The 110,224-nt window shown below is 38.2% G+C and overlaps 1 protein-coding gene and 2 long non-coding RNA genes across 6 annotated transcripts; 2 read left to right on the top strand and 1 right to left on the bottom strand.

The window, feature by feature from the left end:
* Nucleotides 1–6,901: 6,901 nt before the first annotated feature.
* TEAD3 (TEA domain transcription factor 3) lies at nucleotides 6,902–101,743 on the bottom strand. Of its 4 annotated transcripts, none has more exons than XM_087959936.1 (14): nucleotides 101,414–101,670; nucleotides 48,019–48,273; nucleotides 27,266–27,330; nucleotides 24,562–24,624; nucleotides 24,371–24,433; nucleotides 19,806–19,817; nucleotides 19,189–19,326; nucleotides 18,095–18,138; nucleotides 17,283–17,344; nucleotides 14,182–14,315; nucleotides 13,461–13,634; nucleotides 12,859–12,999; nucleotides 12,590–12,742; nucleotides 6,902–11,144 (listed from the first exon to the last, which is right to left on the bottom strand). In XM_087959936.1, exons 2-14 carry the CDS (start codon nucleotides 48,152–48,154, stop codon nucleotides 11,031–11,033), a joined length of 1,299 nt encoding a protein of 432 aa, XP_087816062.1. In that variant the 5' UTR covers nucleotides 48,155–48,273; nucleotides 101,414–101,670; the 3' UTR covers nucleotides 6,902–11,030. The 4 variants fall into 4 exon arrangements, with proteins under 4 accessions (XP_087816062.1, XP_026533916.1, XP_087816063.1 ...); XM_026678131.2 differs by lacking the exon at nucleotides 27,266–27,330 and adding an exon at nucleotides 33,366–33,430 and having other exon boundaries at nucleotides 101,414–101,669; XM_087959937.1 differs by lacking the exon at nucleotides 24,562–24,624 and having other exon boundaries at nucleotides 101,414–101,743.
* LOC148131188 (uncharacterized) lies at nucleotides 40,807–48,009 on the top strand. Its single transcript, XR_015748542.1, has 3 exons — nucleotides 40,807–40,944; nucleotides 44,946–45,049; nucleotides 47,745–48,009. It is a non-coding gene; the product is annotated as an uncharacterized LOC148131188 (long non-coding RNA).
* A 4,178-nt stretch (nucleotides 101,744–105,921) lies between the features above and the next one.
* Nucleotides 105,922–109,594, top strand: LOC148131187 (uncharacterized). Its single transcript, XR_015748543.1, has 3 exons — nucleotides 105,922–106,055; nucleotides 108,588–108,728; nucleotides 108,829–109,594. It is a non-coding gene; the product is annotated as an uncharacterized LOC148131187 (long non-coding RNA).
* The last annotated feature ends 630 nt before the right edge of the window (nucleotides 109,595–110,224 follow it).

Here is a 110,224-nt window from a genome sequence, read left to right as displayed (position 1 = left end):
AAGCACACCTATTGCTGGGGCTCCCCAGGCGGCCGCGGGTGGCTGCGCCGGCGTAGGCTGGGCTAGGGGGGTGGGGGTAGCTCGACTTCCCCGGGCTGACTTCGCTCCCTCTTCCCCCTCATACCTTGGAGCCGTGCCGGGCTTTTCAGAAACATCCATAAGGAATCTGCCGCCTTGATCCAGCTTGCATTCCATTTCCTCCCCCTCCTGCCACAGCCGTTCCTTTGCACCCCTTCGTCTTACAGTGATTCTGGGAGGAGGGGGGTCGTCCCGATCTCTCCAACCAACCCCCAACGACCATCTGGGGTTTCTTCCAGAGTCAGGTCGGCCAGTAAGTCAGCAGCCGGCATCTCTGGTAGCAACAACGGCTGCCCCCCCACAGCTCCCTGGTCCTCTTCATCACTGGCTGGAGACGACATGAGATGAAACCCCCTCGGAAGAAAAGTTGCTGTTTTCTCCGGGTGGGTTGATGTCTGAGCTCCTTCTAAATCCCAAGAAAGAAATACTCAGACTCCATGGTGTAGAGCAGAATTATTCTTTTACTGGAAATTGAATGGTAGCAACAGAATCAATTCCGAAACTGAGATATTGGCGGGTAAAATGCATATACAAAGGGATAGAATTGCTCCCCCCCTCCAAAGATCAAATGATTCTTCCAATTAAAACTTCTGAATAGGATCATGTGGTCATCTCCAGGTGATGATGAGGCTACTGTCAGTGACCTTGACATATTTTGATAAAGTTCGCAGCTGCGCAGAAAAAAGGACAGAGGCTAGCGAAGAAATGGAAAGTTAAAACAAAGAATCCCCCCTCCCTTTCTTAACCCAGCAAAGGAATGCAAAACACCTCCTGCCTTCTTCCCCTCCAAGATTCCCCCCCTCCCACCGTTTCATGACAGCCGAAAGAGAGAAAAAGAGCATAGCAACAAATAAGCAATAGTTAGGGGTGAAGATATCTTGATAGTTAGGGGTGAAGATATCTTGAGGCTGACAACTTCTCTCAAATACGTCTCCCTGTATGCGCTCATTCTCCTAATGGGGAATTACCTCAACACTGATTATGGGCCCAGGCCATACCAGGCTCAGATAACTGAGAGTTGGTGTGAATACACAGTACTGTATACAGACAGCTGTTTACTGTTTAATTGTGGGTTGCTATCCTGGTAAAGATGGCACAAGTCACTTCAACAAGTCTATCACTGATAACCCGGTTGGATGGAACAAACTATGTTTCCTGGTCTATGAAGTGCAGTCTACTTCTGCGTAGAGAAGGTTTATGGAATGTAGTTCAAGACCCACCGGATGTAAATGCTTGTGATCCAGCTAATGAGGACGATGCTAAGAAGCTTGCTGACTTTAAACGGATCAACGAACGAGCTCTTTGTATAATTGGACTAACACTGAGTGACCAGCAGCTAGTCCATATTCGTGGAGAAGAGTCTGCTGCTAAGTGTTGGGAGAATTTGAATTTGGATTTATGTTCGTGACAGTGTAGGTGCACACATACATCTTACACGTAAACTGTTTACAGCATGTCTTCTGAAAGGTGGAGATATGTTAGCTCATTTAAACTTCATGAAAATAACTTTTCAAGAGCTACATGAAAAGGAACTGATATTTTCAGAGCTGCATCAAGTTTACATCATTCTTTCCTCATTGGATGAAAGTTATGATGACTATGTATCTTCACTGGAAGTCCTGACCAGAGATAAACTGACATTGACTGACATAACTGGAAGGTTGTTAGAAGAAGCAAGAAGATGGCTGGATAGAGATGAACTGAGGAAGGAACAACCACAAGAAGAGGATTTGTCTTCAACTGCCTATACTGTTAGGAAATGTTTTTCTTGTGGGGCTAGGGGACATATAACTAAATTCTGTAAAAAAGGAAAACAACAGAATACTGGTAATCACCAGAAGGCTAAGAAGAATGTTAGTTTAGCTATGTCTAGCAATTCAACTGTAAACCATGATTTGTGGGTTGTTGATAGTGGAGCATCGCAATGCATTACTAAAGATAGAAAAAGGTTTGTAATGATGTCCACAAGTAAACGACATGTATCATTGGCAAATGGATGAAAGATTAAAGCATCAGGTTAAGGTACTGCATATTGTTCTTGTATTATATGTACCTAAACTGAAATTTAATTTGCTATCAGTAAGGGCTTTAATTAATCTTGGTTATGTAGTAACCTTTAGGGGAGATAGCTGTATAATAGAGAAAGAGGGTAAAAGGGTTGCTGCTACATTAGAGAATGATTTATATGAAATACATGATGACCAGTTGAAGATGGCTAACTCAGTTTATAACAATGTTAAGCCACATGATGAATGTATACATTTACTGCATAGACGTCTAGGGCACATTAATTTCAAAATGCTCAGACAAACTGTTAAATTGTCAGAGGGAGTAAAATTGAAACCCTGTAGCAAGTATTTAAACTGTAATGCTTGTAGTCAAGAGAAAAGCAAGGTTACTCCAGAAAACAGACTTCATGGGTTTAAGACCAAAGAACCTTTAGAGGTTGTGTTTGCTGACATAATTGGTCCTAAGAAACCAAGTTTAGGAGGTGCCTGCTATATTTTGAGTATTATGGACCATTACTCACGATATGGTTCCTGCTATCTTATGAAAAACAAAACAGAAACATTCCAACATTTCTTTAACTGGCTAAGGTTTGCAGAGAGAAAAAGGAAAAGTAATTACTTTAGTTACTGATAATGGGACTGAGTTTGCACGCTCAAGAGCAGGCAAATCATTGTAGGGAATTACTTCAAAACCTGGCATAAATGGTCCAAACCCATCATAGCTTACCCATTGCTTAAATTTCTGTAGCATCTCTACTTTACTCTTCAGTAAATAGCAGAATCCAAACTTGCTATAGTCATCAACAATGACCAGTGCATACTTAGCTCCTTCTAAACTGGCTTGCATTGGCACAACCAAGTTTGCATGTACCAGCTCTCGAGCTCTTGTTGTCTGCCTTGTGCTACTTTTGCTTACTGGGAATGCTTTGGACTTTGATGATTGGCATACTGCACAGTCCAAATATGCCTTACATCCCTTTACACGCAATCCTTCTGCATATTGATCCATCTTTTGAACAACTTGGAAGCTGGCATGGGATTCAGGATCAAAAATAAATAACAACCATATTTAATGGATTTCTGGAGGAACATTCTTGTGAAAAATTGGCTTCCAAATTCTGTCATTTAGCTGTGGTATTTTTTGTTACATGAAGGAATGCTTTTCTGCAGAAACAATTCCTGAAGTTTTAGAAAAGAGTCAATCAAATAAAGAGTTTGCATATGTAGTTCAGATATGATAAAATAGGTGAAATATCTGTTTCATTGTTTTATCCTATCAGTTGCCTCTTACTTAACCTTGGAAAAGATGTCCTCATGATTAATAGAGGTTAGTACAACCTAGTGCAGATTATGTTTTCCCCTCAGGTGGTAAATATAGGGGATCCCTGAATGCTGCATAGCAGAAAAAATATGAAAAGAAGATCTCACCGAGCTTGTAGCCAACTACAATAAAGATTTATTTACCATAAAATGGAATACAAAGCATTTTGTACTGGCATAGTCTGGTATTCATTATATTATGACTGATTCTTTTAACTTACTCATTAGTTTATTTTACATTGCTACTTGTTACTTTTACTATGTTGAATGTCTAATATATACTTTCAAAAATAATACACATATACCAAGCAATGCATTCAACAACATAATTATTCTGGTTTCTGAGAACATGTCTTCTCTTCCATAAAGTATGCTGAGATTTTTGTATGGAAATCAATAGAATTGGTTTTTGAGCTTCACACATACATACCATTGGTGCTCTTTCCTTTCAGAATAAGTAACATTATGCAAAAGTGAAAAGTGATCAATTGTGAGCAAAAAAAAATAAATAGGAAAGTTTTTATTTAATTTCTATCAGTCTAAGAGAATGGGGAAGTTCACTCCATGTCTTCATTTCTTTCAACCTTGCAAAACATCTTTGCTTCCCTCTGCATACTTAACAGATCCACCTACCTTTTGCTTTTTGCTGCTTAAACATTTCTCCTTTGAGGACCTCACCAGTTCCATCCAACAACATCTTTCTCAGTTTCTTCTTCCTCTCAACATGTTCGCCCTTCCTTTATAGATTTGCTTGGCAATTCAAATACATTCCCTCTGTGTGACTAAGATACCTCAAAGCCTCACATTCTTGCTGATCAATCTCTTTGTATTCAATTCACACTCATTCAGTACCTATTTATTCCTGGTCCTGATTTTTATTCTTTTAACCACACATGTTTTTCAGGTGCTCTATTCCCATTCCACTCAACTTATATGGGTGGAGGGATCGCTTGTTCCTTTGAATCATCTTGACTACCACTCTGGACATATCAGTTCAGTTTTCTTGACAAAATATTGGAAATGGTTTGCCATTGTCTACTTCCTAGGGCTAAGTAAGAATGACTGGCCAGAGGTCATATAGCTAGTTTCATGCCTAAGGTGGGTTTAGAATACCAGTCTCCTGGTTTCTAACTTGATACTTTAACCTCTACACACCAAACTGGCTTAGTGTACCTTCAAGTACTTTTATGATTTTCCTAAATTATCCAAAATTTATTTCCATATAACATATTCTTATACACAGCCATTTTAGCTTCGTTTGATAAGCATTCATTTCTGACAACAAGCAGCCCACTACTTACACCTTTCTACTAGCCCAGCACATGCCTTAATAGCTCTCCAATCATTTCCCTATCTTCAGTAAATATTCCAGAAGGTACACAAATTCACCTGCTGCTTCCTCTTTAAAATTTATATGCTGCATTCATTCTCAGTGCCCTTCTGTCAAGCACAACTCCCTTGGTCTTGTTAGGTTAAATTTAAGATTCATCATACACATCATAGAATAGTTGGATTGATGTAGAGTTTAAACTGGGATGAGAGGGAAAGAGGAAGAGAGATGGAGATAGGATGGTAATGCAGATGCAGGCTATTTGTGAGATAGATTACAATTATGTTCCTATTTAATAATTGCAATAAGTGAAAAATCCTTGTCTGTTGAGACCTTTGAGATAGCATGAAAATCTTTTGATGTATTGCAGATGTGTCCAACTCTCATTCCCTGGCGCTGTTAAAAGTTTTGTTGTTCCATAACCATTTTATTTACAATAGATTGCCTCAGACAACTGAACAACTCTGATGTTATTTTGTCTTTGTTTCGAGTCCTTGACTTTTGTTGATTAATTCTTTTGGGTAAAGCTTGTCTCATTAGTCTTAGGTGGAATTCGGAGAGATATTGCTTGCAGAGGAGGACATATATCACAGTAAGAGAAGAACATGTGAAGGCACTTTAAATCTTGTGTGAATACTTGTTGGGGCCTGCAGTGAGAATGAACTGTGAAACAGCATTTGAATGCAGTCATTCTAATGTCTTTATCAACTTTGTCCGAATACATAGTGCAGAAATATATGCATTTATTTTACACCATAATTTACACAGTGGATGCCAGCATGCCTATATGCATTGCCCATTACCATATCAAACAAAAAAAAGTGTCATACAGAACTTGAATTATGGTGTACACTTTTATGGGCTGTCCCAAAAGTGCTTTTGCAAAAGATAACTGGACCAAAGAACTGAACTGAAGAAGCTTTTTGGATGAGAAGCAAAATGTTTTCAAGGAAAAAACCCAAGAAAGTCCAATTGCCTTTTAGAAAAGTACGTTTTGGACAACCATGACCTGGATGATTGAGAATCTCCATGGACTTTTACAGGCTCATTTATTAGTTTATCTTCTGCATGCCACATACAGTGCAGAAGGACAACAGGATGACAAAATCTGAGATCAGAAATGACTACACTAAAAAAGACAAGTATTCCCATATGTAATGGTGACTTTATGTGACTATTTTGATATAAATCTATTTGAGAGGGGATCTTCCATTTGTAATTATTGAAGTAGTTTATGAATTAGCACAATTTTATTTGGGCAAGAACCAGATTCACTTTGACTTTCATGCAATTACCATTGTATTCTTGCTTTAGCTGTTAATTCCGTCATATACAAGTGTGTGTGTGTGAAATTTCTTGCACTAATGAAGTGATGCCATAATTAACACATTTATTGTGAAATGTTAAAACATTCTTTGTTAGTTTTGCTGCAACAGATTAATGTAGCTACCCTTATGGAATTAAAGTCAAAAATTCACAAGAGATTCAGTATTGTACATGTTCTTCCATGCTCTGCTTCCTCTACTTGTCTGTTAATTTTTAAAATAAAGACCATTAGTAATTGCTATATTAATAAAACAAGATTCAGAAACTTTAATAATGTAAATTGCATTTGTTTTGAGAGTCTGGGGGTGGGAGGGACATGAAACAATTAGATGCTTGTCAGCCAGTATTTTACTTTTGCAGTAAACTTCACAGACAATTTTGGCACAGTCTGATACTAGAAAGGAAAGAATATTTGAGTTGTAAGGCTGCTTCCAGATGGAGTTAAACAACTCTATTCCCAGAAAATGAAAACTTTACTTGAATATTGTAGCGGTAATCTCTTCACGCAAGTTATCATATACATTTTTGTTACAAGTAAATATTTACAAGAACTGAATTCTGAATGCAGTGCATTTTCCCCCTTGTGCAGGAAATTGAAGCCTATATGGGATACACACAGAATTTTAAAGAATGTGCCTGATAGAACATTATGGATAAAATAGTAGCTTGAGTCTTACTTATATATAAAAGCAAACCCATTGAAATCAATGGAACATATAAAACACAAAGTTAAATTATGTTATGGCTAAATGTGGATCAAATCAAGTGTCAGACTAAAGCTGCCTCTTGAAAACATGCTGTGAACAAACAAGAAAGCAAAAATACACATGCAAAAAGGTTTTTGAGCCAACCCATGAACAATAAGTTTAATAGTTTTCAGCAGACCATAGCTTTCTAGAAGCTCCACTGTCTCATCTAGTTGAAGATGGACATACAGTAAACACAATAATATATGATACAACCCATCACAACTGGATTAAAAAAATACACAAAATATAATACATAAAAATGGTTTTACATTGTGGACTGACAGAGCTCTAAAAAATGGTGACCATAACCCTGGTAGGTTTTACAAAGTCTTTAAAAAAATAAAACAGTACTTCATGTGAAATTCATAAATACACAGGATGTGGGGGAGAGTTGGTTGTTGAGATTTGTGGTATATCCAACTAAGAAACATTCATGAAGCATTCCTAACATTCTTTCCTTAAGCTTGCTGTCACTATCTGTGGATACCAAATAGGCATTTATAAATCAACCTGAAAGGTGAGGCCAAGGGTGAAGGGGAATCTGGGGAGAGGAAAGCTGAGGATAGAAAATCTAATAATATGGCATGGGAGGACTAGAAAGGAAGAGAAATGTAACAGTCCGGTTTAAGAGGAGGCCTATCTGAAAGGCTTTAGCTGATGATTGTCAATGTAATACAAGAGCCTGCATTTACATAAAGGTCTTTGTTGTTCTCCCCACATCTTTTTCAACAGAAGATTATTTTATTATACATGAGCTAATGAGAATAGGGAAAGTTTAATCTTAATTCCTAGAATTTTTCATTTAGGAATGAAAAATGCTACATATAAACCAACCAGCACTCCTGTCCTTATAGATGCTGATGGCTGAAACAAAAAGGTTCAACATCCCAGGCTCTATTGATTTTACCTTCTCCCATATTAGCTGTAATAGCTATTATTTGATACCAAGGATGCTGTACCTCTCTCCCCAAATGCTTAAGGAATCTCAAAACGTACCTGAATGTTAAAGCTGGCATTTATTATCCAGTCAATTCTTCCTAAGGATAACATTTAGGACCAAAGGTTGTGGCATCACAGTGACCAGTTTGCCCAAACAACACATGAAGTTGTGCTTCGAACATTCCATTTACCAAGGACAGTAGAACAGAATTAACATGAGGTGAGGAGAAAAGGAGAAGCATGATTTTCCACTTGGCATTGCTTGATAGAATTTTCAGCACATGTTGCTCATCTCTTCAGTACACAACGCGTTGCAAAATAAGGCACAGTTCTGAGCAAATTGTGACTTGGTTCTCTACAAATTCCATTTCTGTGTACCATTCCATTTGGGTGACCACCTTGGGAACTCCTTAATACAGAAAGGAGTGTTTGTTCTAACATTGTAATGGAGTTATCCAGAAGTTCTTGGGTAGAATCAATTACAATCAATTCATAGGGGGGGGGGAACCCCACAATCTTACTTGAATTTAAAACATCCTTCAAAGGGTTGGGAAATGACTCTGTCAGTTTTTCTTATGTTGCCACCTTGGAGTTGCATGTGTCACTCAACGACAGTTCAAAGGTTCTTAGGAACGTTCTTATTCTGCTGATCAAACACTGAATTAGGCAGTGCCTTTGTATCTGGTCCTTCCAGCAAAAGCTGACCATTCAGGTAGTGAAAAGGGTACTAGGTCAGTAATGTAGTGGTCATACAGGCCAATAGTGAAAATGAGGCCCACGTCAGTTATGAAAAACAGATCACAATTTTATGAAAACAAATCTACTATCTACCCACTCAGACAGACAGACACACAGATAGACAGACAGACAGTGGCAAAAACGACACACACACCCCCAGCACAAAACCCCTTGAAAAAAGAAGGAATAACCAATGTTAAGGCAGAAGTTTAACCTGAATATTACGACCCAGTGCCATGAACTAAATTCACAACTCATCTGTTTTAACATTTTTTTATTCTGAAATTTCCCATCTACTTTTCACAGTCTCTTTGGGGGCTCCCTTCTGTACATGCTAATAATACTATGGGGAAAATAACATTTCATTGTGATGAAATGTCTCCTTGCAGCACCTTAAAAAAAACAACAACCCTCCATTTAAAGTGGGACAGATACCCAAGCATGAAAATAGTGGCAGGCTTTGACCTGTGCGTTCCAAATCGTTCTAGAAAGGAGTAATCTCCTGTAGTCCCTTTTCCAACAATCACATCTTGCCTTGTAGTGCGCCCCTTTCCCAAGTACCTGCTTGGGAGTTCCTCCATCAGAATTCTACTGTCAATGGTCTAGGGGTTAGTCTTGCTGGATTGATCAGAAGGAATTGGACAAGAAGAGGTGCTTCTTTGTTTAAGTAAAAAACCCGTAGGATAAGATAGCAAAAGCTCAGTGATAGAGACTCAATGGTAGGGACAGGCAAAAATCATACATTCTGTTAAACCCTCTACTACTCAAAACTACATGCTAATAATTAGACAGAGTATAGTTGAAAGTTATGGGCCTGGAGATGCCATGCATGATGATCTTGACGTTATTTCTGTAACATAATTCCTAAAAGCACCCATCTAAATTAGAAGGCAACTAGGTTAAACTCTACGTTTAAAATCAGAGGCCTGTGCTTAGACTTAAATGTCAGCATTTTCAGCAAGAAGCAATACCGCTTTCAAGTGACTTGGGACTGCATTTCGCCTTTCAGTATCTCCTTAATTATATTTGATACTAGCAAACCCTGCAAAGATTTGCTATGGAAAGTTATATAATACTGAGGGGGGGGGGGGGATGTACCTACATCATTAGATTCTGCCCTTTTTTCTGTGACTAGCACAGAAGCAGAAGAGAAATTAATACCTCACCAGAATAATGCTTAGGCAGCAAGAACTTTGGTCTGTGCTTTTCCCATAATGTTTTTTTGGCAAGGCAAATGTAAAAACAAAGAGAAATAGCTTCTTAGGTGAGTTGTTAAATTCCCACAGACATATGGAAATATGTCCAAATTACTCAGCCTTAGCCAGCCCAAATATTTCCCTAGACCATTATACTAATGTTTCTCAACCTTGGTAACTTTTAAGATGTGTGGACTTCAGCTCCCATAATTCCCCAGCCAGCTTCCCACAAAATCTGAAAAAGTTGTAAAGGTTGAAAGGCGCTGCCTTAAACAGCTATCTCACAATCTCCCTAGTCAGACTGTTAATTTCATGATTACCTGATCTGCTTTCCTCCCAGTGCCCTCCTTCTTCGAATACATACTCTAATTCATAATATCCCACAAATACTTTTAAGACCCTCTTTTGCTTGCTGGGGTTCTCGTTCTTTTTTTTCCAAATCAGCCAGTCAGTCAGTCAGTCAGTCAGTCAGTCGATCAGTCTCTCTCTCTCTCTCTTCCTTGCATATTCATGCCCTTGCCTTCTTCCCCTCCCCCAATCTCATACTATTATTATTCATTTCTTCTAGTCAAGCATCTGGGACAAAATTGCCACACTTTTTGTCATAATCATCAGCAGAAGCCTTCCACCAGCTTCTCAGCTTGGGTGGGGAGGTGGGACAATGCAGTAATCCTGCATTTAAAATGCCCAGGGTATTGAGGGAATAAAGTTATTTCCTTATAATTAACCAACAACTCCCCATGTTGTCCCAACTCCCTATGTTGGCACTACACACAGACTGAATCAAGAGATTTTTTTTTAAAAAAATCATCATCTTCCTTAGGGACTAGATCAATTCAAAGGCAGCATCAGCTTTCCCAACCTTTCTTAGAACAAGCATCTTCAGCCTGCCCATGTTAATTGTTCTCAGCAGATCAAAGCCACTAGGACAGAATCTGGAATTTGGCATGGAAAACATAGGCACATTTGGATATTAACAAGAGTCTTGTTTCACCAGATGCTGTTAGCATTCTGTTGCTGGAAAGGCATCAAGAGGTACCAGATTTTGGCACCAACATCTCCTGAAATATTGATGACCTAGCCCCCAAGATCAGTTCTTCCTGCTGCCTCCAGATACAATTCTCCTTTCACTTTATCCTTTCTTGTAATGCTTTTTTTCTGTTTGTTTAAAATGTTCCTAAGTAGAAAACATCTGTGATTGTGAAAGTCATTTTTTTTTTGGCATTTTTTTTCTTTGTTCATTTTCAAAGGATGTGTGTCAAGGCATCCTATAGAGGTGGCTTCTCTGACAAGACTTCTCTTTCCTCCCTCTTCTTTAAATTGTCCAGTCAACCCAGAGGGGCCTTTAGTCTTTGACCAACTTGTACACATGATGCTGAGCTCCATGCTCACTGGTTGATACCTCAAAAACAAACGCTATGCAAAGTAATGTTTCCTGGGTATCTCTGTTTGTAACAACCTAGTTAGAAAAGAAACACACACAGGGAGATCAGAGAAAGTCAAACCGAATGAAAAAGTCAAGTTACAGATGCAGAGAAAGGGCAACATATTTTGCATAAAAAACGACCACTGAAATTTATGCAGGAATTCCTCTATCCAACTCAATAAATTTAGATCAAGTTAGAGAACGCAATTTAAATGATGGCATTAGGATGATGTTTTCCACAATTTTACTAGACACTTATTTCTTATTTATGGGATCTCATGCCCTTACAGCGCCATTTTGGGTTGACAGGAACTTTTATTTGGGTTTCATGTTTTCTTATGAACTGCTTAAGGCTTAATGTATATGGAAAAGCAGTAAACAGATACTACAGTATAGCGGAACCATAATTATCCCTACTAACTAGTCAATTTCCTGAACTGTTATCCATTTGGGACTGTGTATGAGTAGCTGTTTTATTTTAGGAATTGTTGCCTGAGTTTACTTTTTTTTCCTTTTTCCTGCCTGTCTTTTTCTCTTTTGAATGAAATTTTTAGATTGTAAGCTCACAGGCAGAGGCTGTTTTTTTTTAAACTGATTTTGAAAATCAGTAAAAAAGAAAAAGGTATGGGTGGATGAGAAGTAATATAATTCACAGAACAATCATGAGTTGCAGAGCTAGTGACTTTCATCAGATTAGCTATCCTATAAACAGAGGCACACCTGCACTTTAAATGAGCAAAAATCCAGGAAAAAAACTAAAAGGATTTGTTACCAATAAATTCATAACATCCTGTTTCAAACAGAGAAAAGTGTTTCAGAACATATTAAGAGGTGCTATCAGAGGTCATGGGACTACTCCATCATGTTTTGAATCTCAACGGCTGCATAGTCCTAGGAAGTAATCATGTAACTTGCCAATCATTAAGCCATCCTTTTTTTAAAACAAAAAATAAATAATGAGCACTAAAAGAAGACAAATCTGAGAGGAAAGGAATGAAACTATTATACTGGTAGTCCTTGACTTATAACTGTAATGGAGCCTGCCTGTTACAGTCATAAGCTGTGACAGTCATAAAATGGGTCACCCACACGGCTGACCTAATTTTACAATCTTTTTGGTGGTGGCTATTAAGCAAACATGGTGGTTGTATAGTGAATGCCATGGCCATTAAACAACTCATTGCACACTGTATTTTTGCTGAAAAGTGGAAGTAAACACCAGTTTTCAACAAAAAACATAGTAAATTGGAGTCATGTAAAATATAGTCAAGGACTAGCTGTAAGCCAAGAACAAACCACTCTGATTCCCTAGAGAATTTAATTAATCTTGATGGGCTTCTTGTCCTTTTATAAAGATTAGTTTTAGTATCTGGGCAGCAATAATACTGAAATGATTAAGTAATTTACTGAGCATCTGTGAGAAATGAAGGGGCCAGCTAGAAATCAAAACAGAAGGAAAGAGGAAAGAGATTCTTTACCTGTAGGATGGTGAAATTCTCCAGGACACTATTCATCATGTATTTTTCTGGAAGATGTTTCAGTTTATGGATGAAGTTGATCATGTACTCGCACATAGGAGATCGATGGATCCGATACACACATCTTCCATTCTCCATCCGAGCAAATTCAGTCTGTAGAAAGACATGTAGAGATCGTGTAAAGCTATCAACGTTGAATCTGTTGAGTTTGGCAAAGATAATCAAATGGATTATTTGTTTGATCCCCATAGAGAAAGCATAGGACTCACCTCCACCTTTTCAACAACTTGTTTTCCAAAGGAGCACACCTTAGTGGAGACTGTGATGGTCATGTTTTCAGCACTGCTATATTGACTGCTTACGCCATAAAAAGCACCAGGACCATCCTGTATAGTGCTATTCAGATCCGCCTAGAATAGAGTAAGAGGTTCATGCAAATTAAACATGGATTAGAATGACTTACTGGCTCAGAATAGCGATCTAATTCATGCTAGTTAAAAGAGCATGTTGATCAGTTGGACAGTGGAAAAAGCAGCTGAGGTCCAAGCATCTTTCACCCAAATATAGATGTCATATCTACCTAGTCTATAAAAGGAATAAAACCATAGCCAAATTAAGATTATTTGATACTGCTTTGATAAGGTATCTTCTTCTATCTATCTGTACAACACCCCCCCAATTATATCAGCCTTCTTTAATGCTGGATGCTAGTTATGGAAATTGGTCCAACTTCCTGGAAGACTGAGACTGGAAAAAGCTTATTACCGGAAGAAGCTAAGAAGAATAGCAAGATTGTCTGCTATATTATCATGTAAAGAAATACTTAATAATCAGAGACCTTGCTTAACTTCAACCTGCATGAAGTTCTTACCCAAAACTTGACAAGGAAAAACGAGTTCTGGGGTCCTCTCTCATAGAGTTCTTTCAGGCCACCTTTTTTCTCAGGAAACTTGTCATAAATCTGGCGTATGTCCACGGCTTCCAGGAGTGGGTCGCTGTATGAGGGGTTCGTCTGTCCGATATGCACAAAAAGGTGTTTGCTATACTGTAATCGGAAAGAGAGCAGATGGTATCATTGTTCACTATTGAAACATTGCCCAAAAAAAAAAAAGAAAAAAGAGAGGATACCCTTGATAAATTTGCCCTGGATGACACAAGACTTTTTTTTGCCAATTGCTACCCTCTGAGCAAAAGCAGATGAAAAGTAGCCATAGTAACATTTATATTTCACAAACCAGTAAAGAGAATTCGGAACTCAACTTCTGGGCATCACTTTTTAAAAAGACCAGATAAATAAATGGAAGCTCAGATACTTTGTGAGCATAAAATTATGATACAAATCTCTCAGGATACCGCTAGAGCGAAAACTCAATACTCTGGATCTTGATGCAATCGACCAAATTAATGTGTGTGTTATGCCACTTGCATAATAAAGCCACCACAGAAATTGGGATGGGGTGGGAATAACAGGTGCCCCTCAGATAGTCTTAAAAATGGCACTTCGTTGCATTCTGTAGGATAAAGCAAGATCTATCATTCTCTCCTCCCTCCTGTATGAATGACAGTACCAAATTTCTTCTCTGAAGAGTTACCGTTTCAGGGTCACGCTGTACTTCCATGAATGCTGAATACTCAAGGAGCCGCAACTTGGCAGAGGCAATCGTTCGGTCCTGCCAGACTGGCACAGCTGAGGCAGAAGGTGGAAGAGGAGCCAAGGGCTCATAGCCTAGAAGAATGGGAAGGCAAAACATTCTTGAACATTTTAGAACTAAATTTTGGGTGCAGAAAAGTATGGACAAAATAATCTTTAAGCACTGAGAAGAACAAGGCCAGTTTAATTCAGTTGGGTTCATTTGTCAATCTTTCCAGGCAATTTGAGACTGTTCCCTTCATTGTTATTCTGATTACAATAATATTGCATTACATTATATTCCCTAAAATCAGATTTTTTTTTATTTCTGGGCTTTCTATGGACATAGGAGATAGCAATATGAAACACATTATCTCTTAAAAGATGAAGTGGCCATCATTGGACCTTTCTATTCTGGACAATTAGCATTCAGTTTGTTCGGGAAGGTAATAGAGAAGTTCTTTCTATTATATGCTGCCATCTTGTGGGATGGAGGAAGCATGTCTTCTCTTTGCTGCCCTTTCCCTCTAGACAAGCAGTCCCCAAAAGATATGAATGGCCTCCATGTTTTGGGGGTTCCAGAAAGTCTTTAAAATCTGCTGTTATCCCAAGCCTGGGGTAAATGGGTTTACTGATGTATTTGTGAGAGTTCTGTTGTATCTATACATTTTATCGTTTTGGTTGTTTTAGTTTAAGCTGCCTGTTTATGTGTCTGCAATTGTTAATTGTTTTTATTATTAATCAATTGTATAAGACACCAGAATCCAACAAGATGAGCAGCCATAACAAATCTAATAAATTAAATTAAGGGAAGGTTGTTCATGAACAAAGTAGAGGTATTGATTAGAAATCTCAGACTTAAGGAAAAACATGAAGAGCACTATGAATTAGATAACTTCCCTGTACAAAACAGAACTTGAATTCTCGCTTACTGCTATAATAATTCAAAAAGTCAGTGTTCTGCTTTTATTTAGTTCTTGGAGGAACACAGAACACAGCAGGGGTGGGATTCAACTGTTGTTACTGCTGGTTCGGTAATTACATTTTGCGTGCGCATGTAATACACGATATGCTGTGCCGCCCGGACAGCTGAAAAGTGCTGTGCGCGGGTGCGCAGCATTTGAAAAACTGCTTTTTTGCTGCTTTTTCAACCTCAGCTGTGCCGCACAAAGCAGCTGAGGTTGAAAAAGCAAGAAATAAAGGTCAGTTAACAGCCTGGGCAGGCGGGTGGGTCAAACAACAGCAGACACAGAACCAGTTTGGTGTCTGCTGCTCTTAAGAGCTACCGGTTCTATAGAACTGGGCAGAACCGGTAGCATCCCACCCTGCTGCAGAGCAAACCAGAAGAGTCTTTTCCGTGAATCCAAGAGCTTCTGGATCAGGGTCTCAACCTTAGCAACTTTAACACTCAGGACTTTAACTCCCAGAATTCCTCAGCAGGAAATAAAGGTCAGTTAACAGCCTGGGCATGCGGGTGAGTCAACAGCAGCAGACACAGAACCGGTTCTGTGTCTGCTGCTCTTCAGAGCTACCGGTTCTATAGAGCCGGGCAGAACTGGTAGCATCCCAGTTGCATATTCTATGGTCCACCCCTGGAACAAGGTTGGAAGGAAATTTGGAGGTCTTCTAGTTCCAACACTCTGCTTGAGCAAAAGACCTTATACCCTTCAGGACAAATCATGTCACCCCTAGTCCCTCTTCATTGGACTACAGATACCTAGTTCTCTCAACCATTCATTATATGGTATAGCCTCCAGACCTCTTATCTTTATTGCATCTTTGTACTCTTTTGAGGGTGTCAGCATCTTTTTTTTAAAATCAGAACCAGACTCAATATTCTAAGTGTGGTCTTACCAGTGCAGTATAAAGCAGCACCATCACGTTAAGTAATCTTCATACTATCCCTCTCTTGATGTAGCCTAGGACTACATTGATTTTTTTGGCCGCTGTAGTACATTGCTGGCTCATACTTAAGTTGTAGTCCATTAGGACACCAAATCCCTCTCAGGTACAACCTATTGAGCCAGGTATAACCTATTCTATACCTGTACATTTGGGTTTTCTCATCTAAGTGTAGGACCTACTGTTCTCACTACTGAAGTGCATTTTATTAGATAAGGCCCAGTGTTCAAGTCTGTCAAGATCCTCCTGAAATTTGAGTTTATCTTCCAAAGTGTTAGCTATTCCTCCTAGCTTTGTGTCATCTGAAAATTTAATGAGCTCCCCTTCTATCTCCACATATAGATCATTTATGAAAATGTTGAAGAGTCCTGAGTCTAAGACAGAACCCCAAGGTACTCCCTGTATGGAATGTTCTAAGAATCTTAACATCTTAATTAAGTATTAAATAAAATAAATTAACTTTTTTTGTTGAATTGCATTACTTCCTGCTCTCAACCAGTTCATATATCCCATTTCACAGAAGAGTATCTATAGAACAAAACCAAGACATCAAAGTGCAACCTAGAGAAGTAGTATTAAGACATACATAATAGGAAGCTTGTGTTCCAGCTGTCAGAACATAATTTTGGTCAAAGACTGAGAGTAATAGCCCTAAAGCAGTAATTCTGTAGTTTCTCTACTTACTAGCTCAGCATTCCTTCAACATCAATTTGATTTTAGTGCAAAAAGCCCTGTTTCCATATGTATAAGTATATTACAAATGTCACTGTGAACATATTGTCTTACATGCTGATTCTGCTTTTATTTTGCCTGCAGGTAAGCGAACTGAGGACAATCAAAAATTTATTTTAGAGAATATGTAAGTTAGATGAGCAGCCTGCATTCATAAGCTGTATATAAATTACAAAATACACAGGCTAGTGGCACTACCATTTTCATTAAGATGATAATTACTCCAATTAAATTCACTATTGCAGTTGGTTTAAAAAAAAAAGAGTTCTTGAGAGCAGCAATGGGAGAAGATAGCTATACCGTGTAAACAAATACTTGAACCACATGCAGATGGTGGCAAAGGAGACAGGGGACGAGAGAAAAAATAGTTTTGCATAGTTGAGCATCAAGAGGGTAAATTGGAGAAATCAAGTGAGACAAACCACTTACTGGCTAGTGATGGAGGCATAGGTGGCTGAATGGGGTAGGCTGGTTGTGCAAAAGGTTTAATGCTGAAAAACAAAATAACATCAAATTATTTGGACAAGCCTTCCTCTAACCTGCATATCTCAGGTACAAGCTTTATTCTGAATACCAAATGCTAGGCAAAACGAGCAATAGCAGAAGGGGCAAGGATGAGGCAAATGATGAAATGTGTGATGGTATCATAATATAAATATCATGGATTACATATTTACATCAGATATTGGGGTACGGGTGTAAAATTGCAGCATTTACGTGATGATGTCTTTGTCATCATTGGGATTTGCTGCCTATTGGACTGGGCAGAAAGATGCTAGCTCATTCATATAGTTGGGTTTCTTAAAGTCACTGGCCAGTCAATGTGGAAGCACAGTGCTGGACCTGATGGGTCTTTTTGATGTGATCCAGCATAATCCTGAATTTCTGGAATTATATGTCTAAATGCACTGACTTTCCAGTACTTTTATATCATATCATAAATAAATGTAATACAGTTGATAAGGAAATATCGGTGGACTTTGCTGGGGCAGGGTTTCTTAAGTGGAACATTATTTAAACAATGGAAGAGTTCACACAATGTCTTCCACATTTGAGTTGCAGCAATCTCTGTGTGCAACTGGAAACTAAAATTCAATTATTCCGGTTTAGAAAAATAGTAACAAATTTGTTTGAAAAACATAATCTTGCATCAGCATTAAAAAAATGTACCATTAGCATACAGTTCAAACACCTACTCTACGAAAGTCTTGTTCAAGACTATCTCATCCCACCCTACTTACTCCTGAGAAGATCCAGACTGTCCTGGGATAGGCCCACTCCAAAACTGAGAAAGCAAAAAGAACAGAAAACATGAAGTCAAAGATATTCTCAATAGCTGATGCCATCACTCAATGATGTTAACGTTTATAACCAAACCTTGGATAACAGCATGTTAAGGGGGAATATTTATACACTTTCTTTAAAATAGTTTGAAACTTCTGACACCAGCAGACAGATGAAAACTGGGGCTACATCAGTGGGGTGCTCTACACAAAGCCAGAGCATTTTCTTAATGTTAGTAAATAATAGTTAGATAGAGGTAGGCCAACTGTGAAAGAATTAGTGGCTGTAACTGAGCTTCTGGATCTTTGGAAGAATCTTAGGAGCCCATCTGTTGGTTTAGCACCATCACTGAAGAAAATGAGGCTGGAAACTTATATCCATTTTGAGGGGATGTTGGGAGAAGGGATGAGAATGGAGGGGAGGCTTTTGAGGGGCAAACCCGTAAAATTCCCAGTCTCAAAATTGCCATAGGTAGTCCTTGGGTAATGACCATTTATTCAGCAACTGTCAGAAGTTAGGATTCCCATAGTCACATGATCATGATCCTATGATGGTTGCAGTGTCCTGTGGTCACGTGATCAACATTTACAATCTTCCCTGCCAGCTTCCCACAAGCAAAATGAATGGGGAAGCCTGAAGGGAAAAATCACAAGTCATTCCAGTAAATAACTCCCACTCCTGCTGTTTTTTCTCCTGGGGAATCTGGCTATGGAGTATAAGATCCCAGGGATCCCGTACTACCCTATAGCATGTGCCCACCTGCAGTCTGTAGTGCATGCCCAATTACCCAGCTGTATTTGTGTGGTGATGCCTACCGACTAATGCTCCTGCACCGGCAGCAGCTATCCCCGGCCCACCATCATGCTTGCAAGCCACCCAGAACTTCCTTGCTTAGTGATTAAACATGGCACTTGAGTTTAAAAAAGCAGAGATGGATTAGTTAATGCAGGCTAGGATAAAATACCTAACATGTTTCCAATAAGCCAAGAGCATCTCTCCTGGGAATCCTTTCTGCTTATGTCACTACATCCCCATGTGGGACATTTCTTACCCTGGGAGCGGCAGAGAAGACAGCCTGAGGGAGTGGAGGAGGAGGACTCAGCTTGTTCTGCAGGACACTGGCAGATACAATCTGTGCTGAAGACATGGAAGCCATACTCTGCAAAGCCTTGTCCTTTGAGACTTGATCCTTCAAAATAGGATAAAAATGAAACAGAAGGAGGGCTTGCTAATCCATACATAGAGAGCGCGCTAAAATAAGAAACCACCTGAAATTAAGGGATAGCTTTTATAGTATATGTTAGTTTTCTCTCTGAGCTTCAACTACCGTACGCTAACTATAAACCATTCATCCAAGTTGCTTTTGAAAAGTAATAAGATAGTTGCCACTACTTTGAGAAAGCTGATTCTCAAGGAATCATGTTCATCGGAGCCAGTCAAACTCTTTGGTTCTGTACAACTTAAGCAGAGCCACAGAAGCAGGCCCACAGGGCACCTTCTTAACGTAATGTTAAAATCCTCCAAACAGCAGCTTCTAATTTTCTCTTTCTAGCAGTATCAGAAATCATTTCACATTTCACTGGGGTTAAGGACTTTTTGAAATCTTGTCGGGACCTATATACAATATCTAAAAGAAATAGAATAAAGAGAGGTCTGGATGCTACTTACCAGGTTCATAGCCTGCATGAAGGGAAAAAGAAAAAGAGAAATATGATTAGAACCTAGATATGGGTGAAGGCTGAGGAAAATCTGCATAATATCTATGATCATAATAGATTTCAAGGTATTGCGATAATCTAGCTTTATTTTGTCCCAAAGGTGCTTTTTAAAAAGGCACCTGGACTTTGGTTTTCCTCAGGTCTCAAAGTTCTTCAGTTTCTTGGGTGAGAAGCAAACCATCTTCAAGGAAAAACAAAATCCAGTTGCCTTTTGAAAAAGCACTTTTGGGATAACCGTGACCTGGATGACTGAGAATCTCCACAGACTTTTACTTTGTAAATAAATTAAACTTGAGAAAATGTAAATAAATTAAACTTGAGAAAGGCCAATTTCCAATGTATCCTACTTCACAGAATCCTGGGAACTCTGGCTAAAAGGGAATGGGTGAAAAATTCCACCTTGCGGGATGCTGATCTCAGTGGATGCGTTCTTCGTGTTCACAGGTGAAGTGAACAATAAGCAATTTTTTTAAGTCAAAAAATTGAGCAGGATTTCCAGTTTTGCTCTTCTGCAAATTAGTCTAGGTCTATGGATGGATAGTAATACTGTTTAGACAGATGCAAAAGAAAAACAATGCTCAAGATTCTCTTCTATCACGTCCTTGCACGATTATACAGAAAAGATAAATTAGGACTGCAATAGTCTGGATGACCACTAGATGGCAGCATAAACATATAGAAAACTTATCCAGGATTTTTACAGGCCATATATGCTTAAGTACTGCAGCACTGAACTATAGAAATAATCATAAATTTTATGCTATATATTAAAGAATAGCAATGTATTCTAACATTAATATTTAGTATTTTTAAGAATACACTGCTTGCATGCAGACAATTGTGGGAATCATTAGATCTTCTGCATTGTTTTTATATTTTCTTTGTCTCTATCCTTAAAGTTTAAAGACTAACTGACTGTGAAGCCATTTCTCCTTTCAGTCACATCTTTTAAAGATGCCATGGAACATCTTTAGAATCCAGAACTGAAGCTGAGAGAAGTTTATCAATACTGGACCACTCTCAAATTCTCAATTCTGAAATTGCAAGGACCAAATTAAAGATCACGTCAAGTAGATCCCAATGTCGTAAATTCAGCTACAAAAGGAGGGTTTATTTTCTGAGTATTCTCCCTCACCCCAAGGCACAAGTTGTTAGTAGTGGTACCTAATGAGTTGGCTAATTCCTGAAAAGGTCATTTTGTCATGAAGTAGAATATATACAGGGCTTCATTGTTAATTGCTTTGTAAATCCTGTTGCAAAATGAATATACTTTTTGTTCATCCTATAACGCTTCAAAACAAATCAGAAATGCAGTATTGTAGACAACTATCTATTAAAGCAGGCTACAAAAGCCCTGTTTTGGGCATAAGAACACACACACACAGCCCCAGTTACGGGCATACAGAGGCACATGCAGGAGCAACATGGCTTAGCAATGTGACTGCACTGCTGCACACGTAAGGTCCAGCATTTCCTTCCCAGTATCCTCCTTATATCAACATTAAAGTACCAGCAACAACAGGATTAATTTGGGCATGCATCCTGTAAAAAAGCTGTCAAGTATCCCTCAAACCTAAAGGTTACAACAGCAATTTTTAAAAACCAACGAAGATACCAAATCTATAGTTTGATATGTATCCAAAAGTTTAAATAATAACTTCAAAAGAGCGTTCATAGGTGATTTAATCACCAGTCTCTGTTCATTCTCACTTATCTTTTGTGCAAGGAGCTTCAATTGGGGTATGAATACTCTTCCCATTTATTCTTACAATAACCTTGGGAGGCAGGTCAGGTACACTGTGTACATACACAGCTTGTCTTCTAATGAACCACCCAGCATACCCACTCACAAGCCAATTGCAGCTGAGTTCAGTATAACTTACTGCCACAGATGCCAGTATAACATCAAATTTCAACTTGAGGAATAATTTGAAAATGGATCTTTCCTGGTTTTACTTGGACACATGACCCACCTGGGAAGAGGTTTTGCCACTGGCAACAACATTCACAGCAAGTATCATAGAATAAAAGAGTTGGAAGGGACTTTGACGGTCAATCTAGTCCAACCTACTGCTGAAGCAGGAGAGTCTATTCCAAATATTAGCCTCTACCTAGGATTGAACTCCCAGCCTCCTGATTGTGAGGCAACAAAGTGAGCTCTAGGCCACCAGAGCGGGCATCAGCTAAGGCTTACTCTGAATACAGAGCTGAAAAGGGAAATTTGCCCCTTTCTTGCTTACAAATAAGAAAAAAGATGTGCTGTACACAGTGGCTTTTCTAGAGTATTTGACAAAAATATTTGTTGACATCAGTTGACTAGCCTGTCAAACTCATTTCTGGGGTAATGTATTTTCTAACTTTTGTGGAAGATTTCCTACAGGGTCAGAATGACGATAAACATGCTCTAGAATTATATTGAATTACTGCATACAAGTCATTTGTACATCTTTGTTATTCTTCTGTGCCAGTCTTCAACTGGAAGTATTTACTGAATTCTATGAAAACCTGGGCTTTGACAATAAATATAGGCAATGTAGTCTGTTTGTAAATAGTGAAGCTTTTCTTTCTTTTTGAGTCAAAAGATGAGGAGACAACCATTGACAACTTTCCCAATCCTATTAAAATATATTTATTCTACCTTGGGGAATCTAGAAAGGGAGAGAGAGGCAATTTTGTAATTTTTCATTTCTTTCCAAGGCATACATTCACCAGCAAAAATGAAAAGATAATCCAGATCACTTTAGAATATTCTCTGGCTTCCTTTAGAGCCACCCCACTCTCCGTGCTCCATCTTCAGACATTTTATTCAGCAAATCACAATACACAGAACACACAGAGGGAAAGGGATCAAGTTAGTCAATCTCCAGTTCCAGAATAAGGAGAAAAAAGCCAACCACAGAAGAAAAGGAAAGCAATCACAGGATAAAGCTCTCCAGTTGCATCCTTGCCCAGTTTCCTTAGTTCCTGGTTTCGTGAACTTGTTCTACATATCCTGATTCACCCACAGCTGTCTTATGTTCCTTTCTGGTTCTGTGTGCCTCAGTTGCAACCACTGCATAGGTCTCCTTGCCAAATAACTTATTAGATTCTTAAACGCATCACACAATAGTTTTCAAAAGAGAGCTAGAATAATGACTGTTTCATTTGTTTCTGTACCTATGGTAAAAAGGAAATTAACTTAAGCCTAACCCACTCACAGTAATAACTTAATAATTAAATTCAAACTAATAACTTAACAACCACATATTGTCATTATAGATAATTGTTATATAATTAATAATAATAGTATGGCTCAACGCTCCCTCCAATTTAACATTAACATGCAATTGCTGCTTAAGATCATCTACTTTTTGGAGTTAGGCATCATCAGTATGCAGATATGCTTAACAGAGTGAAGAGAGTGGCTTATGCTCTTTGTCATTTCATGACTGGATCACTGCAGTGTATTTTCTACTTGGAGATGTCCACCTAGAAGCAACAGTTGGTCCAGAATAGAGATAGCCCTCAACGTACAACCACAATTGAGCCGCAAATTTCGATGTTAAGTGACACATTCATTAAGTGAGTTTTGCCCCATTTTATGACCTCTCTTGCTCTGGTTGTTAAGTGAATCACTGCAGTTGTTACGTTAGTGACAGGGTTGTTAACGAAATCTGGCTTCCCCAATTGACTTTGTCGGTCAAAAGGACACAAAAGGGGAATCACATGACCCAGGGACTGTTTTTCACACTTAATCACCTTTGCAGCATCCCCATGGGTCACATGATCAAAATCCAGGCACTTGGCAACTGGCATGTATTTATGACAGTTGAAGTGTCCTGGGGTCTTGGGATCCGCTTTCGCAACCTTCGGATGAGCGAAGACAACGGGGAAGCCAGATTCACGTAACAACTCAACAATTGCAGTTATCCAGTTAACAATATGGGAAGAAATGTTATAAAATGGGGCAACACTCACTAAACAACTATCTCGCCTAGCAACAGAAATTTTGGGCTCAGTGGTGGTTGAAAGTTGAGGATTACCTATGTGCGATTGTCACATCACTTCATAGGCCATTATTTATTCTATATAGGTAGCTTTGTTAAAACTTTTAGGGTTATATAATTAAGAGATCAGATGAAGGCATATTAACAAATGTCACCTGATATGATTAAGTAGCAACACTAGGGGTTTATGGAAAAACAACAGCCAGCGGTTGAAGGTCCAATCTGGAAAGTTCTTACTGGAAGTTTACTCTCCTGTTTTTTCCACTGACCTGACACAAAATGAATTGTTTTATATCACAGCCCTATTCAAATCCTGCCACATAAAGATATTCCATGTCATTTACCAAGCATCTCTCTCTCTCTCTCTCTCTCTCTCTCTCTTTTCCAAATTTTCTAGCTTTGATCTGATCCCAGGATCAAAGGGAAAGGGGCAAGGACATAAAAGGAACAGAGTGGCAATAACAGAATGCAGTATGTTAGCTGCAGCATGGCCATGGCTTAAAGGTGAGAAAGCTGGGGAAGCGCGTACCTTCAGCTTGGACTGAATCTCACGAGATTTCCGTCTGGCTAGAACCTGCAAGTGGCTAGAGACCTGCAGAGAGAAAAGCAGAAGGAGAGGGGGAAAAACAGCAGAGCCGTCAACCAGAGAAAAGGAGAGGAAGGCGAGGGGGCTGCCCATGCTCACATACCATGGATGCATGGGCAGGGTCTCCAACGTACCTTTATGCCAACCTGGTACTCTCGCACCTTCTTCCGAGCTAGAACCTGTATATGGCTGGACACCTAGGCCCCGCCAAGTCATTCAAAAGGGAAAACACAAAAAGAATGAAGGTATGACCCCATATCGACAACAGTGCTTCAAGCACCCATGTGAAACACACTGGCCTCCTAAGCCAGTTGAAGTTCTGATGGAATAATATCAGCTTGCAGGGTAAACCGCAGTTCATGCTTACTGAAGGAATCAGTTGAAGAAAGTTGCTGTAATCTTGCTGAATGAAACATTTGGAAATACCATTTTTAGGTTTCTTGGCAGCAACAAGTACTCTCAATTTCAAATTTATTATTTCTCATGGCCTTCTACACATTATTAATCATACTGGCTTCAGAAACTACTCAAATTCTGATTTACAGGTATTTTGCTGCTTTGGACCCATCCATTCTCCTCAACTATGCAATCCCCTGCTTACTTATTTGATTTTTCTGAATCAGGTAACTGAACTGCCTTTCACACAATCAAAACTGTTTATGGGACTGTTCTTCAAAATATTAGTTCTTGATACTATAAATATTGATGCCTAGAAAATATGAAACATTTCTCAGATGTTTGCAAAACTGCTTTTAGGGAGCAAAACGGTAGACATGAGGTACTTCTTCTGAATAGAAATTAAATATGAGTTCATGGCTTTGAGAACTGATTTAATATTTTGGATAAAAATTCAATTTATGATTGATTATAACTGAGTAATGAAATAATCTTTTCAGGAAGTCATAACACATAGTTTTCCATTAACAAAATATTGAATATTATAGACAAAGACAGGTGAAGGAATTCATCGCCTAAAAGCTACATTAACTTTAATCTCTGTTAAAAACAATGAAAATGGCTTTTTTCTCACTCTATATATATATATTACTTTTATTTTAAACTTTACACTTCTGTAAAGACACAGCTCTGTACAGAGCACATCTCCAATGATTGAGAGAGCTGATGAAATGCAATAAGCCAGGCAATAGGGGGGGAAAAACTCCAAAATAAATCTGTTCTGTTTTACAGTGACATACTTTGCAATCCACTCCAATCTCTTGGGACTGTTTGTAGTCCCATTAAATATGCTTAGAATTGTCTTATAAACCATTTCCTGGATATATATGATTTCAGTTTCAGCAGAAAGTCATAGACTGTTAGCTTTGGAGCTGAGAATCATATCTGTAAAGATAAACAGCTCAACATGAAAATGTGCTTTCAGACAGTGCAATAAAGATGCCTAGAGAAATCAGCACAGATGTGAGACTGGCATTTCCAATTTCAGTGTGCTGTGGAAGGACATAAACCACAGTTAAAATAGGAGGAATTGATTGGAACTCTATAAACAATCATTTTCCTAATCCAAATTAATATGTCACACACTGCAATCTAGCATAGCTAACAAGGAGTTGCATAAAGAATTCTGCTGCCCTCCACTAATTATTCTAAACCCTATTCTGAACCCTAATTATTCTAAAAGTTACTCCTATAGGTTTGAAGAGGAAGAAAGTGGAAACGAAAGTTAAACTGAAGTTTCATTCATGATATCTTTTACAACACACATGGCATGTCTGCTCTTTCTCTATTAATTTAAAAAATCAGCTAGAAGACCTTTGGATAGCTGTACACATGGTACATTCCCCACCCCAATTCTGTTTTTTTATACTGTATTTCAATTTTATTGAGATTGACCAGAATAATGGAAGTTTCTGATTCAATTAGGCAGACTTAGCAAGTAATAACAGTCAAGATCCAGTAGTCATTTTGAGATTGTCCACAATCTCTGTATGCAATCTCTGTATGCAATCTCATGTACAAGGAAGACCTACAGTCCAAGATTTGTTACTGTTTGTTCAAAATTTCTTACTGACATAAACACTCTTGGTATGCTAAACAGGTCTACTTCCCAGTTTTGTTATAGGATCAAATGATCCTTAAGTGTTCCCCAAATCTGTCACATTTAAAAGGAAGGTTCGCTAAAAGGCAGCGTCAATTTTTATTCTAAGAAACAGAATTTCCAAAGTTCAGCAGCTTCCAAATGTGTAGACTTCATCTCGAGAATATTCAGCAATAGCTGGCTGCAGAATTTGGAAAGTTGAAGGCCACACATCAGGATATCACCCATATTGGGAAAACTCTGACAAGCTATTTAGTAGCTAGAGCTGCCATTCTTAATTCCTAAACCTTAAATTATACAGTAAACCAAGTGTTTCTCAAACATAAATCCAGCTGTATGAAATCAAATGATTGAAGATGTTCTGCTTTTGTGTGTGTGTGAGATAAATAGTCGTCATCCATAGGAAACTTATGTTAAGAAAGATGAAACAGAAATCTCACAGCAGACCAGTAGCTGAGTCAAAATGAGAACTTAAAGACCACATATCTCCTTAGCATGACTTTTGTCAGTTAAGATATCCACCATGTAAGTTAACAGTACACCAGATCACAGCACTGAGCATGACAGATATAAAAAAACATGCATATATATATATATATATATATATATATATATATATATATATATATATATATATATATATTGTGTGTGTGTGTGTGTGTGTGTGTGTGTGTGTGTGTGTGTGTGTGTTTTCATAGATTATATATATGTATGTATACAGATTAGTATTTTTTTTCATTCTTCACACTTTTTAAAGGGAGAAGCACAAAATGCATTTTTACCTGTTTTCTAGTCCTTGTCTTCCCTGTCCGTAGCTTGATGTATCTTGCTATCAGTTCATTGCGTCCTAAAGCAGAAAAGGCAAATATGTAATGTGATGAATGCAGACCTTCTCTTGTCCCACTTCTTCTTAGAAATAAAAGGCTGCCCCTCTGAAAAATCTGGTCTACCTTCCTTACATCCTTCAAACTGACAAACAGCTGAACTCCTGCTCCTAACTCAGTGGTGACATTTTACCAGAAGATGGCACTAACGCAACTGTTCTCTTTTTGAACAAGATGGCCTGAAAAAAGCTCTGCTTGAAGCCCTGGTTGTTTATGCATTGAACCAGATGCATTGAACCAGATATCCACAGCAGTCCATAGTGTTGTGAAAAAAAGTTGGACACTCAGAAAACAATGCAAACACGGGACACACAGAGATGTAGCTAGGAAGTCATTGTTCCCTTTAAATAAATTATGGGATTTCCAAGGACCAGGATTTGTAGCCTAATCTGGGAACCCAGAATATTTCTTGCCCTATTCTGCCATGTTTAATTCAGCTCTCACAGGAAGATATGTGCATGCTTGGACCACCCCTCTCTCCTTCCTAGCTTCCGTGCATGACTCCAAAGAACTTTCATAATACAGAAGGAAAGAGGAGATTTAAAAAAAAGCTGTAAAATACAAAGGTATGGATGCTCAGAGCTTGAGATCTGATATACGACAGTCAACAGGATGTGCAACCTACTGGGATGTTTTAAGTGGCACTGGCTTCTGAAAAGAGCCCTTCCCAACCTCCTCTTTGTCCTAATTTGAAGCAGAAGAGCTTTTGCTCCACATTTTACAGTCCAGCTGTGGCCAATCTAAATTCAAACGTCAGAGCAGCTGGGAGCTTTCTTTTCCCTCATCTCCCTCCACTCCCCCCCCCCAACATGGAAGAAGAATAGTTTGGGGAAGCATGCCAGATTTATTTTGATGGACCAGATGGTATTGGCTAAAGCTGGCTGAAATGCCCTTGCAGCTAACTTAGAACAGAGAGAGACGGAGAAGTTCGAAGGCTGAAGCAAGTGTGGTTTTTCTGGCAAAGCCAGAGTCCTGTTTTCTTTTCAAGGGAAGCATTGATTTTCAGCCTTGGGGACAGAAGTCTCACATGAGGTCACATCGCAGTCCCTCAACCATGCCTCTTCTCTCCCCTCCCCTATCACCATAGTTTTTTTACAGACAAGACCAGGTGCTGCTCCCAGTCAAACTGTACCATGTGAGAGGGAAAGGGAAGGATGATACAGAATACTAGAGTAACAATACCATCATAAAAGCCATCTGGCTCAGTGCATATCCCTTGACATATGCAGTTCCTGACATTGATAAAAAAAAAATAACAGAAGACTAGCTCTATTTTATTTGGTGGTTGAGAAAGAAAGACAAAGTGGGACTACATGTAACTTAAGAATTAGTTCCCCCTTAGGAGTTGTGTGCATGCATACACATTTCTGTTGGGACCTATTCTACTCTTGTCATGTACAGTTCTGTGAAAAAGTATTTGCCCCTTTTACATTTTCTGATTCTTTTGCCACTGAATATTAGCATAGCTTAATGTTGGTTCTCTTAATATATGAAGGAAACCTAAATGAACAAATTGTTGGTGATATAAATGAAATTAAGCACTAAAGCCATCTAACGTGCAAAATGACAGTGTGGAAAAGAAAAGAATTGCCTTCTTGGATTTAATGACTGGTTGTACCATTTTAGCTGCAATAACTGCAATCAAATGCTTCCTGTAATTATCAGTCCCTCACATTGTTGTGTAGGAATTTGGAGCCATCCATCCATGGTTACTTGTATCAATTCAATAATATTTGGATGTTTTCTAGGTTAACTGTTTATTTCAGGCCCTGACATTATACTTCCATGGGGTTTTAAACCTGGCCATTCCAAAACTACATTTTTTCCCTACACAATGTTGTTTGTAAATCTGGGATCTCTCTTTCTTGCTGCATGTCCCACTTAAGAGGAGAAAGGGTTTAATTCTCTCCTGAAAAAAATGCTTTATCTAACATAATTCATGCTTCCTTCAACTATGACTAGTCATCAGGGTCTTAACAAGCAAAGTTATGCTCCTATCCACAAAATTGCTGTGTTTGGTATATAGCTTCTAACAATAAATCTCAGTGTTTTGTTTTTGCTAGATACAGTGTCATCCACAGAGCCACCAAACTCCACTTTTGAGTCATCTTTCCAAAGGTCCACTGGAACATCCACATACTTTTGGCAAGCCTAAGATCAACTTCACTGTTCTTCCTGGTCAGCCATGATTTCCACATTGCTTCTTTCCCATTTCTACCTAGTGCTTTTCTGGCTGTGAGATCATGAATGCTTACTTTTAGACAATACACGAAATGATTGCAGAACTCTGGATTATTTTATGTTGAACTTTTAAAGTGATTTTGACAGGACAGCTACTATGGGGAACATTCACTATTATCCCAACGTATTTTCCATTTCAACATTGCACCTTACTGTTATTGGAATCCCAAGGCTTAAGAAATGACTTTGAAACAGTTTCCAGATTGATAGGCATTAATAACTTAGCATAAACTGCCTCAGAATCTGTGCAATGAAAACTTCACAATGATAAGGAGAACCACAGCTTGTGAGGTTTATTTGGGCAGGGCTAACCCTGTTTTTTTTTTTCAATTATGTACTCTTACTACTAACCAGCAGAGCAATTACTTTTTCACACCCTGTTAGATTACTTTGTTCATGAAATAAATAATGAAACAAATGCCTAATTTTAATATTATTTGTTCTCTCAGAAGTCCTTGATATTTTACTAGGTACATTAAAAAAATCTACTAATATTCAGCAATAAAATCTGAAACACAGCTATAGTATGAAATAAGCACAGCAATTGTGTACCGTTTCAGCAATTCTGTAGCAATTTTTACAAACCAAAGTTGTTATCTGAAAACTGCACTGATTCAAAAGGTTATGATTTTTAAATGCATGTGTGATCTATTTAAAAATAGCCGTTTATCATGAGCCATCAATTTCAGAAAACACAACTGTATTGCTTCTGCCCTTGGGCCTACCTGCAACTGGGCATCTTGTCTCGTGAAACAATAGAGGCAACAGAACTGGGTAAGGCTGAATAGTTTGGGCCATATTTCCAAACCCCTCCTGCTCTTTTGCAGTTGCGCTACAATTGTGCCTTGCTGCTGAGGCCTTCCTAACAAACAGCTTTGTAAAATAATCTCAAGTTGCAACTTCTTTGTCTGAGTAACATTCAACTGGCCTTCTCCCCCCGCCCGCCTCCCCGCCCTGCTTATTTCTCTACACTACATACGCATGTTCACTAGCTGATCTTTAACCAGACATTTTCAAACAATTGCTTTCAACTGGCTGTCACCCACGTGGGATCTGACATCACAGTACATCAAATAAATGTTTCTTTTTATGGGGAGGGGAGGAGTGCTTTAATTAACTCAGGATGTCCAGTTCCTGTACTGACTGAATCATTGTTTCCATGAATGTGAGCCGCATGCCCACCACCTGGGATAAAGAACTTAGGACTTTCTAATGTTTTAACTTCTTTGACTCAGGCAACTTAATACTTTGTTTATGGAAAATTTGCCTCCTGGTTTATAATATTCACATGAAAAATGTGCCAAGTCAGTATATTAGATAAAATCCCATGTCTGTCTATTTTGGTATCTTTTAAATATTCTTTTAAAAGATGCCTCCATTCTTTCTATTATTCTACAAAAGTCTTACATTTCATATAACGTCGTTTTGCCAAAATCTGAGTTTGCGTTGACTTTTTGGTGAGAAGAGAGTTTCCTTCCTTTCTCAGCAGACCATACTTGCTGAGATTATTCATTCACATTTCTACTTTCAGAAGATAAGAAACAGGCATTTTTCCTTTCTGCAGAATTCATCCAGGACAGTTGTGGGATGAATTTCCTGGCTCAGAATTTATTTTTGATATTGTCTATAGGACTGCTGCCAGCACATACTGCCTTTCCATTCTCCTCAACTATGCAATCCCCTGCTTATCCTTTGAAGCCTTTCTCAATGTGGAGCCTTCTAAACATTCCATTATCCTCAACCTTTGAGAACTGATTTAATATTTTGATAAAAATTCAATTTATGATTGATTATAACTGAGTAATGAAATAATCTTTTCAGGAAGTCATAACACATAGTTTTCCATTAACAAAATATTGAATATTATAGACAAAGACAGGTGAAGGAATTCATCGCCTAAAAGCTACATTAACTTTAATCTCTGTTAAAAACAATGAAAATGGCTTTTTCTCACTCTATATATATATATTACTTTTATTTTAAACTTTACACTTCTGTAAAGACACAGCTCTGTACAGAGCACATCTCCAATGATTGAGAGAGCTGATGAAATGCAATAAGCCAGGCAATAGGGGGAAAAACTCCAAAATAAATCTGTTCTGTTTTACAGTGACATACTTTGCAATCCACTCCAATCTCTTGGGACTGTTTGTAGTCCCATTAAATATGCTTAGAATTGTCTTATAAACCATTTCCTGGATATATATGATTTCAGTTTCAGCAGAAAGTCATAGACTGTTAGCTTTGGAGCTGAGAATCATATCTGTAAAGATAAACAGCTCAACATGAAAATGTGCTTTCAGACAGTGCAATAAAGATGCCTAGAGAAATCAGCACAGATGTGAGACTGGCATTTCCAATTTCAGTGTGCTGTGGAAGGACATAAACCACAGTTAAAATAGGAGGAATTGATTGGAACTCTATAAACAATCATTTTCCTAATCCAAATTAATATGTCACACACTGCAATCTAGCATAGCTAACAAGGAGTTCCATAAAGAATTCTGCTGCCCTCCACTAATTATTCTAAACCCTATTCTGAACCCTAATTATTCTAAAAGTTACTCCTATAGGTTTGAAGAGGAAGAAAGTGGAAACGAAGGTTAAACTGAAGTTTCATTCATGATATCTTTTACAACACACATGGCATGTCTGCTCTTTCTCTATTAATTTAAAAATCAGCTAGAAGACCTTTGGATAGCTGTACACATGGTACATTCCCCACCCCAATTCTGTTTTTTTATACTATATTTCAATTTTATTGAGATTGACCAGAATAATGGAAGTTTCTGATTCAATTAGGCAGACTTAGCAAGTAATAACAGTCAAGATCCAGTAGTCATTTTGAGATTGTCCACAATCTCTGTATGCAATCTCTGTATGCAATCTCATGTACAAGGAAGACCTACAGTCCAAGATTTGTTACTGTTTGTTCAAAATTTCTTACTGACATAAACACTCTTGGTATGCTAAACAGGTCTACTTCCCAGTTTTGTTATAGGATCAAATGATCCTTAAGTGTTCCCAAATCTGTCACATTTAAAAGGAAGGTTCGCTAAAAGGCAGCGTCAATTTTTATTCTAAGAAACAGAATTTCCAAAGTTCAGCAGCTTCCAAATGTGTAGACTTCATCTCGAGAATATTCAGCAATAGCTGGCTGCAGAATTTGGAAAGTTGAAGGCCACACATCAGGATATCACCCATATTGGGAAAACTCTGACAAGCTATTTAGTAGCTAGAGCTGCCATTCTTAATTCCTAAACCTTAAATTATACAGTAAACCAAGTGTTTCTCAAACATAAATCCAGCTGTATGAAATCAAATGATTGAAGATGTTCTGCTTTTTTGTGTGTGAGAGATAAATAGTCGTCATCCATAGGAAACTTATGTTAAGAAAGATGAAACAGAAATCTCACAGCAGACCAGTAGCTGAGTCAAATGAGAACTTAAAGACCACATATCTCCTTAGCATGACTTTTGTCAGTTAAGATATCCACCATGTAAGTTAACAGTACACCAGATCACAGCACTGAGCATGACAGATATAAAAACATGCATATATATATATATATATATATATATATATATATATATATATATATATATATATATATATATATGTGTGTGTGTGTGTGTGTGTGTGTGTGTGTGTGTGTGTGTGTGTTTTTTCATAGATTATATATATGTATGTATACAGATTAGTATTTTTTTCATTCTTCACACTTTTTAAAGGGAGAAGCACAAAATGCATTTTTACCTGTTTTCTAGTCCTTGTCTTCCCTGTCCGTAGCTTGATGTATCTTGCTATCAGTTCATTGCGTCCTAAAGCAGAAAAGGCAAATATGTAATGTGATGAATGCAGACCTTCTCTTGTCCCACTTCTTCTTAGAAATAAAAGGCTGCCCCTCTGAAAAATCTGGTCTACCTTCATTACATCCTTCAAGCTGACAAAGAGCTGAACTCCTTCTCCCAACTCAGTGGTGACATTTTACCAGAAGATGGCACTAACGCAACTGTTCTCTTTTTGAACAAGATGGCCTGAAAAAAGCTCTGCTTGAAGCCCTGGTTGTTTATGCATTGAACCAGATGCATTGAACCAGATATCCACAGCAGTCCATAGTGTTGTGAAAAAAAGTTGGACACTCAGAAAACAATGCAAACATGGGACACACAGAGATGTAGCTAGGAAGTCATTGTTCCCTTTAAATAAATTATGGGATTTCCAAGGACCAGGATTTGTAGCCTAATCTGGGAACCCAGAATATTTCTTGCCCTATTCTGCCATGTTTAATTCAGCTCTCACAGGAAGATATGCGCATGCTTGGACCACCCCTCCCTCCTTCCTAGCTTCCGTGCATGACTCCAAAGAACTTTCATAATACAGAAGGAAAGAGGAGATTAAAAAAAAGCTGTAAAATACAAAGGTATGGATGCTCAGAGCTTGAGATCTGATATACGACAGTCAACAGGATGTGCAACCTACTGGGATGTTTTAAGTGGCACTGGCTTCTGAAAAGAGCCCTTCCCAACCTCCTCTTTGTCCTAATTTGAAGCAGAAAAGCTTTTGCTCCACATTTTACAGTCCAGCTGTGGCCAATCTAAATTCAAACGTCAGAGCAGCTGGGAGCTTTCTTTTCCCTCATCTCCCTCCACTCCCACCCCCCAACATGGAAGAAGAATAGTTTGGGGAAGCATGCCAGATTTATTTTGATGGACCAGATGGTATTGGCTAAAGCTGGCTGAAATGCCCTTGCAGCTAACTTAGAACAGAGAGAGACGGAGAAGTTCGAAGGCTGAAGCAAGTGTGGTTTTTCTGGCAAAGCCAGAGTCCTGTTTTCTTTTCAAGGGAAGCATTGATTTTCAGCCTTGGGGACAGAAGTCTCACATGAGGTCCCATCGCAGTCCCTCAACCATGCCTCTTCTCTCCCCTCCCCTATCACCAGAGTTTTTTTACAGACAAGACCAGGTGCTGCTCCCAGTCAAACTGTACCATGTGAGAGGGAAAGGGAAGGATGATACAGAATACTAGAGTAACAATACCATCATAAAAGCCATCTGGCTCAGTGCATATCCCTTGACATATGCAGTTCCTGACATTGATAAAAAAAAATAACAGAAGACTAGCTCTATTTTATTTGGTGGTTGAGAAAGAAAGACAAAGTGGGACTACATGTAACTTAAGAATTAGTTCCCCCTTAGGAGTTGTGTGCATGCATACACATTTCTGTTGGGACCTATTCTACTCTTGTCATGTACAGTTCTGTGAAAAAGTATTTGCCCCTTTTACATTTTCTGATTCTTTTGCCACTGAATATTAGCATAGCTTAATGTTGGTTCTCTTAATATATGAAGGAAACCTAAATGAACAAATTGTTGGTGATATAAATGAAATTAAGCACTAAAGCCATCTAACGTGCAAAATGACAGTGTGGAAAAGAAAAGAATTGCCTTCTTGGATTTAATGACTGGTTGTACCATTTTAGCTGCAATAACTGCAATCAAATGCTTCCTGTAATTATCAGTCCCTCACATTGTTGTGTAGGAATTTGGAGCCATCCATCCATGGTTACTTGTATCAATTCAATAATATTTGGATGTTTTCTAGGTTAACTGTTTATTTCAGGCCCTGACATTATACTTCCATGGGGTTTTAAACCTGGCCATTCCAAAACTACATTTTTTCCCTACACAATGTTGTTTGTAAATCTGGGATCTCTCTTTCTTGCTGCATGTCCCACTTAAGAGGAGAAAGGGTTTAATTCTCTCCTGAAAAAAATGCTTTATCTAACATAATTCATGCTTCCTTCAACTATGACTAGTCATCAGGGTCTTAACAAGCAAAGTTATGCTCCTATCCACAAAATTGCTGTGTTTGGTATATAGCTTCTAACAATAAATCTCAGTGTTTTGTTTTTGCTAGATACAGTGTCATCCACAGAGCCACCAAACTCCACTTTTGAGTCATCTTTCCAAAGGTCCACTGGAACATCCACATACTTTTTGGCAAGCCTAAGATCAACTTCACTGTTCTTCCTGGTCAGCCATGATTTCCACATTGCTTCTTTCCCATTTCTACCTAGTGCTTTTCTGGCTGTGAGATCATGAATGCTTACTTTTAGACAATACACGAAATGATTGCAGAACTCTGGATTATTTTATGTTGAACTTTTAAAGTGATTTTGACAGGACAGCTACTATGGGGAACATTCACTATTATCCCAACGTATTTTCCATTTCAACATTGCACCTTACTGTTATTGGAATCCCAAGGCTTAAGAAATGACTTTGAAACAGTTTCCAGATTGATAGGCATTAATAACTTAGCATAAACTGCCTCAGAATCTGTGCAATGAAAACTTCACAATGATAAGGAGAACCACAGCTTGTGAGGTTTATTTGGGCAGGGCTAACCCTGTTTTTTTTTTTCAATTATGTACTCTTACTACTAACCAGCAGAGCAATTACTTTTTCACACCCTGTTAGATTACTTTGTTCATGAAATAAATAATGAAACAAATGCCTAATTTTAATATTATTTGTTCTCTCAGAAGTCCTTGATATTTTACTAGGTACATTAAAAAAATCTACTAATATTCAGCAATAAAATCTGAAACACAGCTATGTTATGAAATAAGCACAGCAATTGTGTACCGTTTCAGCAATTCTGTAGCAATTTTTACAAACCAAAGTTGTTATCTGAAAACTGCACTGATTCAAAAGGTTATGATTTTTAAATGCATGTGTGATCTATTTAAAAATAGCCGTTTATCATGAGCCATCAATTTCAGAAAACACAACTGTATTGCTTCTGCCCTTGGGCCTACCTGCAACTGGGCATCTTGTCTCGTGAAACAATAGAGGCAACAGAACTGGGTAAGGCTGAATAGTTTGGGCCATATTTCCAAACCCCTCCTGCTCTTTTGCAGTTGCGCTACAATTGTGCCTTGCTGCTGAGGCCTTCCTAACAAACAGCTTTGTAAAATAATCTCAAGTTGCAACTTCTTTGTCTGAGTAACATTCAACTGGCCTTCCCCCACCCCCCGCCCTGCTTATTTCTCTACACTACATACGCATGTTCACTAGCTGATCTTTAACCAGACATTTTCAAACAATTGCTTTCAACTGGCTGTCACCCACGTGGGATCTGACATCACAGTACATCAAATAAATGTTTCTTTTTATGGGGAGGGGAGGAGTGCTTTAATTAACTCAGGATGTCCAGTTCCTGTACTGACTGAATCATTGTTTCCATGAATGTGAGCCGCATGCCCACCACCTGGGATAAAGAACTTACGACTTTCTAATGTTCTAACTTCTTTGACTCAGGCAACTTAATACTTCGTTTATGGAAAATTTGCCTCCTGGTTTATAATATTCACATGAAAAATGTGCCAAGTCAGTATATTAGATAAAATCCCATGTCTGTCTATTTTGGTATCTTTTAAATATTCTTTTAAAAGATGCCTCCATTCCTTCTATTATTCTACAAAAGTCTTACATTTCATATAACGTCGTTTTGCCAAAATCTGAGTTTGCGTTGACTTTTTGGTGAGAAGACAGTTTCCTTCCTTTCTCAGCAGACCATACTTGCTGAGATTATTCATTCACATTTCTACTTTCAGAAGATAAGAAACAGGCATTTTTCCTTTCTGCAGAATTCATCCAGGACAGTTGTGGGATGAATTTCCTGGCTCAGAATTTATTTTTGATATTGTCTATAGGACTGCTGCCAGCACATACTGCCTTGTTCATCCTTTGAAGCCTTTCTCAATGTGGAGCCTTCTAAACATTCCATTATCCTCAACCAACACGACTATGTTGGCTGAACATCATAGACATTTTAATCTAACACATCCAAAAGGTGTTGGGTTAAAGAAGACTCTTATACGTTATGGTCAAGATGTAACTCCTGAGTTAAAGATCGAAAGGAAGGAAATGAAGCTGTCATTAACAGTAAGACCCAGAACTGAACTCATGTTTAAATAGAAGGCTGTACTTCTCTGCTGCTGTGATTGATTTCCTAGTTTACTGTTGCTTCATTTCCTATTTCGTAGCTTCCTGACTTGCCAGAACAGCAACAAAAGTAAACTGAGATTTGCACTTGTACTTCTTGAAAAATAAGAAATCTTAAGTGTTCCCAGTACATAGCCAAATACACACAGACACAATAACATGCACACTTTCAATCTTAATAAAGACCAAGACATACACAATGATTGACCATTTCGCTAGATATGAAGGTAGCGAGGGGCAAACAGATCTGATTATTATGAGACTTCTAGCTTCAATTGTAGCATTATTCATATACTGGAAAACAATCAGCAAAAGATAATAAAATGCCTCAGTAGCTGTAATAAGATATACTCTAATACAAATGATGTTTCACTCGCATCCAATTACTGATTAAATTCAGCACATAGATAAGCTTCAGAATTACAAGAGCAGTGACCCTTGGAATGCAGGAGCCAGCTCACCAAAAAGAGACTAACAGTGTCAAATCTCTTCTTAAAAACCATCAGTTTTGGAGCGTCCACAACTTCTGGAGGAAAGTTGTTCCACTGATTTAATTGTTCTAATTGTCAGGAAATTTGTTCTCTCCTTGATCCATCCATTGCTTCTTATCTTGCCTTCGGGTGTTTTGGAGAATAGATTAACTCCCTGTACTTTATGGCAATCCCTTAGATATTGGAACACTGCTATCATGTCACTCACCCCTAGTCCGTCTTTTCATTAAACTAGACATACTCAATTCCAGCAACCATTCTTTAGCCTCCAGTCCCCTAATCATTTTTTGTTGCTGATCATCTACTACTGATCGTATACACAGAAGTGGTCCTTCTGTAGCAATAACAATAGCATTAGACTTATATACCACTTTACAGCCCTATCTAAGCGGTTTTACCACCAACAATCTGGTTTCCTCATTTTACCGACCTTGGAAAGATAGAATGCTGAGTCGGCCTTGAGCCTGTGAGAATCAAACTGGCGAACTGCTGGCAGTTGGCAGTCAGCCTCCAATACTGTATTCTAACCACTGTGCCACAATGGTTATAGGTATCATACTTTGCTTGCCTCTAATGATAGATGCTGGAATATAGAATGAAAGAAGCACCAGCATCTCCCAATTATTCCTTCAGAACTCCCATGTTATTCACCTTCTGTTAAAGGGCTGAACTACACACTCTGTGCTGTAATTGGAATACGCAGGACGACTGGCATAGAAGAGAACAATTCAAATGTGGAAGCAAACAGCCATTTGAAAGGAAGAATAGATGTGATATTTATTACTTTCTGTACTTTTTAAAGGATTCATTGGGTTTTTAGAACAGGAAAAACACTACAAAAATTATTCTGTTGCAAGATGAGATCTACAGTGTAGGAAATGTTAATCAACAGGTAATAAAGAAAAACCCTAAAATCCTGGATAAAGGTAACAAAGTATTTTAAAGCAGAATGTCTCCTATCTCCATTAGTTGAAGGGAATATGTGCTCCAAAATATGTAGTTTAAGAATACTAAAAAGATTCTGCTGCATAAGAAGTATGATACCCTAATCTCCCAGTCTCTCTTCTTGTCTGTTCTTTCACAACCGTTAACATCTTAGTACCAGAACAGCCATTTCTTTAGAACTCTTAATAATCCAAACCATGATATTGCTTGATAAACCTTGTCCCTGATCAAAGTTAACATGTTTGAATTAAAACTATATTCCATATTGCAAATCATCTGCTATGCATTGAATCCTAATTTCCATAAATATGTGAGACTTAAGAAAGATTCAACCCATTTACTTCATGGTTCTATCTTTTCACATTTGATTCCCTCTTCTGAACTTCTTCAGAAGAGACCACTAAGGGCCCATTGGAAATAGGTTAGTTTAAGTTGCTATAGGATATCAGAAAGGATGGAATGTAAGTTACTGATTTCCGGCCTTTGTTGTTTTTACAAATAACTAAAGGTGCTAAACATATCCAACACGCTTTTCTCCTCCTATTTTTCCCCACAACAACCACATTGAGTTGGGCTGAGTGTGTGTGACTGGCCCAAGGTCACCCAACCCAGGTGGCTTTCATGGCTATATTAGGAAAGTTTGAAAATGATAGTTTTGTTCAGTGAAAAAAAAGTTACATATTTTGTTACATATTTAACAAATAAAAACAATGAACATTTACCGAAGAGTTCATGCCTCCAACCCACAAGTAACTTTCTTACAAATCAAATCTGACCAGTTTTATTGAGAAAAGCTGCTCATGATTACATGAGTTGATACAGGAAGTCATGCAAAGAAAAGTTAACTCATCGTTCCTGAGCCTTAGGGATTCGTGAATATGAGCCACGATGGTTGTCACCTGGGAAACATTTGCAGCCACCCGTTTAAAAAATGAAATATAGCCATAACAGTCGGTAACTGAGAGAATAGAAACAGTTAAGAGCAAGGAAAGGGGTGGCTTAAAAATCCAAGGAATAGGATTCCCCCTCCAGTTGAGAGAAAAAGAGAATAACTTGCTGGCCAGATTTGGATTGAAACTAAACATTTGGAGGGGTTATTTTCCCTTTTCCTGCTTTTTTGATTAACTACCAGCCTTCACTGACTGTTTTTCGTTAATACAATCAAGTACTGTGATCCTCAGACAACTTTTATGTTTTTGGGAATTGTTGCTGACCTACAAGCACACCTCACAGGAATTGTTGCAAAGTAAACAATCAAAAAATGTTCAGCGTTCTGCAACTCCAAAGTAAGATCTCAAGAGGATTTTTCAAAAGGAAGAGTATTAAGATAGGACTGCCAGCACAGAAATACACCCTTGTGGAAATCCTCCCCCTCTCTAGGCTATCCGATATCCATTGTGCTGATGATAGTCAAAAGTGTCGGAGCAGCTCTTCCCTTTCCTGGGCACCTGCCATGGCTAACTGTCTCTTCCAGTTACCGGCAGGCAGGCACTGCAGGCCTGCCTCTGCTCAGCTGTCCCAGTCCCGTGATTCACCAGAGGCTGTGCCATTCCCTCTCGGAGGGCACGTCCTCCTCCAAATTACTACATTCCGCAAATTCCTCTTCCCTGACACCACCACGTGAACCAGTTGGACAGCTCTGTTAAAAATAACCTAGTGGGGCAGCCTTCCAGCCAATCGGCTTTTCGTAGCATACCAACCTTGGTGGTGCACAACTCAAGTTACACCTGCTGTCTGGGGCAAGTCAAGTGCAGAGCCAGTCTCCTGTGAGCTGCCTAAGTTCTCTGCCCCACCAGAGGAGAAAGAAATGCCCCTTTGCCATACACGGCCCAGACTCTCTCCCCACACTTGCACTGGCCAACGTTCAAGGGCTCCAGGTTACCACAGGTCAGCGGCTCCCCCTTCTTCTCCTCCTTCACAGCAGCTGGGAGATCAGTTCCTGTGTCAATAGCTGGCCCACCCTTTAGCCAAGTAGGAGCCGTTTATCGTAGGCGTTTAGATAGTGGTCTGGGATTCCTGAGGCATCCTACTTCTAGCATCTGCCCTGAATAAAGCCATGATTCCGCAGAAGCCCGCTCTCCCCCACTTGCCTTGGGACCCACCCATGGATAGAAAGTTATGGAAGGAAAGATCTCACCAAAAGGTCAATCTCTTTACAGCCGAGCGTGCTTTTCCAAGAACAGCCTCATATAAGGTTTTACCAGCCAATTGTTAGGTGTTTGGTGCAGGCTGGCTTTGCTGGGAACGTCCAGGTACGAATTTTTTTTGTGTGTGTGTACACAAACACACACACACAAATACTTTTATGGGGGGGAGTAATGGACAAAACACTCAAGCTTGGCATGCTGATATGCAAGGTTAGATATTATATTTACAATCATTATAGAAGTACACCCAGAAAGGAATTCACGTTGCAGCATCACTAGAGGATATTCCAGAACAATCTACAGTTATTTAGGCAGAGATCACAGGCCTATGATGCATTGGCACACACTCTAAAAAATGATCACCTGCCCTACATGTGTCTTCATATGAAAAAACATTTCTAGAATGCACTAAATCATCTCTTGAAAGATTAAATATTATTTCTAGTTTCACAGAACTTCTTTTCTTCACCTGATCAGTTACAATATTCCTTGCTACATGACATGTAGAAATATAACATGTGAAGGAAGGCTCAACAACAATTTATGTGACTTAGGTCAGAGTCCACCAACCTTTCTGGATTGGCGGCCCAGAAGTGGGGGAGGGGCTGGTTTTGTGGGAGGGGTGGCCACGTATGTGCATATGTGCACACAAGCACCCATTGCTCACGTAAGTGGGGCCGAGAAAGCCTGCGACGCTTGCACAACTGAGGACCACAGTGCCTCCAATGTTCACACAAGTGGGTCAAGAGTGCCTGCAATTCTCGTGTGAATGAGGCCCCAAGCACCTGCGACACTCACGCAAATGGGGCTGTGCATGTGCATGCATGCGCGCACACCAACCAGCTCCTCACACGATCCACTGGCAAATAGGCCACAGCCTGGTTGGGGGCCACAGCAAACAGATTGGGGAACCCTGACTTAGGTGACATTTCTGCTATGCACCTATTTTATTCCAAGAAAGACTGCAATTGATTACTGGGCCACAGGAATTATATGAAATATCTTCATTTATTCTCATGCTCAAAAATTAAAATATATTACGGGTCTGTGAAATGAACTGTTCCTTGTGAAAGCAGGTGAAATTGTGCATTGATTGTTGTTTCATATTTATTATTACTTGCATGTGAATAAGCAGCACACGAAACATAGATAATTGAAGACAGTTAATTATCTTCATAGCATAATGCCCAATAAGCCTCTTTTTATACACCTGATAAACTGACGCTAAACTGCATAGTTTCTTTATCCTGAGGAAATTTTATCTCCATCTATAAAAGAAAGAAAGAACTTCTGATTTTTAAAATCCAAGAATTAATAAACTAGCATGTGAAGGAAGTGTAGTTAGTTCAGAGATGTGTCACACGCAGGCCACGCCCACCCCAGCTCCACGAAGGGCAAAAAATGTCACGAAACGACCTTTGATGGCAACATAATGCCATGAGTTTGACATCCAAGCTCTACACAAAAGTAGAGAAGTAGCTGCAGCCTCTTTGCTTTGTGGGGCTACTTCAAGGCATTCCAAAATCTACTTCCTATGCATATGTGTGTTACTTTTGCAGTGTGTTACTACAGATTAGGGGTGGGATTTAACTGGTGTTACTACCGTTTTGGTGACTGTCTGCGCGTGTAAAAAAAACATAAGCTGTGCCGCCCGAACAGCTGAAAAGTGCTGCGCGCAGGTGTGCAGCGTTTGAAAAGCATCTTTTTTCCTACTTTTTCAACCTCAGTTGTGCCACGCAAAGCAGCTGAGATTGAAAAAGCAGGAAATAAAGGACAGGTAAGAGCGCGGTTGGGTGGGCCAAACAGTAGCAAACACAGAACCGTTTTGGTGTCTGCTGCTCTTCAGAGCTACCGGTCTATAGAACTGGACAGAACTGGTAGCATCCCATCCCTGCTACAGAGCAAACCAGAAGAGTCTTTTCTGGTGAATCCAAGATCTTCTAGATCCATCCTTAGCAACTTTAAGACTTCAACTCCCAGAATTCCTCAGCCAGCTTTGACTTCTGGGCACGCATGCACATGCACACACCTAGATGATCTTGGATTGCCTCAAAGTAAGCATTCTTTGCGTGGATCTGTTTCAAGGAATAGATCCAGAGAGGAGATCTCCTCATGGATGCCTACCGTGCCAAAACTTTCTCTCACAACAGTGGTAAAAACAAAAATATAAGGCTTTTTTTTTTAAAAAAAACAGCACTTTTAATCCATTATCCAATCTATCATTAAGCTGAAAGGGTGCAAGAGATTCTTATGACTAATATGCAACTTTATTATTCAAAAACATTTGCAGAGTGAGCTATCAGCTTCTGACTTGTTTAGTCTTCCTCAAACGGTCAGCCTTGAATCAGTGGTCATTATGGACAACCATGGCTGCCATATAAACCAAAGCTAAGCACAAAAGCTTATGGACAGAAATAGTCAAACCCATTTCAGTCAGTACCTCAGCAATTGGTGCTGCCACTGTTGTTATTACAACCCACGCTGTTGCAAACAGGACTACAGTCTACTTGCTACAAGGGAGCAGTGCAGTACCCAAGGCCGTATCTGGGGGCCTTAACAGAATACTTAACAGAGTATCTAGTGCTCCCAAGCTTCCTTCTAATCAAAAAGATTAGGGACCCTCTTCCAAGGCAGCCTCTTGCAAACAGAACACGGTTTAAAGAAACAGGATGCCTACATTGGAGGCCATTAATCAAGCATTCTTGGAGGGTAGCCAACAAGAAAGCATGACTCCATTCGACTTATTGCAGGTACAGGAAAGTATGGAACAAAGTGCTACCGAATAAAAAAAAAATGGAGTCAGTATGCAGCAAAATCTAAAATAGCAGTTCTTAAGTTGTCAGGTTAGAAAAGCAAAGGCAGAGCAGGGTTGCTGTTTCTTTAAGTGATTGCCAGATGCCTCCAAGTGGCTGGAAAAACCAGTTTGTATGCTTAGGTTTGAAGAACAAAGGGCAAACTTCCCAGCAGTACTCCAGATATTTCTGTAGAAATCTTTTTTTAAAATGTCTGTTCAGAAATCTTCCATTCCTTTCAAGAGCTCTCAGGTTGTATACAGAGGAGTTGGCTAAAGGAAGCTAAGGTACAATCTGGCAGCTTCTTAAGTTTATCTTAGTATGATATATTTGATATCAGCATTCCAAACAATTAGTTAATTGAAGAGCACCCTGGGATACCAATCCCATCTGGGTGATCCCATTAAATGATCCCATCAGGGTGAGTCCTTACCAAGAAATTGGCAATTGCCGTTCCCATCATAAAGGAAAGATTAATATAACATGGCCTCATCTACTGCAGTAAAGGTAAAGCAAAAAAGATATTTTAGATTCTGGAAGCACCATAAAAATAGGGAAATGTATGTAACTATTTTCATAGGGTCTTTGAACTGATAGCTGCTTCTTATCTCCTATCCCCAAATTAAGGAGAAAATAAACTTCCATTATCAGAGAGAGAGAGAGAGAAACATTGTTATGCTTAAGGAAGCTCAGACCTTGACTTAAACAAGCTCAATTAAGCAGGCTTTGACAAAAACAATGTTGTGCTTAAAGCAACAGGCAGTTACCTCCCTATCCCTGATTCATTTGGCAAGATTATTAACTTGGTGTTTGCTAACAGAACAATCATTCCCATGGAAATGTTTCTTTGAGGTCACAAACATAGGATTATGACATCACAAAAGGAACACTGGTAGAACAGATAAGTGGGAAGGAGCAATGCAATGATCGTTTGTACTTTATTTTATAGGATGCAGTTCAGAGGTAGCCAGAATTAAAGCCTTCCAGAGGAAGAAGAATCAGATACTACTAGTACAAAGGGAAATTAACTTCATTCAAAAACTGTTCCAATAAGTACGTTAAATTTAAAATATGGAAGTATATCATTTTTTCACATTCAAACCAAATCAAAATGGGGGAGCTTCATTTTCCCCTTCCCCTTTTCTTAAAGTTTTTAAAATGTTATGGATTACATATGAAGAACTAACTCAATGACAATAAAAGATCTAAGCAAAATACTGTATTTTTACAATACCAGCTATTAAAAAAAAACAAATGTAAGTTTTTTCAGAGCCTGAGCTTTCTATTTGATAGTATAAAGATATGTTTGGCTGTCTTTCATGTTACAAATCTCTCCTGTTAATGTCTTATGTGTTATGTCTTATACTATCATGTTACAAGAGTAATTGATAAAATATTATCATTCCCCTACTGCCAAAGCCGAACCACTTTAAAGTTAGTGTTGGTTCTAATGAAGTGTAAGGCCCAACATGAATGAAGTCCTATCTTTATGAGGCATACTATTTTGAGACGTGGGAGTTTTGATTTCCCAAGTAATATGTATAGCATTTTGAATAGGTTTAAGATTTGCAAGTTATTGGAGCAAACAAACACAGCCTTCTTATCTCACAGCCTGGCCACAATCAATGAGTTAGCCTTTAAAGCGGCCTTTCTAAATAGACTGGATGCCCTACTGAACTACAGATTTCTCCTGCCAGTTTTCTTTTCGTTAGCCTGTAGAACTCTGCTTTAAGATTTTAGAAAACACTTGGTTGTTTTAACTTAAGACACGTTTAATAGATCAATAAAAAAAAAATTCAAGACGGAAGAGGCTATCCTCCTTGTAAAAAAATTGCAGTCCACCCCAATTTAAAATGGTAATTCAAATCAGAGCTCCCTAGTCAGAAGCAAGAAAAACACAGATGTGGCAACAAAGATAATTCAAATATAGGTACTGTAAAATGGGTAGCGAGCAGACCTTGAAAAGAATGTGGTGTTTTGTTTGTGACCTGCATTAGAGGCCAGATATGCCACCTTTCACACCCAAAGGCAGGTATGTGGGATCCTCAAGCAGACAAAAATCAATCTTCCTTTGACAGGAGTGAACTTCCCAAACCAGTTCATCAAGTCAGGCAGAAAGAAGAGTGGGAGGGAGAAAAGAGGTGAGGCATAAGGGAGTGGGAGGGATATATGGTTTTAGGGAACTACAAAGGAAATATGAGTCACGGATCCAGGGAAGAAGAGTTCAGCGCTCTGTTTATTCACTTCAATATGACTTCCCCCACAAGCGCTTCACAGTATATGGCTTCTGGAAGTCCATTGTCCTCACTACCACCCCCACTGACCAGGGAGATAAAATATATCAAGGGCCCAGTAATCCAGAAAGCAGACAATTAAAGGGCCTGGAGCAAAATCCATTTTTTAGTGTTTGAGGTCTGCACATTAGAAGTACACGCTTTAAAACTTCAGAATGTTTATAAAAGGCAAATTCTTACTATCTCCTTACCCAATGGTGGACTTTTATGAAGTTCTAAAACAGACTCATGGTAAAAGGATGGTTATTGTGCAGATTAAGGTGGCAATGAAACTAATACCACAGATAAAACTATCAAATTCAAGGAGAATTCTACAGTATCTGACGAATAGATTTAATGCAGAAATTATCCTTCTGCAGCCTGCAAGTTTCATTACATGACAAAGGTAGTCCTTGGTTTATGACTCTTCATTTAACGACAGTCTTGGAATTACAACAGCCACGGAATGTATGCCTTAAAGGCCGTAAAGCATTTCTGACCATTGCAAAATTCTATTCACACAATTGCAATCTAGGTGCTTGGCAACCTGTTTATATTGACGATTGACCGGTAGCCAAGCACCTTGTGATCATGTGATTGCCATTGGCAATTTTCTCGGTTGGCTTCCCTAGAAACTCAGTGCCATAGAGCTATGATATCCCCCCATCTCAGACAGGTCTTTGAGAGCAAAAGGGCTGCCTGCTGAGTGGAGGGGGAACTCCTTTGACAGGCTGCAGACATGGAGTTCAGATCCCCAAAATCAGGGGTTTTGTTTACCCACATGGCAGTATCATTCAATGACCACATTCCCAGCACTCCCAATCATTCAATGACCACATTCCAGCATCCCAATCTCAGACACTTCCCAGCACTCATTAATAGCAGTCTTTTAAGTTGTTACACCAATGGAGCGAAAGAGCTACCTGCACAGTTCAGCTCCCTTCTGTGTGTGTGTGGAGGGGAACTCCTCTGAAGATCTGTTTGCTCCATCTGCTTAACAACCTAAAAGACTGCTTAACTACTGATATGGGGAGTGCTGGGATTGTGGTCATTGAATGATACTATCATGTGGGCCTCTTATTTAATGACTACCTCACTCAGTGACTGAGATTCTGTTCCCAATTTGTAAGTCGAGAACTATCTACACCTAATTTTCATTTTTTCAGTTTAATATCCGATTCACCATACTATGTACTGGATTGTTCGACTACAATGGTTGGCTGTCCTATTTAATTAAATCAGTGTACTTCCTGGATATATATAGTCCTTTCTTTCTTTTCTTTCTAAACTTTAACCACTGTGTACTTGTTTCAAATTAGAAAAATGCAAATGCTTGTTCAGCCATCAAGCTCCTCAAAAGATAGTTTCTCTTGAGGATAAGGGGCTAAGGTAGCTATCTGTGCTACATTTTTAACCTGTTGAATATAATTTATTACTTATCACTATATTTTGCCACTGTACTTTTTAATCTACAGGTTAGCCTTTGGAATTGCAGTCCGCAAAGAAGCATTTTGGAGCAACATGCAAGCTTCTGAACATAAATACAAGAAACCACTACTTAACTATGATGGTCATGAGTGGAGGGTGGAGGGGGTACAGGGGGTGGAGAAGGTATACCTCCTTGAATGTTTTGAAGGAAGGTGGGAGATAAGTATGCTTAAGTGAATAACAAATAAAATCCATCAAGCTATTGTTCTTGTCTGAAATTCATCTTAAACCACTTAAGTAATAAAACCAAATCTCACTCACCATACATTTTGCCTTCATCTGAGAGGATAATCTTCCGCCGACCACAGGGCGGATATATTGCCAGTGCCTCCTGGAAGCTTTGTTCAATGTCTGGACTCCACACTCCTTCGGCATCATTGTCCAGACTTTTGTCCATTCCCTCTTGTCCATCTTCTCGCCCCTCCCCAGGGCTGCCGCTGGTGTTCCAGCTGTTGGACGCTATTGTGATGGCTGCTCTGGGCTCTGACCCTGAGCCCCAAAAGGCAATTCGTCAGCCTAAAACAAGCAAAGAGGATTGATTAATGAACTGCCATTAGACATAGATAGAATCCTAAACCTCCAGATTGAAGCTAAAAACAAATTTTGAATCACATAAACATCAATATGAGTGAAGACCGAAATGTAAACATTTGTTTCATAGTAGTTTTTACTATATATACGTATTAAACTCTTTCGCAGCTGATGTCCTAACTATTATAAATTTGTTGGACATAATTGTAGCAATGTTTCAATGCTTTTACATACCCCTGGCCCTCTTTAACACTTATCCAAGGAAACCAAAAGGTATTTTCTCATATATATTGAATACTTAAATAGCTCTGGCTGAAAAAGTTATTTAAGCAATAGAACTTCAAACAACATTGTATCAGAAATTTAATCCTTCCCATACATACCATTGTCCCACTTCCACATAACATGTAACAAACACAGGGAATAAGTTCTTTAAGAAATGATTATTTAAATTATTTTCTAATTACCTTGGTTTTATTTTAGTTTACATTAAGAAACAAATATTCAAATGCTGATTTCAATAACCAGAGTTTGTCTCAATCCATTCTATCATGAAAAACTATACTGTGACTACTGGAGAAACCCATTAAACATTTTTTAACAGTGATGTAGCTTGGAAAGATTTTCATCAAGAGAATATACTTTTGTTTAAGAAAAGCACTGTTATAAACTTAACTGATGACATAATGAATTAAGATAAATCAGTCTAATCAAGGATCTAATTTGTCAAGCTGAACATCAAAACTACCATTTTTATATGTGTTGTAATAATCTGTAATGCACAGATTGTAATAAAAATAATACTGTATTAACAGTTTTTAGTGCCTTCATTTTATTTTGATTTTTAATCTGTGTAATTTTAATTAAGCAGTGAAAGTATTTGCTCTTGAACTATATTACTTAAAACATGTAAAATATTTAAAAATCATGTAAGTAAAACTTTCAGTTTGAACATTACATTACAAAAGATAAAATTAATACAGTATATTAAAGAATACACCCTTCTTGGAACTGAATCAGAAGCATCTATTAAATATTAACAATGTGAAACACTAATACTATGTGATTGGGAAGATATTTTCTTATACTTCCTTTAATGTAATCCTCTCAACCCCAAAACATCTCTTTAAATTTATGAAGCCTTCTTGAATGTGATTGAGTTGGGAAGAGGGAATTGGTCAAAAATACACACAGCTTTATTCATGGAAGTATCTAAGTTTAATTTTAGGCAATTTCCTCCTTTCAGACTATTTGGATGAGTCCCAGACAAATGTTTTTCAGAAGATGCAGAAAGGAATGAAGAGATCAAAAGCGATTCTTGAAGTGAACAGCTCCTGTGAACCTTTTATATGTTACACAAAAGAAAGAAGAAAATATTGAAGAAAGAAAAAAAAGACTTCTGAATTTAAAAATTATAAACAGCAATATCACCTACTGCAGACTTCCTAACAGAAAAAGATTAGAGCAAAGGGATTTTGTATCTTTACAGTTCTATACAGGGGTGGGCTGCTGGGGGTTCGCAGGGGTTCGGGAGAGCCCCTAGCTAAGATTCTGTGCAATTTGGAGAACCCCCAAACCCCCACCCAACCTACCCCGCCACTCCCAGGAGTCCCCGTTTTGCATGCAGGTAAGTGCAGGGCATGCACAGAGGCTCAGGGAGGATGGAAAACGGGACTCCCGGAAGTTCGGGAAGACCAGAAAGGGGCCCGTTTCAGGCTTCCAGAGAGCCTCCGGAGCCCGGGGAGGCTGTTTTTGCCCTCCTGGAAGCTCGAGGAAAGCCTCTGGAGCTTGGGGAGAGCAAAAATGCTCCCCCCTGCACCATGGTGCGAGGCCGATTACGCCCACCCAGCAACCGGCCAGAGAACCCTTTGCTAAAAAATTTGAAGTCCACCCCTAGTTCTATATTTATTCCATGTCTATTATTCGATGCACTTTTTAAAAAAATATTCAGCCCTAGTAATGAGTAGTTAAACCCAAACGTTTACTTTCATGTTTCCTTTTTCAGAGAAACACTATTTTGCTCAATAGCAGGATGATAGTTTTACTTACAGTCTGGTGTAATGCATGTTTTATTTAGAAGCAAATCCTACTTTGTCCAATTGATAAATTCTTTGTGTGCCACTAAAGATGTTGATGTGCTTTTGAAAAACTGAAATTTCCGGTGAGGAAAGCAGAGACCCACCTTGTTTTTATGCTGATAAAAATTACCCAAAAGTACATGATTAAAAAGATTGAAGTCCACTCCTAAATTATTTAAATTAGTTGTTGTGGCCAACCAGACTGTCTCATTATAGTTTTAACATTTAGAAGGAATACACAAGTTTCTCAGTGATTTGAGGTAATCTATTGAGACAATGGCTGGACATGATTCAGAGAGAAAACTGGGTATACATTGGCCCTTATGATGAGAGAGTCCTGAGAAATAACAGGATTTTTTCCTAGTTTTTAAAAATATTTTTTAGAAAGATTCTGCAAAGATCCAGGCTTCTGTTTGCAATTCAGTGTTATCTGTGAGCCAGTTTCTTCCTACACGCTACTCCAAAGCAGCTGGGTGTTTTGCAATACCCAGGGGGCTGCAGCAGCACCACCAGCTGCTCATGGGGTGATGAGTGCAGAGAGGTGTCTTCCCTGGCTGGGAGAGAACGCAACTAAGGTGTCCAATGCAGATATCTCCTTTTAAAGAAACTGTAGAGACAACGGGCTGGCTTAATGTTTCATGCTTTTTTTTTTTTTTAAAGGAACTTCTTCTCTGCTGCTCTATGATGTCACCCAATCTCCCTCTTGCTTCCCCCTCCCCTTTCACCCACCCCACCCCACCCCTTCTTTGGAAACAGCCTAGCCAAATAAGGAGATCAGAACTAGCCAAAGAGAAGGGGAGGGATGAAGAGGAGACTGCAGTCCACACCAGGCTCCTATTCACTCTCAGTCTCTTTCCTACGCTTGTTCCCTCTCTCAGACACATGCACACCATGCAACGTGCACACAACTGTGCAAAACGATCAGGGAAGCACAGACTCTCAGAGAACATTCTGACAGCATAGGGCGCAACAAGAGTTTCAAGAGGCGGATGTAAAAGTATGCTCACAAAACAACTTTCGAAGAGCCTACAAAGGCATTGAGGAAGGGTGGGTCTGACTCTAATAATCTTGGATAAAAGCTATAGTAGCAAAGTTGTTTTTTTTCTGAACATCAGCCTCTGTGTCTCTTTTGCCCCCCCCCCCCAAATATACAAAAGGTATTGATACGATTGAACAACGCCAGAGACGGGCAACAAAAATGGTGCAAGATCTGAGGGACAAAACGTATCTGAAGAGGTTGTTTGAACTGAATATTTACAGCCTGGTGAAGGGAAGGAATGACATGATTGAAACCTTTAAATATATGAAACGTGAATAAAGTTCTAGAAGGCAATATTTTCAACAGTAAGCAAAGATTAAGAACACAGGAGCATAACCTTAAACTGTTAAGAGGGAAATTTAAAAGTAATGTTAGAAAGTGGAAAGAAATTTAAAAGTAATGTTAGAAAGTATTATTTCACAGAAAGAGTAGTGGAAGCTTGGAGGTAGTGGGTCAATCATCAGTAACCGAGTTTCAGCATGCTTGGGATAAACATGTATTTATCATCTAACAAAAATTTTAAAAATTCCAATAGAAATAAATAAATTAAAATAATAAATTAAAAAGAAAAAAAACCTAAAGGATAGACTCAATGGACCTTTTCTAGGTCACTAGAACTTCAGTTTTCTTTCTAGATAGTCCCCACCTTATTTCTACAATTCTTTTTCTCATACAGATCTTAGGTAAGAAGCACAACAAGAAACTTCTATTGCTATTCAGGGGAGAAACCAGCCCAAAGGCTGGGCTCCATGTTTGGATCCTTTCAAAGGAAGACATTCTTCTCTGTCTCTGTTGCCCACTTACTTGCTGTCTCTGAGCTCGATTTTACTATTGCCCAGAGGAAGAAGACAAGTTAGGGAAGGGCATTGGTAGCAACAGCTGCTCTCCTGCCAGGCTCTTACAACTGCCAGTTTACTCAGCTGTTCAGAAAAGGGAGAGAGACCAAGTGGATAAGCAATGGATGAAGCAGCAGCAGCAGCATCAGGGAATTTCAGTAAAGGATCTTGAGCAGATGCACAACTCCAGCTGGCAGTATTGACTCTGCTGAGGAACCCAACAGGGGCATTAAAATAGTAAGGAATTTTCCTCAAGCTGTGATCTCTTCATGCAGTTCCCCACCTGAGATTCATCCTTCATTGAGGGAGAACACTGAAACATCTTGATCCAGGCTCTTTCCCCCGAATCAAGACTGTACCATGAAGAAAAATTATGTTGCTTATTTTTTTTTTTTACAAAAGACCATCTTTCCTGCCTTGCTCCAGTTTTCCAGAAATTCAGGAACGCCAATGGCAGTCAGGAAAATCATCAATAATGAAGAGCTATGGAAGCAGTGTGAAAAGATGTGCTGCAAATTTTAGAACGTCTTTTCACATTTTAGCAACTTTCACTCAGCCTGGATTTCTGTGACTCTCAGAATTCTCAATCAACAAGGCCATAGCCCTGGGAAAACAAACTTCTGAGAGTTCTGGTCCAATATATCCAGTGCCACTAATGCTGGAGAAGACTGATGAAAGCTCAGTGAAACCTATGACCCACGTGATACATGGAATTTGAAAACAATTCTATAAGAACAGCACAACTATTTATTTCCCATTAAAAAATGATCCTCGGGTTGAATTTAGTCCTATTTAAGGGTGCTTTTTCAAAACCCAGTTGCCTTTTGAAAAAGCACCTTTGGAACAACCATGATCCGGATGAGTGAGAATCTCCATATATGTTTATTCAAGGGGACATTGACTTTATGGATATTGTGGAAATGAAGAGAAATTGAGAGGGGAGAGACATTGAATCTTTACTTGCATGCTTAGATTATTTTTTTTAATGATAATGGAAGAAGAACCTTTCTTTGTAAACTTCAAGAATTGGAGCAGGTAGAAACTGGACTCAGAAAATCTACCTTCTCAGAATTTAACTTCTTCCAACAATTCATGTAAGAGAGCCCTTCCTTGGAATATTTAGTGTTGCCCTGTTGAGAACAGAGATAATAGAGAAATATTTCTAAGCACTATTGCTGATAATTAGCAGGATAAAATGTTAACCCAGAATTCTATATCCAATTGCTAGGAAATAACTCCTAAGAATCAGTCAGTCAGGTGAGAGCAAAACCTGGCCTTAGTATGGAGATTATGAGTGCTGAGGAAGGATTTTTAATTTGCAATTCTCAACCCAGAACAAGGCATAGCTACACAAATTAATGCTAAAATAAAGAATAATACAAATCATATTACTAAATATTTTGATGCTTTGCTAAATCAAACTACAATTCAGCTTTACAATTTCATTTTAATGTGTGTTGATTAGTGTACATTCAAAGAGACAATAAAGTTATTCTATTCTATTCTATTCTATTCTGTGTATCTTACAAACACACTATTTATATTCAGTTATGCAACATACATTGTCACTAAGCTTAGTCCTAACTGCCAACTCAAATCCCATGACATTATTTTAATTTTATTTTGGAATATGTATATTAAATATATATTCATGTTCTCCTATTTCACAACAGTTACCCAAATGATAAACACTGAAACACAAAAGTAGTAGCAAAACAAAGCCCAGTTTCTCATTTTTTTAAAACCAATGCTGAACTGAAATGCTCTCTGCCCATCCAGATCTAGGCAGAAAACTGTATTTGAAATGTGCTGTCCCCTTACTGATCCCTATCCTCTATTGCAGTGTTTTTCAAATACTGGCTGAGGAATTCTTGGAGCTGAAGTCCACATGTTTTGAAATTGTCAAGTTTGAAAAACACTGCTCAACTGCATATGCAACCAATCATTGTAATAGATTGGCTTCTCTCCAACATAATACCGTGTTTCTCATATAATAAGACCGGGTCTTATTCTTTTTTGAGCACCGAAAAAATGGCTAGGCTGTCTTTTTGGGGGTGACTTAATTCCCCCCCCTTTGCATCTTTGGGCGGGCGGGTGACGACGGCTTGGATGTTGACCTCGGCGTTGGTGGGGCACTTCGTATTGGGGTCAACGCAGGCAGCACCATATCCGGGTGTGCAACAAAAGTACTTCCTAACGGCAAGCCCCCCCCCCACCATTCCCCCCCATTTCGCATGTTTTAATATAGGCCTTAATTTGGGGGGGAGGGGCTTAATTTCATTTCATGCCTATAAAACATGCTGGGACTTCCTATTGGGGGAGGCCGTATTGTTGGAGAAACAGGGTAGGTAACAAGGCCTAACAAACTTGAGGCTGCCCTTGGAGAGTGTCGGAATTAAGGGGGGAAATACTACTTTAATGCCAGTATAGCCAAAGACGGTTTAAGCCTTTCTCATTCACGGGTTAGGAAAACAATACCAGGGAATATTGTAGAGCAGGGGTGTCAAATTTTCATCGTCACGTCATCACGTGACGTATCGTGACTTTTCCCTCCTTCACTAAACTGGGGTGGGTGTGGCCAGCACATGACACATCAGGCCTACAGGCCACGAGTTTGAAACCCCTGTTGTAGAGCTAAAACAAAAAAGGGACAATTATGCCATGTCCATATATATGGGTCACTTTCTATAAGTTATTAATGGAATCAAAGCAACCAAATAAGCTACAGTCAGCTAACTCTGAGCAATACAATGAGATGAGGCGAACTATGTCTGTGGAATGAGTTCTAAATAAATGTTATTAATATAAAACAGTCTTGTTGCCCTTGAATTGTTCGTACTTTACAAAACTATATATCCTACTGCAATGACACCTATTAGGAAAAGACTTCAAATGCTAAACACTTAATAAATAGACAGGTTAACTAAACCTTCAAAGCAATTCCAATTAGAGTCCTAATAGCTTTCCAACAGTCCCTAGCACAAAAGATTACTGTCTAATTAGCATCATATTATTATTATTATGCTAGATACATATACTACATATCCTCTATCTTTCCCCGAGTTTAAAAAAATCAAATTCAACCCTCCCCCCCCCCCCAATCTTCAAACTTCCACAGAAGGGAAGATCTTAATGCTAAACCAAAAGTGCAAGCTTCCTTTTAATGAGAGATGCCACCAAGTCATTCTTGCAAAGCATGTGCTCTAAATACTGAGCAATGGCTGATCTTCTATAATTAAGGAATACATGTAGAAAAATCACAGAGCAGCTTGGAACCTGTTGCAATTTCTGTACAATAGTCTTTCCCAATGTTAGAACCATCCAGGTGTTCAGGATTCTAATTCCCCTTAATTATGCTAGCTATGGATGATTGGATTTGTAGCACAACATACAGTATCTGTCAGGCAATAACGTTGGTCCAAAATTTCTGGTTCTTGCAGGGAGAGTGCTAGCAAGCAGGCAAATCAGGAATTTGACTAAAAGTCTAATAGAGCTACTCCAGCTACTCCACCCAACTTTTACAAAGCAACAACTGAAACCAAGATGGAAGCTAATAATGCTGGGCGGGTTTTGTTTCAACAGTAGAATGCTGTCTATTTTTAAATCAATACAGAGCAAAACTACAGCCGCCCCTGAGGAATTTTTCAGCATTTCATTTAGCTTCAATATTCTGACATGCTAGACTTAATTCCACTGCGAATTGCAGGCCAGGGCATCTGACCACTTAATACAATATTCACATTCCATTATCTTATGTATATCTATTTAATTTGTATGTGCAGTGAAATGTACATTTCATACATTTCAGAGATTTCCAAACTATAAAGAAAAAGTATAACACACAACAAGACATCAGGTTAAGAATGCAGCAATTTAAGGACGATCCAACCTATTGCAGCAAAATTTGAGTTAAATACATAATGGTTCAAATACACAATGGTGATTGTTCATTATACAATGCTAGTTATACAATAATACTGTTCTAATTTACTTACAAATTCAATTTAAGGACAGATCCTGGGTTCAGAACTTGTTATTAAACAGCAGAGTAAGTGTAGCTTGCGTTGGGGAAAAGGTAGATAAGAAGATGCAACTGTGAACTGATTAGGGTGAGTTTTTGTTATATGAAGCAAACCACTGTTTCTCAAACTTGTCAACTTTTAAGATGTGTGAATTTAAACTCCCATAATGCTGCTGGGGAATTCTGGGAGATGAAGTCCACACATCTTAGAGTTTCAGGTTTGAAAAAACACTGTAGTAAACAAATAAAAATTACATAAATGGAGATTATAGTCCTAAATTCCTCTTAATGAAGGTCTCTCTCTGAATTGAATGTTCATTTGGTTTGAATCTCTTAATTCAATTAAATACAACCCTCCTTCATAACCAAACCCTTGCAACAGGGTCCTGTACACAGTTGTCTCTTCCAAGTTTCACAAGACTTCACAGGTTTTCTGTTCGTTCTCCTTCTGCCCTTCCTTCTTGTTCCACTTTCATCATTGTTACAACACACAGCATGTTACTATGCCATCCTTTAGACCTTAATAGAGAGATCAGTTAATAGGATGAACTTTGCCTGCTCTATTTCAGTGAGCTAACTATGTAGGAAGCTGGAGGAATGTTCCTCCCCACCCAACAAACTCTTTTCATTTAAGTTAAGGCATCATGAAATTCTATCCGCCAGTCTGTCCACTTTCCAAAACAAACCATTTCCAAGGATAAAAGCCCCAAATATACAAAGCAGTGCCATTATCAGCACAGATTTACATCCAGACAAAAAATAAATTTAAGATATTTTTTTTCTCATATCTTCCAAATTATGTTATTATATTCCTGCAGTGCATAAACCAGTTAATAACAGCTATCAACTGTTCAGACTTGAAAGCATACCAACCACTAAGAATTGTTCTAAATACCTTAAAACACGAATGCCAATGACAGCCATTTCAATGAAAGTTTTTTCATGATGTTGATCATGACTGGTCTTTGAGAGGCATACTAAAATGTTCCAAAAACTAATGAAGACTAGGAAGACAAGAAAATGTGACTTAAACTTTAGATAATACCCATGTATTTAAAAATATTATTATTTTGTCATTTAAAAGGTTACAGACCAGAGGCATATTTTGTTATGTCTATGTGACCAACTACCCATAGGACTCTGGGAAGTGCAAGTTGTCCTCATGCTATGCACTATTGGCATAGACAGAAAAACTAATATAAAGGGAATATTCCCTTACTCTTTCGTATTGTGTTAGATTTTTCTTTGGAGTTTCTCATTTGGCACCTGGAATAGCAAAAAGTTGTAATTTTTGGAAATTTAAGTAATACACTCATCAGATAGCCTCAAGAAAACTTTTTTCACTTTTTAGTTCACTTGAACTATGTTCATATGTGTGAAGACATGATGCAGAACAAAAAGTCAAGGAAATGCTACATCATCTGACATCAACACCCAATGTTGCATCACTGACTGCATCACTTCTGCATACCAGAAAGGTTTATTTATGGTTTGTTTTAAGACAGGGTCCCCAACCACCGGTCCGGGACCGGTACCGTCCGTGGATCACTTTGCACCGGGCCGCAAAGAAAATAAAAATAAAAAATAAAATAAAAATGGCGGCTTTCTTCGCCTTCGGTGAATGCTGCTGGGATCAGGGATCAAGGACACAAATGAAAGAAGGGGAGGGAGGAAGCAACCAAAGCCTGTCCTGCTCTCTGGCTCAGTGGCTTCGGTTTCCTCCCGCCTCGTTCCTCTCTCAGTCGCTCTCTCGCTCCTCCACCAGCCCAGGAAGAAACTGCTTCAAAGAAGCCGGCAGGAGTGGCTTTCCTGTCAGCGCAGCTCCCGAGCGCCGTTCACCCCCCATCCCACCGCCAATCAATCCAGGTTCAATCCAGTGCTCCGTTCTGCCTGCCTGCCTGCCTTCGTTTCTGGTTGTTTTGGAGCAGCTTCGGCTGAGAATAATAACTATTCGCCTCTTTTCTCAGCTGAAGCTGCTCCAAAACAACCAGAAACGAAGGCAGGCAGGCAGGCAGGCAGGCAGGCAGAACAGAGCACTGGATTGAACCGTGGGCGGTGGGGTGGGGGTGAACGGGCGCTTCGGAGGAGCTGCGCTGACAGGAAAAGCCACCCTGCCGGCTTCTTTGAAGCAGTTTCTTCCTGGGCTAGTGAAGGAGCGAGAGAGCGACTGAGAGAGGAACGAGACAGACACCTGAGGGATGAGGCTGAGGGAGGCAGGGCTGAGAGGCGGGGCTTCTCAGCCGTCCTGCAGGGACTTGTCCTGAGCCGCAGAGACAGCCGTGGGCCGCCACTGCCCAGCGCTCAGTTTTGAAGGCGCTCCTCAGCCCGGCGCAGTTCCTGAATCTGCAGCTGAAACCCTCCATTTTAAATGTCCCAATAGAAGAGAATATCTGTCGCTCAGGGTTGCAATGAGGAGGCATTGGCACTCCCTGAACTTGGTGGTTTGCTGGCAGGCGTTTTATTACCCGACTAGGTAACAACATCAGATGTTACCTAGTCAGGTAATGAAACGTCTGCAAGCAAACTCCTGGCTCGAGACTCCACCCCACACACACACCCCGGTCCTTGAAAAAGTGTTTCTGCGTGAAACTGGTCCCTGGTACAAAAAGGTTGGGGACCACTGTTTTAAGAGAAATATCTTCTTGTGGTTATTCTTTCTGACCATGTTCTGGAGTATTTTCCATATACACAAAAAGATGTATCTTCTCATTTTGCACACCCCATGGATTGCATGTGTTACATGATCTGATTAATTAGTTGACCAGAAAGGGCTGCTTGATTTCATATTCCACAATGTTCTACATCAGTGTTGAAAAATGGCGCCCACTATGTGTTCAAAGACATTTCTTAATTATGTTTCAATATTGAACCCCAACTTTCATTAAAATTATACAGACACCCCAGATTTGTACCTGAGTGGACACTTTTCTTATTAGACAAAAAAAAAAAAAAAACCAATTCTGTGGAATAAAGTCAGTGTTTTGCAAAATGCCACGGAGCAGAATTAGTTGAGAAAGGAAGGAAGTCGCTTTTTAAATGTCCATTTACTTATCTTCCAGTTTAGTACTGTCTGCATTAGAATACTACACCCATTTTGGCCTAAGCAATGAACTCCTGATTACAGGATAAAAAAGGAGACGTGGAAATTCATGCAGAACATTTGAAGAAGTATCAGCAGCAGATTCTCTATATCTGGTCTGAATTGATTTGCATTCCAGGACTATAAAAAGAAATCTTTTCTATTCCTATCTGGAACTTCCAAGGACGGAACCTGGGAATGTGTTGAATGGAAAGTATGTATGTGATCATGTACATGTATGTGTTATGTATGGTTTTCATTTGCCTGAGAGACTTATATATGAACCGTGAGTTATCAATCAAGTTAGTTCATGGTTCAGTAAACCTACTGACAGCTTTATTCAGGTTCAATTACTCAGGAGGTAAAAATCATTGAACTTTCAACTTGCAGCCTATATCAGTAAATGCTTAGGACTACACAAGATGGAATCTAAATCACTAAAATGTGAATAGAAAGTCATATATTCAGAGTGAATAAAATTACCATTAAGTCTACAATTATTTCTGAAGAAATCATTTAATACCAGGTGTGTCAAACTCATGTTGTCACAGCAGCATCACATGATGTATTGGGATTCGCCGCCCCCCCCTTTGCTAAACCGGGTGTGGTCATGGCCAGCACGTGACACATCCGGCCATGGGCCGGAAGTTTGACAGCCCTGCCTTAGATCATTCCAAAATAATAATAATAATAATAATAATAATAATAATAATAATAATAATAATAATAATAATAATAATATCAAAAGGCCTTATATCCTTTCATAGGTTACAATAAGGAAAAGCTATAAGACTAAAAGCATCTGAATCACCAGCTAGATTTGACATATAAAGCAGCTTTCTTCAAAAAACTATCCTCCAGACATGAGTTATTACAACAATTCCTAAAATTGCAGCTTTTTTTGTAGATTCAAGCTGCAAACAATAGGATATCCAGCAGGTATCAGCAAGGGCTTGACATTTTCTTTCAGTACTCTTTGGCAGTTGTCCAGACTTTTACAGTTTAGATCTGTTAAGCCTGTTCTTCTTAGCATAGTAATCATGAGCCTCTGCCCATTGTTTAAGAAATATCTTTATTCTTATACTGCCTGGTAATTTTCAAATGCTCCACCCACAAATATGCATACACAAACAGCGGGAAAACATTTCTAGAGACACATTCTTGTGATTTTACTCATCCCAGTTTTACAAAGTCTTGGTTTTGCAGCATCTAACCAATCACTATTCTGAGATTTTCCCCCCCCCCCCTTCTGTTAGATTGCATCCGATTCTCAGTGTTTTCCTGGACGAGTCCTCACCCTTTTCTTGGCAAGGTTTTTCAGAAGTAGTTTGCCACTGCCTCCTTCCTAGGGCTGAAAAAAAATGACTAGGCCAAAGCCACCCAGCTGGCTTTGTGCCCAAAGCAGAAGTAGAATTCATGGTTTCGTGACTTCTAGATTGGTACCTTAACCACTACAAACTGCCTCTCATCCTGAAAATAAAAGAAACAAATAATTCTTGCCAAGACTTTAAAAGAGGATGCAATCACTTATTAGTGGACTTCTTTTTAAAATCTTCAGCATAAAGAAAAAGGAATATCAACTAACAGGATGAAGACCATCAAGAATGAAAAACTAGCAACATTTTTCAATATGGCTTCAATAATGTAGCAGATGGTAGAGATTTATAATAAGCTTCAGGAAAGCAACAGGGGAAAGTAGTAGAAGATTGGTCAATGACTTAAGGGGTAAACTAAAAAGAATGTATCAAAGGCATCGTTTTTTCTATACATGTGAAAAATCAGTTTTACTTCTAATGCCCTAAAACTCTCAAGAGAAACTTGATTCTTGACTTGGCTCAAACTTGATTACTGTATTATTGAAAGGAGACAGCTTATTTGGGGATGTTACCCACAGATTATTTGGTAGTGAAAGGGAGTACTTCAAACCAGAGTTAAAGTAGCATGACAAACATTCCTTTTAACAAGCCATCCAACATTCATTCTGAAATATTTCTCTTATTCAAAAATTGTATACAATTTTGCATGGCAAGACTGAAGTAAAAGGAGGAGAGTGAAACATTCTGTGTTTTATTACCACATAAGACATTTGTCCAGAAGTCTCTTAAAAACACATACACATGTTGAGCTAGCCTGTTTTCTACTTTTGAATCCAATTTTGAAATGAAAAGGTAATTTGAAGATGTATCTCAAAACAGTACTCTTATGTTACCTGTGATATAGAATTTGCTCATTTCAGTCTAAAATATGTTTTATTACTTCTTGTGAAGATGCCCATTATGATTTCATCAGGATTTTAAAGCTTATTAGTACAACCATATTCTCTGTAAATTTCTTATTGTGTGCATACTGACTGACTGATAATTTGGTTGAACACTATGGGAGAGTTAGGGAATATTATCTACCCATTCAAATATTGAATCCCCAAATGGCTCGATTTAATTAAACCAATATACACAGTACTGCTATCTAGCACAGAAACCATCTGACAAAAAGACAATATATATTTGAGGAGAGGAGAAAGATGGAAACATCAGTTCTTCAAAGACATATTAATGATTGAGCTATAAGCAGATTTTCTACCTAATTATGGCCAGGATTATTTTTCCATTATGATTTTATTGGTTGAATATCTGTTCCTTTTGTAGATGGGTGGAGCCAAAGTCATATTTCTTTCTCCTTTAAGAGTCTTAGAGCAAATGATCAGTTTAAGCCAACTGTTAGCTGTGGCTTAAAGGAAAAAATGCTTTCCAGCTAATGGGTAGGATCCTAGTGGTCTTTCGTTCTAGACCTTCAGCTCGACTACTCCAGGGAAGAGATTCAAAAGAATAGGGAAATGGCTCTTTTTTAGCTTTAAAGTTTAAGAACTACCGCACTTGAAAAAATATTTGGTTAAAATGTAATTATAAAAATCGAGTCTTCCGTTTCTTCCTTTCTTACTTAATGGTTTAGAAAAATCTGTGGAATTATGGCTAAGGTACTGTACTAAACAGATTACTGTAAGAATCAGCTATTCTAACCCCAAGAAAAAGACAATAGTAATCAGATTGGCCATTTTTATTCATAGAAATTTGGAATAACTGCTACTTTATAAAAGAATTACAATTTAATACATTTTGATTTTTTAAAAAATTAAGATTTGTTATGGCTATTGTTTTTGTCTATAATGTACTGCATCTGTTCATACAAAATGGATCAATTCACATACATATTATCATATTATGACTTAGTTTTAATAAGAGAATTAAATTAATATAAGTGCCACGCAAGACATTTTTCCTTGGGCTGAGAAAAATGAATGGTACTTGTATTGCCACAGAGAAATAGCTACAGGTCAAGTATCATTTACAATTTTAAAAGAAAAAAATAAACCAATTAATGTATTACCCACACGCAGCTTCAGTATGGTATTTTATAACTTGACTATTTCCGCAGATAGTGGTGGGACATATTCTTCAAAATAATACAATGATCATTTCTAGTATTCAATTTAAGAAATTGCTTTTCAAAGCCAATCATTTACTTTTTAAAATGTAGTCATTATTGAGTATCTTGTAAACTGTATATTAAATTGTTTAACTAGTACAATTTGACAAAGATCAATGCGCAGAATAGATATGATGTTTGCAAAATAACTACTGAAAGACATTTTTTAATCTGAATTCAGATGACTTTAAGGGATACTCTGTTGTTTGCTGTTTAATACTGGAAGTAAATTAGTAACAGGTGCTACCTTATCACCCTTCACAAGAAGACAGATCAGAGTATAGGCCAGTGATGGCTTACCTTTTCCACGTCGCGTGCCGAAAGTGCGTGCACATGTGCGCACTTGTTTGCCCGTACTCATGATGCAATGTGCACGTGACCCCTCTGTGCCCCTGTGCATGTGTGCATGACCCCCCTGCACTGCACACCTCTGCGCATGCACAAGTGACCCCCTGTGCATGTGTGCGCATCTCCCCCGTGCATGTCTCCCCCCACGCATGCGCGGCAGATACCTGACAATCAGCTGGCTGGTGGGGGCGCACGCGCATGCACAGTGGGGCTGTTCCAGGCGACCTCTTGCGTGCCGGCAGAAATGGCTTTGCGTGCCACTTCCGGTATGTGTGCCATAGGTTCACCACCATGGGTATAGGCAATATAGGATTACTGAAACTCTACTGTTGTAATAACAACAGAATCTGAAAAGCCTGCCAGAGTTTCCTTCTGTCATTTCTTAAAACAAACAGAAATAAGCCAGAGTTATCCTGAGTTTTTTTCTCATTCCCTCTTCCTTCTGAGAACTAAATTAATATTTGCTTAATGATTCTTGCAATCCTTCTTCAAAGCTTTCTCTGCACTCCTCTATATTCCTCTCTGACAACCACCCCTTAAATCAAGAATCTTCAAACTTGGCAAGTTTAAGACTTGTGGACTTTAACTCCCAGAGCTACCATGACTGGAGGAGGAATTCTGGGAGTTGAAGTCCACAAGTCTTAAATGAAGTTTGAAGAGCCCTGCCTTAAATCTTCGTCAATTGATAATGCAAACGGTTTAATCTGAATCTTCTTCCAACTCAAATTTTCTCTACAAGATTTATATTTGTTAGAGAAAAGTGACAAAGAAAAAAATGCAAAGAGAGGACAGAAATAGTCAGCAGTCATCCAACAGATAGTTATCTTAAAGGTAATGAGTAAAGGTTAAAAAATACAAGTATTTTGTGCTCCATGAGACACTCCGGAACATAAGATGCACCTAGCTTTTGGGGAGGAAAATAAGAAAACAAAATATCTGCCTCTGTCTTCCAGCCCCAGCATACGGCTCGTCAGGGCTCTGCTCCATTGTGCCCACCACCTGTCAGCTGAGCGACAGTTGGATCCTGGCCTCCCATAGCCCCGCCAATCAGCAGGCTGGCTGACCAGAAACAGCGCTATTGCTGCCTCCTCTGTGTCTGCTGCCTCTGCTAGGAAACACTGGAGCCTTCTCTAGCATTCCCAACTTTTGCTGCTGCCTGCCACCACTGCCGCCATTTGCCACCTATTAGCAGTTGGATTGGCCTCCTGAAATACTGCCAATCAGCCGTTCTGTCATGCCCCTGATGGAGACTGACTCTGAAGAAGAGGAGGAACAGACAACAGGGAAGTGGTGGAGGAGGCTGGAGAAGGGCAGAGGCTGGCTGAGCAGTCAGAGGAGGACCCAGGCCCATCCCCTATCCATCCTAGGGCATGCAGGGAGGAGAGGATCAGGGTAAAACATGGTCTACTCGGGAGGAGAGGGCCATGATCCTCTTCATGGGTTGCAGGTGTGAGATCTGCATAAAAGGTTGGACCTACGTGTTAACAGACGCTGGAGACAAATTAGTGTTTTGTTCCTAAAGAAGGTTTATCTTGGTTGGCATTCTTCCAACGGACTGTACCTAGTTATCTTCCTGAAGTTGGCAATTATCTATCCTGGTCTGTTGTGGAATTTTATTCAGTGCAGTTTGTTTTTGGTTTTTGCTTCGTTATCGGCTCTTTGAATTTGAACTTTCTTTTGAAATGTTTCTTTCTTTTGAAATGTAATTTTGAAAATAGTTTATTCCTCCACTGTGAACAATTAAACAGCGAAGCCAACTTGAAGGCATTAAAGGACTTTTATTTACGTTTTGGTTTTTGTTATATTTCTGAGATACTCTGGGTCATCACACGTTCCAGACGGCGGGAATCACCACCACCTGTTGCCACCAGAGCCTACTGCCACCATGGCAGTGGCAACAGGCAGTGGCGGTGATAGGCGGCGGCAATCCCCGCCACCTGGAACAGCTAATTGGCAGTATTCCAGGAGGCCGCTAGGTGGTGGTGGTGAACAGCAATGCGTGTCGGCAATAGCTGGGGAATAGCTCTGGCGAAGGTTCCAGCATTCCCCAGTGGAGGCAGCAGACAGGCATCCCACATGGATGAAACGGGGCACATGGAGGCTGAAAATGGCTGAAGGGTGGGGGCCGCCATGTGGGCGGGATTTCAGCAATATTTACTCCATAAGACGCACAGACATTTCCTTCCGCTTTTGGGAAACAAAAAAGTGCACCATATGGAGCAAAAACTACGGTAGTTAATGGTTGTCTTAAAGGATTCTTTGAGAGTGGAATTTGAGTCAATGAATGGCAGTGGTAGTTCTTTCTTCGGTGCCTCAGTGGCAGATCTACCAGACTGGATCAATTATTGCGAGCCCTACAGAGGCACTGGTCTTTCTCTTCCATCTTTTATCCCTGAAGCCTTTATCTGTAAAAGGATAAAGGTTCACCAACAAGCCTGAACAAGAGGTTGCTGCTCGGAGCTAAAGTAGCAAACTAAGCCTCTCACCTGCAAAGTTGAAAAGTTTCAGTTTACAGATGGGTGTGATCTCCCCCAGCACAGAATTTTCTTCTCCAGACATCACCCACTGAGTGGGAGGAAGGAACAAAAGGAAAACCAAGGCGTAAATCCATGTTTACAGAAGTGTTTTAGTTCAGGGATTCTTGATATTTCCTGAGCATTATCCTAAAACTCAATTGTCCCACGGGAGAAAATTCTAGACCAAATCAGAGTTTTAGCTGTAGGATACAACCTTCAAAACTGCATTCAAGTCTTATCAAGCTAATTTATAGTTATCCTTCCTAATTTATGTGGAGACAAATGATACTGCCAAAAACAGCTTGGAACCATATCATATATGAAGACTGGATGTTTCTTCTATTCTTATGACTTTTGCAAAGGACAGATAACAAAGAAAAACAAATATTGCAGATAACAGATAATCAGAGTTGGAAGGGACCTTGTAGGTCATCTAGTCCAACCCCCTGCCCAAGCAGGAGACCCTACACCATTTCTAACAGATGGCAGTCCAATCTCTTCTTGAAAGTCTCAAGTGATGGCACACCCACAACTTCCGAGGGCAAGCTGTTCCATTGGTTGATTGTTCTCACCGTCAGAAAGTTTCTCCTTATTTCCAGGTTAAAGCTCTCCTTGTTCAGTTTCCATCCATTATTCCTTGTCTGGCCTACAGGTGCTTTAGAAAATAGCTTGACCCCTTCCTCTATGTGGCAGCCCCTCAAATATTGGAACACTGCTATCATGTCTCCCCTGGTCCTTCTCTTTACTAGACTAGCCATGCTCAGTTTCTGTAACTGTTCTTCATTATGTTTTAGTCCCTAGTCCCCAAATCATCCTGATTGCTCTTCTCTGTACTTCTCTGTACTCTGTACAAGCTCTGAAAATAATGTGTACGGGAGAAAATTTGGATTCTGTGATCCTCATCTGAATAGGAAAAATCAGAAGGAACATTGGCTTATAAATATAATGGCCTCTGGGTTTTATTTATTTAGTAGTAAATAGAACCAGTAATCAGCAAGTAGAAAAAAAAACAATTACGAAGAAATAAAAAGTTAATACAATTAAAGAAAAAATAAAAGTCTTTAAAAAAACCAAAAAGGATAAAACTAGAGAATAAAATAGAACTGTTAACAAAATATCAACAGCATCAGAATTTCTGATTGAGATAGCCGGTTGTAAAACTTTAGCTGCTCTATTTGCATCAACTAAATTTTGATTCTGCAAAGCATGTGGCATCGATCTCATTGATCAACAAAGGGACAGTGGAAGAAAATATAGGCAAGGCCTTCAGGTTTACTTGAACCACAAAGACAAACTGTACAAAAGGGATTTTTACCAATCAGGATGAAGAAAAAACCATTCTGGCACAGCAATAGGCTGCCCCAAATTTAAATCTGAAACCACTGTAAAAGTCTGACCCACAGACGGACACAATACAGAAGCCTGATGATGGCAGATGAGATTCTGCTGAAACGTTGCTACAACTTTAAAAGAACTACAATTACGTGGGAGAATACCCGAACCAAGCCGAACACCATACATATACATATACATATACATATACATATACATATATATATATATATATATGTCTGGTGGCGATGGCAGTGGTGGGTGGGAAGGGCATGGCTTTGCACATGTGCATGCCACTTGCACAAATGCAGCTTCTCACGCATGCATGCTCGCCCGCTGTTTGCACAGCCTGGCTCCCAGTGGATTGCAGCCCAGCATCAGGCCACGGCTCTGGGGTCGAGAACCCCTGGTATAAGGCACAGTGAAATGACTCTTGTGATCAGAATATTCAAAGGCTGCACTATGTTCAAAAGAAACATAAGCAATACGAAAAGGGGAAGAAGCTGCATAAAACATTGAAGCATCCACACCTTCTCAGAAATCCAAGCAAATGAACTTGGTGAAATAATACTGTACAGTAGAGAGCTTCTGGGTTAAAATACAGTAACCGTTTAATTCTTTAGTTAATTGCACTGAATTGGGGGGGGGGGGGGGGGGGGGGGGGGGGGGGGGGGGGGGGGGGGGGGGGGGGGGGGGGGGGGGGGGGGGGGGGGGGGGGGGGGGGGGGGGGGGGGGGGGGGGGGGGGGGGGGGGGGGGGGGGGGGGGGGGGGGGGGGGGGGGGGGGGGGGGGGGGGGGGGGGGGGGGGGGGGGGGGGGGGGGGGGGGGGGGGGGGGGGGGGGGGGGGGGGGGGGGGGGGGGGGGGGGGGGGGGGGGGGGGGGGGGGGGGGGGGGGGGGGGGGGGGGGGGGGGGGGGGGGGGGGGGGGGGGGGGGGGGGGGGGGGGGGGGGGGGGGGGGGGGGGGGGGGGGGGGGGGGGGGGGGGGGGGGGGGGGGGGGGGGGGGGGGGGGGGGGGGGGGGGGGGGGGGGGGGGGGGGGGGGCGTCTTTCGGGGGGGGCTTTTTTTTTTTTTTTTTTTGGTGTTCTGACCTCAGATGACAAAGGCCTATTGAGCAAAAATTTAATCACTTTCAGGTTAGACATCCACGTATGTAGATACCCCAATGTAGATACCTCTTGCTTCTCAAAGACCTGAACACTAAACATGGCCTCTATGCTGATCTATGGCTCTGGCGTGAAAGAAATTTATTCCCTGCTATTGTGACAGAAGATCTCCTGTACAGACATTTTAGGGCGTGTACAGGAGGATCCTTTGGAGGTGAGTGATCTGCTGAGCTCCAACTAGCCAGAAAGGGCTTCTGTGAGACTGCTTGTTTATTTTTCCATTTCCATTTTAGCTCTTGTTGCAAGAGAGATGGATGCTTCTCTTGTGCAGTGGGGGGAAAGGTTGTTGAGAGAGGGAGTATCAATCTCAGAGAAGAACAAAAGCAGATCTACTAAAATGTCGACATTCCTACCAGCAACAACAAAAATAATGTTTCACAGAAAAAGTTTGCTTTCTTCTGAATACAAGGTACAAATTGCAGTTGCCATTTGAAGACGAACTTCCCTTATGAACTTCATAAGTATGCTAATTGTATTCATGAAATATGAAATGAGTACATATTAACATAATGTGACATCATTCAAAACAGGAGGCAATCAGCACTCCACAAAATATCTGCTTAGAAAATGTCACCAGCTCAAAATTTTGGAGCAAAAAAAAATTTTTTTGGACCTTATTTCTCCGGATATTTTATTTCTCTTTTTTTCCTCTTTGAACTAGAGGGACTGTTGTCAGTGATATGGCCCAGCAAATCCATTTGACAATTGGTGTATTTTTTTTCACTTGCTAAATAGATAATAATATTCAACTAAGAAAAACTGCAGGAAGTTGTTGATCTTAGAAAGCAGAGTAGAGTTGTGTTGTACTTAGGGATGAGGCTAATGGTGATGCAGAGTGAATAGAGAACGAACGACAGAGAATCTATCGATTATTGCCCTGAAAATAACATATATTATATTCTCCTAGGGCAGCAACCGGCATAATAAATGTAGGCAGAGGATAGAGCTTTTTATACCAAAAACTTTCCTCCCATCTCAAGGACAGGAGAAAGGCACATTACCATTCCTACATGGATGTGCCCAAGTGATGTTCTCTATATCTCTTTCCAATTTAGAATCTTGTTCTCATTTATTTTCATCTAGCTACTTACAGCATACAGGTGTACCTTGTTTTACTGCACTTCACTTTATTGTTTTGCAGATACTGTATTCTTTTTTTTTTTTAATGAAAGTTTGTGGCAACTTGCATCCATCAAGTTTATCAGTAACCATTTTTCCAACATATCAGCATTTTTGGTAATAAAGTATTTTTAAAATTAAGACATGTTCATTGTTTTTCTCAGTCATAATGCTATTACACACTTAATAGACCACAGTATAGTGTAAATATTACTTTTATATGCACCAGGAAACTAAAAAAATGTGTGTGACTCTTGTGATCTTTGCTTTATTGCAAGAGTCTAGAAGAGAACTTGCAATACCCTGTTTCTCCAACAATATGGCCTCCCCCAATAGGAAGTCCCAGCATGCTTTATAGGCATGAAATGAAATTAAGCCCCTCCCCCCAAATTAAGGCCTATATTAAAACATGCGAAATGGGGGGGAATGGTGGGGGAGCTTGCCGTTAGGAAGTACTTTTGTTGCACACCCGGATATGGTGCTGCCTGCGTTGACCCCGATACGAAGTGCCCCACCAACGCTGAGGTCAACATCCAAGCCGTCGCCGCCTGGCCGAAGATGCAAGGGGGGGGAATTAAGTCACCCCCGAAAAGACGCCCTAGCCATTTTTTCGGGGCTCAAAAAAAAATAAGACCCAGCCTTATTATATGAGAAACACGGTATCTCCGAGGTATGCCTGTATTTGCAATATATGTTCAAACACTCTGCCTTCCCTATTCAGAACCATTCTGTTTCTCCAAACTAAGATCTTTTCTGCCACAAAGACTCCTCAGAAGATTAGGTGTTTTGGCATTCCCGTGATCCAAGTTCTAGCATTATGCACAATCAGAAATTTACTCTCCTTCTTGAATTCTCTTGATCATTGCCCTATCTGCATTGCCTATCAGATCTCATGTAATTAATCTTGCTTGTATATTTGGCATTTCTCTCAACATGCATGATGAAGAGGTATATAACTCTAAGTGCTATTGTTATCATTCCATTCTTCTGGTAAAGTTTTAAGCATTTTTTTTGCATGAGAAATTAACACAATGGTTCAATAATCTACATATTGTCTTATACTTCCTTTTATATACATATATACATACACACACACACACACACACACTGATCTTTTTCAATATCTACCTGACACACTAACTTATTTCATATTTTCTGACACAGAGTTGTTACTGTTTAACTGCCTCTTCTCCTTCAAAGTAGAGGTACAAATAAAACTGTTCACCAAAAAGAAGATAGGTTTTCTTTTCAAAAGCAAATTGCATATCATTTGAAGTAGCAATGATGGTGGTTTTCATTATCTTGAGGAACTCAGAGGCCTTTTCCAAGGAGGATAAATTTGGCATCCTTTTGAAGAATCTAAAGAGATACTACGTGAAATTGGAAATTAAAACTCAGCAAGAGGTAGGTAGCAACAAAGAGATGAATTTGAAATTCATCTCCTTGTGCTTCTTGATTAACGTTTTCCAAAAGCCAAAGAAACAGCCCTGACTGACTGTAAAATGGGAAAAAAAATATTCCTCTCTCAGTTTGATTCAATCTTTTTTCTCTGAATTCTGGGCACAAAGAAATATGACAAAAAAGAATGTCAAGAGGACCCATTCTAGAAGATGCAATTAGACCCTAAAATGATTCCAGCAACCCTCTTCTCAGGGATCCTGTATTGCAGATATTTATAGCACAAGGGGACACAGTATGTGAAGATAAACTGCCAACTCCAGTTCTCTAATATAACTGCAATGGCCAGCATGCCTGGCTGCACTCATAATCACCCTGAGAAGATAGTGAATGTTGTCTACATCATGGACATAGTCCATATTGGAAGACACTCCAAGAAGCCTAGAATAAAACTTCATCTGTAGTGCTTCTTTCACCAAAAGGCCTACTAATTACTGGGTCACAGAGCAACCAAACTCAAATTAAGTTGGAGTTATTCATTGCCGAGAAGGTAGAAGCAGAGATTTAACAAGTAACTACTTCTATTATTTTTCAAAGACAGTTAAGACAGTAAGGTTTCAATTCCCTTGTTGCACAAAAGTTTAGAAAGATTTCAAGTGTGGAATAGCCAGCTGTACATTAAAGTCAGATATTTCATATTGTTGAAAATGTTTTATTTTCAGAGCCACCTCCATTCCATCTGTGCAGCAGGCAATGTAACAGACTGCTGGACACTAATGTTCTTTTACAAGTGAAGCCCACCAATGAGAGAGGTTCAAAAATAGCATATGGAAAGATGAGCTGGGTAAGTAAGCCAGCCAGCCCATTTGTCAAACTTGTATTGAAATAAAGAGATACTTCTACCAGAGCTTTTGAAAATGCTACTGAAAATTGCTGTGAAAAGAAAACGTAGATGTGGAACCAGCAACTAAGGAGCACCCTGCAGTCAGTGCAAAAGGTTATTTATCTTGTGATTTTTCTCATAAAGCTGCTGAAAATGTAGTTCCTTTATTGTAGTTTTATCTGAACGTTTTTTTAAAATTATATCTGCATTTATACAAAATCTGTGAGACATTTCCCAGTATTGTCATTCACTTCAACAGTAATCAGTTGAAGTGAATGACAATATGATCAAGGCCACTTAAAGGGTATAATTTAAAATATATCAAGACAAATTCCCAATCCAGTGATTTAGTGTTTCTTAAAGTGTGGTACAAAGATCCCTGGAGTTCTTTCTTAGGGTCTGCAAAATTATTTGCCAGATATTGAAAAAAAAATTAAAAAAATTAAAACAATATCATCTCTTTTCATACTTATTTTTAAATATATATATAGGCTTTTGTCATGAAAACTATTTTATTTATGTTAATATTTAATGAATTTCATAGTTATTTTTACATGATTCAACAAATATTCTACGAATACATCAATTTGAATTTTTAAATATGGTAAATATCAATAAATATAAACCAAACAAAAACTTTTTTTGGATTCTCCATAAGTTTTAAAAGTGGGAAGGGGTCATGAGAGCAAAAAAATAAAAATAAAAATCTTATGTTTTGCCCAGGGTTTCTCAACCTCAACAACTTTAAGATATGTGGACCTTCAACTCCTAGAATTCCCAGCTTAAAGTCGATGAAGTTGAAAGGCTAAACTAACCAATGTATGATAACCAGATTCCAGTTTTGCATCCATCATACAGTTATAATATAAAGCAGTTCAGCAGTGGGTCCATTTTAAAGACATGCAGTTCTTCTATCTGTTTCTCTCTATACCAGGAGTGTTAAACATGACTTCATTAAGGGCCGCATCACGGTTGTGTTTGACCTTGGAGGGCCAGGGTGGGCGTGGTCAGCTCGACATCACTTGTGTCGGGGGCACCCGAGCTCTCTGCCAGTGAAAACAGGCTCCCAAGCTCCGTTTTTGGCTGCAACGGCCTCCTGAAACCCTCTGCCAGCAAAAACGGAGGTCTCGAACTCCGTTTTCACTGGCAGAGGCACTGTGGGCCTGTTCTTTGCTGTTTCTAGGGCAGCCCTGAGGTTTGACACCCCTGCGGGCCTTGAGTTTGACACCCCTGCTCTATACAAAGTTCTGCACTGCCAGTTGAAAACCATATTTCTCATGCAGACAAACTACTATTCAGCAACCATTCTCAAAGATGTTTACAGATTTAACAGTTCTGAATTGCATATATTGCAAAGAGAAGAATGCATACATTTGTGTGAAAAACATACTCTTCTTCTCCAAAAGAATCTACGGCATAATGGCTACAAGGATTTTTAAAATGAGCTCTTTTCTCCTCTCAGCACTGACTTAGGCAAGAAAAATACTGTCTTGGAAGTAGGTTATAGACTTTAACACAAGGAATCAATTTGCAGGCATGCAAAGACCTTCAACAAAATGTGCTTCTAATTTTGGGAAGGAGTGTGTTTGCCCAGGGCATTCTCCATGATGCTACATCCAACAGAGCATGACTTCTTTCTGCTTACCCGTTCTTACTCCTAGCTCATGCATGCTTGTTTTGTCTGCGTGCTAATATGTTTTCCATCTATGTTCATGGAAGCACTGTAGCATTAGTAAGGGAGCTCAGGAGGTCAAAAAGAAATGGCTGGGAAAGCACCTGTAAAAAGTAGCACATTTTCTGGGCACAGAATCAAGCACAGCTAGTCCAGCACACCAATTTCAGGGCAAACTGATGTTAAGGTTTCATATAACGTGTGAATGGGATCAATGATTAAGTTATGATTTGCTTTAAGGCAATAAAACAGTTTGAAATTATGGTTTGTTCATAAGAGATTGCAGATTTGGGTGGGAAGGGGAAGCACATGGCTTGTTTGTAATTTTATAGTCTGTTTTTGTGTTCTGCCAAAAATGTTAACTAATCCAGATAAATGTAAAGCAAGAGTTGTTAAAATGTAAGAAAAACAAACCAAGATTTACAAAACAAACCATAATTAATGTGTCTATGAAGCCAAGTTTGCTTATAAGCCATCATTAAAATAAACCATAACTTGGACTCCTTTCCCTACAAAGCAGACAGACTGTTTGATTTATTTCCACTCTGAAATTCATGGACTGTTTAATATTTCCGCAATGACATATAGTTAAAACAGAAAATGTAAAGAACATCCCAGTTTGAGAAGTTGTCAGCAGCATGATCTTATAGATGGAACAGCTGCCCTAGGAAGTGAGCTGATCATTTCAAGCAAAATACAGCCTGGGAAAGCTCCTTATAATGACTCTCTTTAGCCATATAAAGTTGAATTCCAGCACTGGTGAAAAGTGTACCTCCAAAAGGACATTCCTTGGATATCGAAAGGTGCTGATCTTTGCATTATTTTGATTGCTAACTTCTCAAATATTAAAATATTACCTAGTATCCTTCAGTTAGAAATACAAACTAATGAGAAACAATGAAAATTACTGTACATTTAAAAATTCACTTTTAAGCTATTTGAATTGAAAACAAGACAGGTTCAGAATGTCTTATATAACCAGTTCTGTTTTGAACTTGTGTCTACTTACAAATTCCAGATGTGAGAAACAGTGATTAGGAGTAATGACGAAGTCTGCAATCAGACTCAGCATTAAGGGGAAAATTCTCTATCCTAACAACATCTTGATTAATAAAATCTTACTGGATGTAACTTATTCCTACTAGTGAAAAAAAAAAGATATTTAATGTTTAGAATTAACACCAAGCCTATCAATGGTCTCTGTAGTCCAAAGGTCCCCAAACTTGGCAACTTTAAGACTGGTGGACTTCACCTCTCAGAATTTTGACCACAAGTCTTAAAGTTGCCAAGTTTGGGGACCCCTGCTGTAGTCCATTGCTCTCTGCTGTATTTTGCAATTAAGTGACAAGGAAAGTGCACCCGATTTATGACAATATGAACAACTTCATTTCCCTTAAGAGCTTGTTCCCCTGTTAGGTATGCATACTGTCAATAGGCAAAATTCAAGCTACTCCATAATCATTGTTGCTTAAGTCATCATTTATTCAGGATGAAACTACAGTAACCTCTGAGAAATGGCTGCCTGGCCTCTCCTTACAGCACCTCCCAGTGCCAAACAGGTCTTTCTGGCCATTTCCACTCATTGGCCTTAAACATGTTCTTTGAAATAATAAGAAAACAAGAATGCTCAATTTCTGAGTGATAGTTCCCCCCCCCCCCATACAGGTACTTAAAAATTGTCATATCATTCTGTCATTTTTAGGTTAAACATGCAGAGCTATAATTGGTCTTGACATGATTTCTTTTCCAAATACCTCAATCATCCTGGCTGATTTCTTTCGGACATGTCTCAGATTGTCAACATCTTTCTTAAAACGAGACGCTCAGAAACAACGACACAGTACTCCAAAAATATGTGACCCTACATTAAAAAACAAGGACTCAACTCCAGATATAGATAGAATGTTTAAAAGTTCTGTCACTGACACTAATGAAGAATAATCAGGGATGAAATCTTATATTTTTATTGATTGCCTATATTATTTTCCACCCACATCCTTCACTTATTAAAGCTAATGAACTGTCAATTTCACCTTTAAATTTGTCTCATCACGCAAAACTGATTTTAAAATATATTTATCGTAATAATGAATATCAAGTGAACGAAGAGCATTCAGATATTTATAGAGCATTCAATGAAGTCTCGTTTCTGACACAGAAAACATCAAATATAGAATGACCCCAGGGACCTCTCGCCCCAACATCCCTGTCCTCCCCCCAGCTGTTGAAAGCACCCAACAACCTGGCAATTAGATTTTATAACCTCTTGTGCAAGAAACCAGAAAGCATACCATCTCAGCTGAGCAAGCATGCAATTTCACACTTATTTCAGGGAGAGAGATATGGAGTATTGCATGAGATTTCCTGCAAAGCAGCTGGGGCTGGAAATGATGGCCAATTCCAAACTTTTTGCTCTGTATGACTGTTATAATATTCACATAGTTCTTTAAAAATTAGAAAGCAGATAAGTAACTGCAGCTTCAAATAAGGGAGGGAAGGCTGAGCTTCCATGTCTAACTTACAACTGAGAAGCAGAGGCTTTCTTGAGTGTTGGCTAAATTGGAACCACATTTCCAATATATAAAATATATTACTTATTGTATATGTATGAACAATTTATCTTAAGTATTTCATTTTGGGCTTAGCTTTTCAGTTCTTTATCTGTTCAGAATGACGAATTTCAACCTTTTTTAACTGACTTATTGGCAAGTGATTTGGGAGCCCATTTATAATATACCCAAAATAGTTAAAGACATTTTGCTCCCTTGGGTAGATTCCAGAGGATTAGCTTTTGTCAGCTTCTTTTCAGCCAGCTATTATTTGATTGCACAGTTGAAAGTGTCAACATTTACGACTATTCTAAAACTTTTAATTTTGAGAGGTAATTAATAAAGTGAGCACTGAACCTTAAAGCGAATGGAGATAACGGAAGTCAACAGAAAATCAGAAAAAAAAAATCACTAAAGAATATTTCTGTTCCCCAAATTCAATTACTGTTGTACTTGGCAGAGGAAGAAATATATAGCCTTTTAGAATTTTCAGGTGCATCCAGATAATTAGGCAATTCCAAAATCACAAGCGCTAATGAACACCTTGTTTACTACAGAAATGAAATATCTCAGAAGAAGAAACGCAGTCCATTTATCAAGCATTACTTGCAACTCGCTGAGTCCAGAATGCATGTTGTCTCCTCATTATTCTAGTCCAAGTGTAGATGGAAGAAATCCTGTTCTGAAGGAATGATGGAATCTGTAGTATCCTTCAGTTTGCCCAACCCTATACTCCCCTGTGTGTATTCCTCTTTTAATTTCTCTTTCCTTTATCACTTCCTGTTGTTTCCGGCCTGGCGCAAAGCTCAGGAAGCAATCCAAATAAGAAAACCGCAAGAGGCCATGTGGCAGGAAAGCCACAAAGACACTATAATACCAGATGATAGTCTTACAAGAATTGTTAACCAACATCCACCTAGAGAAAAGAGACCTAGCCTGAAAAAAAACTTTCTAACACAAGGCAAACCAAATAATTCCTACCTATATTAGCTGTAGACAAGCTTTTAAAATGGCAATGGCTGTCTTCGAGTGTCAGCCCTTTGAGGTAGGCCAGATCAGGAAACTGGCTTTAGAAGTCAGGTTGGAATGATACTTTATTAACAACAGCACCTTGAGAGCATGACTGTTTTCCTTATTCATTAGTGAATTAGGAAGGAGCCAGTCTTAGTTTCCTGGGCTTAAAACATGTTTTTTGTTATTGTCATCCTTGTCTTGTTTCTTCGAGGTTATGTCCTTGGATCTCTATATAATTCAACTGCTTTATTGGGTAAAGAATTACAATTAAGTTTAGGTATCCTCCTCCAAATTGAAATCAAGAGTGAATTTGAAGTAAGGACAAAGGGAATGCTGTCCTTTAGTTATCCTACCCTTTAAACAACGTAGTGTCTTCAAATGTACACTATAAGAGATGGTAGATAACTTCTATAGGACACAGCCATAATGGATGGAATTATGGAAACTCTAATTGCAAACATTCAGCAGGTATCAGGTTACATATCTCTGTTTTACCCAAAACTTAAAGGCCAATTCTATTTGCCATCAGTAAACAGAATAATAATTTATCTCTCTTAGTTACTTTAGCAATTGTAACTTCTGCTTCTTTTTACAGGGTATTTCTTTTCTGAGCAGCTGACTAGGTAATGGCCAGTGGTGGGTGGAAATTTGAACTTACTGAAATGTTTGGCATCTAACCAAGTGTTTCCCCCAAGTTGTTAGGACATTTTTTCTCACTTTACCCATTCAAAAGGGAAGGGCACATTCTTTCTGCTGAAGTGTGATCTGTAAAGGGCTTGTCGTCTCTTCCTCCTACCTCTCTTTACAAGTTATTTGGGGAAATAAAATTGCTTGATGTATAAAACACATACTCCTGTAAAGCATATCCGTTCCCTGAATTAGGAGGGGGAAACATACTGCTCCACTCCAATATGGTTTCAAAAAGTGATTTTTAATTTTTTTTTTAAAAGAATGGCTAAAATCATAATATTCTCATCTATGTGTTGCATTTTAATATTTAACAAGCATTCTTATTTTTCTGCAAGATGGTATTAATGTCTATATATTATAGCTATGGCCAAGTATAATTTTCTTTTTTTTACTTACCACAAATAATGATTTAAAAAAGTATTTTGTCATGGGCTAAGAAGTTGTATATAACCACTAAGGTCAGCATAATACACTTCATATTCTTAATGAAATTAGTTTTGTCTTGTCAGTACACTATAAACAACTGAATTATAATCTATCACTTCTAGTGACTAAATTTATTATTATAACTTAAACAAGGTTAAATATCAAAACATGATCAACAAAATATAAATCACCACATAAAATTGTAAGCCACAATAACTGATAATCTTATTATTATTTAAATATATCATCAAATTGAAGAATGAACTCTATACATTTTTAAAAAGATCCTTATTAGCAATTGTTTTTAAGCTTCCAGTTATTTTAACATTCAATGCTACCTCACCAAGTATGAGTTGAAAGAATAGTATAGGGTCTCCTGCTTGGGCAGAGTCCTCTCCAACTCTGTTATACTATCACTGTTACTGGAAACAGTAAAGTTCTTAGTTTGTCCTCCACCAAAATCATAAAAGGCTAATAAAAGAAGCTTTCTACCCAAACACAGTAGGACACTAAAGAAGGGAAGGGAATAAGGTTCAATTTCTCCCATATTTCTATAGGTTTAAATTTATTGTTAATTCAGCAAAAATTATTGTATACTGAATGTCTACATATCTTTTCATGAAGAAACTGACACTTTCATCTGAATTTTGGAGATGTGAAAAACATACCAGTGATCTAGAAGATCTTGGCTGCCTTCCGAATCCTAACTAGAGTGAAACCAGGGGAATACTTCTACAGATCATCTGGGAATATTCAAGCTATAGTTAGATACAGAAACTGAATAAACTATGCTGGAAGAAGGCAATGACAAGCCACTTCTGTACTGTTTCCAAGAAAATATTTGGATGTAATTATGAAGTCACAAGGAACAGAAGTTGACTCAAGAAGCTTTATTTTTATTTCATGCCACAAGGGCTCCCTTTGCCTAGAAATTATCACACAAATTAACTTTGTTTTGGAAAGATTCATTGGCTTTTTGTAGATGCTTGTATTGTTTTGAATTAAATACTAATGCTGTGGAAACTAACGAGTTCAAAGGAAATGGAGACTACTATACATTAATGACTTCAAAAAAATAGAACTATAAAAGGTGGAAAGATAGCCACTGTTCATCATTTATACAATGGTCTGAACAACTTTTCTTCTTTTCTATATTTAAATGATTGTTTTATTGCAGAGGTGTTTCACCTGGAGAGCTTACATTTCTTTTTTCAGCTTTTAAAGTTATATGAATTGACATCATATATATACATACACACAGGAACTAATATTTAAATTAGAGACTGGGATGAACATGGTTTCCAATTATTGGAAGTGGAATTTAGGTTTATGCCACTCTCCATTTAAGTAGTGATTATGAATAGATGTTGATCTGTTCGTGTCCTGTTTATGGACATGAGCATATCAGAACAGAACAATGTACTATATTTGACTTTGGTTTGAGCCAGTATGGCTATTTCTGTTTTTATGTGCAAATTCTCATTTACCATCCTTCCTTCACAACCTAGCAGGCTAAACGGATGCTAAAAAAGACAGGTCACTTATACAGTGGTACCTCGGTACTCATCGTTAGTTGGTTCCAGAAGGTGCGATAAGTACCAAAAAAGATGAATACCAAACAATTTTTCCCCATAAGGTCCACAAGGCAGCTTACATCAAGAAGTTCTAGCTTGTGCATTGAGTACCAAATAAAGAAGTTCTGGAACAAAAATTTTGTGTCAAAATGCATTGAGTACAAAATTCAATGAGTTTCAAAGCAATGGAGTAGCAAGGTACCACCAAATATCTGAACTGATCATTTGCAGAGTACTTTTGAAGGTAGGCCAAAGCTTGCATGAAATTAGTCCAAAGGATTCTTAGTAATAATATCCCAATATCTTAATAATAATAGGATATCTTAGTATCTCCTTCCCCACAATCCTGCTCACTCAGTGGACTGCCTAGAGAAGCAGTCTTGTTTTCAATTATGTATCAAGGTGAGCAGGAACACTAGACCGGGGTATCTCAGGTACAGTCCCAACCTTTGGACTTCCTGTTTTTCTTGGCAGATAATGAGGGGAAGGTAACAATTAAGCAGAACTCTGTCCTATCCATATTTAAAAGCTGTCCCACTAAAGCCAATGGTAAGAACCCATGCTCAGTTTCTTAAAAGTTATCTATTAATAATAATGCATAGGATGATACTATACGGCAGTGCCTTTATCTACAAAGCAAAGTGAAATATTAGTCATTGTCCAGCCTCTTTTTGGTAGCCTTCTTGAACATTTCCTGGTTTAAGCTAATTTCTAAGCAGTGTAACCACAAAGGTGGCTATATTATATATATATTTCCAGTCTGAGACAAGTTTCTTCAATCATATGTCCTCCAGATGTATTGGACTTCAATCTCATAATTTTCCAACCAACATAGCCTTCAGTTCATGCTGGCTGGAATTAAGTCCAACATATCTGGAAGGTGGCTGTTTGGGGAACACTAATTTAAGTAAATCTCTCATAAGCAAAGTTACAGTAATTAATATAACACGTCAAACAGTAAAGCAATTAAAACAAACTTTGTAAGCCCAAAATGTTGGAAATGTCAACAAAAAGACGGTATCTTCTATCATACATGGTGGTCATGTCCTGAGACCAGGAACTATTGGATTAAAATTAAAAATTGGATGTAGGAAATTACTGGATATCAAATTGAACCTAAACTGGAACTCTTCCTATTAGGAATAATTAAGGATCAATATCCAAAAGAGATAACATATATTATTTTACACATTCTAACGGTAACCAGTATAGCTTTCGCATAAATGTGGAAAGGACCTAACACCCCTCCAGAAGACTTAGTTTTACATAAAATATTGGAATTTGCGGAAATGTATATGCTTACGCTAGAAATGAAAGACAAGGAAAACTCTGAATATTACTCAATTTGGCATAAATGGTACAAATAGCTAAAAAGTAGATATTAGAAATAAGAAGAATGGATTAGTGTAATTAAGAGACCTTAAGAGAGTGATACAATAGATATATAAAATATATAAATATATAAGATAAAGATAATAGTTATTGGTTGATAATGTATAAAATGATTTATAAGATGATTATATGTGTCGATGTCAAAACGCTGTCACAGATATGAATGTGACTTGTATTGGTGGAAAATATAATAAAAATCTATTTAAAAACAAACTAACTAACCCTGCAAACTAACAATTAAAATGGCACCAAGAAATCAAACTGACATCAATACAGGTAAAAAGTAGGATTAAAACTATAACGTTACCTGTGAAGGTATTGACTTTCCTAATTTATTTTTAAAATATATAGTGCACCCACAATCCAGAGAGTATCACACCTTCATTCTATACTAGCTATAATTTCCAAATCATCTTAGGGTAGATACCAACAGAACACATTGTACTAATCAATTTGGGAAGAATCAGAGGACAGAATACAATGGCAGGCTGTTATTGTTCAGGTACAGCTACTACAAGATTATACGCAGCTGGCTAAATGCATGTCATGCTGTGGATGTTCCCCTGCTCTTTGAATAACAGAGATGAGTTGAACAGTACATCAAGGCTTCATTACTGGATATCAGCAGAAGTGCAATTCCTTCCACACTCTGAAACCTGTACAATTCATAATGTCTCTGTCCTGTCAGGATTCAGTTCAGTTTATTGGCTCTCAGCCAGCCTACTTCAAAATCCAGGCATAGATCCAGTAATTCAAAAAGTCACTGAGCTCTGGGAGATCAATATGGCTGTACTTCCACATTTTTGCTTGGAACAAGTCATTAGTCAGGTGATCAAAGCAATGCTGGTACCAAAACAATTCTTGACTGCGATGGTTCTCCATATCCTTCCGAAAGGTATGAAGCTGGATGTCTGCCATTCTCTCAAACCTCTTGCCTAAGAATGGGATATCTGCAATTGAGCAACAGTTCTCAAGTGCCTTCAGATACAAGGATGCTCTCTTTAGAAGCAGCCAACAATGCTGCCTCTTTTAAATAGGGGGAAAGTCCTCCTGATGACATAAGAGATTTACCACACCCTGGATATAAGCCTATCATTGGTGCGATCTTAATAGCCGATACAGGCAAGGATTGTGACTACATATGATGGCAGGGGTGGGATTCTACCGGTTCTGTCCACCTCTGTAGAAACGGTTGCTCCAAAGAGCAGCAGACATAGAACCGGTTCTGTGTCTGCTGCTGTTTTCGCCCAGCCACCCACCCGGGCTCTTACCTGTCCTTTATTTCCTGCTTTTTCAACCTCAGCTGCTTTGTGCGGCACAGCTGCGGTTGAAAAAGCAGGAAAAAAGGGCTTTTCCAGCCGCTGCGCACCTGCACGTAGCGCTGCTCAGCTGTCCGGGCAGCTCAGCAGGTCGTAAATTGCACTTGCACGATGCAGAGCAACAGAACTAGCAGTTATACCGGTTGGATACCATCCCTGTATGATGGGACAAACAGATACAAGTATTTCACCCACATTTTCAGGCTCTAGAAACTGAAATTATTCCTAAAACAAAGCATGACCAGTATGGACATTTTCTCAGATTCCCACAGCATACCATCCTACAGACAGATGCAAGCAATGTTTTCCTCAAAGCACTTAGCAGAGAACCAAAGATTCAAGAGTTACTCTCCAGAAACTGCACCTGAAATAGTTCTGCTGGACTACATGCTGGGGGTGCAGGGCAGAAAAACGAATAAGAGTGTTGTACATTTCTCACTGCCATACTGCAAGCTCACTGTAAACATTTTGCATTGTACTCTCTGCTGCATTCATTTTTAGAATTCTACTGCTGCACACTCTTGCTGTTTTACACCCTGTTCAGCACCCAAAGATGCTCCAATAAGCAAGGTTCATTACACGTTCTACAATACCAAAAAGTGCATTTAAGGCAATCATGTCAGTATCCGGTTTCATCTCATTAATTTCAAAAAAAATGAAACAATTTCATACTGCAACAAAACAGGCCCTGCACTCATGGGAAATACTAGGATGAAGAACAAAGAAAATCCTCTTCCAGACCAGCCAAGAAACCTCATAAGTATCGGAGGCAAACTATTTGAAGAAATCCCTTTCTGCATAGCAGTACCAATAGCACTTAGACTTATATACCACTTTACAGTGCTTTACAGCCCTCTCTAAGCAGTTTACAGAGTCAGCATATTGCCCCCAACAATTTGGGTTCTCATTTTACCCCCCTCGGAAGGATGGAAGGCTGAGTCAACCTTGAGCCTGCTGAGATTTGAACTGCCAAATTGCAGGCAACCTGCAGTCAGCAGAAGTAGCCTGTAGTACTTCACTTTAATCACTGCGCCACTATGGCTCATAGGAATGGTTAGATGCTATCAAATCTTATCTACAATTTTATTCTTATGAAGAAATGGTCTGTCCATAAACAAACATATCTTGGAACATGTGCACCGCGATACATTATCTTATCAGTATGTGTCTTCCTCTTAATTTAGTATATTAAAATTTATTTTAATCTCCCTAAAAAGATATATCAACAATGAAATCACATTTCCAAAGTAAAGATACTTGGGATTATTAGGAGAGACTTTATGTACATTGGGACTGCAAATTCCCTTTCATTCTGGGACTCAGAAATAAAATCCAGGTTTCAAGAGTTCTGTAAATCAACACCTATGTAGGATGTTCCTTTTAAATAGTGGATCTTTGAATTAGAGAAGAAAACTAAAGAGAACTTGAAATGCCTTAGCTATAGCACCTGTCAGAACAAAGTTACCCATTCAGGAAGAAAAAGAAACATGACTCTTAAACATTAACCCTGAGAAATACCTATAGATCATTCATATTACCTGTCTTAATATTGGGATCACTGGTTTCCAGGAAATTAATTCAAAATAAATTCCAGGCCTCTGATTTTGATTTAGCCTGGATTAAAACTCATATCCCATCTTTTAAAAGCTTTTATTCCACACCTTATTCTGTGCACAATTGCAGCCACTTGCTCAAAACCACAGCATACCATTGTTCATTCTGAATAAATTCACTTGAACTGGATTCAAAATCCCCAACACAGATTACACCATCCTTTCCAAAAAGGGAAAAGTCCAGTTTTTAACTATTCGTTAACCAACTTATGAAAGAGGGGCTAAAATGTGTAAAAAAACCCAACCCTTTATACAGTTGTCCTTCAACTGCTTCCCCATAATGCTTTACCCCAATGCCTTAGGAAGCTGGAAATAATTTCTGAGTAAAAGTGGAAAACCTGAAAACATTAACTCCTGATTATGTGCAATGTTAGTGTTTTGCAGTCAGTTTAAAAAGCAACTATCCAAATATATTCCCCTTGCACACTCCCCTATGAGGTTTTGGGCTCTGTGGTTTCTTCCTCCTTTTAACACAAAACGACTGAATAATATGTAACTCGGGAACTAGAACTGGGTTTTTTTTTTGTTTTTTTGCAAATCCTATCAAGGCTTCACAAGTAGGGCTGGTGAAAATCTAAAACTAACCAGGATACTTAGTACTAGAATCTATAAAAACCTATCTTAGATGAAGCATAAACAAACAAGACACACGCTAGCAAAACACTATTGGAAGACTAACTGCAGCTACTGTTCTCCAGACAAACTTTCTCGATCACAAAGCCTCAGTAACATTAGGACAGATTATATGGCATTTCCACCTCATTTTGCAACACCAGGACTCATCTTCATGTAGCTCAGATATATGAATGCAAGCCCAAACCCAAATTCCAAAATTCCTTACTACAAGTAGAGAAATAACTCCTGTTTTAATTGGTATACTAAGTAATAGCATATATGATAACCTTTCACGTACAATTCATACAAAACATTTTGCAGACTTAAATGTATATAAAGTTTGATGTATCCATGTAAAGAACACTGTTGTGATATGGAAATCCCCAAAAGGGCACATATTTTTTTCACATCTGAACTGAGTTCCAACTCTAAATAGAGCGACTAATGTGAATATGTATTTCCATAAGACATAATTACATAATACATAATTTAGATTCCAGCTTCCTAAAGGGAATATTTTAAACAACATCCTTCATAACAAAAGGTTCTAAAACAAGAAAGACAAGCGTAGCCTTGTTCAATGGTCTACACTTTACCAACTGTGTATTGTGTCTGATATGCTTAAAGAGTCTTGGTGAGACTGGCATTTGTACTCCCATACATTCTAAAATATGCCTTCCAAATCATTTTCAAAGCATGCACAGTCCTAATGTACAAGCCAATTTAATACATTCCGAATAGACTAAATGATAAGTGAGAGGACTAGTGGTCTAAAGTGGCAGTATGTATTACCTACCCACATTGAGTCTCTCACTCACAAAGTATTACAAATCTGGCACAGTAGAGTAAAGTGATGATCAGAACAGCTTTTTGTTATTTTTACCTTATGCAAACAGATTCCATCTAATGAAAGTTGGGGGCAAATTATTATGCAATGTGCACACTACTGGACTGACCGATGATTTTTCAGCAATTTCAGAATAGAACAATTTCCAAGATGGTAGAAGAATAGTGTGCCACTATTCCAAAATCTTGCTGAGTCCCTATTGTCCTTAAGTGCTGGATTTAATTAGCTCCAGGAGTAATTATTCGAAAAATGCTCAGTCTGCTCCTGCTGCTGATTCCATATTCAATCTATTATGATTCAGAGCAAGGGCATTCTTCCTTATAGCTGGGATGTGCCAAATTCTGCAGTTCTATATTGCCATGACGGAAAACTAGCACAATGGCAGTTCTTATCTGATCAAGAGCTGAGCAAGGCTGATTTCCCTACCACCAATTTTCATTTACATTATTATGCTGTGTGAATTCATTTTCTTTCTTTAGCTTCCCAGCATTCAACTTTACTGAGTTGCAGTAATAGATCAGAAGAAGAAAACATTCTTGGTATATGCTTTTGCTACATCATTCATATGCTATATTCTCTTTCAGGCTCATTCTAACTTGTTTTTCAAAATAACAAATGTATTTCAGTCATTTCAAAATGCCTACAACTGGACATTTTTTTAATTAGGAGTAACCCAATGAGACAAAATAGTTATTTCTCAGAGTTTCTTTGTCCAGCAAGCTAATGAAACAAAAATCAAATCAATAAAACAATTACAGTAGCAGCAGCAAACATCTCAATTTTAAATTTTAATATGGTAAATATAAATAAATATGAACCATATAACCAAAAGCTATTTTGAGATCCTCCATAATTTTTAAAATTAGATAAAGGGTCCCGAGAGTAAAGAGTTTGAGAAACACTACTCTAAGTTATTTAAAGGAAAACATAGAGACACAAGACCCTCAGCAATCTTATTGCTTACAACCCTCCTTTTAAAAACTGCTTCCTTCCCAGTCTTCCATTTCTGTTCTTTAATCAGTGACTGATTCATAGGAAGACATGTTATCTTGCGATTAAGTCAACTTGCAGTTTTTGTATTAGGGTTAAGTTTGCGTTTCTCTTTGTCCTTATCACTGAAGCAATTTTCTGAAGGCAATTTCTTTGACTTCCAAGGACCCTTTCTTGACTCTCCTCAGTAACCACGATCTCATCTCTAGGGTTTGTGGTGCATTGCTGTAGACATTCTAATGAATGTTGTAATGGCCATTTAGAATAACCTCAAAGCCTCATGACTTCCCTTTTCTGTTTTCTTTTTATTTATTCCCTGTTTTTGGGGTTAAATTTGTGATATTATCTTGGTCTTCTTTTGGCAATTGTATAGCAGTGTCGCATCCACAGGCCTCATCCCTCTGGTCAGTTCTATGACTATTTCATCGTTTACAGCAATCCGCTTGCAGGCAGATCCCAAGTGTTTCTTTTGCAGGACATGCACAGTATGGGCAAAACAGCATTTTCAGAAAGTCTTTCAAGGAAGTTGTGCATTGGTTGCGATGGATAAAATGGGTGCCTTATAGAAGCTTTAAACCATTCATTTCATCTCGTAAAACCTACCCAATCAGATACCCCCTCCCTTCTGTAAAAAGCCTATTATTTTACTTTGCATGGCTTTAAGGGAAAAATTCCAGACAGCGTTTTTTAAAAAATGAAACGTAACCCTCTCCTCCAAAAAGCCCTTTTCTGATGTAAGATGTCTACAAATTTTTACTTCTTTGACATAAGTACAACACATTTAGCCTGCTTTGTATGAGAGCAGATGAAAATCTCCCTCATCTGATTTCTCGAGGTGCCCTGGTAGGAGGATGGTCTGTACTGTGTTTTCATAACTCAGTTGTTTCAGAGCCTGGAACTGCTACCCAGATGCAGGAAAAGAGTCCGCCTTGTCTGAGATTTCTAGTTTATTCAGCTCTATGCTTTTCCTGCTTCTGGGAGGGTGGGGGGGGGAAAGTGGTTAGATGAGCTGGCACGCAAGTACGAGCCCATCCTCCACTAACTGGAAGTCGTTCTAAGCCTGTGAACTTGGAGCATCTTTTCTGGAAATTAGTAACTATTGTGAACAGCTGGAACTAATTTGGAAAGAGGGGGGAGGAGACAGTCATCAAGAAACAATAATATATCTCTTTGTAAACTTTTAGAATTTGCAACGCTCCCCCGAAAGACTGACATTGGCACTGTTGCCTTCAAAAGGAAACTGAACCAGAGAAAGTTGATTGTCTCAACTCAGATTATATAAGCACGATTGGAGACATTTTTGTTCCTTGAAAAATAAAATAATTTTACGTTATCTCACCTACCTATTCTATCACACACTTGGTCACAGACTTATAACAAATAACAATGTCCAGGTAAAACTTACACATCATGAAAATACGGACTGAAAATATTATGTTCTCGGTATATTTTGGCTAAAAATCCCAAAAGAGAAAGAGATATTAACTCCCCGTCCCTCCACACAGACCAATAATGCTGTTAAGTCAATTTTACTACAATGAAGTAAAACAGGCCAAGATTAAAGCACCTCTGTCTAAGCAATGCATATGGAGAACGATTAATTGATCAAAAAGTAATTTACAAAAGCAAATCAATCACAGAATTTACTGTTTGTTTAGCTTTCCAAACAAGACTATCAATGTGGCTCAAAAATATTATGAAAGACTACGTGTAAATAGTTAATAATATATGAAATGTAACTGAAACATTTTATTCACATTATTATTATTATTATTATTATTATTATTATTATTATTATTATTATTATTATTATTATTATTATTATTATTATTTTACTTTTAGGTATTATTGTTAAAACCCTGATGACTTGAAATCCTAAATAAATTTTATAATACAGTACAAATAAACCAGGACTTACCAAAAAAATTAAGCGCAATTGTTAATGGCACAATAACCCATAATTTGACTTCTGGCTTGTTATTAATACATAAGGATATTTACATTTTGCAAGGTGACTTCTTTCACTCACCTACAAACTGTTTGGCCAGGAAGAAATTTGTGAATGGCCAAGGAAAATGTAGAATGTTGTTACATGTGCTAATTTGTTTCATTCTATCAAAAGTAAATATAATCTATACTGATAATATGGATATTATCAGTAATAATAGGGATATGCTATATTAAATAAATCATTCATCTTGAGAGAAATTTGCCCTTCAACACAGTTTGCGAAAGACTGATTAACAGGGCAATGCATAATAAGCTATCCTTTGGCGGGGGAAATTTCCTTGCAGTTTCTTCAGTGTAAGTTTAAGCCTCAATAGTTGATCAAGCAAAACATGCTGGAAATGTTTAGGTGTTTTTTTTTAACTGTATAAACCTAAGAAGATATCACAGAGTTTTTCCCTTGTAGCTAATCTTCCTAGTACTTGACACAATAGTAATATCCCACTGTTAGTATCCATGAATGCTATCTGAACAGGGAATATAGTAGGGGGGGAAATAGGGTAAGATTTGCCTCTGGAACTGTTACTCCAATTCATGGGAATGGAGTAATACTATAATACTGAAGAACATGTTACATAGTCCCACTTTAGTCATAAAAGCTGTCTGGGTAACTTTGGGCCAATCACTCATTCTCAGCCCAATTCACCTCACAGTATTGTTATGGGGGGAAAGAGGAGGAGAAAGGAGTACTATGAATGTTTGGTGCCCTAAGTTACTTAAAAAGTAATAAGAGGGGGTATAAAAATAAACATAGATACATAGCTACATAGGACATTTTAGCATCTAATGAGGTTCATGACTTTACCAAAATCAGATACGAGGAGAACCATATTGCAGAGAAGGGCTGATATGTTAATATCCTGAGGGTTTTATCTACATAAAACAGGCTAGAATTGAGAGATAGTGATTCACAGCAACTCTTATAAAGACTTTGAGAATTGTCATCTGCTTTATGTGACAAGGCTTTGCAAATAATTTTCACTGTATGTCAAAATGCGTTAGCATATGTTAATTAACAAGATAAGGGTCAGCCTTTCTAAAGGTTCTGATCTCAAGATTTATTGAATGTAGTTTTTCTTATCCTAAATGCCCAGGATGACTAGGGATTTCAACACTCCTAGAAAACACTGGGTTTGAGAGGGCTGATATAAACAGACAACAGAACAATTTTATTATTTACATAGCAGGCAAGTTTTTAAAAAAATGATTATCTAATTGTTCAGTTCAATATAAATGCTTGTGATTGTGTATCTAACTCACCTGAAATCCGTGCATGTGCTACAACACTAACAAAACATTCTAAAACTTGCCCTGATGCAAAAGAAATCTAATCAAATACTGTAATTAGTTTTAAAATTATCCAAGTAATCCCCGACTTTCTGGATAAATTTTCCTCTAAGAAAGAAAAGGGAACCCAAGAGCTCAAACATAACAAGGTGCTGCTGCCTTCACGAGAACCTGGAGGAGGATACCTGACTGCAACATTATCTAACCTCTGAAGCCTAGATCTCTGGAGTGCAAAATCAAAGAATGGGCATATGAGGAAGTGCTTAGTATGTCTCAAAAGGAATACCTCAAAAGTCTGCAGTCTGGGTGGAATTCTGCTGGTTAATGTTAACTGGTCTGGGGGTGCATCATTCTGGAGGTAGTTAACAGACTAGATAAAAAATCCCTCCCCCCTCATGTGCATTTCGTTCCTTTCTCTTCCTATCTTGTTAATTTTAAACTAATTTCATATTATTTATTGTTTTAATGCTTTTATTGGTTTTAGTGTTTGTAAGCTACTTAGAGTTGCCTCTAGGCAGGATGTGCGGTGTATAAGTTGAATAATAAACAAAATAAAAAATAAATAACATCTGGTTTGTTCAAACTAGACAATGTTGTAGTGAGTCAATTGTTCTAACCATTTTATCCTGATCATGGATTTCAGGTGACTGAACCTTGGACTTTGATTTCCTGTTGCTTGGACTCCTTTAGTCTATTAGCGTGGATCTTGACCAGCTGTTTTATAAGTCACCTTGCTACGGTATCTCTCAAGATTTGTTATAAATATATATTGTAAATATTCCTTTCAACATATATTATAAACAGAGACATAAACAAAGGCTGTAATTAAAACAAAGCAATGAAACCTTAATACTCTAATTGCTAACTATGGTTAGGGGGATTATAAGAATTGGAATCCATTTATAAGCACTTGGAAAAGAATGATTTGTAGGCTGGTCATTTAGAGTTGCACCTCAATTAGAACAGGCACACAAATGCATTTTTAATTTATGGTAACTGGATGTTTAAAATCATAGGTTTATTAACTCTCTCTGGGACAGAAGAAGTCATACATTGACATTAATTTCAATGCAACCCATCAAATCTTTGGTGTCAGAATTATAAGGAAAGAGCCAAGCCAATTTCACACCTTGGACTGCTTCTTTTAGAAATAAGGCATGAATGTCCTTTACAACCAGAAAGCGAAGGCTAAAAGTCATCTGTGATCTCACCATGATTGATACACACTAGTTTAAGTTTCATTTTCAAAAGAACAGGCACACTTCTAAAAAAATACATGCCGGATTCCAAGAAATCAAACCTTTCAAAACGAAAGAGACTAATCTCTGTTTCTAGCTCTGGCATATCTGCACTTTGCTAATAACTTGTCCTCATATGATGGTGTATGCAAAATCTTCTCTTAAATTTGGTTCTCTGTGGGAAAATCTTTTGGGGAAGCCCTGTCGAAGATGGGCCTGCCACTATCTGTTGGTAAGACCAGACCCAAAAAGTGAGTAATGACTAGCTCTTTGACATCTCTTTTTGTGTTTCTGACAGCTCTCTTTCTTTTCTTTTCTTTTTCTTTCACTTTTCTGGCATCTTCTAACTTTCCCAAGCAGAGACTCAGAAAAGAAATAGATAACTCTTACTGGAGGTCTGATCTGATCAGTTGCAGACAGCATCTGAGATTAAGCTAAGACTAGTTAAATATTATAGATGTCAGGCTTCATTTTTGATTAAGAGTTATCCAAGTACTCTTGCCCACGTGTACCAAGAGAAGCATTTGAAACGTGACGACTAATGTGTAACATTACAAAAATAATAGAAACTATGGATTCTTTTCTTTTCAGTTAGTCATAAATGAATGCAAAAAGAAGTTACATTACAAAGTTATGGTTTACCAAATGTATAGAAATTTGTTGAAAAAATGTGATTAAATTCTTAAGTGCATTCTGAAAAAATAGTAACTTGAGAAAAGGAAATGTTTTCCTGTAATTTTTGAGAGAGAAAAAACGATAGTAAAATTCACAACATAGAGGGAAATTAAATGCTCGCTCTCTATTGGAATCACATTACTTTCATATTCTATCCTTCAATAAATGGTTTGGGGAGAAAAAAAGAGTAAAAATAAAGTGATGACATATTCTGACAGTAACTATTTTAAGGATGCATTAAAGGTTTGTAGATGCCTTTGGAACTTTACTGAAAAACCTATCAACACTAGCTCTGCACAGGAAACATACAGGTAACAGTCAGAAAAGTGTATGTCAGAGCACCACTTGGAGATACCCAAAACTAAAGGAGATGGTCTGAATACAAAACATGAACTCTTGAATATTTTGTCTTCCCTTGAATTTTCTGTAATTAAGTAACACAGAAACTGCAATGCTGAGAAAGGCAAAATAACACTTTGGAAATAACAGCACCAAACAATCAACATGCTATGAGAAGATATACTATAAAAGGGTAACACGCTAAAGTTACTATGCTAAAAGAAAGGAAGGGATATTTTTATACAAACTACTCATTCTCCAACTGGCATCCTTCCCTATCAAAACTCTGGGAGCAAATTTAAATAATAGAGTTTATCCTTCTAATTTGAGTATGACATTTTACCTTCAACTGTAATAAAGGTTCCAATATTTGCCTCTCCCCCAAATGGCAGAGATCTATCAAATAAATTGCAGAGATCTATTTTTAAAATCCCTAAAATGTTATATCCGGATATTCTCTAATATTATATTACCACTTTCAGTCAGCACACAATCTTCTTTTTAAAGATATATGACAAATTCTTCACAGTACTAGATGGGGGAAACAAAATAGTTGCATTATGAGATGCATATAATATAAATCAAGCTTATATATATATATATTTAAAGCATGACATTCCATCACTAGTATTGGCCAAATGCTTAATATCACATACTGACTGTTAGATGCAGAGATCTACACCTTGCCTTATAATAATTCTCCTCTACAGATGGTCCTTATTTAGTGACCACCTCATTTAGAGACTATTTGCAGTTAGGATGGTGATGAAAATGTACCTCTGCAACTACTTGTTGCATTATGACTTTCACTGCAAAGCAAAGGAAAGCTGAAGTAAGATCATAAAATAATGAAGTTCCACTTAGTAGCTACTTCACTTACCAGCCAAGCTACCAGTCCCAAATGGGGACACTAAATGAAGACTACTAATTACATATCAGATTTCTTATCCAACAAAAGGCATAATTACTGATGAATTGATAAAACTTACATAAATTTACATGCAAACTAAACAGCATAGTTAAAAAAATATTTTTAATTACCTTATGTACATATGTATTTCTACAGAATCATTCTCTCTTTTGTAAGATATGAGCAGTGTTCCTCCTAAAATTGATATGTGCAATTATCTGAATTACCGGTATGCATAATTATACAAATATTATAGGTGGAAGCTTGGTTAAAACAATCCACTGCAATTGTTTGATGGATTCAAATACAGTTGGGGATTTTCCAGTTTCCTTGTTAGTAATGCTGAAACCTGGCCAATTTCTAGGATTAAACAATTGTCTGGACAGTAGATACCATCATTCTTCAACCCTATTCTGTTCATTGCAGAATAAAACCAGTCATCTGGTTAAATAGGGAAATGAAGGACTAAAGCAAATTGAGCAGTATCTTAGGGCTAAATGGAGAAAATCTCAGGGCAAATGACATTTAAAGGCTACCTGGACTACTTTTCTATGAGTGGAGCCATAATCTCTCTGTTTCCCTAGGGCTCTTTCAGAATTGGGTGGCACTTTTTCCTGCACTATATGACACTAGGATCCTGGATTGGTAGAACTAGAGCAACTGACAATTTGCTTTAAGCATCTGCATAATTCATTGCAGATAAAAAATAATCGGATTTAGCCTTCAAGGTTGGGATAAGGGAATGATGATGAAACACTCATCCAATTTAGATTCTTTGTAACTTGTAAATATTGGGGATATGGATAGGATATTTAAAGAAGCAAAAGCTTCTCTCTCTTGTTTGTTTAGATTGGACACAGCAAGACTGGCCCGATCAAAGGAGATCATCCTTGCTGTGTGTTGCACAAGCTGCTTAATTCTACAGGACCATATCTGTAAATGTCCAATGACTTTGCTGGGCTACTAAATCTGGTATCATAACGTGAACATATTATGCTTAGTGAATGATTTGCATAAGTCTCCAATTATTGTTTTGGTATAATTAAAGGTATTGGTTATACCTTTAAAGCTTTAACACCCTGTAGCTTGAATAATTTTATTCTATTCTTCAATGATTTTACTGTTTTATTTCTGAAGTTATCTATCCTGAAAAATTGAATTTTAGGATAAACAATTACAAATCACAGATGACTAAGTTGAATGTTAAGTCTGATTTTTTTTTCTTGACTGTATGTAAGGCCCATATATAGACATTAACAAAAGTTGTCCCACATTTAAAAATCCAAAACAAAAAATATTTTCCATAAAATAGTCAGCCCAGTTGCCTGGAAATTCAGGGAATTATAATCCAGAATAATCCATATTCCACTATTGTATATACTTGCAGCATTTCTTTACATGATATAGTATCTTTGTCCCTCCCTCCCATTGTGGACATTATGGCTATAGTCCTTTCCAAAAGATTCTTCTCTTTTAACCAAGCTTGGATAATGCCTGCATCTCAAAAAACAGCAGTTTTCAAATACATAGCTGTGCTGGGTCTTTTGTGCCAAAACTAATAGTCTTGGAGCACCTTGAATACTAATTTGTTACAAGAAATAAACAGAAATCAGTCTTACATAGCTTGAATGTCATAAGTATATAGTTGCTGATATTTGAAAAAAATCGTTAGCTATTTTAATGGTCCTAGTATGTAGACAAAGTGATAAGTCAGTAACGTCCATCTCCATGACATGAAAGGTTTTACCCGGTACTCCTACAGAACAAGCTGATCTTACAGGTTCAGGTTAGCTTAGGCCAGTTTGTTCCTGTTTCCAATCTCTTCCTTTATGTGGAAACTACACCGTAATTGAAGGATTTTGCAGACTGCTGCATAAGTCAGCCAGCTAGCATAAGCCAGCAGTTTTAAATATTTTTAACATAACATGAGGCTGATAAGTGTCAAGCTTATACATCGAGTATATTAAAAGGGCTGCTAATACTTATGTTCTCAAAAAACAATTACTTGCAGTAAACTAACAATAGGAAAAACATAATTTCTAATAAGGCCAATAAATAATATTAAATACAACCTATAAATAGTAACTATATACCATCAAGTTGGTATTGACTCTTACAACCATCTATTTTCTCTATACAAAAATTATAGACTATATTATGATAATATTTTCTCTCATTCTCCCTCTTCAACAATTTGTGATACCTTTGTATATCACAGGCTTGAACAGCAGTTTCTAGCCCTTTGTCAATAATACTCTTTTGTCCAATAGGTATACCTGTCATTGCTCAGCAATCCTTTGACACAAGGTAAGAGGCCAAAATGTTGTAAAGCATATATCACAATCCGAGAAGCCACATTTGATAAATCTGGGTTAAGCTTTTGAAGAGGATGAATGAATTGAAGAGCAGGTGGCAGCTGCAGCTTTTGCACACCTTCAGGTAGTTCTCCAGTTATGCCTATTCCTGGAATGGGAGGCTTTGTTCACTGTCATCCATGCCCTTGTAACCCCCCCACTTAGATTACTGAAATATTCTTTACATGGAGCTGCCCTTGAAGAGCACTTGGAAACTCCAGTTAATGCAAAGTACAACTGAATAAATGGTGCCAACTACAGTTCATTTAACACCACTACCCTGGGAGCTGCACTGGGTGCCAGCATGTTTCTAGGTGCAATTCAAGGTGCTGCTTGCCACCTTTAAAGCCCTACATGGCTTGGGATTGGGTTATCGGAGAGACTATAGTTTTCCAAGAGTTTCTTCCAATCCAATCTAATCCAAGAGACTGGGTATGATGCAGATCCCATCAACCAAGGAATGTTGACTGGCTGGAACTGGAAGAGAAGCTTTTTCTGTTGTAGCCCCTGCCTTGTGGAATATTCTTCCCTCAGAGATTAAAATGGTTCCAATCCTACTGGCTTTTTGCAAAGCTCTAAAACTTGGCTATATAACTGGGCCTGGGGTTTGAAATGTATTAAAGATTCTGTTACTTGGCTTTACTATTGGTTATTAATCATCATGGCTTCTGTTTACTTATTTTGTGCATGTTTTTATTGTTTTGATGTTTTTAAATTGTTTTAATTATTTTAGAATTTTAGGATTGTAAGCCGTCCTAAGTTACTTGGTTGAGTCGCACAGCTATAGAAAATGAATGAATGAATGAAATTAATGTTTATATTACTTCAGCCATCCACACCTAACTCCACAGAACAATAATTACAATGAAATGAATTGCATTATTCAGTTAAATCAGGAACATTTGTTTTGCCAATATGTAACAGAATCTGAACAACAACTCTGAATGCATTCTATATAACTACAGCTCATATACACTCCAACAACCCAATGGAATGCATTCTTTACCAATTCAATAATTAATGGATTTCTCTCACACAGAAATATGTATACACACATATATCCCAGAACAAATAAATTAGCAAATCATCCACCATATTACATTGATATGTAACTAGACCACTTAACTAGACCATCAAATGCATTTTCTATGGTAGATTTCAGCATACTACAACAAAGAAAATGACAAATTTCCGTATTATCCATATACTGTAAAATCAGTATATAGTGTGAACATCAAGCACACAATATAGTGTGAACATCAAGCACACTTTTCCACATATCTTTTTAAAGTATTTCATTTAAGATATAATGCACAAATTTACAAGCATATTTCATAACTATTTTAAGACAACAATGATATAACAGTTCTATATACATTTAAATTACTCATATCCAGATTTTAGTAGACTTGTCCCAAGACTTGTCCCAAGACAGATAATTCTTCTAGCCAGAAAATAATAAATCTATATTAAAAAATGTAGAGAAACTAGAAATTTCTGCATGTTTGAACATGGACATTTAAACTGTGGACATTTAAATTGTGGGCATTTATATTGTACCACACACACATATACAGAGGGCACATTTTTTATGTTTGCTGTGGGGGGAAAACACTAAACAAAATTCTATCCTGAGTTTAGCAGCCACCCTCTGCATAGCCTCACTAAGTAAAGAAGTTAATAATGCTAATTTGTAAATCCCTGCTTTCTGTCATCTTAATATAGCTTGTAGTGGTTACCAATATTCACGATCAAAGAAACACCTGGCAGCTTATATGAAGAAAGCAGCAACTAATCTTTTAGCAACAGTACTACAACAGTGACAATATTTCTCATATCAAACTAGACTGCAGATTTATCAATAGCAGTAATACCAAGGAGGAGCAAATTATAATACATTTTGGTCTTATATGCATCCTTCAAAATTTGTATTTAACCATTGTATTTGCTATCTCATTAGATACTAGAATTCTTGCTAAATCTGCTGATGTATTTAAACATGAAAAACTATGGTATGAAGTTAGTGTATTTCAAATCAGCCATAGATAATATTAATCAATTGATCAGTTGATCAGTTAGAGTAGACCAAAAATAACACATAATCAGAAGTATGTGAAAATTTGCAACCATAGTCTTCAAATACAGCAGGAGGAAGATACAAGTTTGTGACTCACTTCAGCTCATTTACATGCCACGGCAGCAGAATATTCTGATATTTGTAATCCCAACAGATCTGTTGCACCAAACTATGAGTTAGTGCATAGGTGCAAACCCTGACTGTAGGCCAAAGCTTTCCAAATATTCCCACTAAAACAGAGTCAATTCAATTTTTGTCTAGCCCTTTCTAGTATTATATCACTAATATGGCCCATGGCACAGAAATGGCTGCATAGTTTAGCATACTTGTGCAAATTGTTTTTAGCAATTGCAACTCAAAAGTACTAATGCTGGTGACCATACTCAAAGTACAGAAATGGTGAGACTGCTGATTCCTTCTAAAAGCATCTGCAACTAATAACCACAGATATTACAGAGCATGTTATTTTGTTTTGTTTTGTTTTAAACATGGGCAAAGCAAACATTCTGGCTTTCTCCTTCTAGAAAGAAGCCATGGATTCATTAGGAAGCAGCAATCTTTGGAGAAAATGTTTCCACTTGATATTTCTGAATATGCAAACCTAACAAAATGGTACATCTGAATCACTATTCTGTACTGAAACTGCAAATAAGAAACTACTGTTACCGTCAGTAGAACTGACGATTTCTGCAAGACAAGCATAAGTTCCATAAAGAAAGTGAACCAAGAACTGTCAAACTTGTTTCATAAAAGCTATCTAATTGTAACAACTGCCATTATGTTTACCTCAGCTTGAAGTCAGTTCAGACTATTAAAGAAGTACACAGAACTTGAAATCAAGGTATCTTAATATGGTCACTTCACATTTAAAATGTTTGCATATAGATTAGGAGTTTAAATTTGAAAAAGTTAAGACTAAATCCTTTGCAAAGTTTCCTGAAAATTATCCTTGCTGAATATAATTATTTTCAATAAAATGGTATTGTATTCCACATAGCTAAATGGAGATTTGAAACTCAAATTCTAATTCATGTAACATACTAGGAAAAAAAAGAAGAAAATATGTTTTTCTTTTGAAAACATAAAAACTACTGGTATTTGATATTATTTCTGTAGCTCTAATTGGAAATGAAGATCAATTTTAGTCAGGATGCTACATTGTATTACAATTATCATCTAGCAAAACGTAAGCCTTTTGATCCAAGTCTATGTGTTAAATACAAAGTGAAAGCATTCTAACAGAAAATATATTTTATTTCAACTATGTAACATTTTGGATTTGAAGCTAAAAAACACTTCAGAGCCCATGAGGGCATGAATGTAGAACCCATCTACAACTTTAAACCAAATATGTCATTTCTAGGATGATATATTTAATTTAAAGTGTCAAAGTCTGTTGCTATGTGAGAGGGCTATCATGTACTCTGAAGTACCTTTTTGCTTCTGACTCCAAAGTCTTGCAAATCATATGTGAAAAACCATATGCATATTTCATGCCTGCAGATTTAATAATTACACCAAAATCATTTTTACAATATTAAACACTTTTATTCACTGAATTTAAAAGTGGTTCTGCATCTCAGAAAATCTGCAATCATCTGCTCGAAAATTGGACTTCAATGGAAATCAGACAGATTTTGAATCCATGCAACAGGTATTAACCTCCCATTTAGATAAATGCACATGCATGTGTATCCTTATGAAGACCAGACCTAACTAGATATTCAAGCATATAAAAATAGGACTGGTAAATGATCCAATAATAACTATTTATACTTACATATTCACATATAGATATCATTAAGCTGAAGACAAAGCTACAGACATAGTAGCATACCAGAATGGGTTGGCATCATTTAAATTATTAAACAGAAACAATAAGAAATGGATTACAAACTTATTCTTCTCAAATTAAGTTTGGCTTAGATGGTATCTAAGGAACACTTTCTTCCACAATGCAGTTCTTTTCTATAATAACAGGCAAGCTTAATTGCTCTTTAGAGCAGTCTCATGAGAATTGGTAAGCAATATGTGTGTATCATTGAAATGTTTAATACTGGCCCACTTCAGTGCAATCTTAAATACTGTATGTTTATATAATTTCCCATTGTGCACAATATGATTTACTCCCAAATGAATATGTAAATTCATTCTCAGAATTACAATCTGAGAATTTCTGGATTGAGTTTGAAGAAAGTTAAAATCTATAGAATAATACTTAATTTCTTGTTTCTAATTTTTCAGTATGCTCTACTGGATTATTGTTAATACGTTGAAACAATGTCCACCAATTGCACCCTAAGCAATTAGCAAAATGTAAACCTGCGCTATTTTTACATTTGGCTGTGATTCAAATCTAACTTATTTAGACAGCATCTAAAACAATTTCTTCAAAGAAGCAGATCTTCATTTGAGAGGTCAGGTGTTCTTCAGCAATACAACATGCAATCCAGGTGCTATTTTCTAGACAGCTATTTCCTCAAACAGTGCATTTACATGTATGGGCATGTACAATCAACCATATATCCAACCCTGCAAATGGTGACCAAACAACAACCCTCCTGAGAGGGTCTACCATGAGAAAATGGTCTTCAAGACAAAGTCAATTTCCCTAAGAATTCCACATCTGAAGTCTGTCAATAACATCCAGTTTTAGTGGTAACATGGTACATCATCTTGAAAAAGCATTTTCCTCTTTAACTATTCTCCTGCATATCTGTATGCAGCTTCCCATATAATAGATAAAAACTAACCTTCAAAACATTTCCTTTTGGAAAATACATCAAGAGAAGGGAGAAGTTTGTCTTCATCCTATCCTTATGTAACTCTCAATGTACTGTGGTTCTTATTCTTGAAAAACAATAGGACACCCTTCTGGAATCTCATTTTTAGATCTTTGCTCTTTAGTTTCATAGTCTTGTACTCTTTGTTGATTCATTAACACTGGAGGTCAACTGCCCAGAACTAATCAGTCTCACCACCACACTCTTGCTTATGCTTGATACATGGTGAATTCAACATCTTGTTTCCTTAATCTGTCTTTTAAGATTTTTTTAAAAACTGATCTTCTTCCCCATAGCAGCTAGCAATGCTTATCCTTGTCCCATTGATACAGAAACATACCCACCTGAACAATACGAAGTCAATTATAACTTGGATTAGAACTGTATAATTTACGTACACACTAGATTTACAAAAGCACTTATTTTTGTGCATGTGACCCAGGAATGAGAGATATGGCATTATGCCACTAACACACAAAGGTAATTAATTGAGGAAATGTGTTTATGCAATTGGTGAGTTGTCAACACTGCCCCTATGGCCTATGTACAAGCTGCCAGCACACAGTCAGGCAGGAAGCAAAAGTGTTTTGATTTTTTAAAAATCGTTTCAAATTGGAATAATGATAAAAAAAGATAATTTTAACACTCGCTTCCACCAAACCTATATAAACCCACCAAACCCTCTATATAAGGAGCAAAATAAGGCCACCTGAGAAATAAGGGGAAAAATACATATCGTACCACAATAATTGTATACATAAAATATGCTTTACTGTATTATTCAGGAATATACAATCTAATTCACAAGAAAACCGCCTCAAGAAATTACATGGGCTACAACCACAGCTACAACCAAATGGGATGGACAAAGGGTAGGTAAAAATTAATCTAAATCAGTTACATACTAAATTTTCAAAACTTAAAAGCACAGAGAGGCGATCCGGGCAGAAAGTAAGGAATCTTAGCAGCACATCACTGGCCGCCTTCCAAGGGAAAACTGGAGGGTTTTGGTTTTTTGTTTTTTTGTTTTTTTAAAAAAGTCCTTTAACTGCCCCCCGCCCCCCCGCCAAGTTTGCTGAGCAGACCGAAACTTGTCGAAGGAGTTGCCCAAAAGAGCCCGTGAATAAAGGCCGAACCACAACCTAGCAGCGACCGAGAGGGGGAGATGGCCCGGGGAGGGGTGTAAAATGAAAAAGGGGCTTCCCCTTAGCCTTCCCCTCTTTCTGTCTACCATTATGGGCGGGAGAAAGAAGGGCCGGGGTTTTAGTCGGGGGGGGGGGGGTGTTGAGGAAAAGAGGGGAAGGGACAGAAGGCGGAGAAACTGGGCCGTGCAGTCTCCCTCCGCACCGGCCGGGACAGCCAGGGGGGCGCAACAGAGACGAGCGAATCGTTTATCCTTCTTCCGAAGGAAAAGAGTTTCCAGGGCCGGAGCGGGAGCGCTGGCTGGCCGCTTTACTTACTCAGTCCTCCGTCCGGGAAAGGGTGGGTGCCAATCCCTCCCGCCGCCGCCGCCGCTGCTGTTGCTGCCGCCGGCTAGAAGGTCCGGTTCGGTCCGCGGGGTGGACGTGACAAGAGCAGCGGGGCAGGGTCGAAGCGACGGGCTGGCAGGCTAAGCGAATCCGCCGCGCAGCCGAGAGGAGCGAGCCGGGAGCCGAGCAAGAGCGACGGGAAAGTTTGTGAGAAGGAGGGAGGAGCAGAAACTTGGAAAGAGAGCAAGAGGAGGAGGAGGGAGGGAAGGAGAATAGGAGTCAGCCCCCGCCCTTGTCGCAGATGGACAGCCTCCGCCACCACAGTCGCTGGGGGAGGAGACCTCCTCCTCCTCCTCCTTCGGTGGAGGAGTCTCGCTTGGAGACGGGGGCGAGCGGGGGTTGTTTCAGCCTCAGGCAGGACGGAAAGGGGGCTGGGAGGATACTGGATGGATTTACTGGAAAAGGCTGGGTCGTTAACAAACTAACTTCTAGTGAAGAGGAAGAGGGCAAAGGGTGGTGGTGATGGTAGAGAACTGCTTGCAGGAGGAAAAGCTACGCGTGGAGTACATGAAAAGTTTGATGGAGCCAGAATTTCATCCATCTTCTTCGAGGGGATAGCAAGCCTACAAAAGGCGCTGTACATAAAACAACGCGCTTTGTATCTTTTGTTTTTGTTTTAAAGCATATATTCTGGCGCAAAATCTATTCGGGAAGACTCACTTCAAATCCTGATTAATCACTACAAAACCTCAATTGATTAATCACTACAAAACCTCAAACCGGTTGCTAACTCACTCCACAGGTTGAGATTTATTTATTTATTTATTTATTTATTTATTAAAAACCTATTGTAGTTGGGGAGGGCCACGGGGGGGAAAAAAGCCCAAATCTATAGTCGGGTAATGTCTTTATTACCTAGTTTGCTCAAAAGATTGTGCAAACTTTCCAGTATCCCGAAACCCTTCTATCCAGTAAAATGTTAGCAGTGATAATAAACCAAACCAAAAGCATGGGATTGGGAAGCAGCAAAGCGAATCAAAAAACACGACTCAGATTTGTAGTTAGGCAGGCGAAAAGCCTGTTTCGCTAAAAGACGGTATGAAGTTCCCTTTGACAGCCCGCAGTCCCATGAAATGAATTCCGCCGCGTTTGCTTCATTATAAATATGCCTAGGATATCGGTGGAAAGGCGGACTAAAATGAGCGTTCTTGGTCGACGCAGTAAAAGCTTGTATTGCTACGGGTAGTATTTCTAAAGCGAGCAGATATAGACTGCGGAGATTTGTGTCTCTGGAGAAAGTTGATTCAGGCAGGACTCTGGTGCCCACCTGGACAGGTAGATTAACCTGTCTGGAACAGGTTGGACGGGTGGCCATTTTCTTATGTCTCCGATCCAAGATATGTGAGAAAGAGGTGAAGGTTAAAAAAGAAAAGAAAAGAAAACCCCGCCGGTCTTCGCTGGAGAAGAAACAGGACAAACTAGGAGGCACTGAGCTCCAGAGAAGAAGGCGTTCTCTCCGCTCAGTCTGCTCCCAAATCTCAGCTCCGCACTCTGAAGCTGACGTCACCGTCTAAGGAGCGGCCCGTACTCGTTTCCTGTTTCGTTCCAGAGCCTTCCAAGCCGTCGCGCTGAGCCTCCTGCTGCAGCGCCACCTATAGATCTTCGTCGCGCAGCTTACATTTTGTTCGAAACCACTTAATTGCACTCAAGCAAAGCCACAGTCAACAATAGAGGAAGTCGGTGAGACATTTGAAATCTTTTCTTCCACCCTTCCTCCAAGGGTGGGCTGGAGGAAACGGATCCGACAACACCAAAAAAAAAAAAAAAATTGCCTCTCGCGCTCTTGCCGTTTTCCACGACTTCTGATCTGCCAGAGGTTTTTGTTTTTAAACGTAGAAGGGAAATCAAGTACAGTACCGAAAAGAAAAGAAGTTGATTCTACATCACACCAGATTTTTATAACAAGCATCCCACAAAAATTCTTACTTAATCTCTTAAAAGTCAGGCTAAACCCCAGGTTTTATAAATATCTGGAACATACTTGAGTGAATCTCTGATACTAATGCCACATAGAAATAGCTGTATCTAAACATGAAAAGAAATTCCTGAGGTTTTGTTCTAATATGCATTCTCCCCATGACTTGATCTTCTTATATAATCCCCTTCAATTGCCATAAATTCTCCTTTTTGTTTCTTCCTGCATCTCCTTTTCTCCTCTCACCTCTCCCCCAATGTATACAATCTTGTGTGCCCTTCCTTCAGATGAGCATGACCATTACTGCATTTGATCATTTATCTATTTCATTTTTGTGCTATTGTAGACAAAAACCACTGTTAATATATAATTAAATTCTAAAATCATTGGAAAAGTTATATTAGAGAAGGCTAATATATACCTTTAGAAGTCCCATCATTTCGATCAGTTGATATTCTCTACAGAACAAATGTAACAAAGCAGTGCCAATAAAATATATGAAATAAAACAATATGTGGAGCAAATAGAGCATTGATGATGTTTTCTTTTTTAAAAAAATCTGCTCACAGATCTGTAATTTGTAGTCCTTGAATGACACTGATGGACAACATATTCAGGGCAAAAGAATGTATTTGCCACATAACATAGAATTAACTTCCAGAATATGTAATGTATAACGAGTATTCACACAGCCCTATCCCCCAAGGTTAAATCAAATTTATTTAATGATGGTCATAACCAGAAAAATAAATAAAAATATTAAATAATAATGACCAAATATAAACAAGACAGTGTAGCAGTCTTATAAAACTAAAAACTAAGACTTAAAGATCAAAGAAAGGGAGAAATGGAATAAAAATACACTAAAACAAAATAAAATAGAAATACTGTAGAATAAATAAAAATATAAAAGAAAGCAAAAACGGAAAAGACTTAATAATGACATCATTCCAAAATTGCACTCTTTTAAACTACAAATAAATAAAAAAAGACTCTATGTGGGAATGTCAAAGTGAGAAATGTATGCTAACGAGGAGTGATGCTCATTTAGAATTATTATTTTCCTCCCAAAGAAATAGACTACTTTTTGTTTCCCAAACCATTTGATCTTTTAATGGAAATTTCATTTTAACACCTAACAGTGATCAAAATAATATATAATTAGATATTGTGTAAATGCAGATTTAGGAAAACAAGTGGAAAAGGTGGAATTTATTTTTTTATTTTATTAGATATTTTTAATCCATCTTTATTGTTTTTAATAAATAAAAAAATTACTCAAGGGAGTGAACAAATCTACTCATTCCTCCTCTTATTTTCCCCACAACAGCCACCCTGTGAGAAGTTTGGACTGACAGGGAGTAAGTGGCCCAAAATCTCATAGTGGCTTTCATGACCGAGGCTCATGGTCTCCTAGTTTCTAACCTAGCCAAAATGGCAAACACTTTGTAAACCAGGTAGTTTTCTCTCAGCTTCCATATAGGAGATGTAATCAAAGATATTACACTACTCACTGTCATTTAGTGACAACTAGACTAGCTTAAATATCTCATAATTATTCATCAAAATGTTGGAGAGGTAGAAATCAAAGGAATTTTTTTTTCATATGGACCGGACTTGTACAAAGTGCTACCTTATTGGAAGACAATATTCAAAGAAATTAGAATTAAACAGGAAGCAGAATGTGATCCAGATTATTACACATTTTTAGTGAGATAACTCTAAACAAAAAGGAGCTTATTGGCTGCAAAATTAATAATTGCTCAAAAATGAAAATTTTTGGATAGCCTGGCACTGAATAAATGTGTTAAAGTATGATCAACTACTGTTTTACACATTGCTGGTAAAATACGTATAACATTTCTCAGGGGATGAATTGCATTTTCATTAAATCTGGAATGATATAAATTATGCTTAATGGTAACATATATTTTGTGGATATATGTAATTGATGAATGAATGTTGAGACATGTTGTTCTGGGTTACTTTATATTCGTGTTTTTTCTTGCCTTATACAATGTTAAAGGTGAAAAAAAATACAAAAACATACAGAATTGTTGCACAATTGTTTGAGAAAGGACTGACTTACACATTACTGAGCTTTGAATTCTTAGCTTTTTCCCACTTGCATTTTCCAGGTGTGCCAGGAATGCAACTCCCAGACAAGGCATGATGGTGGGATTGCAAGGAGTTGCAGATTGTCAGGCTAGGAAAAGCTGCTTTCACCATCTCAGTAACAGTACTCTTGGGTTCAAGGAAAAGATCTCAACAATACAGAACAAATGAGAAACACTTGTACATTTGATATGTTCAGGAGGGGGAACACCATCTGGCTGAAAAACCCTTACAATCCTAAGTGGGTGGAGGGAGATTCATCAGTCAGATTGACTGAAAATAAATCTTTATTTTGCTTGTTGGTCACCTGCAATACTGCATCTGCATTAGCAATAGTTTATATATACTTATAGCACTTATACTTACATATACTGCTTCATAGTGCTTTACAGCCCTCTCTAAGTGGTGTACAGAGTTAACATATTGTCCCCAACAATTTAGTTCCTCCTTCCTTTTATGGATGGAAGGCTGAGTCAACCCAGAGCCGGTCAGGATCGAACTCCTGGAAGTGAGCAGAGTCAGCCTGCAATACTGCATTCTAAGGTCTGCACCATCTTTGCTCTTTTATGATCATGCAAATAGAAGCATTATACCTGTCTTTTCTTCTGAGAACCCAACATTGCTTGATTTCATACAGCATACTAAACTCAAATCAAGTTATGGCTGATTTGAGTTTAGGTATACAAAGTATGAACCCATCCCTTCGACTTTGTAAACCATAGTTTTGGAAATCCAAATGTGGAAATCTGGCTTATAATTTTTAAACCATAGTTTAGGGTTAACTACATGGCTTACTACAGTATATGAATTGTCAACATGTTTTATATGATTTTAATATGCCATCTGAATGCAAGAGCAGTTGATAGCCGTTTTTTGTCCTTGTGGAAAATTTAGCAAGAGTTTTGAAATTAGAAGCTTTGAGATTCTTGTACAAACAGAAGTGGCATCAAAGCTGCAATGAGTGAGTGAAAGAGAGGGTGTGGCTAGGTGAGACATGAACACAACAAGGTGACAGAAGAAACCAGGTCAGTCTTATTGTCAGCTTGTAAGAATAAAGATATGCAAAGTAGACAGAAAAGAAACCCACAATAGCATTGCTATCTCAACTAACAGAGTACCTAAAACATCCTGTAAGATTTAAAACAACTAAAATCAAAGAAAAAAGTGAGGGTTTTTTTTAATACTTTTAACATTTGAAAACAATATAGTAAATGAGGCAGAAAAAATAGTAATAGCTGAGTTTCAAAGGGAACAGATACCTGTAGATGTTCTATTTTTAATGGTTTTCAATTTTTCTCCATAGAATAGGAATTTAGTTTAAAAAGTTAAGCAATTACCTTCTTGGAGTTTTTTTGTTTGTTTGTTTTGCACCTGACTTTATATGAGCATCACTTCTGACTTAGATAGCTGTATGTGCTTGTTCCACTGTAGTTCAAGATGACCAACAGCAATTTAGGTCAAGCAACATTACAAAGGTCAGGAAATCTAAGAGAAATTAAGCTAATAATACCAGGTGATATTCCAAGAAGGATTCAGTCTAGGAGATTAGGAACAAAGGAATCCAAACAGCAGAAGCTGAGCAACAGCAAAGTAGCTTGGCTGAAATCAGATACTGTTCCATGATTCATTGGATCAGTGGCATTTTAAAATAGGTCATTGCTTTGGCTAGAAAGTTAACATAGCAAAAAACTTAAAATGAAAGATATTTATATGCATATTGTTTGTCAATTTCCTCTGAAATTGTTTTTGTCTTAATTATTCAGAATAGATATTTAAAATATGAACGTTTAAAATGTTTGTATTTCTGCTTAAGATCGCATATGCATCTATTGAAGAAAGAATACAAAAAGCAAAATTATTAAGAGTTAAAAACAAAAACAAAATAGAAACAAAAACAAAAGGGGAGCTACTCAGGATACATTTGTATGTACACATATTTTAAGTCTAATAGATGAAAAAGGAGGAAGAAGTTGACAGACAGACAGACAGACAGACAGATAGATAGATAGATAGATAGATAGATAGATAGATGAGATGATAGATAGATAGATAGATAGATAGATAGATAGATAGATAGATAGATAGATCCAGTAATGCTCTCGGTTTCAAGGTTGTATCTCCAATTGCCTCTGTATTCATCAAGAATTAATCAGTTTCCAAATTTCTAGGCCTTTAACAGAGGTTGAGGAAGTCACATACTACCCATAGGGGCAAGAAGGGATTTTTTTAATGATAAAATTAATTGAAGGGGTCTGAAGAGCATTTGCTCAGTCTGAACACGCTTGGCAAGCAGAAACAACTGGAGAGAGGCAGCTGGTCAGGATTGAACTTCTGATAGTCAGTAGAATTAGCATGTAATACTGCATTCTAACCACTGCGCCACCACAGCTCCTAATTTATTTACTATATACACATTGTATGGTACATTGTTAACATCATTTATATATTTTGGCAATTCCTTAATATTTTTTGTTTGTATTGAAGTAGGCAAAATTCCAAATTTCATTTTTTCTGATCATTACAGGAATGCTGTTGCTGTTTTTCTTTACAATTTTGGATGCTTACTTTTTATCTTGATTAACTAATGTTCTAGTACATTTATTTAATAAGTAAATCAACATTTGTTTCCTAAATGTGAATTACCACCAGTAAGTTCACTCACACATCCTTGGCTCAAGGATGGCCAACTTATGGATTCTGGAAGATATGAATGTACTATGCTATTCTTCTCCTGCCCCGAGTCTGACATAAAGGCAAATACTGCCTATTTCCCCCCCCTGCAGAATATCAAAAGTCCAGCCTCTGGCACCATATGCAGTGCTGTACTTCATTTCATTGGTAGAGTCAACACTTCCATTGACTAGTATGTGTGGTGAGCATGCCCATTTTCCTCCAGTTATTGGTCACTGCCCTCCATAGAGCAGTGCTGGCCTGATGATATTGAACTTCCTTTTTCTTGCTTTAAAAAAAAAATAAGTAGAGCTTCTCTTCTCTTCTTTTCTCTTCTTTTCTCTTTTCTTCTCTTCTCTCCTTTCCTCTCCTCTCCTCTTCTCCTTTCCATTTTAAACTGGCTAGTGGAGAATTAAAAGCAAGAACATGGAGGAGGGACAGGAAGCTGAGAGTGGCTGGTGGGGCAAGGAAGACTGCAAGAAGAAGAAAAGATTGAAAGAGGGAAGTGTGTCTAGTGTGTGTGTGTGCCCACGCACATTCAAGCAGGTGAGAACAACAAAGCAACAAGTAAACTGCTAATTTTATCTGATAATTATAAAGAAATGGAAAATTTTAAAACTAACTTCCTTCTTCTCCTCCAATACAGATATGGTTCCTAGTCCAAGTGTCACACCATCCTGGACTCAAATTCAATAATATTTCTGGCTTATTTGCACTAATCCTACGTAGCTTTTTCTCTGGTAATATCACACTACTAACTAGGGCATACAAAACATTTGCTATTTAAATACAGCTCATCTGTCTGGAACCCGCATTACGTATCTGATAGTAATACCATTGAGAAAGTCCAGAAATATTTCACGAGAAGGGTTCTCCACTCCTCTACTCCTAGCAGAATACCTTATGCCACCAGACTCGAAATTCTAGACCTAGAAAACCTAGAACTATGCTGCCTTCGGTCTGATCTAAGTATAGTATATAAAATTATACTGTATATTGCAATATCCTACCTGTCAATGAATACCTCAACTTCTACCATAACAATACAAGAGCACACAATAGATACAAACTCAAGGTTAATCGCACCAAACTTGATTGCAGGAAATACGACTTCAGCAACAGAGTGGTCAATGTCTGGAATACTCTACCTGACTCTGTGATTTCTTCCCCAAACCCCCAAAACTTTAACCTTAGACTGTCTACTATTGACTTCACCCCTTTCCTAAAGGGTCTGTAGGGCGTGCATAAGCGTACCAATGTGCCTATGTCCCTGTCCTATTGTTTCTTTTTATTTTTCTTATATGTATCCATTTCATGTACTCATAACTATGTCTATACTTATACCTGTAATCTTATTAGTAGCTTGACTAAATAAATAAGTAAAGTAAGTAAGTAAGTAAGTAAATAAATAAGTAAATAAATTCAACTGCTAGGGTGCATGTATATCTCTCAGGAAGGATTTCCCTTTCTTGTTCAAGGAGAACAAGAATTACAACATTATGTGTGTGGGGCAGAGGATGTTTTTCCCAGTTCCCAGAGGATGTGTGAACTGGTAAATTGCTCACTGTGAATGAGCAAGGCATGCATTGAAGAAAAGGTTGGATGAGATGAACTCTGCACGATCATGTAATTGTGTCCTCAAAGGCCTCCTCACAGAAAGGAACTGGCAGAAGAGGGAGGAGTAAAGAAGCCAAAGAATCCACCAACCAGGAGCCATAATAACCACCATCTGCATAGAATTACCTCTCGCCAGCACTGTTGCCAAAGTTTGAAATCTGGGCACCAGTGTCTTATGCCAACTTCATTACGGATTATAAAAGAAGCTTAAGGGCTGCTATGAATAAATGCCCTAAGACTTCAATTCTAAATACTCTTAGTAGAGGCTGATTCTTAAGAGACAAAGCAGTGTTTATGTAAATATACACATTTTGCACTGTATTTTGTAATGAGTCATAATACATTACTGTACTATGATGTTAGTGCTTAAGGACAGAAGGGAAATTACTAACTGCAGTAAACATAGCTTTATATTAGTATAGGAA

The sequence above is a fragment of the Notechis scutatus genome, chromosome 3, assembly GCF_049901735.1.
Source record: "Notechis scutatus isolate UNSWTSFEM ecotype Mainland chromosome 3, rNotScu1.2, whole genome shotgun sequence".
Taxonomy (NCBI): domain Eukaryota; kingdom Metazoa; phylum Chordata; class Lepidosauria; order Squamata; family Elapidae; genus Notechis; species Notechis scutatus.
Note: the sequence above shows the minus strand (reverse complement) of the source record. Positions and strands in the feature narration are given on the sequence as shown.

Bases quoted from the DNA above. Each gene is read 5' to 3' on its own strand.
- TEAD3 (XM_087959936.1), bottom strand. From the start codon at position 48,154: ATGGACAAAAGTCTGGACAATGATGCCGAAGGAGTGTGGAGTCCAGAC. The intron at 24,625-27,265 runs GTAAAAATGCAT...GGCGGGGCCTAG, and splicing joins AGACAAGGACTAGAAAACAG to GTGTCCAGCCATATACAGGT. The intron at 24,434-24,561 runs GTACGTTGGAGA...TTCTCTCTGCAG, and splicing joins AGTACCAGGTTGGCATAAAG to GTCTCTAGCCACTTGCAGGT.